The following is a 144,179-nucleotide window of genomic DNA, read 5'->3' as shown; positions in this document are numbered from 1 at the left end:
ACTGAACCAGGTGGTTCTCACAAAAGTATTTTTAATAGAGTTTTGTAAAAACTAGAACAAATGCATCAAAATTCTCAGTCAGTCTATCTCAACTTTTGCCAAGTTTGTAAAGTATTTGTGGTCTAGTGTTGTCCTGATAGAACGCAACGTTATTACGTTGACCGATTCTGTTTTTAATATTTAGGATTCGTATTAATGGTTGATTCATATTGCAGCAGCTCATGATGAAGAATTCCCTCCCAATCTCGCCCAATTTGCAACAACTACCTATCTTGGCGCTAACGCGGGCTTTGCAATCGTTTGTGAAGTATCTCCAGGCTTCGGCCACGATCTTTCTCGCCCATTATTGTCGTACGTGATCCAATTTTCACCGCCCGTAATTTTTCGTCCCAAATATTGTTCGAATTCCTTTCCTTTTAGCAGCGACTTGCAAACGGAAACCCGGTCAATTATATTTTCTTCGTTAATTTATGCGGATGCAAAGTATTGATCACCAGATTTATGTAAATAGTTCAGGATTTCATTGACTTTTCAACGAAAGACCGGCCTGGTTTAGACGAGTTTTCCTTCTAGAGTCTAGAAATCTCTAATGTATAATTTTTAAAAGCAGCTTACCTTTCAAACGGCCTATATTAAGTATTCATGGAATAAATATTACTAGAAATACACTATTATATACAATATTACAAAATTGCTACAATATTAGCTAAAACTGAAATTACTTTTTCCCAAATCACATATTTATTAGTGTCATTTCTTAGAATGTTAATAAGATGTTTTTACTTAATTCCTATGATTTCGAATTTTCAATGAACAAAACATCATTTTATTTTTTTTTGTTTGATTCAAAGGAATGTAGTGTTGAGAACGTAGTATACCATCGAGTGATATTTGAAGAAGTAACATAATTAATGCCGATGAAAAGGTGTTAGTACTGATTTCGACGTTTTAAAACTGGTAATTTCAGTCAGACGAAGTCGACAAAGAATATTCATTAATTATAAAATTATAAAATATAAATAATTATAAAATTATATATTTATAAAAATGATAAAGTGGAAACTGAACTAAACCCTCGTGGGAAATTATTCACTTACTATTACTTGTTCTAATAGAATTCACGTAGTTTAGATAAATAACAGATCAACTGAAAAGTCCCCGGCCTGACATATAGATGGCGCTACTATAATTAAATCCATATGTATTTTTAGTTAGCCTTAATATTTAAAAGATGAGTGTATACATTTGACAGCTGTCGGACCACCATTTTGAGTGAAGCAACTTTTGTTAATCTGAAAAAAATTGATAAAAATCAATTTCACGTGTTGATAAAATATTGCTTTTTGAAAGGAAAAAATACAGTTGAAGCAAAAACTGGGCTTGATGCCGAGTTTCCGGATACTATCCCAGGAGAATCAACCATCAAGGATTAGTATGCCAAGTTTAAACGTGGTGAAATGAGCACCGAATACGGTGAACGCAGTGGACGCCCAAATGAGGTTTACCGACGAAAACATTTAAAAAATCCAAAAAATGATTTTGAATGACCGTAAATTGATATTGAATGAAACTGCAGACACTTCAACGATATCAACTTAACATGTACATCATATCATTCGCGAATATTTGGCTATGAGAAAGCTCTGTGCAAAGTGGATGCCGAGTTCACTTTTAACCAAAAACAACGACGAGTTGATGATGTGGAGCAGAGTTTGAAGATGATCTTGCGCAATTAACCCGATGTGACAAGGGGTGAAACATGGCTTCATCATTTTACTCCGAAGTCATCCGAGTGGACGATGAACCCGCTCAAAAGCGTGGGAAAACGCAACAGTCGGCTGGCAAGGTTATGCCATCTGTATTTTAGGATGCGTATGGAATAATTTTCATTGACTACCTTTAAAAAGGAAGGACCATCAACAGCGACTATCACATAGGGTTATTGGACCGTTTGAAGGACGAAATCGCCGAAAAACGGCCGCCTTTGAAGAAAAAGAAAGTGCTGCTTCATCAAGAGAATGCACCGTGTCACAAGTCAGTGAAAACGATGGCAAAAATCCATGAATTGGGCTTCGAATTGCTTCCTCATCCACCGTAGGCGATGAAAAGCCGAAACTGAGATTTATTTTGAAGCAAAGAACAAATCATACTACAAAAATGGTATCGAAAAGTTGGAGGGTCGCTATAATCAGTTTATCGCACTTGAAGGGAATTATGTTGAATAAAAAAAACTAATTTTACCAAAAAAATGTGTTTTATTATGGTAGGCCGTGGACTTTTCAATTGACTTGTTAATACCATTTTTATGAAGGTGCCAATAGAGTTTTCTAGATACTTTAGATATTACTTCTTACTTTATCTATCAACATACTTCCCTTCTAGTCATACATTCAATTCGAAGTAGCTCTAGCTGTTCGATACCTTTTTTTATAGAACGATTTGATTTTGGTCGCGGCTTTTTCCAATTTTCGGATTTAGGTATGTCAGCTCTTAACAGTTCTTAAAAAATCTAACTGTTAAATTAGTGGATTTGAAATTTCTTAATATAAAATAACAGTATTCCTTTTAATATTATTGCAGTGTGCTCAAAATTGTATTTTCAACATTCATTACATCTTTTGAAGAAATTTACTACCGATGCACATAAAATACTATTAAAAATTTACGGAGATGTAAAAGTAGTGGCACTGACAAAGAATAGAGGACCAAAAATGTTTGAAGATAATGAAACCCAATATGGATTTTGTACAATTATTTGTGCCAATTTATTGGACAAAATCCCAGCTTAAACTCTCAAAGAACTTTCAGATAGATTAACAGCTGATAATTCTAGACTTTTACATAGGGTAGGAAAGAGTTGTAGCTAATATGATAAACCTACGCGCAAAAATCCATGGGTTATTTCAGATGAATTATCCACATCGACAACGAAGCGGAATATTCATCGACATAAAGTCTTGCTCTGCCTATTATGGGATCAACATGATGTAGTACACTATGAGTTGCTAAAACAGACTGTAACTGTTCTACAGTAAAAGTCTACCGATGTCAATTGAACACATTGGACAAGGGTGTTGTGCAAAAATACCAGAAATAGCGAGTAACAGACGCGGTCATCTTCTTGCATGACAACGGACGGTTGCAGCTAGAATGATAAACTTTGCCCCACCCAGCGTACTCACCAGACACAGCGCCACTTGCTCAGATCGTTGTAGCTATCAACATCGTTCTTTCGACACAGTATCGTTATGTGGCCAGAAGAATGGGAAAAAATCGGACATTTATGGAAAATTTTGATATATAAATATTGCACCAAATTATCTCAATAAATGCCCGTTTAATATGAAAAAATGATTAATATACATACAAGTACCTAATAGTAGTAATGTCATGTTTCCTTCATGGAACAAGAAATGTCCAAGTTTCAAAAAATCTTTATATTTCACTAAAATGGTGCTCCGAATCTTCATAGTTTTTAGACTTAAAATAAATGTGTTAGGAAAATGCAAACAACGAATAGTGCTGTAAGAAAACATATATTATTTCAAAAGAACTCAAGATTAGTTCACTATTCACTCAATAAAATATCGTCAACATTTTTCTCACTTTAATGATATTTACACCTTTCAATTATCGTTAGCAACATGTCGTGGTTCTCTTATTAATTAAGCTCGATCTGGTCGGATCAATATTAAACCGTATGTTAAATTACTGGACGATTAAAGCAACCGTAAAAGGAAAAAAAAGTAGACACAAAACGCCTAATCCATTTCACTTCAGCGGTGACGTAGAGGAGAAAGTAATTCGAACACAGTAAAAGTAGTAAAAGTGAATGTATCTCAATCTAGTTTTTTTTCTTTTAAAGTTTAGTTATTTTGATTTCTCGCTAATGTTCAAGAGACGCCTTTCCATTCGGCATTAGCCGTCTTTGACCGGAAAGTAGGCGAAGAACGGCGAGCCGATCTTTTCAGGGTTTGCTGCTCCGAAAGAAAAATGTTCTGGGAGAAGATTGGCTGTTGCGCTTGTGTGATTCGTAGAAAGCGGTCGGGAACTGACGTGATTTAAAGAGATGCCTGGCTATTATGGTTTGTTTGTTCTGGTATGGCTTTCGGTCTGCTCGTAAAAAGTTTATTGTCCTTTCTTATTTATTGACTGTTGTTTTTTGACATCAGTATGATTCACTACGTTTTGTTTTTATTTCTCGATAAATGAAATTCCTTTTGAGTTAAATTTATTTATGGATTATTTTTTATTTTCAGCTTTCTCTGTTGCATACTGTAATAATTTGTAAATATTACATAAGTATATTTAAAATATAACACGAACAGCATATAATTTATTTTTGGACATTCACTATACGTATGATATAGTTATTTATTAAAAAGCTTGATTACTTTCATTTTTTAACAAGATCTGTTCAAGTTAGATATATAAAATATTCAAACTCTTTCGGAGAAACTTATATATTTAGTGATATTTCTCATAACAGATACAAATTCTTCTACATATTTGGCATATAATCCAATTATCTGAATATTAAAAGAATCTAAGTTTAATTGCTGCATATATCATTCGCTTAAAGTTTATTCACATATCATTTGTTTTCACTAGAATCTAATTTATTTCCAATTAATTTTTTCCATTCATATATATGATTTATTCGAGTTCGAGTACGATTTAATAAAGGTATTTAGTTCCAATTTTGGGTCGTTATAATTGGTTTTTTACTCTTTATTGTGTCATTATAGAACATTCGGGAATCAAATGAAATCGGGAGACTTGAGATTTTGCACCATCACTGTGAAACAAGCTTCACTGTGGAATTTAATCTTTTTGTCATTATAATTATAATGTTATTATAATGTAATTATAATGTTAGAGTGCAGTTTTAGAAGTGCAAATATAGTTATATTTTACTGTTAACTTAAGATGTGAAACAATGTATTTACTCCAATATTATATTTATGTTAATATTTGTTCCTTATAAAAATGAAATGTACCTGAAAAGTATATATTTTCATTGGCGCTTCAAGCTTTCAGCATTCAAGCAACTACATAGCTACGTGGGTTCTTTAATACGTCAAAATCCAAGAGATGTGTTTATACAATTTTAATATTACTATCGATTACAACAAAATATTTTAATTTTTTGAGAAAAATATATGAAGGTGGGTTATGAACGGCGATTAAATGTGCAAGGGGTATTTAATACCGAAAGAAATATAATAAGAGATAAAACTAGATTAATTAATATAATAAGAGAGTATAATTGTGCACATTATACTTTAAACCTTATTTATATATCAAGAAATAATGAAAGTGGTTCTGGAGGTTCCGAACCGTAGAAATCTTCCAAAATAATTGACAGTATCGATATTATGTTTTTGGATTATTGAAGTTAAAAACCGCGAAATAATAATATCGTAATTATAGTATTGATTAAGTATGTATCAAAATGAGTATAATTTTGGAACGAAAAGATCCTTTACGATCAATAAAATGTATGGGGTATTTATTTAATTTTGCCCAAATCATTAAATTTAATCATCAATCATCATACGCCCGTCTTGGTCAACTTTAGACCAGTAATTTTACAGACTTTTCCAGTAATTTCTTTATTTTCAATGTTCAAGAAATGGCTTGGAGGATAACACATGAAAAAGTTACCCCATAAACAGATATAGAGCTGAATAAATATGAATTAATATTTAAAAATCGATTTGACAACGTAATTCTCTTTATCTAAAGAGTTGTTAATGTACATTTTTGTTTGATGAACATAGAGTGAAGCACTCCATACCAGCCAGATTAAATACTATACTTAATATAAAAAATTAATAAATACAAAAATGTTTGTATTGCATTCAAGGTTCATTAATCTGTCATAATCCATCAAACTAAAAAGAGATTGCTAAAGAAAGTGGGTATTCTTCTTAATTATCTTGATCTCTTAATTGTACTTCATTACGGGTTATTTTAACATAATTCGCTTAAAAGCTTTTAAGCTATCTGATTTATCATCTACATATCTTATTAATAATGAATAATTTTAGTCGACATATAAAACGTCATATAATTTTTAGTAAGTGTAAAGTCGGCTTAACTTAGTATTGAAATCTTCAAACTGGCGCCTTTTAGCCTTAGGAATTAGTTGGATAAGCATACATTTAACATTACATATATAGTTTAGTTAATCCGTCACATTATTTTTTGACATTTATTTTCTTTCCAAAGCAACATATTTTAATCTCTTAAAAATCGATTGTTGCGCTTTTGGCAATCACAATTGTAGCTGGAAAGACAGCAGGTTTTGAAAATATATTGATTCATGAAAAATTCGACCGAATAGGCGCCAGTTTGAAGATTTCGATACTAAGTTAAGCTGACTTTACACTAATGTTATATGACGTTTTATATGTCGAAAATTTTTAAAACCCACAGTTGATGGGTGTATCAGAGGTTATTCGATTCAATGGATCGGTTTTAATCTCAGTGTGATATCGGAAAAAGGGGATAATAAGGGAGGAGAAAGTCATGTTTAATTTTATAAGGTTTGCTTGAGCTGGCGTCCATAATTCAAAGATGTTACACGTTACCGAGACGAGTACGTTACAGTGGACACACATAACAGGTCAATTGCAAAGTCGTAGGCCTGACACATAGATGGTGCTACTAGAATTAAATCCATATGTTTTTTAGTTAACCCTAACCCTCAAAAGATGCGTGTATAAATTTGACAGCTGTCGGATCATTAGTTTGTGAATTATAGCATTTTGAGTGAAGCAACTTTTGTTATTGTGAAAAAACGGATAAAAAGGAATTTCGCGTGTTGATAATATATTGCTTTTTGAAGGGAAAAAATACAGTTGAAGCAAAAAATTGGCTTGATGACGAGTTTTCGGACACTATCCTAGAAAAATGAACTATCAAGGATTGGTATGCTAAGTATAGACGTGGTGAAATGAGCCGAAAAGTTGTTACCGAGGAAAACATTAAAAAATCCTCAAAATGATTTTAGCAGACACTCTAAAGATATCATCTGAACGTATACATCATATCATTCATGAATATTTGGGGATGAGAAAGCTCTGGGCAAAGTGGGTGCCGCGCGAGCTCACTTTTAACCAAAAACAACGACGAGTTGATGATTCAGAACATTGTTTGAAGATGACGAAGCTTAATGAACCTGAGTTTTTGCGTCGATATGTGACTATGGATGAAACATAGCTCTATCATTTCACTCCGAAGTCCAATCGACAGTCATCCGAGTTTAAAGCCAGCATAACCTAGACCATCGAAAATTAGGCCGCCAACGCAAGAAGCTGTGATATGATTTAATAACATATACACTTTAAAGATTTTATTAGATTCTTTCATTCGAATTCAGTTTACTTTAAGTAATTTAGTTTCTTCTAATTCACATGGGGTCTTCTAGACTTATTACATCATTTTGTTTATTAGATATTATATATAGAAAAAAACAAAACCCAGTTGAAACTTAGGTCATTTTAATTAGTGAAAGTTTTACCATTTAGAGAGTTCTGGAAACTTCGAAATAATGGCGAATAGCAAATCAAAACTTTATGATAGATCACTTTCTATTGCAGAAAATACTCCAAATTGTATAACAATTAAACATTTTTGATATTCCGATTTTTAACAATTAATATATGACGTCAAATATTTTCAGTTTATACATTTCGGTGTAAATACAGTATATATTTAAATTAATTTTGATTCATTTAATGTATTTGTCATAAGCAACTGCTGAACAAATACAGACTTTATGCCTTTAAAATTATTTATAATAAACATTCAGATTGCAGCATATATATTTCAAAAATATTCGCATATAATGATAAAAATTTATTTAATATATATGCAAACACGTAGTTATGGTATGTATAGTGAACTTGCTCTATTATGTAGTTATATAGTATGATACGAAACGAGTATGTTCATATTTTCGAATGTTTTATTAAAAAAATCAACAACAATAAAAAAATAACAACAACGATTAAAAACTATGTATGATGCATGACTATGAATCGGATGAGGAAATGATGTATCAGCCTTGCGTCTTCTTAATGAAGTTAGTGTTTGCTATGGTGGTAAACAACTTTGTATACTGGAACTTTCACAGGTACTGGTTTGGTAATTCTGATGGGTACGTGTTTTTCAACTGGAACTGGTATTGGTTTTTCGACATGGTATGGTACTTCCTTTTCAATTTTGTATGGTACTGGTTTCTCAACTGGGATAGTGATGGTTTTGATGACTGGCACTGCCACAGGTTGAGGAACGTTGATGTGAACTGGGTAGGGTTGTGGTACTGGAACAGCTACTGGTTTGGGTACTGGAACAGGAACGGCATGTGGCACAGGAACAGCTTCGTGTTGGTATACAGGAATTGGTACATGTTTAGTTATTTCTACAGTATGGGACAGTTCGTGTCCACCACCATGGCCACCATCTCCGTAACTGCCTTCGAAACTAGCATTTACAGTGACGAAAACGCACAAAACTGACACACAAGCCTGCGAAAAGAAGAAAAAAATTTAATTATATCTTAACTCAATACTCGTTCAAAGAGAAATATAATAAACACACCAAATAAATTTGTTTTCAACTTACTAAGAATTTCATTGTACACTAGTATGGTTTGTGTACAGAGAACAAAATTAAATAGTTTGATTAATGCAGTTCGTTGACTGATGCTTTGATACCGTCTCTGAAACTATATATACTACCCGCTGTTGTAGCACTTTCACTATTTGGAGCGACTGAATGGGTGTGCCATTCAGAAGATTCATATCTTTTTTTTTATTTTTTAATAAATAGCGGAAGTAATTTACAGAATAAAGAAAAAGTATGAATGCTAGATAAGGAAAAAATATCGATTGGAATTGATTTCACGACGACAGAGACGAATACCACTCGTTTTTTGTTATAGTCGAATTTTGAAACATTGCCGTTTACTTTATATCAGTTTTTTTTTTAATATGTATGAATTAATTTGGTTTTTTATCATAACTAGTTCACTGTGATTATATTAAGCGTTACATACAGATAATACTTTAAAGGCCTTTGTAGTTATAACATGACAATAGAATAATAATTTATTCACTTAATAATACAACTGTAGCTAAGCGTAAATATAGAATATAGAACAACGTTAAATGAGGGCAAATTGTTTGCAAATCTTAGCTAGTTCTAATCATTTTTTCACTTTAAAAAGGCATTTAGTGAGAAAAATATATATTTTTAAAAATGTTTTCTATCATTTTCGATCCATTATTTTTCCATCATATTTTACAGCTCTTTTTCCCTCTATCTGACAACATGCCCATACCGCGTTAAAACAATGACATTGGTTGAACCGTGTGAAGAAGACTCTATGTCTGGTGAGTACGCTGGATTCGACAGAACTTGAGCTGTAATAGTATATTCTTCGCAACTTTGCCACGTGTGACCGAGCGTTGACCATGCAAGAGAACAACTTTGTTCAAATGACATTTGTGGACGTCTGCAGCAATAATTTTATTCGGTTTTAGAAGCTCATAATATACGACATCTTGTTGATTCCACTTATCAACAACACACCAACACTTGAATGTATTGTTTCAGTGTCGACGTTGTTGATACTCACATTCATCAGCTATAAATAATAATATTGTCAAGATATAAATAGTAATATATAATAAAATAAATATAAAAGGAATAATATAAAATTCGAAGAAATGAAACGGATATTATTAAAAATTATTTTATTTAGTGTTATTTTCATTCATTTGGATGCAATTATTCCGATGATCCTCCTCTAATTTTTGGATTCCATCATTGAAGTGGTTTTCTGAAGGATCTCCATTATGTACTGTAGGTAATTATCTTTGAGTTTTATGAAAATCTGCTTTAAAAAAAGATTTTTTTAATGTGTCGTACGAACCAAAATGCAGAAAAAGCAACATTTGGCGAGACTGGATGTGGAAATACACCCGACTGGTCCAAAAGACTGCAAAAATAATCAGAGTTTATTGTTTTATCAGTCTGAAAGTATATTCCCTTATATTTTAAAATAATTAATGCTTACAGCTTCTGGGACAATATCACATTTTAGAAGCGAATAATCAAATTAATATCATATTCGGTACCTATTTAAAACAGAATAAAGTGATGAAGAGATGCTTAATATTCTTTGAATCTGTTTTAAAAACCACACTCAAATGTCTTTAATTTAGTTTATGTTAATTGGTTACGTTTATGGAAAATATAATATTAAAATAGTGTCAAATTTTTGTTATTGTTAACTAGTAGATGGTGCTTTACGAACCTATTGAACTATGTAGATGTATACATACAGTGATTGACGAACAAGTAAATAAAATATTCTTTATATTACGCTACTAAATTTTTTTTTCATTCACATGTTTATTTTAATTATATATATATATATATATATATATATATATATATAATTGATAAAAATGTAATAAAGTAATTGATATAAATGTAATGAACTTGAAATATATGTAATTTATGTTATATCCTATTGGAAATATCTCTAACTCATAAAGAACTCCGAAGAGATTGAATTTCGAAATGGCAAACCATCGTTTACGGAAAGTTTTACTTTCTCTGTTAAATCCAAATGCTGTTGAAAACTGACGAATAATTTGCTCCGTCGATAAACACGAAGAGTATTAGTTTCGACATTTCATCAGAACTGATGAATTCGAGCTGGAAGCTCAAATAAAGTAAAACCATTATAGGAGATCGATATTTATTCTAATTAATTTAAGTTTAAGCATAAAAGAAAAATAGTCGTTATATAATAAAAGCAAAAATATAACAAAATTATTTCGCAAATCGCAACAACATTTCAACATTTCTCTACATAAAATAACAGTTTTCAATTAGTATTAGTAGTTATATGTTAACAACAGATGCTGGCCATGGACCACTCAAAATTGCAATTTCAACATGTGCGTGTACTGATGGTGCACAGGCAAGACAAAGAATAGCCTGGAGGACAAGAAATGTTCGCAGACAATGAATTTTAAGATTTATTGGGTGAAGATATAGCTTTAATTCTCTACGAACATTTAGGCAGCTTAGAAATTGATGAACTAATTGTCTTAAGCCCAGAGGCAGTCCCACATAACCCGGTACAACTTCTCACTTCATGCCAAGTCTCCGCGACCAGGCATGCGTCATGAAGTCCACCGCCTGGTTTTAGGTCAGAACAAAAAAACTGTTCCAGGCGTTCTAAACATGCAATACGAAAGATCCAAAGGAAGAGATCCATTACGAGCTGCTATTATAAAAAGCAGCAATAATGGGTTATTCTTATAACAGATACAAGATCATCCTCTAGAATGGCTAAACGTTGTAACAATTGTGAAGGAAGAGTGCTGTACCGCGAATCACTTACCAGACATAGGGCCCTTTAATTATCCTTTGTTCAGATCGATGCAGTCTAGCTTGGCAGGCATATAGTTTCGAAATTCTGAAGAAATACTAAAATATATCGATGATTGGATAGATGCCAAGTCAAAATAATTTTTTCGAAAGATGGGAAGGGACGAAAAAAAAATGGTGGCGATCAAAAATTATTTTAATTAATATTTGCACTAATACTACTACACAGTACTAGTATTACTATAATACATGTATTTTTCTTAATAAATTCCTATTAAAGTGAACAAATCACCATAACAGAAACAAGAACATAATATAATCATTATATTGGAATATTATATATTTTTATATATATTTTATTGCAGAATTTGAAAATAAATTATTTGTAATGAATACACTATTTACATCTACATCTATTAACTGTAGATAAAGTCAGTATTTGTCATTAAGTGTATAAATAATTAGGAAAGTTTTGTAATATAAAGTTCAATTATTTTATGTTGCAATCAAGCATTTGGTATTTTAATATATCATTATATATTTGTAACATTTAAACCAATCGAATAAAATTTAATAAAGCTGTTAATTATAATATACAATTACAGTAACTTTCAATAAAATTACTGTCAATTTTTAGTTTGTTATTAGTCATAAATTCAAATTTTAAATAAAATCGATACTCTATATGACTCTATAATTTGCACGACTGATTTTAAGTTCATATTCTTATTAATGTTTATTCAACATAGAAGACGTAATAATAAATATTAATAATTATTAATTTGTTCTCAAAAAAAAACATTATTTTCAATGTTTTATAATTATTTTCAGTTAATTTCAATGTTAAATATCTAGATGCTTCTCATATATATATATATATATATATATATATATATATATATATATATATATATATATAATTATATGACTCTATAACTATATGACCCTATAATTTGCATGACTGATTTTAAGTTTATATTCTTATTAATGTTTATTCAACATAGAAGACGTAATAATAAATATTAATAATTATTAATTTGTTCTCAAAAAAAACATTATTTTCAATGTTTTATAATCATTTTCAGTTAATTTCAATGCTAAATATCTAGATGCTTCTCAATATATATATATATATATATATATATATATATATATATATATATTTATATATATATATATATATATATATTTATATATATATATATATATATATATATATATATATATATATATATATAATTATATGACTCTATAACTATATGACTCTATAATTTGCATGACTGATTTTAAGTTTATATTCTTATTAATGTTTTTGTTCTCAAAAAAAAACATTATTTTCAATGTTTTATAATCATTTTCAATTAATTTCAATGTTAAATATCTAGATGCTAGATGAGTTAAAAATTATTTCGGAGTTAAAATATTTGTATACAACTGACAAAATTTATTCTTATTCTTATATATATATATATATATATATATATATATATATATATATATATATATATATATAATTATATGTCTCTATAATTTGCATGACTGATTTTAAGTTTATATTCTTATTAATGTTTATTCAACATAGAAGACGTAATAACAAATATTAATAATTATTAATTTGTTCTCAAAAAAAAAATTATTTTCAATGTTTTGTAATCATTTTCAATTAATTTTAATGTTAAATATCTAGATGCTAGATGAGTCAAAAAGTATTTCGGAGTTAAAATATTTGTATACAACTGACAAAATTTATTTTCAAAATAAATATAATTCATATATATATATATATATATATATATATATATATATATATATAGTCAAAATAATTTTTTTGAAAGATGGGAAGGGACGAAAAAAAAATGGTGGCGATCAAAAATTATTTTAATTAATATTTGCACTAATACTACTATACAGTACTAGTTTTACTATAATACATGTATTTTTCTTAACAAATTCCTTTTAAAAGTGAACAAATCACCATAACAGAAACAAGAACATAATATAATCATTATATTGGAATATTATATATTTTTATATATATTTTATTGCAGAATTTGAAAAGAAATTATTTGTAATCGATACACTATTATTTACATCTATTAACTGTAGATAAAGTCAGTATTTGTCATTAAGTGTATAAATAATTAGGAAAGTTTTGTAATATAAAGTTCAATTATTTTATGTTGCAATCAAGCATTTGGTATTTTAATATATCATTATTTATTTGGTAACATTTAAACCAATCCAATAAAATTTAATAAAGCTGTTAATTATAATATACAATTACAGTAATTTTCAATAAAATGACTTTGAATTTTTAGTTTGTTATTAGTCATAAATTGAAATTTTAAATAAAATCGATACTCTATATGACTCTATAATTTGCATGACTGATTTTAAGTTCATATTCTTATTAATGTTTATTCAACATAGAAGACGTAATAATAAATATTAATAATTATTAATTTGTTCTCAAAAAAAAAAACATTATTTTCAATGTTTTATAATCATTTTCAATTAATTTCAATGTTAAATATCTAGATGCTAGATTAGTTAAAATATTTGTATACAACTGACAAAATTTATTTTCAAAATATATATAATTATATATATATATATATATATATATATATATATATATATATATATATATATATATATATATATATATATATAGTCAAAATAATTTTTTTGAAAGATGGGAAGGGACGAAAAAAAAATGGTGGCGATCAAAAATTATTTTAATTAATATTTGCACTAATACTACTATACAGTACTAGTATTACTATAATACATGTATTTTTATTAATAAATTCATTTTAAAAGTGAACAAATCACCATAATAGAAACAAGTACATAATATAATCATTATTTTCAATGTTTTATAATCATTTTCAATTAATTTCAATGTTAAATATCTAGATGCGGAGTTAAAATATTTGTATACAACTGACAAAATTTATTTTCAATATATATATATATATATATATATATATATATATATATATATATATATATGTATATATATATATATATATATATATATATATATATATATATATGTATATATATATATATATATATATATATATATATATATATATATATATATATATATATATATATATATATATATATATATATATATATATATATATATATATATATATATATATATATAGACACATTAATTAATGTAAGCATCGCTGAAAAATAGAAAAGTAAATGTTGCTTTTAAAAAAATAACTGGTTAAACCGAAAAATGATAGTATTCATTGGCACGTAGCTGCTATATATACTTTCGATGATCGAACCAAATCGTCAGTCAACGTGTGGTAGTGACAACAGCTTGTTAATTCGTTGTTCAGTACGCAACCTATACAAGTGTACAATGAAATTCTTAGTAAGTTGAAAAAGCAGTCTGATTATTTTCGTGCTAATAAATGTGTGTACAGAGTGTCACAAAGTGTTTTACCACGGAGGTGTTCACCGGATTTTATTGATTATAGTTTATTTTCAGTGATTTAATGGTAATTTTCTTTCTTTCGCAGGTTTGTGTATCAGTTTTGTGCGTTTTCGTCACTGTAAATGCCAGTTTTGAAGGCAGTTACGGAGGTGGCGGCTACGGTGGTGGACACGAACTATCCCATACTGTCGAAGTAACGAAACACGTACCCATCCCTGTATATCAGCATCAAGCTGTTCCTGTACCACATGCCGTTCCCGTTCCAGTACCTAAACCAGTTGCTATTCCCGTACCACAGCCCTACCCAGTGCACATCAACGTACCTCAACCAGTGGCAGTACCAGTAGTCAAAACCATCACTATCCCAGTTGAAAAGCCAGTACCATACAAAGTCGAAAAAGAAATCCCATACCATGTTGAAAAACCAGTACCAGTTCCAGTCGAAAAACACGTACCTATCAGGATTACCAAACCAGTGCCTGTTAAAGTCCCAGTATACAAGGTTGTGTACCATCATAGCAAACACTAACTTCATTGAGAAGACGCAAGGCTGATACATCATTTCCTCATCTAACTTATAGTCATGTACCATAGTTGTTGTTATTTGTTGTTATTTTTTTATTGTTGTTGATTTTTTTTAATAAAATATTTGAAAAATTACGTATATTTTTTTATTATTTGGATTATATGCTGTTAAAATTCATATCTAGAATAATTACAAATCATCAACTCGTAAATATAATTTAAATTAATAGTAATATATTGGTGCTGATCTTGATCTACTTCTGAAATATACACAAAATATTAGAGAACATGGTTAATATCGTATCGTCAGATTAAACGATTTCGATATTAAAAAATAATTTGGAATATTTACAAAAGCCTGTACTAGGCAATATTGATATATCATAGCGATTGCTCAAAAGATTATATTAGACATTATCCAGAAAATAAAAATTGTACCATGATTAATACAAGAGTATGTGTTAATAAACTTTCTATAACAATGCAAAGAATATTCAATACATAACTATGAGCCCTAACAATGGTAACAGTACCAGCAATGCAAAGGAAGAAAATTTGAACAAATTCTTGAAAAAATTAAAATTAATTTATTATATATATATATATATATATATATATATATATATATATATATATATATATATATATATATATATATATATGCTTTTTTTTCTTTATATCCGGTCTTACCTCGTCTGGTTACTGGCGTGACTGGGATGATTTTCCTTGTCGGATTTTGGGTTCTTGCCTAAAGACAGTCACAAATATTAAGCAACCACAAACATAACGACCATTCTCTAGCAGCATTCGAAAATGCGACTATCGCAACACTAGGTGGATATTCATTGCAATTAACATATAAGAATAATTATAAGAGTTTCTGGAATTAGTTTAACAAATAATATTTTTTCTCCGTGCTAAAACAATGTTGAAACAGTTAATATTTTCTTAACTAACACTTTTCAGACTTAGACAACTCATATTCAACATTCTTTAAGGGCTACTTGGGGTATTTTAGGGGTAATAACCCCTAAACTTTTCACTTTAGGTACGTTCTTCCTGTTTTCAAAGCAAATCTATTTATACAAAATTCAGATACAAACTTATTATATATGTACCGTTTTAGTCGATGACCTTTGGTGGTATCTATCATTGTAGATATTAAATACGATGTTTTTCTAATTGATTATTCCCATCATATTAATGACTGATAGTGGAAACTCGAATTAATAGTTCTATCATCTTTGGGTAATTCAGGAACAGCAATTCTTTTCCAATCCCACCAAACAACTAACAAAACTTTCCTCCTTATCCATGAGGGATATACAAGTGTTTGCGAGGTTGTTTTGAGTTTCGATCACTATGTTTTTAAATATAATTATACTGTTCATTATCTGTAATTATTCATTGAAAAAATAACTTTATTTGGTTTCATTTCAGATGCGATTCACAAGTGGAACTTTTATCGAGTATATTTTAGTATCTAATATTATGTAAGTAATCCAAAACGCTTTTATGATCAATATTTATTGTCGTAACAATGCTCCGAGATGAAATATATATGTTTTACCTCACCTTTTAATAATTCGTGAGAGGTTTATCTTTACATCAGAAATTCTGAAACGAAAACTAGCAATTCTTTAACAATAGCGTTTACTTAAGCACTCGTTGACTAAAAAACACACAATTTTTGAAAAGCCTTCGCTTAATATCGAATATAGAAATGAAATTCTTGAATTCGAATATGAAAATCCTATTTGAGTGTAAAAAAAATAAATTTTTGCCATTTCCATATTCAAAGCGCAATCACTTTTAACTATGTAAATAAATATCCATAATTTTATAACTAAAATGTTCTATGAACCTGTTATCTTTTATACGTGCTTTATAATTATTATAATGACTACCCTCAGAGATTGCGTAATTTATTTAGTTTACTTCGGAACAATTAGGAAAAATTAAAATTTCCTTTTCCCTAACCTTACATCCTTATTTTAAAGTAAATTTTTGACAGTATAAGAATTTAGAAGTATATATGTATAAACATTGAAACAATTTAAAATAAAGTAATATAAAAAATAAATTTAAAAAAACTATTAAAGTTAATGATATCAAATCTTATACTTCTTTTGTATATAAATGAGACATACTGGATAAAGCAGAATATCATATATTCTTAACAAGGTAATTGGAGAAAGTGTTTTTAAAAACCCAAAAATTAAAGAACCATATCAGTTTAATAGAATTTCGAACAATTAGAAATGCATACAAAAATGAACAACACGTACATCAAAAAATTACATAACATATATTATGAATTCACTAATTAAATCGACGACAATCTATATTTCCCCCTATCACTTTTAATTTTTTATCTTTGCTCTGGTTACTTTCAAAAATGTTAAAAATGTCGTCATCTGAGATCCGATCGGAAAACTAAAGGTAGTATTGTCGTTTATAATTCAAATTTTAGACCGGCTTTTGTACCGCCCGAAGTCTTGCTACACATCTCGTAAAGTGAACGGATGTTATGTGATCATGATCTAGATCGAGGAAAAGGTGGAAAGCCTTTTTTGGACCAACAATAAAATACACGCGTCGAAAGCAATTTAATTAATTACAGTATATTTCTTATCAATTTTCTTATTAATTGCCTAGTTAAAATATATTCATGAATGTCAACAAAAAAATACATTTAGTAATGCAATAGTATGTAATATTTACACAGTATTACAGAAAGAAATATCCATTACTATTATAATAAAAATATTGAATCGATTTCTATAAAAACTAGAAAAGCATTCAACTATACTTCCATATAAAACATTAAGATAGCGCAAATCCAATTTACCAATTATTTATATATATATATATATATATATATATATATATATATATATATATATATATATATATATATATAATTTAAAGATTCTTCTTAATTTAAAAATGTAATTATATTGAACCTATTCCTAATTTATATTATCGTTACTAATATACTATAGTTAATAACATACTATAATTTTTTTTTAGGAATTTATCTTTTATACTATAGTAATAATAGTCATTTTCTTTCGTCATTATTCAAAATTCAAGTCAAATTCTGTACCACTAAGTGGCATAAGTGTGCATATTTGCTACATATATTTGCCTTATTTGCTTCTGTTCAATTTCTAGCTTCGACTGAAGTCTGCGCTTTCTCCTTTCTCTCCTTCCTTTCTATACTCTCTTAACTTCTCTTACCTTTTCCATAAGCTGTAAGTTGTCCCAAATTAAATATTCTCTTCCATATACCAGTAAAACTCACACCCAGCTAAATTCTAGTGTTTGGAGGTATTTTTTATCTCAGTGTTTCCTATCACGTCCATTTTTGTTACTCTACTCACTATTCTAAAATATTTAATTTTCGTTTTTTTTTTCAACTTGTTTTGATAGTATCCACGTCTCTTAGGACAACGTTAGAATTGGTATACATATCGTTTGGTGGTTTACTTGATGGCTCTTTATGTCCGAATAAAATATAGGAATAACTATAACTTTTGTTCCGTATTATTCCATGTTGGCTTAGTTCCGTGTTCCATCTGCATAGGGTTTTCTGCAGATAGCTCGAATAGTTATTGGTACATAATCAGCAAATCTCCTTTCGATATCTGACATTTCCTTATTATTTTATCCGTAAATATGAAGAAACTTGGGCCTAGATTATTATAACTGCTATACTCAGCACAGACTTACTTAATAAGCCCTGCTTGAGTTTTTTTTATTGTCTTGATGAATTCTAGCATTTGAGTTTCTTTGAATTCTATATAATTATTGTACTGCTTATCGTTATAATAGTTACTTCTCTTTGTTGCAATATAATTAATAACTATAATAATATTTCTCTTTTCATTGTTTTAAATTCTATAATAAATTGTCCCAGTCGAATTCTAGGTGTATCTGTTTTTATGTTGTTCTACTCTTTCTACTGTTTGTCGTAGGCGTACTTCTTCGTAAATTCTTCCTTATAATTACCAATATTAATGGAGGCTAAATGAATATAACATGAGTAACATGTAAAGCGGTGCCATATATCTTTTAAACAAACTAGAGTTATACTAGGCTTGAGAATTTTAATATTATATTCTACTCGCCATTTTAATGTTTAATTTGAATTTCTATATTAAATATTAGAACTTAATTGTTTCATTATTACTTTTAAATTGTCTTTTCTCAAAATTATAGAAATTAGAGGAGGAGCTAGTAACTTAAGAGTATTAGAGCCTAGTAACAAAGATGAATAAAAAATTAAAACTGTTATAGGAAGAGTTTTTATAAAAATATACTATAACATGTTAAAATCAATCAGAAATAACAGCAGTTAAAGAAACCAAAGTCAATTAAATGCGTAAAATTACACATAAAGATAAACTACGTTATTTGACTTTCTATTTGTTAATTTCTAAGTAATTAATTGACTTAGTTATGCCTTTTATTACAAGGATTTTATCTTGAAATAATACTAATTATCAAATTGTTTAAGAGTTAATTTAGTAAAATTCCAAATTCCAAATTCATCAACACTGCGATGTTTTATTAGTTTCAAACCTATTCATGATATAATAAAATTAAAACGTTATTGGTAAATAATAGATCAAGTCAGCATTTTAAAGTTTTTTTTTTAATATCCTATTCTCTGCTATGGAATATATTCTGTAACCATATTCTTCAAGAATATCTCAATATGACGTTAAATCACATGACAATATCTATTTTTTGTTCTAGAAAAGGCCAAGTTTCCAACTAAGATGTATCTTTAAACATTCTAAAAAGTAGTATTTGAGTCAATATGGGGAATGTTTGAACTAATGACTTTAGTTGTCAAAACGTTTGTGCATCTGATGCTAAATATCTTCAATCGTGTATTATTGTTATGGAAGAGTATTTTTTGAATGAGGGGAATTAATTCTTTTACTTCTTTTAGTCCACGCAATAACGACGCACCACATTCTTCATTTATTTATTTATTCAAATATACCATGTACATTCATTATTACTACTTCATAATATTTGGAGTGCAATAGAATATCTATATTTAATCCAAAATACTGTCTTAAAGATTGATTTATGCAGAATTTTATAAAAATTGCCATGAAACAACCTCAGAGGTAGTGCGATTGTCGCTATCTCCATTGAAATATTGTTTAAAAGTTAACCCTGTTATAATGAAATAAATTTGGGTTTTATTTTTAACTAGTTCTCTACTAAATTTGTAAAAGCTTTAACCACAAGACATTATATTGTAATAATATACCATTTAAACGGTTCCGTTAATATAATATTTTAAAGAGCTTATATTTTGTCTAGCAGCTATATTAATGACGGTTGTTAAATCGGGAAAAGCCCCAGTAGAAATTAGTTGTTTTTCGTGCATAACTTAACGCTGATGACACACAATCAAAACAACACTCACTAATTTTATTTTTTGGTTATTATATACTTTCACTTCTTTCGTTTGGATTATATCTAGCGCGTAACAGTCTGCTAAGTATGTTGATGTGAAGGTTGTCGTTACCATATTCATATATAATATTGCAATATCGATTCTAATTTGACATAATTGAAAGACAATTTGAAGAATACATTATTAACTAGAGTAATATCCCACGATGGACCAAAAAATTATTATTTTATTAGAATTATATGTTATGTATATTTAGACTTATTTGATTTGGTTTGGATGGGGGTGTTTTGATTTAAGATTTTAAGTATCCTTGCTACTATTTTTAATACAGCTAATTGAAGTAACAACTTATTAAATATTAACGGAGATCCCTCTCTGGACGTTTACAACAAGAGCTGCGTGTTTAACAAGACTGTATCTTCAAGGTCTAAACCAAGAAGGTTTCTAAATGCTAGTGCCTGGCTGTTACCATAATTGTATCCTCGAAGCTTAGGCTAGGAGAATCGCTTGTCGAATGTGCGATTCCAATATTTTTTTTGTTTTTTTTAGTATGTATTTACTTTTAATACATGCTTTTTGTAATTATCCAGAAATTTCTTAAAACTGTTGTATTTAATGTGATAGTTGTTGATCCCAGGATATGATGTTGTGAATGGGAATATACTATTTTAGTTTGTGATATCAATGTTTCAAAATCTATTATTTGATGCCTGGTGAGGAAAGGTGGTAAGCCTGTTACAAAGAAGATTATCAACGGAAGATTTAAATACTTGCGAATAATAGACCATATCAGCGAATATCTTTAAGACCAATATGAAAAGTACAAATAGTGAACAATATAAGTTTAACCAGTATATTTGACGAATCCGATGTAGGTTGATTTATTCGCTCTCTGTAAACTTTAAAAGCCATAAAAGTAATGAAAACAATATCAAATTATTGACAATAGACAAATGCAGTAATTGTAAGTATAAAAGCAGATAAATATTACAACCAAGAGTAAAATCAAGCTCCTTCGACATTTATATTGCCAATTCTTCCATATTTCTCCAACACTCTGAAATCTGTAATCTGTCTGTTAAAGCCAAGTTTTGAGGTATAGATGATTCACACATCACACAGTGTCATAGAGGACGAGTGGTTGCAGTCGATTATCAAGAACGTTGAAATTTGAAGAATGCTCATGGCACCAAATCAGTAACGAACCACATTTCAAACGAAATTAGTATTTTGGTAGTAGACTATTTGATAAAAATTGATGATTTTTATCCTGAATGATGTAACCGTTTATCGTATTTGTAATTTCGAAAGATTGAAGAGAGTTGCTACTATTAAAATGTTACCCAGATTTACAGAGAAACCTGCTTCAACAAGCTGCAGTCGAGTTGCCAAACAAGGAAATAAAAACTAAATTATCTGTATTAAGAAATGAAGGACAACGATTTAGTTTTGAAGAATGGATATCGACTTCTAATAAAATATACACAAATATTCCTTGAAATAAAAAAAACATATTGAAATTTACTGCTCATTCGCTTTGACAAGAATTATTGTAAACTGAAATTTGTGTTCTCCGTTTCTTAAAATGAGCCTTTCTGCGTCCAATATCTCATTAGATACAGCAGCTAATGTGGTGATAGTCCAAGTGTTACGCCAAGAACTTGCCTTGTTAGGGCTGAGCACCAAATAATGTTAGATTCAAAAATAATTGACTGTGGCAAACAAACCTGTCAATAGTCATTAAGATGACGATGATGATGAAATATATAATTTTTTAATTTAATTTAACGAATGACTGGAATATTAAAAACATAATTGAAAAACTTATTACGAACATTTAATTATTCTGTTAATAGGATAACAAGAAGCTGATTTTAGTAAAGTGCTTATAGAGTTGATTACCTGATTCCGGGATCTTATGATAACAATCTCAATACCCAGGGATTATAAAAAACAACAGGAATCAAATCCTTATATTATACTGTACTATTAAGAAAAGTATCATATAAATAAAGTACTATAACTTCCAATTCATATACGATGTATTTTTTATATTAAAATAAAAAACACGTGATTCTAATCTACACCAGATTTATATTATTCCGGAAGGAAATGGAGAAAATACTGAGGATATTCAGACAATTATTTAAAATCACGCGTGTTATATATTTATCGCTTTCACTATAGAGTAATACGATTGAATATTGCTTAGTATGCGAGATAAATTAATAGCTCACAATTGATAATTATTATAATGGAGAAATGAGATCTCGCTAAAAGATTATTTCATAACACCTTTGTTTCAGATGGTTTTCGACACAAAATATAGAGATATTAGAAGCGAATCTTCCATGCATTACCTGGGAACAAGTTTAGCGTTCATTTGCAACCAGAGGGCGCGACTGACAATATGAGCAGCAGTAAATTTAAAATATTTTAATAATAATATCAGTAATGATAATAATAATATCAATACTAATTCTAATTTACTAATTCTAAAATACTAATTTCTACGTTTAATGATAATATATTATACTAACAATATATTAAAACGTAATATAACAAAATTGACTAAATTTATTTTAAATAAAACTGAGTCAAATATAGAACACAGTAAAATATATATGTTGAATACTAATTATTTTGGAATCTCTTTTTAAACCTTTTTTTTGACAAATATTTATTGTAATTATATAAAAGTAAGTCATCCATATAAGCTGTATTATATTTAGATGTTACAATAAAAATGTTTCATTTTTGCCTTTTGCTATACTATTCAATTTCCTCATCCATCAAAACAAACTATTATCTTTCTAATCACGTCTGGTTGAGAATGCTCAATACAGTTGATCATGTTGAAAAATACAGATATTTTCTGATATAAAATATTGGACAGCCTGCTTGTTAAGATGAGTTTTGTGCATAATCTGGGAATTAAATATGATAGTCGAGATATCATTTACCAACAAAGTAAAAAAAGTCCCTGGCTTTGTCAAATTACTTCTATAATACTGCCGGGATTCAATAACTTACTGTTAATGTCTAACTGTTTAATTGTTTAATGTTTCCTAACATATTTGGGTCAAGGTTTTCCTTTTTCTATGCCACAGTTAAAATAGAGGCATATTATATTTTTCAAATTACAATTCAGTTACATATAGTTAACATTATAAAAGACTTATAATACAAATAACAAGTGGAAACCGCATCCCTGTTAAGCAATGTTTTTCCACATTTCGGTTTGCAGTCAACCTGTGTAAAATGTACACAAACCCTTTTGCTCTTATTTAAGACCTCACTAGAGATTCCCATCAGTTTTGCATTATTTATTGCTAAAAGTCATTTCTGACATAGAGCAGGATCCCTAGGAAAGCTGGGCACTTTATTTGAAACGGTACTGCATTCTGGGACGCAACACCAGAGATGTCTTCGGATTTAAACAAATCATTTTAACTAAAAAAGAACCATAAAAACACAGTTAACAAAATAAGAATATTTAACACATTTATAAGTTTGCTTTATTAGCTATATTGAAAATCCAGTTGGAAAGAGACGCTTTTAACAAAACCTTTGTCGAAAAAAATCAGATATTCTCTGTATATAAATCAAATTGTTTCTATAGGAAGTATATAATTACCAAAAAAGTCCAAAATATCTAGTAACTTGATTATTTTCACCAAATATAAACACACGTATTTTACATCTTCTTACCTCCTAAAACAGTCTTCTGAAAGCTGAATATGTCAAATTAAGCTTTGCTGCCAAATTTAAACTTCAAGCCATCTAACAGCAAATGAAGAAACCAAAACACTGTTTCACATGCGACCATTTAAGATCCCCTTCAAGATTATCAATATTTTATGGTTTTGATGAGTATACATTAATCACGTTTTTATCACTTTTTACGGTTGAAACTAATTACCTATTTATTAAAAATACTTTTGAGGATTTAAAACCATTTCTATGTGAAAAATAAATTAAATTGAAGAGAAATTAAGGCATACGGACTTGCATATGATTGACCAAAAAAGGATTGACTGTTACTGTCAAGTGCATATGTTATACTAGATATTTGGTGCTATTAAACATCCTATCCTATCTAATAACCTTAACATTGAAAGAAGGGTACAAATTAATTAGTAAATAAATTTTATTTGCAATAATTACGTTAACATATCAAGCTTAAATCTTTAACAATAACATGAATATAAATTTAAGATAATATATATATATATATATATATATATATATATATATATATATATATATAAATAAATATCAATCACAATAACACTTATTAACACAAATAATATTAAGTCTTATTTCCAGGTATGCCCACAGTGGGTCTTGTTCATTTTATTCAGTTCGTCCTCCTGTTAAAAAAAAATTAATAATATTAATAAACATTATAATGGCTTGGGGAAAAGGAAATTTCGGTTTCTTTATGATTTCCTTTTTCATAAAGTGGATTTATTCATTTAAATGTCAAGATCTTTTGATGTAAAACCTCTTGCCACTTGTGAAAAAATTGAACCAAGTGATTCTCGTTACCATCGTTTCAACCAAAATGACCTGGAATCTGCCTTTATATTATGTGTAAAAGTACCAGCACCACCTTCAGTACAAGTATAAGCAAAGGAGAATAAAATAATTTAATAAAATGTGGACAAAAAACATATCGACAAACATGACTTCTAAAACCTCTTCAACGAAATATATAAATTGTATTGATATTGAAATACATATAATATAGGACAAACATTAAGTATATAATGTACATAATAACTAATTTTTTCTATAACTCATTTTTTTTAAGAGAATAGAAGCAAACACAGTATATTTCGCTAACAAACTTTATTATAATCAAAAAAGAGAAAATGATTCGAAAAAGTTTATTGATGTTTTTATATACTTTAAAATATTTTTTAATATTTTATATACTTTTAAAAGTGTTACTTTACTCACATATAAAAATATTACTTACCTGTTTATCACGTTTGTAGCAATTCATATATGGACTTCTAGTATAATTATTCATGGTTGCTATATAACAAGGTAATGATATCTTATTATTCTTATAATAATAAGATATTTTAGTTGGTTCAGGCATATGTGGATACGAATTTATGGTCGTCATGGCGCACTTTCCATTTATTGCCAAGAATATTAAGTTTGTTTTTGGTATTCTTCTGACAACGTATGGCCTAAAAGTAATATTAATTTATATTTGATAAATAGGGCAGGTAGAAATACCTAAATAGTTAGAAGTGTTAGAATAAGTTAAGAGTGCTAACCAGCCATTAAGTGTACTCTGAGCTTTATTTCGAAGCTATGTTTCTATTAATGATTTATGAGCAATAGAAATAAAGACACTATTTTGGTTAATTCTGCTAGGCTGAATTATAAAAGATTTTTCTTTTTGGGTAACAAAAAATATATGTTATGTGCCATTTATTGCTGCATAGCTTGTAATCTTGTTCCTCTGAATTCTGTTGCAGCCTCAAACAACTAGTCCTGAAGTTCAAATGATGAGAAATTTAATGCATTTCTTTAAAATCATGTTGTGTTGAAGTGGATCTTTTGGATAGAAGATGCAAGATTATCTCCCCAAAAAAACATGGACTAATATATAATGAACTGAAGGAACTGAAGCCAAAATGGTTGTAAGCGATGTTAAAGTCCACCTTGCTAGTCCTGTCTTGCTATAAGAGCAGGAATTGATTAAAGAATAGTCATTCATATGGAACATCGCTTAAGGATTTATGCCAAAGAAGTTATGATATGATTTCAGCTAGAGATAACGTAATATATTATATTATTATAAAAATATGATTTAAGTTATTAAAAGTCTATTATTATTATCTAATTACAAAAAATACTTAAAATAATGTAAACTTACCAATTACAACTAAATTTAGTGGTATCATTATTGTAGAAACTAGGTGGAAATTCTTTATTCAAAGTGAACAACCACATCTCTCGATCACAGGGGGTCGGGAATGTTTTATTTATTTTCAGGGTCACGAAAGATCTTGTTTCTTCTTTTACCACTTGTTCCGGTGACGGTGCTATTACTGTTTGAATTAATTGACATAGCAACACCCAAACCCATTTTAAAATTCCAAATATATTTGTATACAGCTATAACAAAAATATTTATTTAATATAAATACAATATAAGTATACAATATTTAGTTCTAATAGAAATGTAGACACTGAGAAATAAGTAGATGGAGAAAGAAGTTCAGAAAACAACTACAAAATTCGTTGCCCAACTAACTCAAGTGCTGAACTTGAACTGCTTAAAAAATATGACAAAACAAAACTTTGGATCAAGCAAAAACAGACTGATATTTTTTGGCCTTATGTTTTGATTTAGGATTTTACTGGACGCTGTTGTCTGACATCTGTTTTTTAACTATAATTTTAAAGAAAATTAATTTGTTGTTATGGTCGACGTACATAACATCTATATAATTAAAGATTACTACTTTTACTAATTAAAAATAAGTTTAATGTTACAATGAGCAGATGTTATTCTGTCCATTTTAAAATCTACAATAGAATTATAAGTTAGTACAACTATAATAAGTTTTATTAAAGGAACTAAATTGAAACGTTTACAAATTGAGCTGAAAATTATAATGTGTACTTCGACACCTTTTTTTTTAAACAGTTGATTATGTGTCTTCAACAAGACAGAACAATACGAAAAAGACCTATAAGTAAAAGCAAATATAATATTTTTAAAAGGAATAAATTTATACAGAAATTAAATTAATTAATTACCAAAAATATGTACAACTCCTAATTTATGTAAAATTTTCAGTAATATTCTCAAATATCATATTCAGCAAATACTGGTGTAAAAAGTTAAAAAATTAATACAATAAATTATGCGTGTGTGATCAATATCAACATGATATTGTGTCGGCTTGGTGGCGCAATGGTAAAGGCGATAGGACGGTTCTCCTACTGTTGCGATAGCCGCGGGTTCGAATCCTGCTGGGGCATGGTCGTAAATGTACGTTTGTGACGGTTTAAAATTTGTGATTGTTCTAGGCAAGAGTGTAAAATCCGACAAGGAAAATGATCCCAGTCACGCCAGTAATCAGGCTGGGTAAGACCGGATGTCTTCTGGGATGAAAATCTAAAGGATCTAAAGTTAGTCACTCTCCAGTCGGTAGGCTTAATGCTGAGGACCGTGGTTCCGAGCCCATGTTAAACTTTAGGTCCAGTCCAGGTAACCCATAGTTGGTAAAAGGAGACTTTAAAATATATATAAAAGAACATGATCATGTAGTGAGAACAAAAATGTTTATTTTGGTAGAGTAGAACAATTAATCTAAATATAATGTGGATAATGTAATATTATATACTTACAAGGAATATATGACAAAGAAAAAACTATATAGAAATAAACATTCAAAAATATAATTTATATTACGTACGTGAGTGTATTCCTTTAAAGTGATATTAGTGATATTTATTGGATGTAAAAATTGTAGTATAAAAATTAAAAGTAGTATGTTTTAGTCTACTTAAGAAATAATGTATGGAAATATTAGTAAAAACTATGAATTGCTAAATATTAAAAGGCTAAGAAATCCAAAAGCAAATTATGTATCGAGGAACAATATGTTTAACAAAAAATTGGTTTCTAACAAAATAGTCAATTGTATTAGATTCCGTTTAGATTACTTAAATATAAGCCAGTGATAAAAAATGATGATAGATGACAAACTTACTAAAAAATCAAATATTACCATTTTATAAAGGGTGGACTTCCTTGTTGAACTGTTTTTCTTTTTGGGACACTTCTGTTCATCGGATGCAGCAGGTTCAGGTGGCTCTAGCTGACAAGTAGCTTGATAATCGAACATTCTGAAACAACATACGTCTTAATGTGACTGTTTAATACAACAGAGAAACATATAACTTTTTTATATAAAACGAAAATATGAAAAATGTTAAATATATAATATACTTAGTCTACCTTGTTGGCCTAAAAACCTTTTGTTTTACCAAATGATACATTATATCGGGTCTGATATCGCCAATAAATCTTCCAGTGTATTCGATTTCATCACTTAACAAAATGTAGGCATTGTTGTCCAATATAAAGCAATTTAAATAATCAGATTCACACGTGATACGTCGATCGCCTTTTTTTCTTCTTGACTACAAAATATTAGATATATATAAGTTTTTTTTTTGGAAATATAAGGATTCATTTAACAAAAAAAACTTAAAAATATAGCATTATCGTATTGTACAATAATTTCGCTTCTGTAAGGATTCTTTTTCTATGAATCTTCAGATCGAACATATCAATGCAAATGATGCTTCACGATGGTTTCATATTCCAGTAGTTTCCATCTCTCTATAGCTATCAATATTATGAATGGAAGAATAAATATCAATGAGAAAGAAAAGACACTTTAAAAAATATATGCAAAGCTCTGGAGCATCACTAACATTGCATTGAATGGTAAGAAAATCTATGAATATTACTAATGGGTTAAATAATAAAGAAGAAATATATTTGATCAAATAAGCAGTCTTAGTTAATAAAAAGATTGAACTGATTATATTTTATAGATATATAATAATTTAAAATAATGACTACAAATCAACTATATTTCAATCAACCATATATCATTAAACAATTCTGAATAATAAAGCTTCAAAAATAATGCAAACTAAGAAAAAGTATATTTGCTATACTAATACTAATATATACTACATATCTACCTTAGTCGTAATGCTATTATATAACTTATACATAGCCTGATGGTTGAATTCTAATCCTATAACAGCTATAGGCGTTTTTAAATCCTGTTTTTCTAAAAATATAGCTTTTGTTCCTCTAATCATTGTATTATTTTCATAACCTAAAAGAATGTCACTCAAAATTAACTGTTAAGTAATTAAAATTTAATTGTTGACAAATATTAAATTTTAATTTTTTTATAACATCTTTATTAGATACGCTTAGTACAATCTTAATTTACAATTAATTTATTACTACTTTTCCTATGTACTTGGATTAATTAAGTGTTAGTGCGAGAAAATACATCAATATGTATTCCTCAATTATAAAATTATAATTATTTATTAATTATTAACTTATAGCTATAATTTACACTAAATGTATACGCTTTATATAAGTTCGTATGGTTTTGTTCGCTTCAATCTCCTGACATCCTGCGCGCTGTCCAGCAGTTGGTTGCTTCCACGTTAGTATGATTTAATAATCTTCTTTCGTGTTTCAAGGCGAAATCTTGGATAACTTCGCAAATCCATTTGATTTCCAGGTTATCGTGCAGTTCTTCGTTGGTTACATAGCGATAGGCATTGGTAATTAATCGAAGAAACTTGTTTTGGCCGCGCTGTACGACTAGTTGATTTGAATTTTTAGTGCAACCCCTTATTTACACCCCATATTCAAAATTGGTTCAAAGTTGGTTCAAATTGGCTTTATAATTGTATTATAAATCAACCTCTTTGATTTTAGATCAAGTTGAGAGTATCTTCCGACTAACCAGTATAGTTTTTTTACTTTGGTTCTAATGTGTTTTGCTTTTTGTCTAACGTAATGCTTCCAATTTAATCTAACGTCAAGTTGAATTTTCCAATCTTTCGTCCATTTGTAGATTTTGTTGACTGCCACTTGCACTTTTTCAATTGCCCTAGGCAGAGATATATCTTTTACCATAATAATTGTGTCGTCAGCAAAGGTTCCAAGGAGTGTTTCTTTTGTTGTTGGAATGTCAGCAATGTAGAGCAGATACAGGAGAGGTCCTAAGACGCTACCTTGTGGAATTCCAGCCGAGATATTTTTAAATGTCGAGAATGCCATTTCGTGCGATACCCTAAATTTTCTTCCGAATAAATATGACTCCAGCAATTGACAATAGTTACACGGTAACAATTAGCTCATCTTACAGATTAATCCTAAATGCCAAAACCGACCAAAAGCTTGTGAGACATCCAGGAATATTGCAGGGCAGTATTTCTTTTCCTCAAACGCTCTTTCAATAGCCGCAGTTATTATGTGCACTTGATCGATTGTTGAATGGTGATTTCGAAAACCAAACTGGAAATCTAGTACTGTTACTAAATATTCAACACGTTTAAATATCAGTTTCTCAAATAGCTTTGATATTGCAGGTAGTAGCGAAATAGGCCTGTAAGATTCGACTTGTTCTGCGGGTTTGTCAGGTTTTTTGAGCATAATTATTTGTGCCACCTTAAAGCATTCCGGGACATGCTTCAGCCTTCAACAGGCATTAAATATATATGTCAACATGTGACATGGCATTTATACCAGGTGCCAAATTTTAAATAGCAACGAAAAAAATAAATGTACTACCAACCTGATATTTCAAAGGGTACCGAAAAGATAAACATATCTTCATCAATGAAATTCTCTTCGACAGAACGCTGGTACCAATCCTCATCTATGCCTCGCCCATAGCTTTCTTCGGTCTGATCGTAAGTACTTTGGTAAATGTCCGAATTAAATATTTTCCATCTTGTTAAACCCGAATTGGTTGAAACGAATATTTTATGTACGTAATAGGGTTCAACAAATCTATAATATAAAATATATATATTAAAATTGATACACAATATGATATTTTGCTTACTTGTGTTCATTTGGTATACTGTTGTCAAACCAACTGGTTTTCTTCAAATCATACATGAGATTATTATATAATTTAGTTCCTATAAAAATATAATAAAGTTTAAACACATAAATTATGATCTATTATAAATATTGAATAGTCACTGTTTGGAATACATAACATAATGGAACATACATAATAAGTTTGGAGTGTTCTGTTTGTATAAGTTTTGCTTAATAACAAGTCAGTTAAAAAGTCCACGGCCTACCATAGTAAAACACCTTTTTTTGGCAAAATTAGTTTTTTATTCAACATAATTCCCTTCAAGGGTGATACACTGATTATAGAGACTCTCCAACTTTTCGATACCGTATTTGTAGTACGATTTGTCCTTTGTTTCAAAATAGGCCTCAGTTTCGGCGATCACCTCTACATTCGACGGAAATTTCTTCCCAGCGAGCATTCTTTTGAGATCTGAGAACAGGAAATAGTCGCTGGTGGCCATATTTGAAGATTATGGTGGATGAGGAAGCAATTTGAAGCCCAACTCATGGATTTTTGCCATCGTTTTCCCTGACTTGTGACAGGGTCCATTGTCTTGGTAAAGCAGGACTTTCCTTTTCTTCAAATGCGGCCGTTTTTCGGCGATTTCGTCCTTCAAACGGTCCAATAACGCTATGCAATCGCTGTTGATGGTCCTTCCTTTTTCAAGGTAGTCAATAAAAATTATTCCATGCGCATCCCAAAGTACAGATGTAACCTTGCCAGCCGACTGTTGCGTTTTCACTCGCTTTGGAGCGGGTTCATCGTGTGCAGTCCACTCGAATAACTGTCGATTCGACTTCGGAGTGAAATTATGGAGTCATGTTTCATCCATCGTCACATATCGACGCAAAAACTTGTATTTATTACGCTTGATCATCTTCAAATACTCCTCTGAATTATCAACTCGTCGTTGTTTTTGGTCAAAAGTGAGCTCGCGCGGCACCCACTTTGCCGAGAGCTTCCTCATACCCAAATATCTATGAAGCATATGATGTACACGTTCAGTTGATGTCTTTAGAGTGTCTGCTATATCATTTCAATTTCAATTTACGGACATTCAAAATCATTTTGTGGATTTTTTAAATATTTTCATCGGTAACAATCTATTTTGGGCGTCCACTGCGTTCACCCTTTTCGGTGTTCATTTCACCACGTCTAAACTTAGCATACCAATCCTGTTGATTTTCTTGGGACGTAATAAGTAAAATCATTATTAGTTTGATCATTATTCTTTATATGGACGGCATTGGCATTCCATAACTCTAAATAACTAAGGTGTCATACATATACAGGGATAGTACTATTGGAAATGCATGATATAACAAGTACACGGATAAAAGAAGCTTTACTTGAATTTGGTTAAATACTGGATATATACTGACTACAAGATTCAGTACAATAAAGACGAGGTCCTAACCACTTACAGGATATTTTGAGGGAAAACATCGGGAGGGTTTTGATATTTATAAGACAAGGACTATAAGACCAATCCTATCTGGTATATTATTCTCCCGTTATTTTTTTAATAATTTAACGGACAAGGAAAAATCAAAGATTTCATCAACTGATCACTCAGCTGTGATAGGTGCTTATTTGAACAGGATTGTATTTATTTCTTGCCGACAAGTTTGCAATAAAATGAATATGGCAGTCCATCCATTATAGACGCTTGGTTAAGCTATTGAACGATAAAAGTAAAGTGAAATGATGGAACTTTAATTACCTAATTAATACTTTTTTAATGGAGTAGTAACAGCGTTTCGCTTAATCAAAGAGGGCATATTACAAAATTTAAGGTCATTTTAACACCATAAAACTCACATAGTCGGAATATGTTCTGGAAGTAGATCTTAGGCTAAGCCCCAATTAAAATTATTCAAATAAACTAATAATATTATACTAAAAAGCAAATTTAAATGTTAGAATTTCAAATCTTCGAATGGTCTAACAAAGCTGTAATTGTTTTAACATCATCTAAGTGACGTGTAAAGATTTTTTCTATTAATTTAATTTATTACACTTTCTAATCTCAATGGCTCTCATATAAATATACTTCTTAACAGTTATATGTTTTTATAACGAAGTTATATAGTGGTGAAGTAGTAAAAGAAGAAGTAGTTCATTCGATATTATGTCTACTGTTATTATTGGTGAAATGTGTTTAAATATGATATTAGAATTTCAAATCTTTGATAATATGATTCTCATTTCTTATATTTTAAAATTTTAGAAAATGTTAAAGTAATATGTTTAAAATTCTATGGAAACATTCATTAATCTGATAATATCTGAATCATATATATAAGTATTTTTTATAAAATCCTACACTTTTTTCTATCGGAGAAACAATATCTATACTCAAGTGAAACTCAAGTGAACTCAATTTATAAAAACTTAATAGAACCGATAGAAGAATGAATCTACACAGAAATGAGAAATAATAATAAATATTTGAAATTATATATATATATATATATATATATATATTCCTTTAAAGAAAATGTAATTTAATAAATAGAGAAATAGCATGCAACAGATGTCTTTTTAATATAAATAAACAATTTTACTTACTGTATGCTGGATGATAATAAGCATACTGTATTTTTCTATGACGATCCTGTATAACATGTGGACAATTACGGCAGTATGTCCTAAAAGAGAACTGATTTCAGACCTATTTGATCTTTATTAAGATATGAGGTCAGATACCAATCGGGATGCACGTCCCAGTATCTGTTGTTCAGAATAAAATCAGGATTCGGATCTTTTAAATTAGGAAGGTCGCTGGTTTTATTGGCCTTGACAAATCCATATTTTTCAGGCAGTACGATACATAAAGTGAACGGACCGATTTCTGTGAAGTAATAGTGTCTTGTCGCTCTTACTATTCTTTTCTGAAATTTAATATCAACAATTATGGAATATAAAATCTGTAATAGTAATTCCATATCAACATAAAGTATATGTATAAAATATGATAATGAAACACTTAATGTAATTACAAATTTAGAAATCACATTTATTAGATATAAACGTATGATTATATTGAAATTTGTAAAAATGATTGATATTTTATCATAAGTAGATATTTTGCTTTACTGGCATGCAGAATTATTTGTTGGATGGATATCACTAATATATACTAACATAGGTGGTAAGTTCAATTAAGGAATATCGAAATAATATTAATTTACTTTAAAAAATGGTTAATTCTACTCACCATGTCATCTAAGGTGTATTTTATCTTCAATTTCGCTTCTTTGCCCTGCCTTTTAAGCATTTGCTCTCTAAGCTAAAAACATAAGAATATTGCTTAAAAAAATATAAATATACAATGGCGTCTAAAAAAGAGAAAGTTTCTCGGTTTGTTAATGAAAGCTTGCAATTTTCAGCTCAAAAAGGGCTTTTATTTTTTTATATAATCTCCCTAATCTAACTGCAATGCATTTCGTTTGGTTTTTCATCAGTATTCCATCCTGGAAGAGTCAGGAAAGCTGTGAAAATATGCATGTACGGGCATTCGAAATCTTTACTTAATGCTTAAGGCCTTCCAAAAATATATTTGACCATTTAAGTAAAAAAAAAATTTCAGCAACATAATGTATATCATCCTGGTTTTTTGTTACTGCAGTTATTCTGCCTTTTTCAAGGTAGTCAATTAACAAGCTCTATTTCAATCCCAAATAGGATCGAATTTGCTTTCATTGGCGCTGAACTACCGGCTTCCATCCACTGCATCGTTTCTGGTTTGTAGTAGTGGATCCATATCTCATTCATTAAAAGTCATTCGTTCACATAGTCGGTACTATTGATACCAAAATATATTCCAAAATCGTTTTCGCATTTGTTTTAGTCGGCACACCTTTAGGTAGAGATTTGGCATCTTTGACTTTTTGTATAAGCTGTTTAGTTGAAGCTCTTTTATTCAGCTTCATTCTATTATCGACCAACACGGTATCATTTTCTATGGTTCCAGTATGTTTGCGATTTTTAGTTGTACCTTCCCCATAGACTTTTGTCAACTTTAGATGAATTTATGTAGGGATCGTTCCACATAAAATGAATAATTTTTTAATCATACGATATTCGAGTATATTAAATATAACAAAAAAGCCCACAAGACGACTATTGTAAAAAATCCTATAAATACATTACTTAAAACAACAAATATGCAACAACAGCATTATATAGTGATTTAAATTAAATATATGAAATGTATGTTAAATATAATAGAATTAGTAGGTCAATAATAATAATAGGTAGTAATAACAATGATTGATGGTGTATTCTATTATAGAAGATCATATTTAACATCGTGAGAACTCTTTCTAATATTTCCCTTAGCTATTTGCCTATTACTTCATCAATCTAGTAACAAAATCCATCAACCGTTAACCAACGGCATCAACCTTTACCTCTTTACATCATCTTTTCATTAAAGCTTCTTTGGAGCTAACATTTCTAGAACAGGGTGCTACCCACTTTCGAAATGTCATTTAGAAAACTCACTTCATATTTCATATTTAAGAGTCTAGTAGTCAAGATCAGACTATCCATTAACTTTTCATACATGTCACGCTAGGCGGTCAGGTGTTTGCATCAAGAACTAGAAATCACTACTACCAAGGAAGAGATTAGCAGGTTCACTAAGAATCATGAAACCAGGCTACACTTTCATGACATCCAATGATTTCTTCAACAACTAAATTTACATGGTAAAGAAAAAAAAATGAATTTGTTTAATAACATGCGAGTGAAATATGTATAAAGTGAGAGTTTTAATATAGAATTAATCTATTTTAAGAAAAAGTATCAAATACCGCAAAAACATTTTAAGGGCAAGGATTATGAATCCTAAAGGTTTATATGTAATCGTCCCAGAAAACATAAACAAGATTCGCTGCCTAGATAATTGTAATATTGAAATTTCCATCAACTAAATAGGAGGATATTTACCATTGGGAAGAAGTAACTGTTTCTACCTACATTAATAAGCGTGGACAATTCTTAACTTTGGCGATGGTTTATGTCAACATCTATGCCTTAAAAAAGGAAAAATCTTCACAATATAGAACTATGTATTTTCCAATTCAATCATATGTTGGAAGCCAAATTCTTCATATAATAGCTTAAAGAATCACTTGGTGTCATTTATTCTACAGTAAAAGACTCTAGAAATAAAATTGATTCACTGATAGCTATTTTCGATAGCACATCCATAAATAGGTTGAAGTAGAAACGTTGTTTATATCCCATCTCAGTTTACTTAAAGTACTAAGTGTTAAGCACTGGTATAAAAGATCGCCAAAAATATTATGATGTTTTATTTAATTATGTTATTTATAATCTTAACATTAATATTATTTCATAAATATATTTGCTCCTTACCTTTACTATAGCTTCACCAAATATACGAGGCTCATTTTCGTCATCAAGAATTTCTGTTTCTAATATATCCACTCTGTTAAAAGTTGGCTTCAATATATATTCAAACTAAAAATGAAGGATATAGAAATTCCAAAAATTCTATCATTAATGAGCTTATATTTAAAAAATCAAAAACATATTTTATTCCTTTACACTTTCCTTTTTTTAACCAACCAAAAAAAAATTCGAGAAATAATCAAATTTAACAAATATTTATTTTATTTATAATTATGCACCTCATCGATTAACTGAAAATATGTAATTCCAAACTAAATCGGTAATTATAGTTTCCATAAGAAGATTGAGCTATTAAGTGATAATTGAATTAATGATCTTGACTTCAAGAAAAGTGATAGCTTTTTTTGTTCATTGTGTAAAATCCATCAGTTATCTCCAAACCTGTTGCGTTATAAAGGTTTTTATAAAGCTATTGATAAAAAAGCAAAAATATTTTTGCAGTAATTATCTGACAAAAATGCGGAAAATATCTGGAATAGATTATTAGACCGAAAATGAAGGTCCTTAAGATTATACGTCACCCTTTTCTTCGCTTTTTTAAAGCTTGTGCTAATTTTTCTAACCATTCAGTTTATTTCATAATATTTACTAGCCATTATTAATTCAGTTAAATACTAACTTCAGTTCGGTGTTCAGGATGCATCAGAATGTATCCGTTGTTCGTTATAATGAAGGCATAACCATTAACGCCAATCTAAAACAAATTAGTTATGTTTAATAGCTTTGGTTAATCAAACGGCAATATCTGAAAATCACCTATAACTGAACGTACTCTATATTTACTACTACTATTGATTCTCACCGTTTCATGTGGAATCCTTGTTCTGAATAACTTTATAGGCACGTCCAACCCAGCCACTCCAATTAAATTATACTAAAATCAAATTTAACTCAGTTTATACATCATGTGTAATTCTAAAGTTAACTTTTGATTAAAATTGGTGATAATTGGGTAATTTCCTATTATTTGTAATAAGATTATTAATGACAAAATAAAACTTGCCTCATCATCCCGTCGACCATATACTGGAAGTGAAACCGTTGTCATGTAATTATAATGTTCCTTCTCTTCGTATTTTTCAAATTCCTAAAATAAATTACATACATTTGCATCTAATAAACATAGTTAAAATTTTAATTTATTATACAGACATTCAATGAGACCAAGAAAATAATAATTATAAAAACGAAATGACAAAATAATAATCCATTCAATAACAACAACACTTGATTATCGGAGATTAGAAGAAAGAAATATTCAATTTATTACATAATTATAACCTAAGTAAAGAGTTGTTTAAAAAATGTATCAGTTTTATATTATTTTAAGTGTAACTAACGATATGTAGTAACTCAATAACTGAAGTAAAATGATGAAGTATTAGGTGGTTTTATGTATTCCTGTCATTTTTTAACTTTAAAAGGGCATTTATTAAGAAAAAGTGGGACAATATTTATTAATCATTATTTTCCATCATTTCCTACAACTTTTTTATATCTTTCTGGCAACACATGAATTCATGGATTCCGTGTTCAGAGAATAATGCTGATTTAGCAGTAATCCTATTATGGATTCATTTTTTCGATTTCAGTCACATCTTCAGAAATTCGAAACCGTTTGTCACCCAAGACATGCTGTAGTCAACGAACAAGTGATAATCAAAAGGCGCTACGTTTGGTGAGCACGTGGGATGCACTAGAACTTCCCATTCGAGCTGAAACTGTGTATTCTTCACAACCGTCTTTACTTTGCATTTGTTACTCGCTGTTACTATTTTTTTGTAGCAATATATCTTGCTGCACACTACACTACATACACAGCAAAGGTTTAAGGTTATGAATATTTCGTTTCGATGTCCATGTGAATGATTCTTCTGATCTAAATCATGACTTTTTGCGCTTAAAACTATCGCAGTAGATCCACCTTTCATCGCTAGCTACAATACGCCACAAAAAATCTTTTTTTCCTGGAAAGCAACGAAACCTCAACATTTTCACAAAATTTGTGTGGTAGCCATTTTGCCTCCACTAGTATCTTTTCCATTGCAGATTGCAAACTGTCGGGAAGTTCTTTGAGAGTTTTAGTTGGGTTTTCTTCAATAAGTTTATTTTTTGATTCTCTAGGTCGTTCTTTGTCACCGATATCAATATCATATCGACTTTTAAGTTGTTAAAACTAAAACCAATAATTGGAATATAATGGAGCAGGGTCTACATAATTTCGATGAATATTTCATGAACTTCGGAAACACATTTCTTCAAAACAACCAATAAAATTAATGCATACGAAAAAGAAGATTTGAGCCTTCTATGATTATCTGATGGAATACAATGAATAACTTAGTAATGTTAAATAGTAAACTGTTGTTTTATGTAACATACTGACAAAATCATTGAAAATAATAGTTAGGTTAGTTGGTTGAACAATTGTTTACATTGATACTTGCATTTCTACTGTTACATATAGCTGATAAAATGCATGCTACCACGTAATATAATATTTTGAAGCGTTATAGTTACTCCATAATATAATATAATAGGCAAGTAATATATCACAAGGAAATCTATTATGCCCTATGATGCCCATGACGATTGAATAATTTAATGTATTTAAAATATTGTACTTAGACTGGTCAAATACCCAGACTGTGAAAATAAAAAAAATATATGATGAAAATATAATATTTGTAATAAAATCATGTGATTCCGGCTTGGTTGGCGTAGTAGTAAAAGCAACAGGGCGGTCCACCTACTGTTGTGATAGTCGCGGGTTCAAATCCTGCTGGGGTATAAATGCTGGGTCGTAAATTTATATTTGTGGTTGTTTAAAATAAAATTATCCTAGGCAAGAGTGTAAAATCCGATAAGGAAAATGATTCCAGTCACGGCAGCATCCAGGGTAAGACCGGATGTCTTCTGGGATAATTTCTAAGTTGGTCACTCGCCAGTCGGTAGGCTTAATACCGAGGACAGTGGTTCGGAGCCCACATTAAACTGTAGGTACAGTCCAGATAAACCCACGTTTGTAAAAAGGGGAGTTTAAAACATATAAAAAATCATGTGACCACTAAGTTATCAATAAAATAATAGATAAAATTAGTTTGATATCTATTAATAAGGACTATTAATGGTAATAATGTACATATTTGATGTACTAGATGTATTTTTACAATGAACGTAAAATTTTAAATATTGTTCATTGTTTTCTATGAACCCCCCATAAAAATATAAATGCTATCACAAAATAAAGTTGCAGAATTCGAGACTTAGACTACTACATTAATTAGACATTTACGCATATCGTTCAGTATACTTTTCCTTTTCAGAATTGTTTTAAAAAACACAAAATATATTTAATATAAATGTAATGTTAATCTCGAAGAAAAATTCTGTAAAAATTAAGCCATGCACCCTATATATATGATCATACGTGGGATTCTTGAAGCAACATATGACTCTGGCTTTTATGCTTTAATTGCAATCGATCAACTCTTCTTTTAGAATGATCCAAAAATACTTCTCGCTGTCTGATCCCTTCGAATTTAGTCCAAAGCCAATTCGATAGACGTCTGTCGGCCAAATCTACGTACAAGTAACTCCAAATGGGAACCTGTTTGTTATGAATATCAAAATTGATAGGCCTAGACATAACCGGAAGATACTGCAGGATCTTTTCTCGGATATCCGATTTCAATGTCATGTTTACGTAATATCCTAAAATAAATACCTCTCAAACCTAAATGTCTACTTTACTGAATTTATTAATTAGTTTACCCATATTCGAGCAGGCTATAAATTCCATATGTTTCTCATCATCTCTATCCGTACTAAGCAAGTATGTAAAAATTCTGACTGGAAAGTCTTTCTGCCAATTTGATCTATTGAATATATTAATGTCGTATTCATAATCAATTCCTTCGGTTATAAGCATAATAGCTTGATTGCAATTAGAACCTAAAATTAAATTGTTATTTATTCTAGTAAATGTCACCAGTTAGTATTTAATAGCAATTAATAAGTGATAATCCTTAATTTATAAATAAGAACATAAAAAAAATATGAAAACCTAAAGTTTAACGTATTACACAATTTAAAGGTTTGGAATTACGTTTTTACTTTTTTCCTTAAAATTGTACTACTTATCTTAGATAATTGCCAGAAAATGGCGCAATTTTTCAATATTCAATTTGTTTTGTTCAAATCAACATACTACACTTCCAGAAGATTTCAAATCAAACAAGTCTACAAGTCAGAGGATTTAAAAAGCTTCAATATACTGGTACCAAGTAGCATTGGCTAACAGCACAACTTGAATAGATTATTTTAGTTAAAAAGGTTTATTTCGAATACATGTAATTGAATATATGGACTTTTGATTGAACGTTCGCAAAATCATCAAAAACATGCTTTATTCTACACCATAGCATTAGCTAACAGCAAAACTTGAATAGATTATTTTAGTTAAAAAGGTTTATTTCGAATACATGTAATTGAATATATGGACTTTTGATTGAACGTTCGCAAAATCATCAAAAACATGCTTTATTCTACACCATAGCATTAGCTAACAGCAAAACTTGAATAGATTATTTTAGTTAAAAAGGTTTATTTCGAATACATGTAATTGAATATATGGACTTTTGATTGAACGTTCGCAAAATCATCAAAAACATGCTTTATTCTACACCATAGCATTAGCTAACAGCAAAACTTGAATAGATTATTTTAGTTAAAAAGGTTTATTTCGAATACATGTAATTGAATATATGGACTTTTGATTGAACGTTCGCAAAATCATCAAAAACATGCTTTATTCTACACCATAGCATTAGCTAACAGCAAAACTTGAATAGATTATTTTAGTTAAAAATGTTTATTTCGAATACATTTAATTGAATATATGGACTTTTGATTGAATGTTCGCAAAATCATCAAAAACATGCTTTATTCTACACCAATATCCTCAACATACGGAAACATATTTTTTAAATTACTTGATGCTGAATGTAAATGAAAATCCAAATTATGAATAGTAAGTTCTTAACAATATGGCCTCACTCACTTCTCGCTAAAAAGCATTTGAATTTTAAAGAATTGAAAATTAATTATTGCAATATCTATCCAGTTCGACAGATTTAGAACCCTTTGACTTGACATCGAGTCGATATCGGCAGTTTTTCTAGTACTACAAGAACAGGGGTATTAAAGTTTAGGAAGATTATGTTGAATATTAAAATGTATTGGTAATGTATTTAAAATTATAGAATTGTGTTTTTTGTCCAACTTATTGAACCCATTTAGCATATTATTATTGGACATATCAATGTAATGAATTCAGTACATTAACACAAATACATATTGTTCCGGAAGCTCTTCGCAAAACACATTAAGTAAATTATTGAAGAAAAATAACTCATCTAGGCTCACTGATTTGGATTTAGATATATTCATTGATTGAGTAACAATGGTCACATTTGCTGATGATACTTATACAATGATACTCGCTACAAGTAATAACATTGAGGCAACTATAAATATATAGACACATTACAAAGAGCTGTGAATAATATTACAGAGTGAACTGTAAGAAATTGTGAATAAAGTCTGTTAAGGTTACACATTTGAATTTCACAAAAACAAGAAACATTTTAAGCAAACATTACTATAGACTATCCAAAGTTTTTTTTACATACGTCATCAAGATATATTGCCTACCACAATTTGTAAATTCGTTTTAGAATCAGACAATATTTTCCCTCTTATTTTATTCTAGTTAAAAAGAGACACAATGCTGTCTGATAAATTCGAACATACAACCGACCTAGCCTGTCAAAGTCGTCCGGTCGTCAAACGTTTGCAAAATTCTTCAAAACAATAGTGATAAAATATAAACCAGCAAACGTTATTTCAATGCTTTGCTCGTTTTGATACATTTCAAATAGCTGCTTATTATTATTCTGATTGAAAATTCCGAAGCCAGACAGAACACATTGCGTCTTTAATCAGTTACTTCGAACAGGGACGAGATAATGGTGGCCCCTTCTTGCCAGTATAATTTGTTAAAGAAGTTAGCATTTTACTGCTAAATATTACTTTGTTGCGATTTTTATTCAAACTATCTTTTAGCATGTTGCTGCTGCACTGAATATCAGTATGGACACGGTCACTGAAATATCTCAAAAAATGAAAAATATAATCTTAAATTCACCGAAAAAAAAACCGCCCTCATCGAAGTGACAAATCAAGATCAGCTTATTTTTAGCTCTATCAGAGATTAGATATATGAAATATATAAAAATAATGAGCAGTTTTTCAATACAAAAATAATTTAATACAATTATTTCAAAGGAAGCTATTAGTCTGAAAAGTAGTGAAGAGGTCCAATGGAACTTCCGGATATTGTTATTAAAAGAATAAAATTTTTAAAAGCATATAATAAAATGAAGGAAGACTTGTTATTTAAATGTATGTATTTAGATGAGACACGGATATTTCAGAATGGGATCAATATACCCAATGTATGATAATAAAAATAGTATTATGATAAGAAATTTTGATAGAAAAAGGTAAATGTTAGAAGAAAATTGATTAGATTTTATTGGTCATAACATTAATTAATAGTTTATTGCAGATATATTGTATTTCGCGCTGGAAACGGGAATGGTTAATAACACCTTTATTTTGTATGAACTCGATAAGACAGAATGAAGAAGAAATTGACAAATGATGGAATTGTGAGCAAATGTTAGATAGATTGGAAATTAACAGCTTACATATCCAGGAGACTTATTCAACTTGAATGAAACTTGAAACTCCGAATATGGTATAATTCAGTGCTGCCAATATCTAAGACGGGGTGATGATAATGATGATGATAATAATAATTAATATAGATAATTATAGGAAATCTTATTGCAGATTGGAAAAGATGTCTGTCCACAGATATGTGTGTAACTGTTCAGAATATACATGAGCATTTGGTTAAGATGTGTTAGCAGAGAAAGAATAGTAACAATTTTGCAGATATGGCAAATTCATTAAAGAGAATGCAGTGATTAAATATAGTTTTATCAAAAAACATGTATATGGGTATTAACAGAACAAACGAACGAGAAATATAATGATATCAAAATATCTTTACAAGGAAACACTGTACAGAAGGAGACAAGAATTAAAAAAGGTCAATATAATCTCTAATGAAAGTAAAATATATTACTCCGATATACGATTGTTAATTAGGTGGATTAGGCCTAAAAGGGATACAACTACAAACGAGCGTAGAACTCTAACTCATAGGCGGTATGGAAAATGAGTTCAATGTAAATATAATCAAACAACTATAATCTACAAACTATTATAAATGTGTACTTAATTATAGTTTTAAGTCCTTCGATAATATATGCATTGGATGTACTATAATGTTAAAATAAATTATAACTGATAACAGTATATTTATTTAATTATTTTATTTACTTTAGAATTTTGTTGTATGTCAATGCCAAACTGAACTAAAACTTAGAGTTGATACGTCAACATTGCGACGTTTTGACGTCACAAATTTAGATCACGCAAATACAAAATAACTTTGTATACATCCTATATGTGCGTGCCCCATGTGTTTTTAAATAAAACAAACTGGCACAAAAGGCAGGAACTTTACTTAATATTGAGGGGTAATAAAGTTTCACCTAATAACAAAACTCATTATTATCATTCGCATGACTAAAACATTTCAAAAAGACCTAGTGTCAAAATTTAAAATGTATTACCATGAATAAATATATACTAAATCAGACATTGTAGTCATTGTACCTAAACATCTAAATGAAAAACGGTTTACCTCTTCTAGTTTCCCGGAAATCTTTTAGAGTCTCAAATGCCTTTTCTATACCTAGGGTAATATTAGCCACGAACTCCAATTCGTACACCGGTAGATTTTCCCTTAATAACCTTAGATTTTCTTCATTAGCCTTCAAAATTAATCGGTAATTAATTAACCACGATTATGTTTTGATTATCTAAGTAATTTCTATGCAACTTTTTTACCTGAAAAAGTGTATCACTAAAACAATCGACCAAAGGCAACGTTGAATTTGAAAAAGTAAAAATATTCACAAAATCATTGTCGTTTAGTGTGTCCAATATATCATTCACTATCTGCAACGATAGAGCTCGTTTCTTCCCTTTCATGGATCCAGAACGATCTAATAATATAATGATATCCTTCGGAGAAGTCATTGCTTCAGTAAACCATGACCTCGTTCGAAAATCATACGTCTGATGATAACGTTCTTGAGACCATTTTACCGCTGTAACAATAAAAGTAAGGTATAAACGTTGAAATTTTAGAAAGGTAAATAATTCACAAATTTAAAATCCAAAGTACCGCTTTATAATTATATTATCCATATGTCTCACGTTAACTTGAAAGAAAAACATAGCACTGGTAGCAGAACTAATAGGCTAAACTATAGGAGCATTCATCTCAAGTTAAACCTATAGTTATTGAGAATAAAAAGATTGATACTAAATTTCAGAAATTTTAATTTGTGTTCAAATTTTTGTTTGCCATAACTTTTTTTTGCCAAACCACTATCTTTTAACTTATTGGCTGCATTTTTTATGAAAAAGTTTCCATCTGTGGGCGCAGCTCTGATCCCTCTAAATGAATCTGTTGTTGAGACTGGGGATGTGACTTCTCTTTAACCTCGAGTGCTGTTGTTTTCCTACTTTAGTCACAGCCAGTACCAATACTTTTGCATGTTTTGCAATATTCCTCTGATATTTTATGTTGTGCTGATTTAATCATGCATGTGCAATTGCATCTCTCCTTCATTGTTCTGATATTGAGAACCTGTGGCTCTTGGTTTGAGGAATATTGAGCCCTTTACTGTGCCCTATAGCAGAATATCATATATCTAGATTAACTTAATGATGGCCTTGTATGCTTCATTGCTTAAGCAGGAGTTGCAACCTGCCAATCAATGCAAATGGAGTTTGCTGTAATGAGTAAGTTAATGTACAAACCAAGTAAATTCGAACGGACAAGGTTCTCTTCACATTGTAACATGTAACATGAGTGAACTTTTTTGCTTTTTTTGGTTTGGTTTGCTTTTATTCTCCATTGGTTAAACCATTTAGCTATTTTATTTGGATGGTATTGAAGTTGGAATGAAGCATTTTTTGATCAGAACACTAACAGGACGGCAGTGTCGTTAGCGTAGATCGCAAAAAAACATAAATTGACAAAGTAAACTCATTTAAAGATCTGGGGATAGAAAATGAAAGTAACAGAAACTAGTTAAACAAAATGAATATCAGAAATGAAAAATGTATGACTTGTACACGAATAGTGAATTTATTGGCAAGAGTTATTTCATTATATTCCTAAGAAAACCAACTTATTTAGTGTTGCACATCTTTTATACCTGAGGTTTTAATTTTAGCTAATTATTAAAGGTTTCTCTCTCTCTCTCCATTTAACAGTAAATCTAGCATGTATTTAGTATACATTTTGAATAGAAATTGAAAAAATCGATATCCGGTGAAGAAAATATATGAATACCTGGGTAATGCCGCATAAATCCTAATGGACTAGCAAAGTATTGCCAAGTAAGTTCTTGATCTTTCAAAAAATTCTGTTTGAAAATTAAGTCCAATGGTTCCGACCATTTAATCCCACCTAATACAGATTTATCTGAAAAAATTATTGATTACTATCTATTTTTAAATATTTTTGGTTAAATTAAATGAAGTTAAAAATTAACTACTTGCCTCTTTCATAAATATTTGTAGCTACTTTGATGACACTAACGTTTAAATTAATTTTATCGCTAAATCTCACATCTTCCTCCATTGGTAAGTTCTGATACGACTCAGTACTTCTTACTAGGTCCATCAAGTTATCACAGTCACAAGAAAACTCTTCATTTTCGTAGGTTGTCCGTTTACCAAATAAATCTTTCAAGCGTTCTTTAGTAAAAATATTGTTGTGTAATTCTTTCAGATCTTTTTGATGACACCACCAATGACATTCCATCTGAAAATGATAAATTTCTAAAATGTTTATTATATCTCAGTTAAACAGATTTATAAATTTAAATATATATATATATATATATATATATATATATATATATATATATATATATATATATATATATATATATATATATATATATATATATATATATATAATCATTAGATGATATCAGGTCATGTCTATATAAGAAATACTGTTTTAACAAGCTATCCAGTGGATATACCTGTGCCAATCTTAGTGAAGCCAAATATTTTTGAAATTAATGGATTTTGTTTAGTTTCCTCGACAGATAGACGGACGACCCAAGCAACTCAAAGAGGTAACCAATGGTTTAAAATACTAGCGAATTATAGCTTTATAATATTAATTCATTTTATTCCTATTATTCATATTATTACTTATTAATTATTATTACCAGAAATACGTCCTCGGTTAACTCTTGAGTTCTCGTAAAGTTCTTGTCTGTGTGTTGAATTTCATCCGTATCGTAAAAAAAGTACTTCAGAGAATCCGACTGGTATTTTTTGTCAGTGTTTCGGTAGTATGATAAAAATTCAGCATAATCTGCTATTTTCTAAAAATAAAACATATTAAATTAAAATATGAATGTGTTTTCTCTAATTTATTGCTATCTATTTATAGTTAAAGGGATACTTACCTTAACAGCATCAATTTTATCTTGCATAAATGTTCTAATACGGTTGGCAACAGTTTCTATTAGTGAAATCCCATTAATGGTATATAAATGATTTTCAAGACTTTTAAAACTCTAAAAAGAAATTTAGAAAAGGCTTGAGGAAACGGTAAGGACTTTAAAAAATTATACCTTTCTAACTTCATCTTCTCTGGACATAGTTACGCTTAAATCCGTCAGACGTTCACCTATTTCGTTCGACCATATTTCTACACTATTATACAAAAATAAATCACAAATAATATTTACGGAATGAAAGTATATTACCACAAAACAAAAGTCTATGCCACCAAGAAAAACAAGACACCTTTTGAATTATGACGAAAATATGACGAAAAATGACCCAAGAAGGTGATTAATTTTACTTCCAATTTTCTAACAATTAAATAAAAAATTAACATAATTATCTAATTAACTAGCGACCCGCCCCGGCTTCGCACGGGTGCAATGCTGATACTAAATTAAATACACTACAGAAAAAATATGAACGTTGTATATAAAAACATAGCGGCCCGCTCCGACTTTGCACGGGCATAAAATATATATGCCTATGTCACTCAATGAAAACATGATTAAAATCGATCCAGTATTTTTGGTTCATTCATTACTGCCCTTGGTCTGCACGCATTAAATTTGGAGTAAAACAATTCCTCTTCCCCTATACTTACTATGAAGATTTCCTGCTATCTTTGGAATATCTAAATTCATACAATTTTTATTACATTGCACATTTTTAAACGCAAATTTTAAATTTGTAATATCTCCGAAAATATTTGTTTAATTTACATGCTATAAGGAACCATATTGATCTATATTAATTGCACACTGTATTTAAGGTACTTAATTCGATAAGGATTAATGCCGTATTGCTTAAAATAGCTTTGTAAATAAGCCATTTTCTCACGTAAAAAGTAAACAATAAAAATGGTTAATGTGGGTTATCCCTAAAAGATAAACATATACCATCGCGGACTTTTTTGTAGACCTTTTTATGGTGTACAATACTGTAGTACATTAATTTGATCTCGTAGGGTTAGGCAGCGTTTTTGCTAATTGCTAAATAAGCCTAAAAAAATTAGCAATGTTGCCTTAGTATATTATGCATGTATTATATATATAAACCTTCCTTGAATCACTCTATCTATTGAAAAAAACCGCATCAAAATCCGTTGCGTAGTTTTAAAGATTTAAGCGCACATAGGGATATAGGGACAGAAAAGGCGACTTTGTTTTATACTATGTAGTGATTATTAAAAAATGTATACAATACATGCATAAGGGTTTAGTCCAGTTAATCTTTTACGCTTTTTTAGACTAAATGTGAGCTTGAATTAACGACGGAGATCACTGACTAACCTATATTCTATAATATATTAAAATTATCTTATTTTAATAACTATGTACTGTATAATATTCCCTAAAAAGGGATTCTTTGGCATGTAAATATAGTCTTATGCATGTAATGCTCATCATCTACTGAATCATGTAAATTTTGAAAGTTGAGACTAGACTATTAGAAGACTAGAAGTATTGCCCGGACTAGTGGCCAATCCGTAGTTACAGACTCCTAAACGGCACAGCACAAAACAAGTATATTACTCAAGTATACATACAATTGATGCTTTTCCCTGCTGAGCCGCTTTTGAATTTTCTTCGTATGAATATAATTTGGACATTAACATCATTAACATTAACAAATATACAACAAATCTGAGCTCTCTGGCATTTCAGAAGACATCCATACAACTACCTAAATCCCCTATATGGGTAGGGAGTGTAATGCATTATAGTTTTCATAATAAGCTATTCAAACTAATCTTTGTTTCTACTAGTCTATCTTTTGAGATATTTCCCTCAATAGCCATTCTAAAATAGTTGACTTATATGGCTCGACTCTTGAAAATCTCTGCAGAACATTGATAATACCATTTGTTCACATTCACTAGTGGGTAGTAGCTTTAATGAGGCATGTTAGAGGAGGATAGTAAGTTTTGGAGCATCAAGGAAGGCATGCTTTCTCCTACTAACTATCTAGGATATAAATGCATACAAACAAAGCTGAACAGATTACTACTTGGACAGTACTAATTACTTACTCCTTCCTCATATATTAAACTGAAATATTTCTACATCTGTACTGTAACGAACCTATGTCTATTTCGTACTGATTTTTAACTAATTGCCGCAACTTATTAACTATTAAAAGCATATATGGATTCATTCTGATTCACTGGAGAGTGTTTGGTTACCACAAAATTATTATAATATAAATTATTTTATTTCTCCAAATTTAACTGTATTTTGTATTGGCTTTTGTTATAATCTATACACAACTTTATTTATTTAATTAATTATGTATCAATTAATTTCAATTAAATTATTCATTTATTAGTTTGTTATGTTTTATGTCAGTTTTTACACCTTCTACACCATACTGTTCAATCAATTAATCGTTAATATCTTATTATGAATGTTTGTTTTCGTTTAGAACGTGTAATATACAGAAACTCTAGCTTCCTAATTTTTTGTGTATATTTCTTAGTTTTACATACACAGTTTCCAACAAATGCTAACGCGTTTGAGATATTTTAAGCCACAATATCCATCAATCAATCAATCCATTATAACAGATTATCGCCAGGCTCAAAAAAATGTCATTTTAGATAATTACAGATAAAACGATACCAAATGAGGTTACAGAAATTCAAGAGTTTTGGATTGAAAAAGCTAAAGACAATTCAGTAAATGGCAAAGTAAACATCTATAAAAAACAGTATAAAGGATTTTTAACGAATGGTAGTTTGACCGGGAAAATTATGTGGTTGATCATATATTCCAAGGAAAATGACATTCAAAAAAGAAGCAAAATTAATTTTTTTGAAAGAATATTAATGAAAAAACAGAAATCGGTTATTGATAAAGTGATTCTAAACCATCACTTTTATTTATTAAAATCCACATTAACTCCAGATGATGTATACTTTGAATACATTCAAGTTTCATTTCATTGTATAAACGAACAAATGTCTGGTTTATACAAAAAATGGTGAAATTATGTTTGACGATCGAGAAAATTAAGTTTTAAAAGAGTTATTCATTGATCACTCACTTAATATTAACAGAATCACTCAAGTTTTAATATGTTATATTATAAAATGAAGGAAACTAATTTCTAATATTTTTATAATATAATTAGTGGTCCGTTCTTTTACTACAATATCATTACGGCCATGTGATGATATAAAAATGTTATAGTGAGTACAAATATTTTGAAAACTTGTACCTATCATTAAATACACAAAATAAAAGGCAACTTTGAAAAGTCGCATAAGAAAATTACATGTATCTGAGAGATAGAAAACCGCTAAAATCAATAATAAAGAGACGCTTTGGCGCCAAGAATCCAGGCAGCATCAGCGGTCCGGTCTGACGAACCAGAACATTAAGAATTACGCGAAAACACCCGTCTAATTATATTTTATTATTTCATACTAATTTATAAAATGATATGTTATGCTATTGTATATATCTATCACCTATACTAAACTACATTACTGTTTTTTTATTAATAATTACAGAAATTACTTACAGTTCTAAAGTTTCATTTTGAATGCTTTTAATAGTTTCTTCAATTTTTTTCGGATCTGCTGTTATTCTCTGGCTATATCCTCTTAAATGGATAATTATTATCACCAAAACTACGTGTCTGAACATTATAAAATGGTGTTATGTTATGCAGTCAATGGGGATGCAAACTTCCAAAAACTATACAAGATATTTTACAGTGGGCACTCTCGACAAGGCTTGCGCATGCCGGAGAATATAAGACATGCCATACAAATAAACATCTTAGATGAATTATCTTTAACATTAATTGGCAGTGCTCTCGAAAAAAGGAGGATACGCGCCATGATGTTATTAAGGGAAACGATATGTTAGACGGATTAGTACAGTACTAAAAATTATTGATTATAATTAATAATATATACATATACTTCAAATACTATTACAAATACAAACTATTACAGAATTTACATTATAAGATTTGCACTGAGTAATGAATGAATAATTTATTAATTTTATGTTTGCTTTGTTACATTAGAACTTTATTTATATTGTTATATATTACTCTTTCCTAGAACAATAACTAATACATAGTAATAATTGAATGTACAATATTTAAAAGTTCTCGCTTCTTTTTTCAATTTTTGGCCTTTTTTCAGTCATCATTCATCTGTAGCCGGAAGTCGAGGTGAGCATCTGAGAAAATTCAACAATATTTTCGATATTTTTCACCATTACTGGTGACGATCGATTGCAATTGGCTATGATCTATAATCTTGATCCGTGTCCTTTTTAAAGCTATTCGTAGAGTCTTCTATTCAAAAGATTGATTTCGCTTTGGAAATCTGTAAGAAATTAGTTTGTCTTTCATTCGACAAACATATTCAAACTAACTGTAATCTGTATCTTTGGATTTGTTTCTCATGCTCTAATATAATCTTTGTAATTGTCCATTGTCTCATACATATAGAAGAACTGAAAAAATAAGTGTTCAAAAGAGCTAAATTTTGATTGTAATAGATATACTTTGAATTTTTATAGATAAGAGTTGTAATGGATATGCCTATAAATTAGTTTCAAAGTATTCTTTTAATTTAAATGTTTAGTGTGAAAAATCGGTACGATGTATTTTATTCAAAGTACTGCCCATCGATAGCTTCTACTTTTTCACATCTTTCAGGCAGTTTGCAGATTTCATCTCGAAAGAACGATTTACCTTTTGAGGCTATCCACGAATCAACCCATTTTTTGGCATCTTCATAAGAAGTGGGTTAACACTTCCGATTCCCATTATCGGTTATCCAGAACCAATATTCACAGTACAAATTCAAACATTTTCAAAGCACTGTAAAATATTTATGTTCAGACTTAAAAGAAAAGACACATGCTGAAAAATGAAGCCTGTAGTGAGGCAGTAACACCATTTTTCATAAATTAGAATAGGCTGATATTTTCTCTTTTTCACGCGCACCATCTTAGAGAAATCGAAGAAACAGTTTGATCGCTTTAGCTTATTACTTCAGCCAGGTACTTGAACCCCGGTAATTGTCCTAACAGGATTTTATTGAGATTAACAATAGTAAGGGACCCGACCGTTGTTAATATTTTGGTGTTTTTTTTTAAATAAATCTCAACCCATATGACACTATAAAACCAATTATAAACCTGAAGAATCAACTACTGTATCAACGAATATAGCCCTATAATTATAAAAGTTCATAACATCATATTGAATGTCACATATGTTTTATTATAATTGTCATTTTGTCATAATATTTTCACATAATTTACTCCACTGATAATAGGTTAATTGAAAATTGAAAACACATTTTTTGGCAAAATTATTATTTTTTATTCAACATAACTCCCTTCAAGCGTGATACACTGATTATAGCGACCCTCCAACATTTCGATACCATTTTTGTAGTACGATTTTTCCTTTGATTCAAAATAGGCCTCCATTTCGGCGATCACCTTTTCATTCGACGAAAATTTCTTCCCAGTACAACAGTAAATAGTAGCTGGGAGCCAGATCTGGAGAATACGGCGGATGAAGAAGCAATTCAACGCCCAATTCAGGGATGCTTGCCATCGTTTTCACTGACTTGTGACACGGTGCATTGTCTTGGTGAAGCAGCATTTTATTTTTTTTTAAATGCGGCCGTTTTTCGGCGATTTTGTCCTACAAACGGTCCAATAATGCTATGTAATAGTCTCTGCTGATGGTCCTTCCATTTTCAAAATAATCAATGAAAATTATTCCATGCGCATCCCAAAATACATACGTCATAACCTCGACAGCCGACTGTTGTGTTTTCCCACGCTTTGGAGCGGGTTCATTGTGTGCAGTCCACTTGGATGACTGTCGATTGAACTTCGGAGTGAAATGATGGAGCCACTTTTTATCCATTGTCACATATCGATGCAAAAGCTCGGATTTTTTAAGATTGATCATATTCAACACTGCTCCGAATCATCAACTCGTCGTTGTTTTTGGTCAAAAGTGAGCTGGCGCGGCACCCACTTTGCACAGAGCTTTCTCATACCCAAATATTCGTGAATGATATGATCTACACGTTCAGTTGATATCTTTTTGTCGGTAACAAGCACCTTTGGGCGTCTACTGCGTTCATCGTCTTCGGTGCTCATTTCACCACGTCTAAACTTAGCATACCAATCCTTGATGGTTGATTTTCCTGGGGCAGTGTCTGGAAACTGGGCATCAAGCCAACTTTTTGTTTCAACTGTATTTTTCCCCACAAAAAGCAATCTTTTATCAACGCGCGAAATTCCTTTTTATACATTTTTTTTCACAACAACAAAAGTTACTTCACTCAAAATGCTATAATTTACAAACTAATAATCCGGCAGCTGTCAAATTTATACACACATCTTTTGAGAGCTAGGACTAACTAAAAAAAACATATGGATTTAATTCTAGTAGCCCCATCTATGTGTCAGGCCGGGGATTTTTCAATTGACCTGCTATGTTAAAAATCAGTACAGAGTTGATCTTCTTAACGAAAACCGATTGAAGTGAATTTGACATATCAATTCGTACTGAATGCACCTAAACTTTGCAATAAAATAGCCAATGCAAGTCAAATACACTGCCAATCAAAATGTTATTCATAATAATTAGAGGTTATAAATCGGCAAACGTTATAAACTAAATGTCCAATTTGATGCGATAAAATTGTGTCGTACTGATGTCATACATTTTGATAACGTTGGATGTTTTATTGGATATAATACTATAGCTTCTAAAACTGTCTAAATTGAGGGCCACTGTATACAAAGAAAATAAGAGCAAATATTAATAAAAACAACAATTGCCCGCCATTTACATCTTATACATTCCTCCATAAACTGACAAAATTTTATCTACACAGTCACGATTGGGTCCAATCCCACTATAACTTGTCCAAGTCTTATTTGCATAATTGCTATTAATACTTTTCGAACAATTGACACAATAGTTATTACTGAATAATTTTTTATTGCGTTAATTTTCTTCTGTCCAGCGTTGTGCGCCATTCGTATGTTCCTGTTCCAAAGATTAACCTTTTGTCGATAACAAATATTTAATGGAAGTTTTTGTGTTCTTTGGGCAATAGCCTACTCCTCACCATCATTTTGGTTCTTCAAAACATGAATGATTTTCCTGGGGCAGTGTCTGGAAACTGGGCATCAAGCCAAGTTTTGTTTCAACTGTATTTTTCCCTACAAAAAGCAATATTTTATTAACACGCGAAATTCCTTTTTATCCATGTTTTACAATAACAAAGGTTGCTTCACTCAAAATGCTATAATTCACAAACTAATGATCAGACAACTGTCAAATTTATACACGCATCTTCTGAGGATTAGAGCAAACTAAAAAACATATGGATTGCCATGCCATCTATGTGTCAGGCCGGGGACTTTTCAATTGACCCGTTAGCACAATATCAGCTTGATCTGAATACTATTCATTTCTCATAGGATGATTTTTCATAATCAATAAATTTTATAGCCTTGAATGATTCAAAAAGTCTTCTACGAAGTGAACATTATAGCTTTCAGTTATATTTAATTTTAAATAAACTTAAACCATGCTCTTGAATCGACTCTCTAATCCTCAGAATACGATATTCGTATAAGACCTTCTTAATTTTATTTATATTTCTGTTTTTCATAACACTTTAATGTTAGTTAGAAAGAGAAGAAATTTAGAGGATTTACTGAATTGACTGAACTAGAACTTCTTAGCTTTTGTAGAATTCTTTATACCATTCACAGTACTATGATCAGAAAAATAGTAAATCGTGCAGTTGTTCATTATGATTATTAGCGATTTTAAAGTTTTTTCAGCAGCCCTACTGGCCTGACTTAGTTGCTTCGGACGTTCATTGTTAGCATAAATGTATTATATCAGAAAAGGATTAGTGACAAGGCGGACTAGACTCATAGCTCAGAAAATTGTGTGGTGTTTATAGCGATGAGTTTAATAATCTAAATAAACGCTAGTATCACAAATAATTTGCTTGTTTTCGTTTGAGAAAATTCCATGTTAAAAATGAACTTCGCCCTGGCCTACCGATATTAAAAAAAAATGATATCATTTTCTGAATAAAAATCCAGTGTTTTTGGCTACTTTATAAGACTGAAAGTACAATGTAAAGAGACTATGAATATTAATAATAATTATATTACTTGCACTATTAAATAAACCAGCAACTATCTAGTAAATTTTAAGGAGTATTAATTTTTCGTCAAATGAACCATCATTTAAATATCATTAAGGAAGAAGTTTCCAGTTAATTATAAATAAATAATATACTCTTCTTTTATTCAAAACTCCGCTTACCTCTATTTCGTAAAAATTATTATTGGAATGCAAATGCAAATTATTATGATAGCTAAGATTTATAAACTAAAATATAATTTTTGCTAGTTAAAAACACTGTATTTATTATTAATATTCAAATTTTCTAGTCAAAATTTCTTGTTAATATTAAATATTTATTATATTATTTTTATACTAATATATTTTATTTAATAATATTCGCTTACAAATAAGTTATTATAATTAAACTATTAAAATATCCTATTACTATAATTCTTTCTATTTTAAATTCCTTTTATTACTTATTATTATTTTATGGAAAATACTTTAGATTATACTATATATAGAGGTGTATAAACACTTTCTGAATCCTTAATTCAACTTAACAAATGTTTTACCATATGTCGGATAATAAATGTTCAGTAATGTGCAGATTTCTCTTCTGATTGTACTTCTAACACCTGGTTACTCTTACTGAATAATTTCCATTTTTGCATTAATTTCTTGTATTTATTATATTATTGACGACAATAATTTCTTTTTTACGCATTGAACGCGTTTAAATTCTATATTCAGTTTTGATCAAAAGTTATTGAGTTCATTATCAGAAAAATAAACAAATTGTTTGCATTTAAAGTTGATTATTTAAGAATCAAAGTCTTGAGACAAACAAACAAAACTTATATACATTTGTTAATTTAAATACAATTCTAAACTATATAATTACATTTAAGCTTTATAATATATTGAGTATGATATGATGTAAAAACAACGCAAAAAACCGGCATATTCATATGAAATAAAATATAATTAATATGCTACAATCAAGTTAATTATATTTTTTTAGTCTACAAATATTTCGGTATAGGCAACCAATTATATCATACTATCCCAAAATAATAAACAGAAATATCTGGTTTAGTTTTTAGGTTATCCGAATAATAAATATGTTGGTTTTGTCATTGAACGTCATTGCAACTATCTAAATTGGTTAAGTCGAATTAAATAACAGTTTCAGTAATTAATAATAAGAGACAAACATGAGAAGCAGGAGTAATTCTGGAGTACGTCTGGATTATTACCAGCGTATAGTTCATAAAATTATAATGTCCAAACAAAATCCAGTAACAGGTTTGTTTCCATTAAGTGATACAAATAATCACGCCTGGATAAGGAATAATGTATATTGCGTTATGTCCGTGTGGGGCCTCTCTATGGCTTATAAGAAAATGGCTGATCAAGATGAGGATCGTGCTAAAACCTATGAGCTAGAACAGTCCTGTGTTAAACTAATGAGGGGATTATTAATGGCTATGATGCAACAAAAAGAGAAGGTAGAGAGGTAAGATCAAATTAATTTAGTAATATTTCATATATCTATTATATATTGCTTTTGGCAGATTTAAACAAACACAGAATCCATTAGATTCATTACATGCAAAGTATTGTTCAGAAACAGGTCAGATAGTTGTAGGAGATAATGAGTGGGGCCATTTACAATTAGATGCAATTTCCTTGTACTTGTTGGTTTTAGCTCAGATGACAGCTTCAGGTCTTCAGGTGATATATTTAACAAAAACATATAAGTTTAATTACTAAATTTAAGTTTTAGATAGTATTTAATTTAGATGAAGTAGCCTTCATACAGAATTTAGTTTTCTACATAGAATGTGCCTACTGTACTCCTGATTATGGTATATGGGAGAGAGGTGATAAATCAAATCATGGATTACCAGAATTAAATGCAAGTTCCATTGGAATGGCTAAGGCTGCTTTGGAAGCAATGAATGAATTAGATTTATTTGGTGCCAGAGGAGGACCTTACAGTGTTATTCACGTATTGACTGACGAAGCACAAAAATGTCAAGCAGTTTTACAGGTAAAATTAATCTCTTTAAAATAAACCTACAGATGTAATGGTATTATTATTTTGTAGTCAATGTTACCAAGGGAATCCAGTTCAAAAGAAATTGATAGTGGGTTATTATCTGTTATTGGATTCCCAGCATTTGCTGTGGATGATCCAGGTTTAAGAAATTTCACCAAAGACTCTATTATTGAGAAGCTTTTAGGCAAATATGGATGTAAAAGATTCTTGAGAGATGGTTATAAGACACCAAAAGAAGTACATACCCTTCTAATATACTTGTAAAACAATCACTCATATTGATTAATTTTAGGATCCTAATAGACTGTATTATGAACCATGGGAATTAAGAATGTTTGAAAATATTGAATGTGAATGGCCAATGTTTTATTGTTATTTAATATTGGATGCTTTATTTATGGGCAACAGGAATGCAGCTTTAGAATATACTGAACAATTAGAAGAGGTAATTCTTAATTTACTAATTTATTTGATTATTTCATAATGTAAATTATGTTAGGAAAATTACTGAGTTTATAATGTCTATTGTAGATAATGATTAGGACAGAAGATGGTATAAAATTGGTTCCTGAATTATATGCTGTACCTGCAGAGCTAGTTGCTGCAGAATATAAAGAACCTGGTACACAATATAGAATACCATTAGGTCAGAGTCCATTTTTATGGGCCCAATCACTTTATATAATTGGGAAACTATTGCAAGAGGTAAAATATAAATTTATAAAAGTAACTATGCGTAAACAAATAACTGAAAAATTTAGAATTTCTTGGCACCTGGAGAGCTTGATCCACTAAACAGGCGATTATGTACAGAAAAAAAGCCTGATGTAGTAGTACAAGTAGTGATATTAGCTGAAGATGTAGAAATTCAAAATAAATTGGCAGAACATGATATCCTGGTACAAACAGTTGCAGAAGTGGCACCTATTGAGGTAAAGTGATTTTCTTTTTACAATACATTATAAAATTACAAAAGTAATCAGCAGCATACTGCAGCATTATTTCCAAGATATTACCATAAAAATTTATATTGTTTTTAAGTTAGTTGATCTATTGGTGATGCGGCTAAATAGTTAGATTCATTGCCAAGACTTGCTGATATGACTTCAGATTTGGGTATGAATATTTCTTTAGGCAAGAGCATAAATTTTGATATAGAATAATCATAGTTACTGTCGTCAGATCATTGGCCAAGGTCTGTGGTTCAAGACTCACTTTAAGTAGTAGTTTAGTCAGTAAAAAATCAAATAGTTTAATGTGAATAAAATTCATCAGCATTTAATATTAAAATAATTTGGTTATAACAAGTTACAATACTTATTAGTATGCATTATTTTTTTATTGCAGTTAAAATATAAATATTTATACAATTAAATATAGTATAATATTAGGTGAATTAGTATAATAAATCAAGAATTGTGATTGAAAAATTACCCATCATGAATGGATTATTACAGGTTCAACCAGCCAGAGTATTATCACACCTTTATACATATTTAGGAAGAAATAAGAAACTGGGTCTTACAGGCAGAAAATCAAGGGATGTTGGCATTTTAAGTACTAGCAAACTATACTCACTTGGAGACAAAATATTTGCATTTACTCCACAGGTAAAATAGAATACTTATATTACTTTATTTTTACAATATAATTTTTTAAATTTCTTTTTTTATAAGTTTAGTTCATTATTATATCAGTATAAGTTTTAGTTTTCTGTATATGATATTTATTACTTATATAATTGAAACATACAACAGTGAATAGGCTCATATTTTCATTATAATTTGAATTAAACATCTGATTTGTATAACCTTATTTTATACTTGAATTTATATAATATATTGTCTATAGATTTTTTCACTAGAGACAGATCAATGTTAAAATGAAATGAAAGAAACACTGTGTACGGATCACATTTTTTATGTAAACTTTGAGGGCAATTATCTGCAATTTTAGATACTTAATTTCGATTTCGATTACTTCATAAAAATTAATAATGTACTATTTGAATTAAATAATGATAAAAAATTATTATGTCATTAACTTATATTTTTTAAAGTATTTAATTCTACTACGACAGAGACCTTCCAGTTGTATAACTTAGTTTAACTTTGACTTTAACTTTTCTATAGTTCATTGACTAAAATCAATGACTTATGAATCTATTCATTGTTATGACATATATAACCGATTTATATTATAGGTTTTCTATTTAGTTTCTTTCAATTTTGCTTTAGTTTACTGATATGTCCCATAATTATATAGCATCTGATTATGAACTTATGATTGATATATGCAAGAGTGAGATAAACTTTTTGAAGTCAAGTTGGCAAAATATGCTTGGTCGTCCCCTGGTTACAATCTTATGTCGTCGATTGCACCTAGGTATATATTATTTAAGCCTTAAGAAAAAATTAAATAGATTTTTCCATCATTTGCTTGCCTTTATATGTGTTTTGGAGATTCTGGTGTATGTCTCACTTTTTGCATGCATTAAGATATATAACTAGTAGACTACTTATATTTTTTATATGGTTAATTTCAATTAAGATTTATTTCAGCTTAATAACTCAACATAATTAGAGCTAATGGGTTAAATTAAATATAGCTATTTAGTGTGTTATTAATTAGGCTCTAATACGGATTGTAGTAGTCATCTAATTTAATTGGCTATTCCATTAATGCCATTAATGTAACAAAGATTTATCAACAGTTTTTCAATATTCTCAAAGGATTTTTTTTGAATTATGATCCCCTCTGTGTGTATTTTTGATTTTTTATTATTAGCTAGTTTATAGTTCAAAAATTAAATATTTTAATTTACTGATACTGAGAAGATTTAACTTCTCACTGGTAAGCCAAATGGATTCATCACTTATATGGATATTAAAAGGGTGCATGAATTTTAAAAGTAATAAGCAAGTTATTTTTAAACTAATAAAGTTAAAGGTGTAAAATTTAGTTGCATGCTTTGTTCTTTGCTATAATGATGCGAATGCAACATGTGTTTGTATTTTGCACTATCTTTTATAAATATTTTAGAAAATGGCAAGTTGCCTCTGGCCATGATAACTACTATGAAGAAACTCAAATCAGGATATATCAATGGTACAAGAGTAACCCTAGGACAACTTAACGATTTCCTTAGCACCAGCTCTATCACAAATTTAAGCTTTCTAGGTTGTCATGAAGATGGAATGCCAGATAGTATGTTATTGTATGGTTGAAAGAATATTTGAGTAAGAGTGCATATTTGTAGAGTTAAATCCCCAAGTTCACCACTACTTAGAAGAGCATCTGATGAAAACACTCTCTCAAAAGTCTACGCTTTTGGTTTCATCGGCTTCAAGGAATAGGAACAGGCTATTGAGAAGGAGAGTATCAGTTAGAGGGGCAGTTAAGAAAACGAGATCAATTAATGTAGATGGTAAGTACCATAGTATTTAAATTTTAGTTAAGGTAACATATATCCTGTCAAAATTCGAGAATATTTCCTTAAATATAATTAATTATAACATATCAGATTATAATTTATATGACAGTACATGTTTTTAAGTTTGGTGTTTCTTAGAGATCATTTATAGAGGTTGATAATAAAAACATTTGTTATGTGTATATTTATAATAACAATTGTACGTTTCACGCTTCATTTAGAAATTGGACATTACGAAGGTATTGGTAAGAAAGCGTTGTATTCTTTCTTATCTCTTGGTATACAAACTTTAAGCATAGCTTTAATTCCCGTCATATTTTCAGCTGAGACATTGGGTATGGAAAGTAATGCAACTTTAGAACGACGAGGATCTATATTCTTTTCATCGAATATTTCCGATGTCACCGACAGTTCGAGCCCACAGTCACCTTCATCCGAGAAGAATGAAAACGTTCAGTCTGAAGTCAAGCGAGAATTGCCAGTAATAAGTATTGCACGACATAAAACTCAAAATGAGACCCAAACGTATGCAGATACAGAGGTCAGTATTTTAAATAAACACTAAGAAGTCCCATATTATCAGCAGCAACACATTTAAAAACATAATCTTTGGGTCCATTTATTAATTTCCATTAATTTCATGACATAATAACTCAAAAACAATATGAAAACAAATAGTAACTAGTTGGTTAAATTTTGATTTATGCAAGATTTGGACCTCTTATAACTATACTATTTTAAATCATTGAAAAAGAGGTATAACCTCCATTTAAAACTATGTTAAATCATGAATAACATTATATAACATAATTAAATTAACTATACCAGTTATTTTTATTTCATGGTCATCTCATAAAAATTTTAATATGTTGCACTTTTTTGGGTTACTCTTAAAACAGGCTAAAGTGGATAGTCTTTTATAAATTTCACTGAAAGCAACCACCTGATACATTTCACTATTAACACATTGTAAAATGTAATTTTGCTGAAATATTCTTCATTTAGTTGCATTTAGTGGCCATGAAGAATGGTATGTTTATCCATCCTTTGGCTTTTGACAAGACATGTCTGGCGAATAAGGAACTCTTGGAATGTGTAAGTTTGTTATTTTATATTTCCCAGGATTTGTAATATATTTACAGGTATTATCTTTAAAAACTAAAAAAATACATATATAATGACGTGGTTTTTCTAACATAATATCAATTGAATAGTTTAAATGATATAAATAATATAAATTCTTTAAGAAGTCATGAAAAGTGGAAACTAAACTTAGACTTATATCAATTTTTAGAGGTATATTACGTTGCTTAACGTAATAATGGGACTGTTTAAGAGTTATCATTGTTGCAAAAGAAATGTCAGTTGCTAATAGTCCCTTTCCCCATCAAAGCTATTTGTATAGCTTTTTAATATAATCATTAAATATGAACAGTTAGAGATATTATTTAACAATAGATTGAATTACTGAAATATAAAATATTTATATCACAACTTTAGTAAGGATTAAGTAATAGAAATAGTATTGATTAATGTATATTTTAACATTTCTTTTGCACTACTATAATAACTCATTTATATTTAATCTACCATAATATATGATTGTTAGATCGAAGAGTTATTTGCTATGCTGAGAGAGTCCGAATCATTGGATGAACAAGGTGATATTCTACAATATTTGGTTGCTTCTAAAGGATTGGATTCAAATACGGATATGTTGGACAACGGAAAAGTCGTTACTGTTAGGGATTTACTAAAAGGTTAATCATTTGAAGTGTATTTTTATTTTTGTTACTGTTTTTGGTTTTTAGGCCTTTATGAAAAGGCTTGTCAGCAAAAGATGTGGGGTTTAGTTAGACATACAGCAGGAATGTTGGGCAAGAGGGTTGAAGATTTGGCAAAATCAGTAACTGACTTATTAGTTCGTCAAAAACAAATAACTGTTGGTATGCCACCAAATAATGAACATACTATTACTGCCCCTTTGCCTGAAAGTGAATTAAGGTACATTATATCATGTTATATCAGATTTTTAGATAAATTTACATTCACTATAGTCCTTGTTCCCGAATTGGAGATATTATCTAATGTTATATGTATTATGGATTAAATTATTCAATTTGTAGGCTTCTTATACATGAAGCATATGGCCAAGATGATAGTACTGCAATGTTAACGCAAGAACTTCTTGTATATCTTGCCATGTTTATCCGTACGGAGCCACAATTATTTATGGAAATGCTGAGACTTAGGATTGGTTTAATCATTCAAGTAATGGCCACTGAATTATCCCGAACATTAATATGCGATGGCGATGAGGCATCTGAGCATTTACTTAATCTCAGTCCATTTGAAATGAAGAATTTGTTATATCATATTATTAGTGGAAAAGAATTTGTAATTAGTAGTGGTAAGTTTTATTATAATAGTGGAGGAAAAGTAGTTTCGATTTTTATTTCATCTTTTCAAAGCCATTTTATTTATATAAATTGCAATCAATGTAGTATATATGCCGTTTTGCCCAAAATTTCCACGTGAGTTTCTCAAGCTTCTTTTGAAGCCAGTTTTATACTCTCAAGAGCAGAAATCTGGACAAACGATAGTTGGAGGGGGGAAGGTCCTTTTTATATGGTGGATGCATTAAAACTTCCCGCTCGGTTATTGAAGATGTGCATGGTCTAACGTTGCCGCAATGTATTGGCCTGCTTCGCATTAGGTATTGACAACAGATAATAAAATTAAGGGTTTGGCCAAGTTGTAGCGGCACATCACGGACATTTCCTTTCCAATCCCACCAAATATAATTTTTTTGCATCAAAATGGGCTGGGTAACTGTTTGTGAAGCTTCTTTTTCGAAACTATAATCACCTTTCATAATCACACAATTTCAAAACTAGCTAAATGTCGTTTTGTTTCAGCAACGACAACAAATGGAAACTCGGTTTATTAAATTTTCATTTGTTTTGACTCTCATATGGAACCTAAGTATCAAGTTTCTTTTAGTATACGGCTTTAAAGTCAACTATTAGAAAAAATCAAAATTATTTTTCCTCCAGTCTATTAGGTGCAGTTATTGGTTCCAACGGTTTATTTAAATTTTTGTTTGTCGTGACTATTTTCAATTATTTTTCTAGTTGGTCGTGGTAACCTTTCCATTGTCAGCAACAAATCTGGAAGGATTAGTAAGGTAAAACTATTACCCTTTTTACTTATTATTAGGTAGTAATAATCGTTTTTTTGTTTTAACAGAAAAGCCATATTAGTTTGGTTGCTGAATATTCTACTGATGAATTAATTGAACCTGATAGACAAGGTCAATGGCTGCGCAGACGAAGACTAGATGGCGCGTTAAATAGAGTTCCTAGAGATTTTTATCCAAGAGTTTGGCATGTTCTTGAAAGGGTTAGAACATTTTTTGTTATATGATTTTGTCTATATAGCTAAAGAGGCATAAGGCTAAACACTTTTATTATTTTTATAGTGTCATGGTATAGATATAGCTGGAAAGGTGTTGCCACAAGGTCTCACCCAAGAAATGACTCCAGGTGAATTGAAGTTTGCATTGGCAGTGGAAACTGTATTGAATACAATCCCTCAACCTGAATATCGACAGTTAATCGTAGAAGCTTTAATGGTACTTACACTGGCGGCTGAGTACAATGTAGCTCCATTTCTGGGTGGTGTTATTCAGATTGAGTATCTGGTACACCGCGCCAATGAATTGTTTTTGGAAGATCAAGTGAGTGTAGTTCTTTTTTATATTGGAAATTATTTTGAAGAAATTTCAAATTGTTTAGATATTTTATGTATAGTGTGTTCAAAGTTATTTTGTACATACATCATTTAAATTTGTGACATCAAAACGTCGCAATATTGCTGCATCAACTCTGAGTTTTAGTTCAGTTTGGCTTTATTATACAACTAAACTCTAATCTAAATAAAATAATTGAACAAAAATGTTATCAAATATAATTTATTTTAACATTATAGTACATCTAAAAACAACAGTTAATTATACAGCCATAATAGTTTATAGGTTAGAGTTATAACTATAGAGAAGTGATAACTTCTTATCACTATTGCTTTCAAGAATTTTGCATACGTCTGACAACCGCACGACTTTGACAGGCACATTCGTTTATGTATTCGAACTAATCAGACAACATTGTGTCTCTTTTTAAGTAGAATAAAATAAAAAGGAAAACGTTGTCTGATTCTAAAACGAATTTACAAATTGTGGCAGGCAATACATTAAACATCTTGATGACGTATATACAAAAAACTTTGAATACACTATGTGTACATGTATACAACTTATTAATTTAAATATGTTTGTTAATGATATATCTATTGTCTTATTTTTTTATTCTTAATTTAATGAATAATACATATTTTTATGTTTGGTATTCCTTATAGCTTTTTTATTAGTTAACACTATTGAACAATAATGATTCTATTAATAGATATTTTAAAAATCTATTATATTTGTAATAATTGGCTTAATTTAATTCATATAAAGAAATTAACGATATTTTTAATGTCCCTTCAGATAAAATGTGATGGAGATGCCACCCTGTGTTGCGCAAAACCACGGGAGCATCGTGAAACTACAAATACTGGTGGGTTACTTTGCGGTGGAGCTGCTTATATATGCCAACATTTCTATGACAGCGCACCCAGTGGAGCTTATGGTACAATGACATATGTTACCCGAGCCGTAGCACTATACTTGGACTGTGTTCCAAAAACAGGGGAACTTGAGTGTAGTATTAGTTAGGTTTTACATCACTTTTGTTTATTTGTGAAAATTTTATCTGAGGCTTCTATTGTTGCTTGTTTAGTTTTAAAAATTGTAGTCCTGAATTTAGTTGTTTTTGTGATTCTATTGTTTCCTTTGGTAATAAGGTCAAATAATGGATATGAATACATAAAAGATATTTTAAAATACCGTGTTAATCATGTTTAAATAGTGTTATTTGTTTGAGGTTATAATATTGTACATAAACTTGATATAATTAAATGTAAGATCAATGAAATGTTACCATTAGTATTAGTTCTAGATAGATGTAACAATATTTAAAAAAGTGCCACTTTACTATATTAGCCACTTAATTAAATTTTAAATGTACAATAAATTAATATGAAGATCCTAAATAAAATATTGAATTTTTGCCCATTACTTGTAGTTTTGATAGTTTATCAAAGGGTAACAATAAATTCTCATTTCAACAATATAGCTAACGAAATTAGTAATTAGTATATTTAAAATAAAATAAAAGAAAATTCATTACTAGATGTTTTTGATAATGGAGTAGTATAATTAGATGATACCTGCTTTTGATTAAATAATGGTATTACAGATCCTTTAATTTAAAGAGTGTTCTGTAATTTCATTCATTACCAAAACTAATTTAATGAACTAATAATTAACGACAACAAGGTTTTTAAGATGCGTACTGAGATTCTAATTATCGAGATAATTTCTTTATTTAAGCGACATATAATATAGTTATTTATATAATTTATCAATAACCTTACGAACAGTATATAAGAAGGTTATCAGAAGCGACAACTGATTGATTTTTAGCGATCTTATTCTTAAGACTCAGCTAGTAATAAACAATGTCATTGAAGTATCACATATTTCTTTTGTTAATTTTGGGGATTTTCAATTATAGTGACCAGATCCGAATATCGCATCAAGAAAAGACCAATTATGGATTAAATTCAAGAATAATTAACTCGCTGTGCTTGAAAGGGTTTGTTTGGATTGGTGGTAAATGTGTACCAACATTTGTAACTTGACGATATACTTTAACTTGTAAGTGTTATTTGTGGTAATAATTGCATTATATATAGCATTTATTTGGTATTTTTTTATATTTCATCGCTGCAAATGTAATATATAAATATTAATAATATATAATAAATGTAATATATTAATAATGATTAAAAAATTATTGAGATTTTTTATAGTTAATTTTAATTATAAGGCTTAAACTATCAATAAACACCTTTGGTTACTTTTTGTTATCAAAAAATAAACAGCCTATTATCTATTATTTAATTTGTATGTTGTCGGATGTTTAAAAAAGCCTGGTTCTCCAGTACAGTTTATTTACTATTATTCGTTTTAATTATGAACATGTTGAATAGCTATTCCTATATATAACTATTCCTGTTTTGCAGTTTTAGATAAGGATATAGCACCTGATTCAGAAAATATTTCATATATCAACGGCAAAGAAATGGACTATTTTACTCTAAGTAATATTTCGTACAAGGATAAATATATTTATATAAATAAAGAATGTTACAAAGTATCTCAATAAATATATTTTTTTTCATGTGTTTTCGTTAGTTACATTAGGTAAGTTCAATAAGTTAAGATTTTTTTCATGAAAATTATTGATTTACTTTAAATGTTAAAAAAAAACCATTGAAAACCAAATTTGAATTGATATTGTTTCGAGCTTCCCCATATTTTTATGTGCTTTTATGAGGACAAACATTATAAGAAAATATATAATTATTAAAATAATACTTCATATATAATTATTGTTGTTTATATAAAATGAACAAAATTTAATACAATAATTGCAAGTTGTGACAATTTATTAGTAATAACTTAGTATATACTAAAGTAGAGCCAGGAATGAGTAGAGCCTTGATGAAAAATACAAGGATGCTGAAATACCTGGGGGACTGTTAATAAAAACATTACTAAAATACATATTTGATTTCAATGCGAGGGCACTATAATTTTAATGTATTAATGTTATAAATATTGTTATATATTTCCTTTTACCTGTAGCTGAATGTAATTCACTTTGAAGGCATCCAGTTGGTGATCTTCAGTTCTAATAAATGTTGCCTTATATTCATTACCTATTCCCCGGGCTTGATTGCTTATATCTCCATGTCTCTCTTCTATATTGCTGGTTACAAAAATATTTTTTATTTGATTGATGCTATAAATTAAAGCTGTTATTAAATTATATTAGGTACTTATCTTTTACCTTATTGTAAAAGTTTCATATTAGAATAAAGTAGGTTCTTGGTGTGCTTCATCATTGCTTCTGTCAATACCTAAATAGTGTAAAACATAATTTATTAATTAACCACTACAATACAATACATTTTAAAGTGAAAAATATAGACATCATATTCATATAACATTAACAGATTACTCTCTAAAAAATCTCTGATGAAAAATCTGTAAAAAACTGTTAATTATTTGACATACTGGCATAATGTAACTAAATATAAGAACTTTACTTACATGCTTTTTGTTATAGCCAAGAAGTTTTTTTATACTAAGGATGTATATATAATCTATATCCAATTCAATGCAGATCTAGGTTTTTAACCGCTAACAGAATTAATATATACATATTATTAATATATACATAACTATAAAATGTATAACTATTAACAATAAAATATATACTAAAGGTAAAACGTTCTAGTTTTTACCACGAATATATCTTGTTTCAGACAGTTTTAATCTTGCTCCTACTATACTTTTAAAAGCATAAAGTAAAACAAATCCTATCCAAACCTAATTCCAAATCGTGTTCCTAAAACAAATCTGAACACATCGTGAAGCATTTTTGAAAGAAAGTATGTATGTAATTTTATTTAGTTTACCTGATACTTCTTCTATAATTAATCACTATAAACATCACTAGTTTATATTGTACTTTATAAATAATTCGCAGTAATCGCGTTTCACGTCAAGTTATGGTCAAGCACTTACCTGAAACAATAGAAAAAAACTAATTTATTACGTGTTACAAACTAGTAGTAATTTAAATTTCAGTATGATGAATCTCACAAGCCTTTCTCCAACAGGAAAAATGCATGTCATAAATATTATTGGAATTGGACAAAAGAAGAAATATTACCTGGAGGCATCTCGAAGTTGACTGTAATCCTGCTGTGGACCCGAACAAGTTCATTCCAGGCCTCATCCATTGGGGGCTTTTTCGGCTACTATCTTAAGAAACAACTGTTCCATAGGAAGTGCTCTAAAATGTCAGCAATGAGACGATTTTCGATGGACATAGCAAGTGATAAACATCGTTGCTCATTCATCATAAATCGCCATTGGATTGGCCTGAAACCGCGATGCGACACGCACTGATTTCCATCTGTAATAAATCAAAAACATATGAACAATTGCAATAAAATATAAAACAAACAGAAATGTACCTGCCGTACCAAGTTCTATCGCCCTGTATGATTCAGTCCTTCCCCAGTATAACGGAAACGTGCATATCGGATGCTTAAGATTTTAACGACGGTCCTTACAAAAATTATTAATCTCACGATATTGGCCTCGACGGACCTTTTGTTTCCCGGGGGCTCGACCATGCACTACCGACACACTTAACACTCACGCCACGCGCACAAAATGTCCTGAAACAAAAAAAATATATTTAAAAGTTAATTTAAAGAAATGATACGAAATTTACCTCATTTTGCCAAAGAAAACAACTGGGATATGTTTCGACGTTGACCCAGAGCACAGAAAGAAAAATGAATAGCGTAAAGCCCGATTGACAATTGTTAGAACTGAATCGGCGCTAAATCTGTACTGAAATTGAATCTGGATGGTCAATTAGTAGGTGTTACCTAAGCCATAAACCATATCATACAAATTATTAAAGTCCTGATAGCAATGATAAAGTGGACCATGTGTAGGATGATCCAGTTTGATTAGTCACATTAGTGTAACCAGGAGGGCACACAGGAATGAGGCTGTTATTTTTTATCTTTCACCTGTAAATTAAAAAAAAAACACCTATGTATACCTGTATGTTATATATACCCAAAAAATTTTGAATTTTTGTCCATTTTTCAGTGTCGCATGTACGAGAAAGATAGATATAATGTCCATAATTAATTAACAATTATATAATGGAATAATTCTCTACTTACCTGTTGTGAAGGCACTATTAAACAATAACAACAGAAAATTCTAAAATTTAATACAGTTTTTACTCAAAAATTGAATTAACATAGTTGTATATATAGAGCGACACCATATATTAACAGATAATGAAATAGACTACATTGAAGTACCGCCTAAATCCGCCAATTGGTATACACCGTTGTCAATAATGCAGGAAAGATGTTTAAAATTAGATTTAATATAAACAACTAACATTTTATGATATATTCTAAGTATTATTTTTATTGTACTGATATTAAACAAACTACTTAATACAAATTTATAAGTGGTAAATAAATCACATATAAATTAACACAAAATGAATTTAAATACCCTTGACAATTGAAATAAAATGTATAGCGGCAACATCTTAGACTGAAGGGTTCGAAAAAATCAAATGACCTTTTTTTTCTCTAACAATTTAAAAATATGCCGTTTTTATAATGTTACTTTAAGAGGTCTGATTTTAACTTAGTATTTCCAACAAATTTAGGATTTTTATTCGCAGACATGCAAATAATTATGATTATTTAGAATATTTCGTTATTTTATTCCTTATAATTTAAAATGTATTAAGTGTTTCTTATTTTGTAATACATATATTGTATTATATAATAAAATATGTATGCATAATTTATATTTTCTACTTAAGTTTGTTTTAACAAATTAATATAAATTTGATTTAAATTAAATAATACAAGAATTTATATTGTACTTCATAAAATTAACTTATATAAAGTTTAAAACTAGAAAGTCTGATGTTGAATTTTATTTTAATGAATTTAAATATCTGCGATAAGAGAAAATATTAGTGTTTTCTGGTGAGAGTGATTTTTTTTTCTTAAAGATTCTCTTTCTTCTTTAATTTTTCTTAACACCGCCAGAACCATGAAATGAAAGAAAAAGGTGTTCTTTTATATAATTCCCTAATTTGTCAATGCGTTTCCATCATAGTGAAATATCACCCAATTTTTCAAGTATTATCCATAGCTATCAACTATTACGTAAAATTTTTGATGTAAGTATAACGCATTATTCTTTTGGTGACATTCTTTTGCGGATAATAATATATTGATATATAGCTTTATTATTCGGTTTTATAACAATGACGATAGTTGTAGGTACGCTTCAACCATATTAAATAAATCCTTTTAGTCTTAAACAACGCTGGGAAAAAATTAATACGGTCTCCGCCGGCCACATGCGAGCTACGTCTTAAATTAAAATGGATTTTTTAGTGACTGGGTCTAGAGATTAACGTTGGCTCCGAACCATGGTCCTCGGCATTAAGCTTACCGACTGGCGAATGAGCAACTTTAGAAATCATCCCAGAAGACACCCAGCCTGGTCTATCACAAATATTAAACAATCACAAACATAAATTTTACGACCATGCCCCAGCAGGATTCGAACCCGTGGCTATCGCAACAGTAGGAGGACCGTCCTGCCGCCTTTACCACTACACCACCAAGTCGGCCGCGGCTTGAATTAATGCGGCCCGCCAAATCTTTTTATTTTATATATTCAAATAACAACATTTTTGTAGAGAGAATATTATAATATATATATGTTTTGTAATCCAAAATGATTTGATGGGTGAATTATTTTCTCTTCTTTCAAGTTCTGTTTTATCTCTTTTGACAATTGGAAGTAAAGCGAAGAAAACCGCGCATTCAGTGAGAAATGGGAATTGGACTATTTTATCTCCAACAATAACAATAACATTCAGTGTTTGATTCGTATGCAAGTTTTGTCTATAACTAAAGAATATGATGTTAAACGACACTATACTTCTTCCAGCATGAAGTAAAATATATCTGCAATGAATTATTAATAAATGTTATGACTAATAAAACTTAATCAATTGTTATTCCAATATTTACCTTTATCTATCAGCTTTTGTTGTTATAACACAATTTTTATTATCATCTTGCCATGAGTGACCATTGGGTATATTGGTCCTATTCTGAACTATTCATGTCTCGTCTAAATACAGGAATTGAAATAAGAAGTCTTCGTTTATTTTATTATATGCTTCTAAAAATTTTATTCTTTTAAAAGTAATATCCGGAAGTTCCATTAAACCTCTTGGATACTTTTCAGACCAATAGTTTCCTTTGAAATAATTGTATTAAATTATGTTTGTATTGAAAGACTACACTCTGTTTTTATATATTTTATATATTTAATCTGTGATAAAGCTAACATCAAGCTGATCTTGATTTGTCGCCGGCTTCGTATAAGGATGGTTATTATTCGGTGAATTAAAGATCATATTTTTCAGTTTTAGAGAAATTTGAGTGACCGTGTCCATACTAATATTCAGTGCAGTTACTATACGCTTACCTTTAACGAATTTTAATGGCCATTATTTCGTTCAAAGTAACTGACTAGAGACGCAATTTTTTCTGTTTGGCTTCGGAATTTTTAATTAGACTAATAATAAGTAATAACTAGGCAGGAGCAATAACTTGGACTGGGCCTAAAGTTTAACGTGGGCTTCGAACCACGGTCACGACTGGCGAGTGACCAACTTTAGAAATCATCCCAGAAGACATCCGGTCTTACCCAGCCTGGTTACTGGCGTGACTGGGATCATTTTCCTTGTCGGATTTTATACTCTTGCCTAGAACATTTACAAATTTTAAACAATCACAAACATAAATTTACGAGCATGCCCCAGCAGGATTCGAACCCGCGGCTATCGCAACAGTAGGAGGACCGTCCTATCGTCTTTACCACTGCGCCACCAAGACGGCAATTATTAGATGTTGTTTATTCAAATATAAAGGTTATCAGCGGAACTTGACACAATGTTAAATATTTGTTCACGCACAGACAAGAGGCACAGGCATCTATCGTTTTTTTCAGCATACAAATCAGTCTTTTGAGTCTCGCGACGAAAGCATGTCCGGAAAGTATATTTTGTTCCTATTGTTCATTTTCTTTACTATGCTCAATGTTTGTTCCACTGCACGTACTTTTACAACCAGCACTAGTAAACCTGGACTTAAAAAGAGAATATTTAATGTTCCCTGTAAAACAGGATTTGTCGCTATTAATGGGAACTGCGTTCAAACCTACTGATACTGAATCCCGGTGATTTTCGACCTGAATATTTATAATAATTATATTTTATATAATATTTGGGTTATCTTGTAGAGTATATTTTATAAATTCAAATATTATTAAAATGTTTGCTATTATTATTACGTATGTTTATTTCGACAGTGATGTATAGAATGAATTATTAAATAGTGTCTTGGAGATGTTTTGTTACTGTCTTTGTAAAATATTTAGATATATTAAACATTTTTAAGGATATTTTGTTTTATTTTTTTCACTCGATTAATATACAGTAGTTTTGTTTACAACACTTATGACGTCTTAATCTGAATATAGGTTATCATGAGGTTTAAACAAGAGATATATGCATTTTCAAATAGTTTAGTGACTATAATTATAATAATTATTATTAATTTAATAGTGTAATTCGACACTCAACCATGCCTCGCAAATATACCTTGTTTATTTTTGTTACCTTCCTTGTTCTATTCAACTATGGTTTCACTGATCAGAATAACGCGCGTTCAACTTCAAAATGGAGCTCAAAATTCTTTAAGAAAGTTTTCTCTGCTCCATGTCGAAACGGTTTTATTCGCCTTAATGGGAATTGTGTCCAGACAATTGTGTTATAATATGGAAAATGGGTTGATATGGTTTTATTGCTATTGAATATGGTAAGTTCAATATATGTTCTGTTAGTTCTTATATGATTTTAATATTAATATATATTAATATTTTGGTTTTAGTGGAAGATACTTTATTACCATTTTAATTTTGTATTTAAAGGTGTTAAAATATTATAATCTGATCAATATAATGTTCATTGAAGTTTTTTTTCTAATCTAAATTATTCATACTATTATTTATTTGTCTATGATTATATAACATATAATTATTTTGTAGAGTATATTTTACAAATTCAAATATTACTAAAATGTTTGCTATTATTATTACGTATGTTTATTTCGAATGTGATGTATAGAATTAACTAATAAATAGTGTCTTGGAGATGTTTTGTTACTGTCTTTGTAAAATTTTTAGATATATTAAACATTTTTAAGGATATTTTGTTTTATTTTTTTCACTCGATTAATATACAGTAGTTTTGTTTACAACACTTATGACGTCTTAATCTGAATATAGGTTATCATGAGGTTTAAACAAGAGATATATGCATTTTCAAATAGTTTAGTGACTATAATTATAATAATTATTATTAATTTAATAGTGTAATTCGACACTCAACCATGCCTCGCAAATATACCTTGTTTATTTTTGTTACCTTCCTTGTTCTATTCAACTATGGTTTAACTGATCAGAATAACGCGCGTTCAACTTCAAAATGGAGCTCAAAATTCTTTAAGAAAGTTTTCTCTGCTCCATGTCGAAACGGTTTTATTCGCCTTAATGGGAATTGTGTCCAGACAATTGTATTATAATATGGAAAATGGGTTGATATGGTTTTATTGCTATCGAATATGGTAAGTTCAATATATGTTCTGTTAGTTCTTATATGATTTTGATATTAATATATATTAATATTTTGGTTTTAGTGGAAGATACTTTATTACCATTTTAATTTTTTAAAGGTGTTAAAATATTATAATCTGATCAATATAATGTTCGTTGAAGTTTTTTTCTATTCTAAATTATTCATACTATTATTTATTTGACTATGATTATATAACATATAATTATATTGTAGAGTATATTTTACAAATTCAAATATTACTAAAATGTTTGCCATTATTATTACGTATGTTTATTTCGAATGTGATGTATAGAATTAACTAATAAATAGTGTCTTGGAGATGTTTTGTGACTGTCTTTGTAAATTTTTTAGACATATTAAACATTTTTAAGGATATTTTGTTTTATTTTTTCACTCGATTAATATACAGTAGTTTTGTTTACAACACTTATGACGTCTTAATCTGAATATAGGTTATCATGAGGTTTAAACAAGAGATATATGCATTTTCAAATAGTTTAGTGACTATAATTATAATAATTATTATTAATTTAATAGTGTAATTCGACACTCAACCATGCCTCGCAAATATACCTTGTTTATTTTTGTTACCTTCCTTGTTCTATTCAACTATGGTTTAACTGATCAGAATAACGCGCGTTCAACTTCAAAATGGAGCTCAAAATTCTTTAAGAAAGTTTTCTCTGCTCCATGTCGAAACGGTTTTATTCGCCTTAATGGGAATTGTGTCCAGACAATTGTGTTATAATATGGAAAATGGGTTGATATGGTTTTATTGCTATTGAATATGGTAAGTTCAATATACGTTTTGTTAGTTCTTATGTGATTTTAATATTAATATATATTAATATTTTGGTTTTAGTGGAAGATACTTTATTACCACTTTAATTTTGTATTTAAAGGTGTTAAAATATTATAATCTGATCAATATAATGTTCATTGAAGTTTTTTTTCTAATCTAAATTATTCATACTATTATTTATTTGACTATGATTATATAACATATAATTATTTTGTAGAGTATATTTTACAAATTCAAATATTACTAAAATGTTTGCTATTATTATTACGTATGTTTATTTCGAATGTGATGTATAGAATTAACTAATAAATAGTGTCTTGGAGATGTTTTGTTACTGTCTTTGTAAATTTTTTAGACATATTAAACATTTTTAAGGATATTTTGTTTTATTTTTTTCACTCGATTAATATACAGTAGTTTTGTTTACAACACTTATGACGTCTTAATCTGAATATAGGTTATCATGAGGTTTAAACAAGAGATATATGCATTTTCAAATAGTTTAGTGACTATAATTATAATAATTATTATTAATTTAATAGTGTAATTCGACACTCAACCATGCCTCGCAAATATACCTTGTTTATTTTTGTTACCTTCCTTGTTCTCTTCAACTATGGTTTAACTGATCAGAATAACGCGCGTTCAACTTCAAAGTGGAGCTCAAAATTCTTTAAGAAAGTTTTCTCCGCTCCATGTCAAAAAGGTTTTATTCACCTTAATGGGAATTGTGTCCAGACAATTGTGTTATAATATGGAAAATTGGTTGATATGGTTTTATTGCTATTGAATATGGTAAGTTCAATATATGTTCTGTTAGTTCTTATATGATTTTAATTTTAATATATATTAATATTTTGGATCTAGTGAAAGATACTTTATTACTATTTTAATTATTTACTTAAAGGTGTTAAAATATTATAATCTGATCAATATAATGTTCATTGAAGTTTTTTTTCTAATCTAAATTATTCATACTATTATTTATTTGACTATGATTATATAACATATAATTATTTTGTAGAGTATATTTTACAAATTCAAATATTACTAAAATGTTTGCTATTATTATTACGTATGTTTATTTCGAATGTGATGTATAGAATTAACTAATAAATAGTGTCTTGGAGATGTTTTGTTACTGTCTTTGTAAATTTTTTAGACATATTAAACATTTTTAAGGATATTTTGTTTTATTTTTTTCACTCGATTAATATACAGTAGTTTTGTTTACAACACTTATGACGTCTTAATCTGAATATAGGTTATCATGAGGTTTAAACAAGAGATATATGCATTTTCAAATAGTTTAGTGACTATAATTATAATAATTATTATTAATTTAATAGTGTAATTCGACACTCAACCATGCCTCGCAAATATACCTTGTTTATTTTTGTTACCTTCCTTGTTCTCTTCAACTATGGTTTAACTGATCAGAATAACGCGCGTTCAACTTCAAAGTGGAGCTCAAAATTCTTTAAGAAAGTTTTCTCCGCTCCATGTCAAAAAGGTTTTATTCACCTTAATGGGAATTGTGTCCAGACAATTGTGTTATAATATGGAAAATTGGTTGATATGGTTTTATTGCTATTGAATATGGTAAGTTCAATATATGTTCTGTTAGTTCTTATATGATTTTAATTTTAATATATATTAATATTTTGGATCTAGTGAAAGATACTTTATTACTATTTTAATTATTTACTTAAAGGTGTTAAAATATTATAATCTGATCAATATAATGTTCATTGAAGTTTTTTTTTCTATTCTAAATTATTCATACTATTATTTAATTGACTATGATTATATAACATATAATTATTTTGTAGAGTATATTTTACAAATTCAAATATTACTTAAATGTTTGCCTATTATTATTACTTATGTTCATTTCGAATGTGATGTATAGAATTAACTAATAAATAGTGTCTTGGAGATGTTTTGTTACTGTCTTTGTAAAATTTTTAGACATATTAAATATTTTTCAACTATGGTTGAACTGATCAGAATAACACCCGTTCAACTTCAAAGTGGAGCTCAAAATTCTTTAAGAAAGTTTTCTCCGCTCCATGTCAAAAAGGTTTTATTCGCCTTAATAGGAATTGCGTCCAGACAATTGCGTTATAATATTGAAATTGGATTGTTATGGTTTTATTACTATTGAATATGGCAAGTTCAATGTACGTTTTGTTTGTTCTAATATGATTTTAATATTAATATATATTAATATTTTGGATCTAGTGGAAGATACTTTATTAACATTTAATTTTTTTAAAGGTGTTAAAATATTATAATCTGATCAATAAAATGTTCATTGAAGTTTTTTTTCTAATTTAAATTATTCATACTATTATTTATTTGACTATGATTTTATAACATAAAACTGAACTATGCTATAATTTTAGTAGATATATGTTTTATTTAATTATATGATAATTATGATTTGTAAGCAAGATTTACAAGATAACATTATTGTTGTTGAGTAATACTTTAGTATCAGATAGTTGAAATTAATATTCACTGGTATTGGGGTATGAAGGTATTCTGACTTACAGCCATTGCTGGTGGAATGTATGCTTTATTTTTCTTCAAGGTGCCAACAATTGTTAAGTTCCAAGATTTTTGAGAATTTTGCCAGTGGAAGAGTAGTGAACATTATCCATTGTAATGTTTCTACCGGATCCTCTATACGGTGCCACCAAGTCTTTGACAACTCTTTCACCACCGTTTTTCTCACGACCATCTTTCGATTTTCCAGTGTAAAGCTGTCCAGTAAGTGGATACGAATTTTCAGCATTATATATCCACCATACTTTAAATCCATATTTAGCTGGCTTTGACGGAATATACTGAGTGAATCTAATTCGAGCTCGGTATGGATAAAGTTGTTCGTCAATTTTCACGTATTCTGTTGGCTTCCGCTATTGTTATTTCTATGAGGACTATGAACTATGTCCCTATAGCTATTTTATATGCCACATAGGCAGTTTACACAGAAAAAAATATTCAGTACACTAATGACTTGCACATCTGCCACGCTATAGGTAATTGAACGAATGGTGAAAGTTTGGTCAGTGACCGGGCGGTTAAACAATTTAAAAGTGGTGATTTTGATGCCAGTGATCCTAATGCCAAACAAAACTTAACTCAAGCTCTCCAACAACTTCCAGGCAGCTTAGTAGCTGACGAATCAACTATTTTTCAGATGTTTACATATAATTTGTTGTTGTAAAATGTTGTTATTATAGGTTATCAAGAGGTTTTAAGGAAAGATATGTGTATAACATACTATTCATTCGAGTTAATTCCGCAGAGTAGTGCGTCTTATAAAATCATGTTCCTCAAATATTTCTTTTCTATGTTTCTTACCTTGCTTTTTATATTGCATTATAGTCTAGCTGATCATATCAACCCAATTCAGAAGAGAGGTTTTGGATATAAGAAAAAAGTTGTTTATGCTCCATGTCGAAAGGACTTTATTCGCCTTAATGGAAAGTGTCTACAAACATTTGCATTAAATAACAATGGGAAGCAGTAACTTTATTAAATGATTCAGTTTTGGTGAGTTTTGTAAAAACTTTATTAGTAATTATATGATTGTACATAGTTATTAATGAAGGTGAGTTTGGATAATTCATCTAATGTATAGTTGGATTTTTAAAATACTAACACTTTATATTTACAATAAAAAATGTAAAAGCATAGGGCTAACTTTATGTCTTTTTTTAGTTTTTACTTCTTTATGTCGTTTTAGTTTAGTTTAATTTTTCAACTTAATTATTTTTTGAGTAGAGATAAAAACAAAAAAATATTTATAACAATTTTTATTATTGAATACGTTTTAAATTATATTCCATAAATGTTTCATTTTTATGTTCCATTAACAAAGTGAGCAATTTATTTGTGGAAAGTTATGATGGAAAATTTTTGTCGGTCAAAATTAAGTTATAACGTAAAGAGTGGCGCGAATATAAACAATACTGTTACTCTCATATAAACCAAAACCTTATATCTGAACATCTCATTCAACATATAAAAGGTCAATTGGATAATTCCGGTCAACCATAGTAAAACATATTTTTTTGGCAAAATTAGTTTTTTTGATTCAACATAATTCCCTTCAAGGATGATACACTGATTATAGCGACCCTCCAACTTTCCGATACCATTTTTGTAGTACGATTTGTCATTTGCTTCAAAATAGACCTCAGTTTCGGCGATCAACTCTTCATTCACCGAAAATTTCTTTCCAGCAAGCATTCTTTTGAGTTCTGAGAATAGGAAATAGTCACTGGGGGCCAGATCTGGAGAATACGGTGGATGAGGAAACAATTCGAAGTCCAAATCATGGATTCTTGCTATCCTTTTCACTGATTTTTAAAATGGTGCATTGTTTTGATGAAGCAGCACTTTCTTTTTCTTCAAATGCGACCATTTTTCGGCAATTTAGTCCTTCAAACGGTCCAATAACGCTATTTAATAGTCGCTGTTGATGGTCCTTCCATTTTCAAGGTAGTCAATAAAAATTATTCCATGCGCATCCCAAAATACAGACGCCATAACCTTGCCAGCCGACTGTTGCATTTTCCCACGTTTTCGAGCGTTTCTTAGTCACATTATCGACGCAAAAACTCAGGTTTATTACGCTTGATTGTCTTCAAACACTGCTCCGAATCATCAACTCGTCGTTGTTTTTGGTTACAAGTGAGCTCGCGCGGCACCCACTTTGCACGGAGATTTATTATACCCAAATATTCGTGAATGTTATGATGTGCACGTTTAGTTGATATATTTAGGGCGTTTGCTATTTCATTTAATTCCAATCTACGGTAATTCAAAATCATTTTGTGTATGTTTTCGTCGGTAACAACCTCTTTTGGGCGTCCACTGCGTTCACCATCTTCGGCGCTCATTTCACCACGTCTAAATTTAGCATACCAATCCTTGATAGTTTATTTTGTTAGGGTAGTGTTCGAAAATTCGGCATCAAGCCAATTTTTTGCTTGAACTGTATTTTTATCCCTTCAAAAAGCAATATATTATCAACACGCGAAATTCTTTTTATTCATTTGTTTTACAATAATAAAAGTTGCATCACTCAAAGTGCTATAATTCACAAACTAATGATCCGACAGCTGTCAAATTTATACACGCATTTCTTGAGGGTTAGGGCTAACCAACAGCTTCAATTAGGTATTGAATATTTTGTTAGTCTCATGATTCCTTTCTGTGGTCGATGTGTGGCACTTTTCCTTTCTTGAAAGTTCTGCACTTAATTTGTTTTGTGCCGTCTTGAACTTTTTGAACAAAAATTCAAAGAATCAACGAATCAGAAAGGCGATGGTTTAACCGTAAGACAAAACCCTAAGGGTTGCCTTAGGAGAGAAGTTCCACCCTCATGTTAATACCGATGTATTACAGCATTGAATAATACTCAATTAAGACACATCTCTATGACGTGTCTCAATTAAGACACTATCTAGACTTCTTTTAAAAATATATCTAACTTTTAAGTTATTGTAAAATTATTACGGTTAGTCGGCGACAAACTCATGGCATAATTCTATTTCTGAATTTGCCTTGAATAAAATTTACTGAAAATCATATCGTTATTTGATCCAATCAATATATTACCTTAAAAGTTATTGATTAAGTTATATAACAACAACATATGCCTTTATAGTATTATTCTGGGGCATTTTTAATCAATTTGGAGAAATTCTAATAAACAATTAACTGAAGAACTTTATAGAAATTAAAAAAAGGAAACGAAATAGTAGTTGTAAAAATGATAAACTTGATGATTGACAAATGGATACCCTAAATAAAGTGGGCGATCCACTTTATTTAGGGTACCCATTCGTTTGATGAAAACACTTCAAAACACTTGAGTTGTTGATGAGAAAGGAGGAAGGATTGAAGATAATGATATCTTTAATTCAATCAATTTGGCTTTATTTTTAGCTACGTGAGCGGGCACGTTTTCTATATGATAAAACAATTTTAATTGTTTTTGAAGCTTAGAGTTTATTCAAGACCAAAAACCTTTTTGTTAAATTCATAAAGAAGAAATTTTAAAATAGTGTCGAATTTTTTGTTGATAAAATTATGATGTATCTCAAACTTATTAAAAACCAAGTACCTTTCTAGCAGCAAAATGATAAAATTGCCAAGTAAGCAAACCGTAACCATTTATTTGAACAAAATTACGGATGATCTTATAAAGACTTGTTAAATTTTCTAAAAAAAGTAGCGTAGTGAAAATACTGTTATTTTTCCAATAGATCGTTTAAACAAACTGAATCTCCCACTGAAAAAGCTTAATCGGCTTAAATTAAGTGACAATGTGAAACTAGTCATTTTGTAATTTCGATATCAAACTTACACCACACTCTGAAAAGCCAAGTGACTCCTGCATATCAGCATTGCTTCTATTATGCTGAAGTTTAAAATTTCATATAAACCATTTGGAACCATTTGGAAAAAGCCGGATATAAAAAGATACAAGATGTATGGATGCCACATTATTTAAATAAAAAAAACTGATCGAATTTCCATCTGTGAATCGCTATTGAATCGACACATTTGCGAAGCGTGTTGATACTGGCGATGAAAATTGTATCACTTCGGATAACGCGAAATGAAAACGGCCTTGAGCGAAACACGGAGAGCCAGTTCAAGTGGCGACTCAACCGGCAGATGCGCGTTGATTTAGCAACTTCATATATTAAAGAGACGCCAGGCTACAGTGTAATGACTCGCCAAAAGGGCTGGGAGCTTGGTTGGGATGTACTTATGGATCCACTTTATAGCCTGGACGTCGTATCAGTCACCTGTTCTTGTCCATAGTGAATTTTTTTGCTGGTGAAAATTTCATCTCAGGAGAAGTTTGTGAAAATAGGATGTCCTAGGCTTTTGACAATAGCGACAAGTGTTTCAATGCTAGCGTTATAATAAAATAACCTTAAAAATGGCAACAAATTATAGAACAAAACGGTGCATATTAGATCTAAATCGGATTACTATAAATGTGTTAAATAGAGCCTGCAATTTCATACAATATAGCAGATTTTCTACTACATCTATTCTTGGTTATTTGTAAAAATTTTTTTAAGGGTTTATATTGAAGACTATATTGGGGTTTGCTCTATTGGTTAAAATCATTAATTTATTTCACAAAATATATTACATATGAAATATGCTAATTAAAATTATCATTAATTCTTGGATTTTCCAAAATAAATTAAAATAATAAATTAGCGAGATAATTTAATGTTTACCATAGATTATTTAGTGGCTGTTTATATGAAATCTTTCACACATTCAGATTAGATTTCTAAGTATTTAGTGAAAATCCCCGCCAATTGAATTGCAATGTCCAATAATGACGCAAAACAAATGTTGTTCATATAGGTTCGTTAATATACGTTAATATATATATATATATATATATATATATATATATATATATATATATATATATATATATATATATATATATATATATGCGCATACATTCAAGGATAGACAAGAATATGTGGTAACACTGATAATATGGTTAGAGCTATAAACAAGGTGATAGGTGCTCTATTAGAGGTTAAGGAGATTTACTTGCTGGTGCAAAAACGATTTAATATTTTTAACAAATAAGAAAGGCATCAAAATAAATGTTATAACAGCTCCTTACACAATAAATGGTAAAATTAATAAAGCTAATTCTAAACGTGCGAAACCTTGAAATTGATGATGATGAATTGAAATGGATGAAATTAAAAATACATATTAAATATAATAAGAATTGGTGATTATCACGACAAATACTTTTAATGTCAGGTAATAATTTAATATAATGGTAACATGCATTTAATATAATGGTAAGCATATGTAAAAACAACTTGAAGCCACCACATGAACTGTTCATGTGTTATAAGTTCTTTAATTTGCTGTTAAAATATTTTCAACAAAGATTTAACCAAGTTATTGGAAAGCTAAACTTGGAAAATACTGCCATTTTGTGGAGCAGAAATAAATATAGAAAAAAAAGTAATAGAACAAAGTTATTTTTAACAAAGCAAAATATATAGAATATCAATGGAAAAAAGAAGAACAAGCTCCTGCAGAAGATGATCACAATAATAAAGAAGATTTTTATTAAGAACTGCCAGTGTTGGCGTCTTTAGAAAAATACTTTCAAAAGTTCAAGGCTCATATTTGGAGGATAACTTGTTAACCTCTGTGTTAGATCATATACATATCTAGTGGAATATCTATGGAAATTCTCTTATTTCCTAAAAAATTTTGTGTACTGTATTGAAGCCACATGAATAATATTATTAAGGACATAGAATGCACCAGTGCCAGTCCTGTCAGTATGTCTTCTATGTTGTGCCTTTCTGCTGTTACATACAGCCTTTGGTAGCTGTACTGCATCTGCCTGCATGTGCTTATATTCTGATAGAAGAATTTCTAAGTTTGGAGTTTCCAATTTATAATAGTTTGTGGCTACGGACCCTTTCAGTAACTTCAATCTGTCTTTGGTGGTTGTACATCCTGAACTGTGATGTTTATATATTAATTATAGTGAGCTACCGTTAGAACGTGTTAGACTAGTATACTAGAAGTATACTGCAATAATTCTGAGTTCATCGTTGTTACCGAAACTATATATCGATATGGTTGGATTCAAACGATAAGTGAAGAAATACGTTAACAAAAGAGAAAATATCCTATGTATATTTCAAAGTGTACAAGCAAATTTCGTTTATTAATTTTAGAATTATAATTTTGGTAGTTCCTCCTTCAGACGAACTGTTACCCATAGTATTGTATTAATAATGTTTTGTATACATTCAAATCGATTATTAAGTTCGTAGAGGTACAACCAGATTGGTAAAACAAAAATGTTCACAGAAAAAAAAATTATGAAAATAATCGGCGAATTTATATATTCTCTCAATAATTAATTTATTCGCCATATTTAGATCTTTCTGAGAGACGATTTTTCTCATGTCTCAAAACATTCTTTCGTTAGTTTTTGTCATAAAAAGATATTTTGCATGAAACAATCGATATAGTATCGTGTTATTCATAAATTATATAATTATTGGATGGAACTTTACTTATTTTTTTTTGTTTCCGCTCTTGGAAATTTCTATTTCATTTCTTCGGCTTTACTGAGTATTTCGTATGATTATTTTTCATACAGTGTATGTGGCGTCTGAGGATTAAAAGATTTTATTTTGTTATACATTGTATTAGATGCAGGTTCTTATCAGACTATAAATAATTCGCATCATCTTGGGCTTGGCAATTTTGGAGTGTAGTTTATTAGTTCGCGACAATTAAAAATGGCTAAATATATAATAGTTTTATTTATTTTCGTTTTCTTTCAAAGTAACTTCAATTTAATACAGTCAGTTCCTGTCGAAATAACAAAAGAAAACATTTTATCTCACACGGGAAATCATTCCAATATTGATTCAAACATTGCACTTTTTAACATCATAAATGTTCATTGCATGAGTGGTTACGTTTATAAAAATGGGAAATGTGTTAAAGTTTATGATTAGTTTAGTAGTAAGTATATATTTCAATGAATAAATTAATAATTAATAGTTGTTTTTTAATTTTTCAGATGACATGGTATTCTGCTGAATAATGGAATACATCTGGTATAGGAATTATTTCTTCGTGTATTTTATATATGGATATATTTAGTTTAGAATTAGAAATATGTTTTGGAATAATTTATTTTATGTAATCTAGATAATATTCTGTTCAAGAATCATAACATTTCAAAAAATGTATCTGCATTTCTAACCATTATATTCCACTACTGTCAGTTTCGTTGTTAATTTGTAAGCTAATTAGGTTTTTTTGCAAGTGAATCAATTTTGTAATTTATTTATTTTTTAATTAAATTAAATTTATAAAATATTAGAAAACGAATATGTTTTACCTTTACCTTTTAGATTTGTATTTGTTTATATACAGAGGATGGAAAACTAATTTGGACACTTAACATAATATATACACAATATTTATTTATTAATAAAGTGTTTTAAAAGCAGCTGCATTTCTTCGCGGAAAAATAGTTCTTGTACCGAAATATCCCCTAATTTCTTTAATGATGTTGAAGATCTACTCCCCACTTTCTGCTCTAAAACTCACCATAATGGTTTAACTATGTTGAGATCTGGTGATTGTGTGGGCCAAAGAGGAAGATAATCTAATAGCTGATTAAACTGACTGGGCCTTTTTGGCTATGTGTGTGAGCGCTTTATTATCTTGGAATATGATAGGGTCTGGCTGCAATTTGTAGTCATGGTAAGGACTTCGTCATTGAGGACGTTTTGCATTATTTACATGGAAGCATATTGCCAACATGCAGAAAGATGAACTATAATGTATGTATGTTCATATTAGTTTGTCTATCCCCTGAATTTATAGATATATATATATATATGGATGTTGGTTATGGCTCAATAGCTTTTTATGATTTTTAAGGTAAAGGAAATACAGGTATATTGTATTTTAATTGTAGTACAATACCGGTACAAACAATAGCTAGGCGGTGCTAGATCCGGTCTATATGGACGATGTATCGAACCTTTTCAGCTAACTTCTTTCAATTTTTGAAACTAAAGATATCTATTGTCTAACACTACCGTGTTATTAGAAAGCAGTGCCTTTCCTGTTAATTAATTATGCCTACTGTCCGTTTATTTCTTTGTCTCAGTTGCATTAGTTGTTGATAGTAGATAGTCGATTTGGTTGTGATTGAGCAGGCCATGATGAACAGTTCTTTTCTATTTTCATCGGATGTTTTAGTAACTCCTTCCTTGGTGTAAATAGAGTTTTGCAACCGTTTGTGAAGATTTTCTGGTCTTTGAGTGTGATCTTGCTCGCCCATTACTGCCGTATATGACTGTCGTGTATGATCGACTCTTCATCTTTCGTTATTGTTCAAAAATGATTACCTTTGCCTTTTTTTTACCTTTACTATTTTATTTTTATATTTATTTCTAAGACTCTCTCATCATTATCTTTAAGTCATAGGCACCCCGCCTAGTCTTCTATAATTTCTTCTATTTTTCCAAGTTTTAGTGACTCCATATTCCTATAGTCTATGGAGGAGAAACTGAGCTATTGCAATGCGATTTTGGTGAATGTTCACCCTGAACTTCAAGCTTTTTCAAGTTAGTCACAACAATCGGGAATCCTCGGATTAAGAGTATTTTTCAATGCTTGAATGTTTCCTAATTGGAATAGTTTATAGCTAGCGATCTTTGAGTACTGTTAACTCACCTTTTTTACCCTTATAGCCTCAGTTGAGATACTTCTGAACACCACTTAATGCACTGCGGAATAATTACCATTTCAAGTTAATTTAACTTCTTTTCTTGATAATTAATTAAGTTCCGGTTAAATGAATGAATTCAAAAGCCTTATGATCTCCCTGGATTCCTACCTAATACATCAGTTACGAAATGGGAAGAGTTTAAAGTACAAAAACTATTTGAAAAATTAGTTTAATTTATGGAAAGAAGAGGCGACTTGTTGAAAGGGGATAGGAGCGACATTGATAATTTAGATCTATTCGAAAATAAACCAAACTGACTTATTAACAGCCGCTTAATATATAGGTTCGAGTTGGAATTTCCTATCTCATTAGACACTTCCTTTTCTCCAATGTGAGTTTTGCAATCATTTGGGAGGCTTCTCCAGGTTTACACTGCGATGTTTGTTGCAAATTATTGTGGAATTCATGGATGGGAAGTTTTCCAAAATTAAGATTTTCCAAAAAATAAGATTGATTAATAATGAATTAAAATTTTTACTGCTGATTGATGTGAAAGCCAAGTATCGAGCTACTTTTAGTGTCTAGCCTTACGTAAAGGGTTTAGAACTATTTTAAGGTCTATATTTAGTTCCATATCATAAATATGAAATATATCGACTTGGATACTTTAAGATAATAGTCCACGGTGTAAAGTTCGCCTCTAACACACACCACCATATAATTCCAAAGATAAAGTACCGAACAATTTCTGACAGTCCCGCTCTGCATTTTTCCCTTTACTGAAGTTAAAAGCAGGATGTGACGAAACTAATCATTAAAAATATTCATTTTTAAAGCACCTTTACTTTTGATTAGATAAACGAATGACACTGTCCTGATATCTAAAATGCTATATGCCTGCTATATGTCTTGATTGAACAACTATCACCACAAATACCTGACTAAAACCATTTATTAGGAAAAACGGGCATTACCTTTTTCCTCGACTTTATAAATAAGGTAGGGAATATTCTCAAAAAAAAAATGAAGTCTTATCATACAGGCATAACTGAAAACACAGCAAATGACTTTACTATAAACATGTGCTTCAAAACAAGACATAAGTTATGGAAAATACATTTTTCGTACGGTTAAGTAGATCAGATTGCTAAAAGCAGAATCATTAACATTCTCATAGTCTTTAAGAGTATTGATATTTGTTTATTATTTATTATTTATATTAGAAAGGACGCTATGCGTTTATGTTAAGACTGAATTGAGTGATGAGTAAGGAGTCTAAATATAGGGTTTTGTTTCATGTTAGGATATATTTAAACTCTTTTGTGCCCTTCCAAAAAAATGCAGTCTTATCATACAGGCATAACTGAAAACATAGGAAATGAGTTTACCATGAACATGTGCTTCAAAACAAGACATGTTATGGAAAATACATTTTTCTTACGGTTAAGTAGTTCAGATTGCTAAAAGCAGAATCATCAACATTCTCATATTAAGATGGTTATTATTATTAAGAGTGTTGATATTTGTTTATTATTTATTATTTATATTAGAATGAACGCTATGCGTTTATGTTAAGACTAAATTGTGTGATGAGTGAGATGTCTAAATATAGGGGTTTGTTTCATGTTAGGATATATTTAAACTCTTTTGTGCCCTCTGTTTGACAAAATTCATTAAAATAAACTAGTTTTTAAAGAAAAATAATTTTTTTAACTGGAAATGATCTGTGCCAGTTGGTAGGGTTATGGAAAGATCATAAGGATTTTTCTTTTCTCTGGATTAAACTTACTTATGAATCATTTAATTACTATTTAAGCTGTCTTGGTAGCCGCAGTAATTATGGCGGCTGAGATGTCCTCTGGGATGTCGATGTCCTCCGAGAATTGTAGTATGGAGCCTATGTAAAGAGTAGGGACAGTTCAAATAAATCATAGTTACTAAAAAGGATATTCTAAAATATACCTACAAAAATGAATGCTCAGTAATTCATAGGAAGAATTGAGAGTTAAAATATTTTTAATAAGTAGAGATGTGCTCGCTGATTCCTTGATATCCTGTTCGAGGTCCTTGCACTTAGTAAAGGTTTGTTTAAAGGTAATAGAAACTCACGGATTATTTATATTTAAAGGAAAAATAACGTTAAGAATATGGCACAAGTTTATATTTTAATTGTATCTATAAATATATAATGAGACATTATAAAGGTAATAACGGCAATGTTGGTGATCACATTTGAACATGCTAGGTATCTGAAAAAAAATTACTTTTAGTAAAATTTAATAAAAATTTATAAAATAGTAAGCTAAACTTTACATAAATACATATATCATGCAACTGTACGTATTCTACTTAGAACATTATAGATATAGATTATTGCGCAAGAATAGAACAGTTAGAATCTACTATATATATAAATGTGTAGCGACCTTGAGGCATGTCGAATTTTAAATAGTGGAATAACGGTCTACAAGAAATATAATCCCAGATGTTGAACATGGACAGGGTGCCACAGCGCCAACTGGAACACAATAATGAATAACTGGCAACCCCGAGACGTTTATCTGGGAGATTATTGAAGGGTACTTTGGATGATTCAGTAACCGACCATCGTTTGGTTGAAACGTGCCACCATCGACTGCTTAAGCCTCGTCACCAGGTAACACCGCTGCCAGCCGCCTTTTTTATCACTTATATTTTCACATTTTTATATCATTTTAATAAATAACGGTCACATAATGTAAACACCACTGTTTCATTTCATTTTACCTCCATTCACCGAGCCATATAACTTACTTTAAAAATAATATATATATATATATATATATATATATATATATATATATATATATATATATATATATATGTATATATAATATCTCACTACAATGAGGTATGAGGTAACAATATTGTTTTATTATACAGTCAGTAGATAACAGAATGTAGTAAACAGAATTGTATCTGGAAAGACTCAAAGTTTGTTTTGAGTATAAGAAAACAAAAATATGAAACTATAATAAGATCCTGTTAAATAGGTGGCACTATATTAATATAAAATGAGAAAAGATGGAAGTGATAATTTCGATTTTCTGGGTACAAAAGTTTTTTTTATGATTAGTTAAATTTTAGTTAAATATATATTTTATAAATATGTTTATATTTATATTCTTATTATGATTTACATTTACGAATGTATTTAGATGTATATTAGATTTAAATATTTACATATTGTATTTATTTATATATTTCATTGAATTTTGTTTAATAAATTTATTTAAGAAATTAAAATGTTTTTCAATTTTATTGGTCAATTAAACGAGAAGCCGGGGTTGTCAAGTGTCAGACGTTATGAAAAAGCCAATCAAAGGTTTTTATAGCAAAATGTTTTTCTTACTGGATATTGGACGTAGAGGAATTATTCTTCAGAGACTTCTATTCAGTTTTCTCTCTATTACTCTATGATGAAGATTGTAGATGTGTGTAGAGTATTTGATTTGTATGAAGACTATTGTATACTTATAATGGCGACTTATGTGGAGACTTGTAATTAGACGGATACATGACATTGCATCCATTCCCCCATTGCTCCTCCGGTAGGTACTTTGTACTGGGAAAGTAGGTTGGCTTAACTCCACTGCTTATAACCTGATTAGTAATAATTTCTAGGGAGGGATTTCTAATACCTATCCAATAACTTGTCCCGATAAAAAAATACACCCAAAAATTCCCTGAGATTCACCTTTCCTACGAGATTTCAAGGTTTTATTTATATGACTCTATTCTAATTCACTCTCGAATGTCGATGGAAAGTCGATATCTCAGAAATTAGCTTATCAAAATGTTTCAAACTAATGCATATCTGTTTCGAGTATTTTTGGAAATCCAGGCGTTGTGCTCACAATCCAATAGTGAAGTGAACTATGATCCGAGATTTACAAACGTATTTTCACCCGAGCAACAATGTAGACAAAATGTTTAATATGGCATTGGATTTGACATTAATTTTCTGATGCTGACAAAATATGAACAACTGACATCTAAGCTATATTTATTTATTAATAAGGTGTTATTTACCTTTAAACAAATTGTTTTTTGGGCGTGTTTTGGTAAAAATGACAATGATCTTGTATTAGGACAGTGTTTGATAGCAATATAGTAGTAAGAATTTCATCAATGAGCATGTAAAGATATCTATTTGGTGGTTAGTGTGAGTGAACCTCATCCATGCTTGAATGTATTATTTTGAGTGCTTCCTCATGTTATGCTGTCACTTCTACACCGATGATATTTTACCCTATTTTTGCAGAACAAAGCGTGTAATACACTGAAATATAACCACACCACAGACTTGGCATGTAAACTGTAACAACAAGATGTACTGTATTGCATAATGCTCATATTATTTTGTCTATCCCCTGTATATTAATATTAAAGTGTTGTCATTAGGCTATTATTTTAAGTTTGTCTAATGTTGTTGTGGCGTTCATAACATTATATTATCCAGGGTCAGAAATTGTCGAACAAACAGCCAATAAAACAATGCTGGTAGTTTAATTTTTATTTTTCTTCGTCGGCCTAAGTTTTGAAATTCAACAATGGACAATGCCTTATGATTTAATTATAATATCGAATAAAATTTTATGTAACAATGTTTTATTGGTAAACTTTTTAAAAAATTTAAATTTACATTTAGAAAAATATGGAAATATGATGATTGTTTAAAATTTGCTAAACCATATTTGTAGAGCAAGTCGTAGCGTCATTCATGTTAATTCAATAAGTTAGTTACTTTATTGTAAAATAGAAAGATCTATAATCTGAGAATATATATTGGTTTATGTCATATTTTTCAGTTATAGTTCTTAGCTGTTTTTTTCTCTTTTTATCGCAAAATAGGTTTAAACTTGATGAGTTCATTTCTGAAATAACTACTTGTTCAGTAATATTTGTCAGTCGATATAAAATATATATTTTATTTAACAATAGATATAATTAAAGTGGTATTTGGCGAGTCAGTGTCCGATCAATTTGTATGTCCAACCCCTGGGCAATAGAAAATATGCTTATGTGATGATCGGACTGGATTAAGTCTACAAATCCTGGCGCATCTTTGATCTCGATTGACGAAATTATCAGAATTGAACCAACGAGAACTGCGCTTAAGTGAGTTCAAACACAAGAGAGTTAGCCATTTGCAAAACAGTTTTTAACACGATATGTCAGTTTTCTGGTGTTAAGGGATCCAATGTATTATAGCCAAATATTAGGAAAATAATGCATTTATAGACATATTATAAACTTCATAAACATAAATATATTTTTCCAATGTTCTTCTAATTAGAATATAATTCTCATCGCAAAAAAATCAGGAAAGTTGTTCTCGACGCATTGTATATGTAGATCTGCATGGAAGCAATATGTCCTTTTCTATTGTTAACCATAACCATTATATAAATAATGTTTATTCAAATAAAGGATACAATAACAAATTTGTTCTTTTACTAGGTTGAAGGTAATTCATGAAAATTATTTCGTTTCTATCTCAAAATACTTAAAAATTCATAGTAATGGTGGAGGTGGTGCACAAAGAGAATACGATTATCGAAGAACCTATTTTCTACCTTGACTGACATGATTGACCCAAATTTGATTATTAATTATTTCGTTATTATCTTGGGTTATGCATAATTGAGTAATTTCGGAGGAATACAAGGAATATTTACGTATACGTTTGTAAAATTATGAGAAACTTTAAATATAACGTTTACTTACCATGAAAATGTTTTAATACATCTTCCACTGAGTGATATGTATCCTGATCGACATGGCGCCGCAAAAAGTCTTGTTTGGAGATTTAAATTAAAGTGCTTCTTCGTTGTAACCGTATTTTTTATCGGTGAATTACCTTGGCCCATTACACTTATAGCAACAAAAATAAAACATAAAAATAGAATAAATTGTTTGAACATATTGTTTTCAGACAGTATGAAACAAAACTACTTGTAGTTCCGTATATAAAATGAAATCAGATGTAAATATGTTACAAAAGAAAAACATGTATTTCTTAGAATGATAACCCATACTATTGTGGGTTAAAATATTTCAATAAAAACATTTATTTTTATTAATTATTAAATTGTTTCATATCTAGTTTACTGTATCAGGGTATCTTCAGAAGTATCTGACTTGAACCATAGATGGCACTTATTGTTAAAATGCTGTAGAAATGTCTGTTTGTTTCGCGTATTGACTTTATTTGTTTGTTTGAGTGTTTACTACAATTTTGTGGATGAACTTGGATGAACTTGTAGAAAAAACTGATTGACATAAAACTTGTTTATTTCGATGCTAAAGACTACATGTTGTTGACTGGAGGACAGGATATTTATAAAAGGAGATTAGGATATTTAAGATTATCCGTAGATGTTAAGAAAATTAATAAAATTGTAAAGTGGAAAAACGGAGAGAGGTCATCGTGGTGGTCTTTTACACCCGGAACCGCATGGTACCATTTTCTACTCTTGCAAATCTTAGAATTCAGCGTCGTTGTATTTGCGGTAGCCTACAGAATTGTAGCGGTTTATTACTATTAAGGGTCGATAGAAAGTTGTTCAAAAATTAATTTCACTTTGAGTTTGTTCTGTGAAATGTTGAATGAGAGCAATCAAATTGTTATTTTACGTTGTATTTAAAACATATAAAGTAAAAGTTAAAGGTAAGGGGTATTGAAATCACCGAGGAATCCATGAAAAATTGTATCCTAATATTTTTGTCATACATAACAAGTCAATTGAAAAGTTCCCGGCCTATTATAATAAAACACATTTTTTTGGCAAAATTAGTTTTTTTTATTCAACATAATTCCCATCAAGAGTGATACACTGATTATAGCAACCTTCTAACTTCAAACGCTCCAATAACGCTATGTAATAGTCGCTGTTGATGGTACTTCCTTTTTCAAGGTAGTCAATGAAAATTATTCCATGCGCATCCCAAAATACAGACGCCATAAACTTGCCAGCCGACTGTTGCGTTGTCCCATGCTTTGGAGCGGGTTCACCGTGTGCAGTTCACTCGGATGACTGTCGATTGGACTTTGAAATTAAATGATGGTGCCATGTTTCATCCATTGTCACATATAACACTGCTTCGAATCATCAACTCGTCGTTGTTTTTGGTCAAAAGTAAACTCGCGCGGCACCCTTTTTGCTCAGAGCTTTCTCATACCCAAATATTCGTGAATGATATGATGTACACGTTCAGTTGACATCTTTAGAGTGTCTGCCATTTCATTCAATTTCAATTTACGGTCACTCAAAAAATTTTTTGTCGATTTTTTATTGTTTTCCTCGGTAATACCTCTTTTGTGCGTCCACTGCGTTCACCGTCTTCGGTGCTCATTTCACCACGTCTTAACTTAGCATACCAATTCTTTATGGTTAGTTTTCCTGGGGCAGTATCCGAAGACTCGGCGTCAATCCAGTTTTTTGCTTCAACTGTATTTTTGCGCTTCAAAATTCAATATTTTATCAATATGCGAAATTCCTTTCTATTCATTTTTGTCACAATAACAAAAGTTACTTCACTCATAATGCTATAATTCACAAACTAATGATCCGACAGCTGTCAAATTTATACACGCATCTTTTGAGGATTAGGGCTAACTAAAAAACATATGGATTTATTTGTAGTAGCGCCATCAATGTGTCAGGCCGGGGACTTTTCAATTCGAAATATTAGTTTGTATTTTAAAATTGGTACATTTAAAGAGAAACACATTGATATATTGAGAATTTCGAAGATTAGGAATAAATCTCAGAGACTGAGGTAAACTAATGACATATTTGGTTTTCTAGAATTGATCATTTCTCAAAAATTATTTATTGAGAAAAATTGGTACAAAATATATTATCAACATACTTTATATCATTTTTTAATCTTTTATCAATCAAGTTTTTTCAATATTCCTGCAACAACAAACTGATAACCACTATCAGAAGGCGCTATGTTTGGTCAGTAGGTTGGGTGCGCCAGAACTTCCCATTTGGGATTATTAAGGGTCGATCTTTACAACTATTGCAACATATGGCCAAGCGTTATCATTCAATACGATGACACTATCTCTGTTACTTTCTATTGTTGGCTCCATTGGCCGCTAGAGTATATTCATAGAAATACTTTATGGTTATGAATATTTTGCTTCCGTTTCGATAAGAACGTCTCTCTTGGACTAACCCATAGATTTTGGCAGGGATTGGGCGATATTTTTTTTTGTTTGGAAACAGTTGATTTATTAATTACTAATGTTTAAACAAACAGAAGAGCAGCTCAGACTCAAAATCAAGCGGTTTTACTGGTTAGCAAGAAGATAGAAGTCTCAATTTGTCCTAAAAAGAAATTGGTTTATCACTGAATCATAAATCCAATTTGGACCTATGAGGTGCAAATATGGAGTTGCACTAAAACACCAAATCAGCTAATAACTTGTCAAAATGAAGTTCTACAATTAATTACTAATGCTTATGCAACCAATAAAAAGCTGCATGATGTTTCGAATTAAAAGAATTTGCAAGAAGAACTTGTACAAGATCTGGTCTTAAAACATGAAATAATGCTACCAAATCAAAGCAAAGTGGAAGATTTAAGCGAGCCAATGCACGTAAACTTGTACAGCGTATAAGTGTTGCACTAAATTTTATTTAGTGATATATTAATTACGTACTCTCCTTGGTTATGCATTGATGCAAGTATAACAGAACACTTGTTATGAATATTGTTAATTAATTAATATTAAGTTCTTTGATAGTTTGATTTGGGTTTTTCTCTAATATGTTTTGCATTCATTTTCTTAGAACTCTTTTGATCGTCTAGGTACTTATTTTTTACACCAAAATCACTACCTTTAGATAATTAACCTAACTGATAAATAGGTTAGGGTAGCATAATTATAAGTTAAAATAGAATAATTAAATAGAACTCGTATAAAGAAGTATCTAAACAAAGGTAATGAATGTCGAATATAAAAATCTGAGTGTATATACTGAAAGTTCCAAGTAATAAACCAACTAATAAATGAAAAACTGTTAATATATATGGACTATTTATATAAGTTGTTTGACAGTTATTTATTATGATATTTCGCATTTTAATCAATAAATATCGATAATAAAAATACATGTAAGCACCAAATACAGTGCATATCAGTAATATGGGTTGTCTAATTAAAGCCTCATTAATTCTTTAAAAATATCTCAACGTTATTTTACGTATACAGTTTTCATTACTCAGAATTGATAATAACTAATTGATTCGATGGTCTTGACCAATTGATTATACATGCCAGATTCGCAAGGGGTACTCGGTGGAGAAACATCTAAAGAATATGGACTGTGAGATCGAACTTTCATTTAAGTTTTTCTACATACTCTTTTTGCCTTTGAAGAAGCAAATGACAATACTATTGTTAATTAATTAGTTAACTCCCAATGATGTAAATAATTTTCGATACAAGTTTTTATTGAGCAATACCTCCAATACTTCATTACATCGTTGGCAGCTTGAGTTGTTCTTTGTCTTGCAAGATATTATCATCTTTTAAACGCGCAAGTCACTTTCGATGCTTTTTGTCTTTATATTATATATGAATAATACTGGTTTGATGAGGAATGTTTTCCAGTCATAAGTTAGTAAAAAATTTAAAATTGTTATATTAAAATATCTTAATTTTAGGTTCCATTATTCAGATTGCTTTTCTTAACACTACCCCATACCTGAATATCATTTGTCTATATGGATGTAATGCTTTCGTTTTATACCATTGATTTATTGCAATTATAACACGTAACATATATACTTGTAATAAGGCATTAAATATCTAGTTTCTGTTTCTTCTTCTTTTTAGGAGAGCTTCGTGTCCAAATTTTATTCCAAAGTATTTTTGTGTTAGCGTATGGTACTTGGTTATTATTTTCATATTCTCATATACACTCTTATTATTCTCATAGTGATCTCACGTGGTGATGTTTAGTCTGATTGAAAACTGATTGTATAATGGAATAGACGAATGCTTAGATGGTTATTTTATTTTCATTCTTCTTTATATCAATCAAATGAAAGTTACTGAATTAAGTCAAATTAAAAAAAAAATTTCTTGATTAGATCGGTTGATTATTCTAAACCCGATTTCCCTAGAAATTATCCTGAAGTATACGTAGTAGGTTCTTCGATATTTCATTATATTTAAGTCTTTAATACTATCAATTATAATTGGATATTGGAATATAAAAATAGACACAGTACAGTCGTAAATTATCGAGATACTTTATTGTTTATTAAAGATTATTTTGTATTTATCTAAGGATAGTAATATATAATACAATATTGGCGTGTCGAAATAATTAAAATTGTGTATGACAAAGAACATGAATATATCTACAAAATAATATGAAGGCTTGATATATATATATACAGTATATATTTATCAATCAACATGTTTAGTCACCATTTCCTTTTATTGTTTGTTTACAATGTTGCCCATTCTTGCACCAAAACATTCGGCAAATACTATCATGATAATACCCCTTATTTTCTGCTCTAAGACTCCTTTTTACTGTTCAATTATGTTGAGGTCTGATAATTGTGCTTGGGAAGATGTATGATTGTATTGTGATGCTCTTCCAGCCAAGACTGATTTTTTTTGGCTCTGTGTGTGGGCGCATTTTTGTGGAACATGAAAATCTGGCAGCAATATGTAAGTTATAGTAAAAATTTCCTCATAAAAATAGAGAATATTGGGATATTTAATTTCGTAGTATTCCGGCCGGTGAATATAACGATATTGCCGTCCGATTAACAATAGGATATTTTCCATTTTTGACTGTAGGAAGTAGTCTGTCCGGATCTTGTTTTGGGATTCTCCATATATAAAGTCGTTTATTTACTGGAAATAATGTAAATAAAGATTCATTGGATCATACCACATTCTTTCTGTCATAAAGTATATATGCTTTATGATCCTTGCACCACTTTTTTACACATAAGCGTTGGTTTCCGTTGTAAAGGGTCTCTCAATCGCAGCTATTCCGTGCTTTGAGGAGATGCAGTCGTATTATTTTTGTTGAAGCAGAGTTTTGTTATTTGTTTTGCCACGGTAGTATTACTTTGTCATTTCAAATAAAGAATTAATACACGTTATGTATGACGTCAAGTACAACGTGAATCTCAGTTTGTAAATATGTTAAATGGAGCGAATGTTTTCTTCTCATGTTATTCTAGTTAAAAATTAGATGATCTCTGTGGTGTGATGCGCGGGAGCATGTAACCAAATCAGTCCGTAAAATTCGATTTGTGTTCATTCTACTCAACTTACCGAATGCATACAAAATTCTTTAAAATGTTGACGATAATGATAAGTAATGGTACTGAAAATGAATGGTAATCTGTAATAATGACGGAATAACCATGATCGTTAACAACAACGTTAGTCTATAGTACATAACTGATAATAATGATAAGCTATGCTAGTTTGGAATATGGCATGTGCACACGTTACGAAGGGAAAGTAACACGCAACATATCAGCTTCTACCCTAACACTGACAATAATGGACGTGCAATGATTTACCCATACTCCCTAGGGTAAAGCCAAAACCGCAAATAAATCAGGATACATTTCTTAACAAATATCGCCGGATTCATTCGTATCTGCATAGAAAACCATAGAAAATAATAAACTATATTGCCTTTCTAATGGCAGTACGTTCTTTTCAAGTCGATCGGTACAATCGATCAAGTCAAAACAACAAAAAAATTAGAACAGTTAAATTTTGTGTTACCATAATAAGTCTGTAGCAATAATAATTAAATTGTTGTGTTATACTTGGTGGTTTAACATACAATGGTTTTAAAATATGGAAGAACAAGGGTATGTGCAGTATGTAAGGTTAAATTTTTAATAAACACCATCAATTTTATGTATAGTGGGTATATTAGTTGCCAAATTTATAACACATCATTTTCAACGACCTGGAATAGGTACCAACATATGCCAAAATTTAATGATAACAAAAACAGAGAAGAAAATGACTCTTGTTGTGTTGGAAATAGTCAAGTCATTAATGAGGTTTAGTAGCAAAAATTATTGTAGCTGGTAATAATTAGACATTTATTTTAAACATAATATATTTTGGTAATGATTTAAATTTTATTTTATAGGTAAGATGTAGCTAGAATTTCTTGAGGGTGAAATTCTAAGAATCAGAGAAGAATAAATTAGACAGCATTGAGATGTAAGGACAATGTACATTGATAGTATGAAATAATTAAATTTGTTAACAAAAGTAGACCCGGATCAAATAAACAAAATATAAAACTATCGACGCCATGACAGGGAAAATACAATGCATTGTAATATAAGAGTATAAGTAAATTATTGTTTTATGAAAATAATGATGTATTTACTAAGCTTTCTTTCAGCTTAAAAATACGATCATCCATTTGTTTTAAGCTAGTAAATGTACAACATGTTAATCAAAAGCCCGAGGCAGTCAATTCATTAATGGGGTTTATGGATCAAGTATAGCAGAAAAATTGCAGTAGCGATCATAGTTGATCATATTTGGAAATTTATATATATACACGTATATATATATATATATATATATATATATATATATATATATATCGTGGTGGCGTCGTTTTAAAAAAGTAATTTATATATAAAAAAAGAGTAAATTAAATAAATGAAGCTGTATTTATGCATGCGCCAAATCCGGAGATATTTGTTGCGTAATATATCCTCTCTAAAAGAGTGTACTATTACTAGAAAAGAAACACAATATAGTTTATTTTTTTCTATTATTTTCTCTGCAGGATAGTGCGCATATGCTAAATCCGGAGATATTTGTTCAATAAGCAATGTATCCTAAATAAATCAATACAGGAACAACACTCTTACTATTCTGCTCTCAGTTCTTCCACTGATAAACGTGCAATACGCACAAAGAAAAAAGCCAAAGGTCACATACTCGATACAATGTCATCAAGAGCCAACAGAAAACCTTTTGGTGGCGTTTATGGATGATTCAAATTACTTGTATATTATTAATAAACATATAAATGAACATCAGTTATTTTGGACAACTTTGGCATGTTCCTGACTTAAGTAATAATATATTTTATACTTTACAGTTGCAGCCATAAACCTATTATCTTTTATTTACAGTAATTTAAGAACTACGGGAAACATACGGCGATATAATAAAAATAAAACAAACAAAAAAACAAAATTAAAAATAGAAGAATTGCAGTATTGACACTGGAGCTTTACGTGATATTATAAATGTTCCTTGTAAGAGTGGCTATATTTATATAAACGGACAATGTGTTAAAGTATACGATTAAGCGTGAGTAATGTTTTTAGTGAATAAAATAACAACTAATGTTTTTTATATTTTATAGAGTAACCTGCTGCATAATGGCAGACATACCTTCTTGATTATAGTTTATCTTGAATTTACTGTATCTGTTAAATTTTATATTCAATATATTATTTAGAAATATTTACATAAAATCTGTATACTGCAAAATGAATTTGACAAAATCTTAATAAAAATCATTAATTAAATTGTACAAGGTTTTTAGCTTATAATTGACTAATTTATGTTTATATTTATATATTAGTTAATAATATAATTGTATATAACTAAACATTTGTGATACATTATTGTAAAGAAATATACAAAAAGAAAAGTAAAAAAATTGTGGACCAGTTCAATCAAATTTGTAGTTCAAAATTAATTAATTCAAAGTATAATATTATGAAAAAGCATGTGGTGTTATTACTAATAAACAGATTCATGTGTCTTCTATATGTTTGTGTTTCAGTTACCTTTGTTCTTCCATAATAAATGACTTAATTGATCTGATATTTCTTTACATGAAATTTTGTATTTATTGTTATTGAACTATTTAGTGCACCTAAACATTAATAATTGAAAGCTCACAATAGTATTTTCAATATTCACGCTTTTGATTGTTTGTTTCATAAATGACATCACGAAAGACCTAATAATTAATGTAACTATTGTTGCAATAGTTTTGACGAACTGGTAAAAGTTGCTAAAATGAAAGCATCAACTTAATGTTGTGATTAAAAATCTTGAAGTGAAAAATCTTTGCTACATATATAATGGATGTTTACAAATAAATGTAAATATGTGGGGAAAAAGGTCGATTGATCACAGGACAGACCTCCTGCTGTTGCGATAATCGCAGGTGTGAATCTTGCTGGACATAGTCGTAAATTTATCTATTTATCTTCTATTTTCTATTTTATTTTCTTCTGTTCTATTATTTCATCCTATCTTCCTCATGATTCTTAAATTACTCTAAATTAAAGATAATAATTTTATGGTTGCAATTATAAAATATAGATTATAATTTAAGTCAGGATGTAATGTCAAAGTGGTCCAAGATAACCGATGTGTAATTATGATGTATTAATAATCTGAATCATACACAAACGTGATTAATAGTGGTTTCTGCTAGTTTTTGGTGGCAGTTTATCTAGTGTGTGGCTTTGAATTTTTCTCTTGTGCGCATTGACGGTTCATCATTGGCGGAGAAGTGAATGCACAAGAGCAGGAGTGTTGCTTGTTTATTTACTTACTTGCGAGTTTGGCTTCACATTAACACGGCTTACTAGCCCTAGTGTCAGGATTTCGTTATTTTGCTTTCCTTGATATCATTGCACATGTAGAAGGTGGTATGTCGTGTGTTATTTTTCCTTCGTACCGTGTGCATAAGTCATTCTACATTATTGTCCGTCATTGTTATTTATTAGTATCAACTAAGATTGTTGCTAATCATCATGGTTGTTCCCTCATTGCTATTGCCTATCGTTGTCATTGTCTGTAATTTATAGTATTAATACCATCCATTATCAGTACCGCTACATGTCGGTACATTTATCGCTACTACTTTTTAACAGTACTGCCAGTGCCGTTATATGCTTATATTATTAGATATTAAGAATATCTGTCGTGGGGATTCTCATTGGAAATTGTTTACTAGAGCTACATTAATTCTTTTATGCCCACGATACTTTAAAAATACCAGCCACATAGGTTCCATATGATTATTAAAGTACTATACCAATTTGTAAGGACGTACAATAACGACATTTAGAGAACAACGGTATTACATTTTTTGATATTTATGCTATCGATTAAAACAAATTATAAACATAATCAAATACTTTAGTTACTCTTAGTTGAAACAAAGATCATCTTCAATAATTAAAATTGGAATCCATACAATATCCATCGTGTTTACCATATTTGATACCGACATATTTTTCTCATTTTCAATAATTAAAAAAATATATATTTTTGCGACGCAGTGTATGTACTAGCAGAGGATTAAAATGTTTATTACTTAACAGTATATGGTGTTATAGGTAGATTCTTATCAGATTAAATATATTTCGTGTCATCTCGCTCTCGGTATTTTTTGTGTGAAGTGTATTAGTTCACGATAGTTAAAAATGACCAACTTTATAGCTCTTTTGTCTGTGTTTGTTTTGATTCAAGCTAACCTTAAATTGCTAGAATCGGTGCCTATTGGAACGAGGAATGAAAGCATTTCTTCTGATATGGCAAATGACTCCAGTATTGACTCAAGAGCTTCACCTTTCAATATCATAAATGTTCCTTGCAAGAGTGGTTATGTTTATATAAACGGGAGATGTGTTAAAACATTCGATTAATTTGCTCGTAAGTAGTGTTTGGTGTGGTGAATAAAAATAACATAAATAATCTTTATTTACTTTTTAGCTGATGGAATAACCTGTTGCAGATAATTCTACTTTATAAATTAAAAATATTTATGGGATAATCTAGATAATGTATTAAGGAAGTTACAATATATTCTTAAATAAAATATTCATAGCCTAGTTTGAAAAATTGCGTTGATTTTTATATAAAAACCAGTATGTGTTTCACTGTTAATAGAAAATGTGTATAAATAAAGACAATATATATATATATATATATATATATATATATATATGAATGTATTTAAAGGGGAACTTTAATGATGTTAAATTTATTACATTTACAATTTTTTTTACAAAATAGTGAAGTAAAAATTAATTATTTTATTCATAATATTTTTAAAATATGAAGCTGGATATTTTATCATTATAACTCTACTTTTATAATTAGTATATACAATTTAGTATGCATTATATGCATATTTTATATTATTTGTATCTATTGGATAGCATTTATTCAAAATCGTGGATGTATATGAACAATTTGTTTTAAATGTATACATTTTTAAATATATATTTTAATTAATGTTAGGTGTGTACCTAGTTAATTTGTTATCATACCTTTCATTTGCTATAATATACCATTTTTTTAATTTCCTCACAATACCAAAAACGCAATACCAAAAAAATATCTTTTTTAAAATATCGATATGAGTTCAAGAAAAACATAACAAGGAAACAATAAATAATAGAGGCACGAAACAAACAAAATATAATATGTAAGGAAAAAATAAAAAAGGAAAATTAAAAAAAGCTAATCAATTATTCATTCGTGTTTGAAACAATAGGTTAGATATTGAAGTCTAATATTATGGATTGCAAGTGAGAACTACCTGTTCTAAAAAAAATCTTAGATTAGTAAGTATAACTGATTTTCATTTTCTGATGTTGAATATTATGATGTTTGGAAAACAGCCTTAAATACTTTTGTAACTCACATTGCATTTTATAAAATGAGGAAAATTACAATACAATATTTCTTTTACAGTTACAATGAAATTGAAAACCTCAATAGACAAAATTAATTTTTGGACAAAGTAATGGAGAATCTTTTCCGAATCTGATTGAATGAGACTAAATATGGCCTCATCAATTTTACATACTGTAGGTTAATATAGCCAAATATTTAGAAATGATATTGGAAGTGAAACTGCGCTGGAACGTACATGCAAAGTAGAATGAAGAACTGGATCTTAAATTTAGAAGAATATGTCAGTTATTTGGACGAAATTGTACCCTATCTATATACAATATATTCTTATACCATTATATTATGTAGTTATCAACCTAGAATGGAAATCTGGACATAATTCAACGGTTTCCGAACAAAGTAGCAAGGAGTTTTGTTAGCGCCCTATGGTACTTCAGAAATAGTGCTCTTGATAGAGATTTGCAAATGGACATCATTAACCAGACCATTAAAACTTCATTTTAGAACCAGTCTATAAAATTTTATTTAGGTTGGTACTTATGTTGATAAATGTCTGCAAACTTCTTCAAAACTTACGTGATAATAAGCGATGAAATATTCAGAGTCAGTATGATGGGGCCCTCTTCTTGTCATTATACTGCGCTTAAGAGGCGATAATTGATACTGTTTAATATTAAGTTGCTGTGGTTTTTATTAGAATTATTAGTAAATTTTAGGGTGTAAAAGCTGCTCTGAATGTTAATTTGTGCACTGTGGCAAAAACATCTGAAAAAATGAAAAACAATAAAATGTTGGATCACCAAAGCGAAAGCCTCCACATAAGAAGTGGATGACGAATAAAGATCACGTTGATATTTTCTTTATTCGCAATAAAATTTATTATAATAATATATTTATTTATTACTAGCTGACCCGGCAGACTTCGTACTGCCTCGATCGATAAATAAAAAACTTAATAATCCGTAATTAATGCTCGGTATGAATGAATTTTTATTATCATTTTCGATTAATTACACATGATGTTTCATACTTAAAAAACAAAGATTTCCTGAGATACTGGTTATTTATAAGGTTTCAATTAGATATTTAGAGACACACATAGTTATGATACAGTTTGTTAATCAATTTAAAGCTTTCAGGTAAAGTATATTTTTTGTTTTGTTTTGTGGTGATAAAAATAAACAAAGATGAGGGTTTTCCGACGCGCGAACCCGCGACGTATTATAATATAACGTATAATTGTCCATGCGCGAAACAGGGAAACTCAAAGTTGATTTCGAAAACTTCCAACGACTGGCCTTGAGATTTATTTATGGTCATTGCAAAGGCCAGACGTACTGGAAATTGTAAACGTTTAAAATCGAATGGTAAATCCGTTGGAATCATCGGTATACACGAGATCAAGACATCCTCTCCTTTATATCTTCCTTTTATGATTGTTGGCTCATTGGCGTTATTCAGCATCTTTTTCACAGCCAGCCTTGTTCTACTGCACAGTCGAGATTGATTAGTGTTACGCAGGATGATGATAACTAATCCTATTTTTAACTGCAAGTTGTGAGGTGGTAATCCAGGAAATTCCAGTGAATTTAAAAACTCCCTGGGATAGTTGACTACGTCGTCCTGGTTCATAAAGGTGTCGACTGATTTAAAGGAAACCAACTGTCCCGGAAGAATACTCTGAATGATTGCATTGAGATCCCCGACATCTTTATTTTTCGCCGCCTATATTGCTCGTTCACCCAGTCAATTATGGTTATTGAACTGTTGGGCTATATCTGGGAAAACACGTAGTATAAGCTCCTCTTTTGAATTTGTGATGTGACATAAATTTATGGGTAATCTGATGAATCCAGTCGAGGTGTCCACTGCGACTTTATTATTTCCATTGTCTAACAACTGCTTCGCAAACACATAACTGGAAGAGTCTGACGAAAATCGCCTGACAACAGAATCATGAATACACCAAAAATTTTTTGTGACAAAGATCTTTCAACGTTCTGTCCAGTGACCTGTTATGGCCCATTGCGCATTCATCCCAAACAGTTAATTTGGATACCCGTAGGATCTTGGCTATTGCGCTATTTTTGGCGATATTGTATACATATATACATACATACATATATATAGATTATTAAATATATAAAGGTATGTAAAAAAAGAGTGATTTATTTTAGAAAACTATTACTTTAGATAACAACTGAGGGATGTGAACATCCCTTTCTACACTGTGAGGGAACAAGGTTTTAAATCATGTAAAGACAACCTATGAAGAGGGCTAATGAAACTTCTATAGATTGCTTTGAAAATTATATAGTTTTTGGAAGCACATTAGATTCGATTTGGTTATTCATAACATTTTTTTAATGATTCATTAAAGGTCTTCATACTGGAAATAGGAATGATTTTATTCCTGGAGTCAAATTAGCATTTTACTTTAAGTCCACTGGTGATTACTATAAAGAAATGAATCAATATATCTTTTTCCTTTTGTTTGAAAATCAATAAAATTTGGAGGAACCATCAATTATGTTATGGATAATCCACTATGCCACCATGCACTCTGATGGAAAAGACTGTCTTGCAAAACATACATTTAGTTTTGAAGACAGTATGTTGAACAGTGAACTATTTTAAATTCTTACTTGGTAAATATAACTGAAATATTTAATTGAGGTCTTATTTTTATAATAGGTCTGAAAAAAGATATACTGCGGATCAAATGACTAAACAATATGTCCACAAATTATTACACATTCCTGTATCACTACCTATTCAACATAATCGAATTGATATGGGGTGTGGTATCAAGTCAAAATAAACTAAAAAGCAAACTCGGTGCAGCAAAATTGCGTCGTTCTGGTGTAGATTTTGATTGGCTGAGTATTGGCTGTTTTATTGGACGTTATATAAGTGTAAATAAGTTTATGGACATTAAGAGAATTTAATGTGAAAGTTAATTTAATAATTTAGGGCTGTATAATATTACTGATTGGCTCATTTCTCAGTTTATTAAAAAAAAACCTCCCACTTTTGTTCTCCTTGACTACTTGTCAAACGGGGGACTGGATTTTTCATTAATACTAACTGCACCGCCGAAGAAACGATTATCAACTCTAAGTCAATGTGTATTTTTTTCTTGATGAGTAAGTTGATTGCAGTTAAATGAATGAACTCAAAAGAGAACAGCATTTTGATGTCCCCGGAATCTTGGCGACTGTGTCAGTTTTGATGTACAGCCTACAATCATTCTTTTTACGGGAAGTGTCCACTTATAAAGATCTTACTGGGTGTTTTATATTAATCGTAATAATACGGTCAAAAATAATGTAAAAATATTCTTAATTTATTTTATTGTTTTATAAACTTGTTATGCTCTATATATCAGGGATAATGTAAATTAGGTTTATATTCATTAAGAAATTAGGTAAAACTGGTGTACATTTTATTGGACGTTATATAAGTGTAAATAAGTTTATGGAAATTAAGAGAATTTAATGTGAAAGTTAATTTAATAATTCAGGGCTGTATAATATTACTCACTGACTCATTTCTCAATTTATTTAAAAAAAAACCTCCCACTTTTGTTCTCCTTGACTACTTGTTAAACGGGGGACTGGATTTTTCATTAATACCAACTGCACCGCCAAAGAAAAGTTTTTAGTATTTATTAAATTATTAGGAAGCTCTAGCATACATCAAAATTTAAGCAATATTTTAAGTGTGAAACATTGTTAGTGTTTAAGGTTTTCCATCATTAGCCATTATATTCTTAGCCATTTTTTCTCTTAGGTCTCTCAAAGGGTCGACCTATTTTCAGGTATTTTCATAAACATGGAGGTGAGCAAATAATAAACCATTTTAATACTAATATCTTTTCTAGATGGCATGCCCAGGTAATACTACTCATTGCATTGTTGAGGTTTACAGGAGAATAGAAACATTGGTTATTTTCACTTATATTGAAGCTACAAAGTTTTAAATGTTTAGTAGAAGGATGGACAGGAATATATAGTTAATAATATTAATAATTTGGAATTAAGTTGACAGTATGTAAATTTAAATTGTTATTTAAATAGTCTTTCATTATGGCCCACGTGAATAATTGAATTTAAATACATAATATGTGTATGTTCACAGATAGTTACACAATACCAAAAAGGTCAAGGACTGAAAGTGTATATGTGGTAAAATTGAAAACAAAATTTATTATTCTGTTATCGTTATGGTTTGTCTTAATTTTTTAAAATTAGTTGCTAAAATTATATACAACACATAATATAAATAAAATTCTCAATTATATTGTACGTCTTGATCAATTGTCCCTGAAGAATTTTCAATAGGACATTGAAATATGAAAAATAATTAATTTAAAAACAATTTAGTGTTTGTTTTGTTGGATGAGAAATGACAGCACAATTTTGAAGGGCAAATGTTACATATATTTTCAAACTAAGTGTTGTAAAAATGGTAAAATTTTTCATTAATTGTGAATGAAGAGGATATGCGCAAATTTGAGAAACTTGTTTACAACTTAATATATGGGTATCATCGCCCTCTATATGTCTTTTTTTATGAATAAATATTTGGTGACTTTTAGGGGAATTTTTCAGTGATTTTTTAAGATCAATGTCTGATAATATTGAAACATATAGTCTATTCAAAGTTTTTAAAATTAAAAAGAGACACATTGCTGCCTGTTTAGTATGAACGCCTAAACAAATAAGTCTCAATAATACTCAACAATAATGTCGTCCGGTTGTCAGACGTATTCAAAATTCTTGAAAGCAATAGTGATAAAAGGTATACAGGATAACTCTAACCTATAAACTATTGTGGTTGTATAATTAACTGTTGTTTTGGATGTATTATAATGTTAACATAAATTATATTTGATAACATTTTTGTTCCATTATTTAATTTAGATTAGAATTTTGTTGTATGTCAAACTCAAACTGAACTAAAACTCAGAGTTGATGCGACAACATTGCGATGTTTTAACGTCACAAATTTAGTTGACGTATGCACATCTCTGAATAAACTATATACACATAAGTTTTATAAAAGTGATTTGGTAGTTCAAATAGTAGTATTAATACAAATACTAATCAGTTATTAATTTAGCGTTGTAGTAATAACTTCATATATCTATTGTTTAAACTCATGCCGTCGTTTTATAATATCTATTTCGTTTTTAAACTTCACCATCGAGCGTTAAATAAATGTTTGCTTGGCTTTTATTCATTTTATTTTGTAGGCATTGTTTAAGGAACGGAAATTGGAAAACTTCGATCTGGAGCTTTCGACGTAAAATTTCATTAAAAATGTCTTTTCTAGATTATGGACATTTAGGATGTCCTCTTTCGGAGCCCGTCCTTCCGTAATGTTCCTGCCGAACAATAAAAAATCATTTTTATTTTATAAAGAGATCGATTTTTATATCTGCAACAATAATCCTTTAAATTAATTTTATGGTATAGAAATAAAAAAAAAAATTAGACTTTAACCTGTTTTTGTTGTAGTTGCAGAAATTTGTTTTATTTATTAGATTTTTAGTTTGTTCTAATATATTAGATAAAATTAATATACTACAGAGTTTAAGTTTAATTTTCTGTGTAATACATTAGTTGAGATTTCTTGTTTAATTTATCAATATATAATTAATAAATAAAATAATACTTAGAAATTAACCAGTCAACAAGTTCCATATATTTTACCGTGAGTCATAATCCAAATAATTGATTATTTTACAGTATATAGGGTTGCATAACTATTACATATTATATATTACAAAAACATAGATTTGCGGAGTGTTTTTTATATAATATCCTTGAAATTTAATAAAGTCAGAGCAATGATAAATTAATAGATGCTATTTAGGTGAATGGGGTAGATGTTGTATTTATTTTTACTTCAATTGACTGATTCCAGTGAACTTTATTGGAACTATGTAAACATTTACGCTATTTTGATGGATATACTTTATTCATGTCTATCTTTTTTGCCAATTTTTGCTTACCACCAGTACAATATTAATCGGATCACAATAACAATATAAGGTTACAACATTAATTGAAGTTTATTAACAGTTATTATATTTTTGTAATTTCTTTTTGCTTTAATTAGCGATATCAATGTAAACCCGTAGCGAACTTTGGACATATGCAATTATCGATCTGACAACAGTGGCCTAACCAACAAACAATAAAACCTAATTCTCATAAACCAAAGTTAACTCTAAAACCCTCTGCATAAAATCTCTAAATAAATAATAATAAAATCTCTGTCTACATAAAATAAGTGTTTAATGTGTTGATCACCATTTAATGTTTTTGAATGAAGTAGTAGTATGAAGACGCTAGTCATGGAATAATCAAATTGCATATATGACATTCATTAGCTGTCGAAATATCCTATTTGCCGGTTTTTAACTTCAGTGATTTAAAAACAGTGTTTGGGTGCACCAAAATAGTTCTAAGATAAAGAATTGAAAGTTTTACTGGACGAAAAGCTCACGCAAATTCTCAAAGAAAATTTACACACTTTAGCTGTTGATGAATGAAATATTTGAAGACTACATGAATTGTAGTTTCATCACTTATTAAGAAAAAAAGGCTGGTATATTGTGACTTGATGCGATGAAAAGTGAATCACTATGATAAGCTCAAGTGCAAAAAGTCGTAACTTAGCCCACGACAGTTCTCTACTAAAATCAAATTAAACTGTTGCTGCAGATGTATTTCGATAGCAATACCGAGTAGGATTCGCTAGTCATTACACTGTTGCAGATGTAAGGAGATATCCTATTTTACCCATATATAATCATCAGATATAGCACCTTCTATCAACCACTTGATCAGATCGATGCAGCATTATTTCCTGAGCCTGATGGATGGTTTCCAAATATTGAAGATATGCGAAAATGGATCGATGATTGGAACACTGCTAAACCAATAGCGGGTGATTGCAGGGGGTGATTTAGATTTGTTTAACAGAGCTGTATTGCAGTTTGTCTTAGTTAATGCCTAATTAATATCATTTAAGCTTTATATATTTTTAAAAAGTTGCGTTTAATTTAAAAGTGTTATATTGATACATGAGGAGAAATAATGTCAGTGTCAGTCAGTGTAGGTTCTAAAATAATAATATGGAAATGCTTTTAAGATATTAAGAAAGGAAGGTTAATGATTGGTACAAATGTTGATAAGTAATTGTATATTGATGTTTCGTTATGATATGACCATGTTGCCATAAAGATGTGAAAAATTTATGGAAAATTAAAAATATTTTGATCAATATATACTGTGTGAAAAAATTGTCAGAATACTTAGAAGCATCTGATAATTGGGATGTGATATCAGATGAACTATCCACACATACCCTTAAACTTTTATATGATTTGGATTGATGATGATTTTAAAACTGCACTTTGTTTGAATTGAATGTTTTCTAATTTTTTTCGAAATAATTTTTTTTAAAAAGCAGGAAACAATAAAATCTAAGTCATACATTCCAACCACATAAACTTTATAATGAGTTATGAAACATATAGTTTTTAAAACAAATGTTTTTAATTTACTTGAAAATTGTTTTATTGTAATGGAGTGAAGCGACGATACGTTGGAACGATTGTACATATAGTATGAATAAACGATCGAATTTTATTTTTAACCGGCTTTGAAAATGGAGGAGATTCTATGTTCGGCTGTATATATATATATTTAATGTACGCTCGCCGATTTCTTCCTGAATTATGGGCCGATTTTCAAAATTATTTTTTTATTGGAAAGAGTGCACTTCCGAGGTGGTCCCATTAGAATCAAATTAGTATCTGATGGGAAAAAGGGGGGAATCGAGGGAAACGCTAAAATTTTAAAGGCACGTTCAAAGTTTTCACATATTTTTATCTAAAATAATCAGATATGTGGGTATAATTTTATTGCTGAGCTGATGTGAAGGAAAATCGGAAGTTGTTTAGTGCAAAAGCTATTCAGTTTGCTTTTTAAGCACCAACTATAGCGTACAACATCTCGTAGGTAGAAATGTTGTATTGAAGTGATTCTATGGTGCAATGGTTAAAGCGTTTAGCTCCCAAACGGAGGTCGCGGGTTCGATTCTCGGCCGGGATGATAACTTTTTGTTGTCGTTTAGTTAGATCATTTGTCAAATCACTTAGGCTAGGGAGAGGATCCTGGGGCCTTAAGCGCTCCTTATTTTCAATCATGGTTTCTTTATTCCTATTTTTCATCATACGGGCTGCACCTTTACTTGGTCTACCCATTGTAATATTAAATCAAATTACTGCGTAAATTACTGAATAAATATCTATCACTAAAAAGAGAAAAATATAATATTTCTAACAAACTTCAACCGACTTCAATACAAAGAAAAACAATACAAAAATAATAATATTATTTTGTGACATATAAAAAAATGTACTGTTTGTATTCGGTACCGACTACAAAGTAGTGAGTTGGTAGAAGTTAAAATAATATTGTAAATAGATAAATAGGTTTACGTATATATTAAGCTAAATTGTGTATATATAATAGAATATGAAATACATGTAGTAGATAGATTAAATAAGATTTGTGATTATTTTTATTTAGTTATTACAATGGTTGTTATGTACATATTTTATTTTAAAAATTATTGTTGTGTTCAAAATCTAAGAGTTTGATTATTTTTTAATGAGTTCCTTATTTATTTTTTGAAGTCGGTTTAATTTTTTGTTAAAAATATTTTATAATTATAGACCAGACCTCTCCACTGCTATATAGCTTCTTCTTCCTGTAGTAGCGATCAAGGGAATATACGTGGTCTTTGTCCTGTCCAGGTGTTTTTCAATTTTACCTAAAATTGTTTGTGTATATTGACTGTACCTTTGTCAGCCATTTTGCGTTTGATGATCTTGTATATTCCATCATTTTATCCATATTTCCATTGTATGCCTTGTGTAGAATGTTGTTCGAAGTTTTGGTATCCCAAAATATCAATAGCCTTTCCAACTGAAGTTCGCTTGATAGTTTTACACCCTGAAATGCGATGATTGTGCCAACAATCCACTGACCAGGAATGCTTCCAGTAACTGCGGAACGATTGTCAACTCTAAGTGTATTTTTTTCTTGATAAGTAAGTTGATTGCAGAACTCAAAAGAGAACAGCATTTTGATGTCTCCGGAATCTCGGCCATTGTGTCAGTTATGATGTACAGCCTACAATCATTCTTTTTACGGGAAGTGTCCACTTATAAAGATTTTACTGGGTGTTTTATACTAATCGTAATAATACAGTTAAAAATAATGCAAAAATATTCTTAATTAATTTTATTTTTATATAAACTTGTTATGTTCTATATATCAGGGATAATGTAAATTAGGTATGTATTCATTACGATATTAACATTTATTTTAAATATGCCTTTGATTTGACATGGACAATGTCCAAAATATTTAAATCAACCAATATATCGATTTTTAGACCGCGAAAAACCTTCAAATAAAACATAAAATGTACAATAACAAACCTGCGGGAAATTTGACGAAAAAAAAACGAAATATACCAAAATCGTTTTCGCGGTAATAAATTGAAATTTTTATTTCATTCCATAACTCAAATTTATGGACTCGAAAATAATATAGGTCTTTTGGTCGAATAAATAGGACCAGTTAAAAAAGTTATAACATAAAAGTCTATAAATTCGTTCAGGAATAAATTTACTGCTTTTAGTTAAAATGAGCCATTACAGCTTTGTATTGGTTGTATTAAATTGCCCATATTGATCATTATGTACATAAGCCATACATTATATTTTACTTGTTAGAGCTTTGAAGGTGACAATAATTTTTTAAACAATGCAAAATTGATGGTTATTTATTAAAAGGTGCACCGTTATTCCATTCAGTTCAGATCAGTTTGTGAAATGTCATAGGACAAAGGTTATTGAGTAAGCTTTTGTTATTGATACAATAATAATACAGAACTTTGAATACTGTCCTCAAAAAAGGTACGTGAAACTAAAGGAAATTATTATTGTGAAAAAAATAAAATTGGCTTTTGGACATCTTGAATTGTCATTACATTCTTTAGATAATATATATGATTTGAATTAGTTTACAATTTTTCTGTAGACACTAGGTGAACAAGTAAAAGCACAGCTGTAGCAGCTATGGTAAAAGAGAAAAATTAAAATATCTATGCCATGATGAGTTCAAACTTTAGGATTTCAGATTCCTGCAAGCGAAATTAATATTGGGCTATCTTATATTCAGTTTCATATACTGTATGAGAAATAGAATAAACATTAAGAAATTAAGAATGTTTGAATAGATTGAATGATGAAATTAAAAAGTCCCTAAAATTATAAACAAAATTGTTGACATTTGTATTAGTGATGAGTTGTGAAATTGGTACCTAAAGAGAAGTATTGCCACTTTAATATTGGTTATCTCATCCTTAAGAAAAGTTTTATAAAATAAAAGAAAACGTTTAAAAGATCCATTAAGCAAGAAAAGGAAACTGTCACAAACGCTGACAAAATAATTCTTAATATATAAGATGAAAAAAATTAGTTGGGATAAATAAAATGCCATAGATGAACGGTACCTTGTATTAAGTCGCATCAAAGAATTTTGCAATTTGCAACTAACTTAATCGATAAATATTCCTGCAGAACTTATCGTGAGCTTCTATAATTTTTTCCATTGTCGAACCTTTACTTCATCCCATCAAATATTTACAATAATTTGTAGGTGATTAATTTCTTTACTTCTATTTGATTAATTATATTATTTCTTGTCTCGATATTCAATTGAATTTACAACTCATGTCGATCAATCAAAGTAATTCCAAGTCTCCGATACAGCTCATACCAGTTTTATCTATATCAAAATAGGTCACTTGATTAAATGACTAAGTTATAACAATGATAAAAATGCAATTCAGGCAAAGCCTGCGTTACCTTTGTTCGGTTTATTTATCTTAACACAAAAGACCTTACGACTCAGGAAGTTATCACGACCCAACAGAAAGTATGCTTAAAAGATGCAGTGGGGTGCAAGGAACAACTAACAGTTGATGCGGTTATTAGTTATCAAGTCTGTCATGAACAGCGAAATGTATTTATGGCCTACATAGTTTATATGAAGGCTTCGGTTCCAGTACGATATGAGTGGCTTATACATTTAAGTCGATTCCAATGTTGTTACATATATTATAGTTACATAATATTAGCACATTATCGTTGTTGGTTAAACTGAATCATTTATTGTACATGGATGATTTAACTAATAATTGGTAAACAGAACTGATGACATTAAATGCCGAAAATTGTTGAAGAGTTTTCCAGGAATATCGGGATGCGATTTGGACTGCATAAGAGTCGTAATCTCAGCGTAACTTGAGGAAATCTGAACAACTGTTTATCTATATATACGCCATTCAACCAGTCGCCTCTTCTTTAGTTGAATAAATCAGTTTTTAAAGTAAATTACTAGCTTTTGTGATTAAAACTTTTTCACATATTATAACTGGCGCAGTTGGTAGCATTCCGGGGAAATAATAAGTTGGGCTTGATTGGCGCAGTGGTAAAGGCTACAGAACGGTACACCTACTGTTGCGATAGTCGCGGGTTCGAATCCTGCTGAGGCATGGTCGTAAATTGTGTTTGTGATTGTGATAGGTAAGAGTGTTAAATCCGACAAGGAAAATGATCCTAGTCACGCCAGTAACCAGGCTGGATAAGACCGGATATCTTTTGTAGGTCCATTCCAGATAAGCCCCGTTGGTAAAAGCAGTCTTTAAAATATAAAAAATCAAAAAAAAATCAGTTTTTAAAGTAAATGTTTTTTTTTCTTAAGTTTTTGTGAACATCTGGCATACAGCTGTGGAGATTCGCCAGAGACGCCAGTAATTTAAAAATACATTAATACAATATACTAAAATAAAGTATTAAAAGGCATTATCAAGGCTTACTTATATTTCATAATTGATGATATACATTGAGACCTTGGAATGTAAGGTAGTAATATTTTTTCATAATGAATTACCATTTCGACTTGAATAAACAAACCTTAATCATTAGCATTAAACTTATAACCGTATTAATATAAATTACGTTAAAAAATATTATTATTATTATTGATGATTAATTGCTAGGTATGTAATTTGGACAATTTAAAAATCGACTATGTAGAAATGTTATCAAAATGTATTATTCAAGGTCAAATTCATAAATATTGAGTGGATATAATGCAAAAAAAACTGGGATAATTTTACCTACACCGAAAACATAAACATGACAATTATTTAATACCGTTTTTTGGTCTATAAATATAATCAGATATTAAGGCGCCGACACTTGGCACCTAACATCCTGTCAAATGTATTCATTGCCACAATTATTTCTCACATTTAATGTGTTTAATGTGGGAATACGAAATATATTTTGTCATTGGGTAAATCCGACGCTGATCATCATAATTTTTCTAGATTAAGTTTTTTTTTATCGAAAATGCTATATTAATTGCTAAAGACAATTAGCTTTTTGTATACGGAAATACCTATCAACAACCTATCTTAGGTACCTACGAGACATTGTGCCAGCTACTCCTAATCAGGATCATAATTTTTTTTCGTATGAGTATCTTGAGCAATTATAACTTGAATAAGTAATCATTTTTTTATGAATTTTTTAAATATTTTTATATGACCTCTATGCAAGTAAACAAATTAGAGATAGACAAACATTAACGTCTTCTAGGAGCAAAACAGATCATGAAATATAAAAAACTCTTTATTGTTGGATTAAGTCATTACACACATTGGAGCAGGTAGTGCAGTAATTATTTTGCTAAGTAAAGATTTTATTATATAAATAAATAAAAGACAAACGTGACTACTAGAGGTAAAAATAAAGTAACAGACAGACTTGCAAAGTTGCACGTATACCATGTTTATGTGAATTGTTTCAATGTTTTCAAGGCTCAGTCAAGAATATCCCAAGTAGGGCTTGTATTCTCCTTTAGAAGGTTTTGGTAGATCAACTTACAATAACCCATTCTCAGGAATTATGGAGTATAAGGCTCTTGTGAATTATTGATATTGTTAAATATTACTATTACTCTAGTTTAAACGGGATAAATAAACGTTAGGGTTTCCAATAAAAGGAATGAGATTTTTAAATTCTAATGCGATATTACTGATTCAAGCCATGTGCTGCTTGTAAATAACCATTTGAACTGACCGTAGATATTGACAGGGTCTTCTAATAGTACCCAGTTACACACTACTATGGCTTAGTGTGGTTAAAACAAGAAAAATACATTTCGATTGATAATGAAATATAAGCACATGTCAATTATTTAATAACAGTATTCTCAAAATCGTTGTTAATTTCGGTGCATCTTTATTTGTTTTTTCTTCGCCGCTATTCAAGTGATATCTAACGTCCCCAGCACTGCATGGTAAATGAAGTAAATAATAAGATATCATAAATTTTTTTAAAATTAATTATATCTTACATTTGATATGCTAAGTACAATCTTAATTTTCAAATTAATTTATTGCTGTTATTCTGTTTTACTTGCATTAATATACAAGCAAGGTGTGTATGGGATTAATTCATCAGTATGTATTTCCTAAATTAGAATAAAACTAATCTACTTAAGCTAAACTTAAAAATACACTTTTACACTAATTCGAGTGGTTTGGTTCGCTTCACTCTTCTGATTTCCTGCGTGTTGCCCAGTAATTGTATTGCTTCGACCTTGGTGTGATTTAGCGACCTTATTTCATTTAGGGCGACATCTTGGATCACTTCGTGTATCCATTTGAGTCCGAGGTCATGGTGCAGCTCTTCGTTGGTTACGTAATGATAAACATTGGTAATTAATCGTTGAACTTTGTTTTGGGTGCGTTAGATTACTAGTTGGTTTGATGTTTTAGTGCAACCCCATATTTGCACTATAGGTCCAAACAGGCTTTATGATTGACTGATAAACCAGTCTCTTTGATTTTAGATCAAGTTGAGGGAATCTTCCGACTAACCAGTATAGTTGCTTGATTTTGAGTCTAATATGCTCTGTTTTTTGTGTGATATGTTTTGTAGTTTAACCTACCATCTAGATAAATTCCGAGGTATTTAGCTGAAGATTTAATACATGTTTTATATAATGAGTAAAATCAGATTTATTTCTGTTGGCATGCAAGGTAGGTCCAACATGTGGGTAATTCGGATCAAACAAAATTTAACACATACATATTGCATATAACCATGATCCTACCTAATGCAGTCCTCGAGAGCTCACGTAATCCCTGAAGTACGCTAGTCCCATATTTCATTGTTACTTCCGATTTTACTGTATATTAGACATCTATTATCTAAGAGATATCATCATCCTGATATATCTCGCCGGTATTTGTATCTTTGTCAACAAAGTATCATTTGATCTGCCGAAGTAGCCTATTTCTTAGACCTTTGCTCTTTGTTTTCTTTTTACGTCTCTTTTGCCGTTTTGGGTACTTTAAATTTTGTTGATTAGTTTTTCTACAAGGTTTTTTAATTATAGTTAAAGTTAAAACTGTACCTCTCTACATAATTGTTGCTCTGACGTCTTTTTTTTTCTTCGATATGTTTTGATAAGTTATCTAGATATAGAACTGGAGGATTTACTTAATTTAGTAAGCTAATAAGTGAAGAAGAATTGGGCAATAGCAGATTAAGCAAACCTAGCGGTAACACTCCGTCAATAATTTGGACCGCTAAGAACTGATTATCTATTAATATATTTTAAATTTCGTTTGCAACTAGTTTCAAAAATAACAGTTTTAGATCGGAATTTTTTTTCGAATACGTTTAAAGATTATTTAATGATGTACTTGGACTTCGATTTATTGAGACTTGAGAAATCAAAGTTTAGTTAAAACTCAACTAACAAGTTTTTTCTAAAATCGTTAATTTACTCTTTTAGTGCGGTCGTATATGAAACTTTTTTTTCCTTTATTATAGAGCTCAAATACAAGCATATCTGTACTCTAACCGGATAGATTTACATTAACAGGTAATCCTTCAGTTGTTAATACTCTACCGTTTTTATTTGTTCTCAAGCCAAAGGAATTTGCAATGCGAATTATATATCGCGGAAGAAGCATGGAAGCCTTGTTAGTTTACGTAACTATAATGTATGTCAAATAGTTTTCATATAATAATTAGACGCTAAATATGAGTATTAATGTTGGCCTTGGTCATTTTTACCGTGACTTGGTCTGCGATCTTATCCTAACTTATTATCTAGAGTCAAAGTGGCAGGAGGCGCCTTTTACCTGATTTTCGGATGTATAATATCCTAGATGTGAGAGTGACAGTCATTGTCCATTCTGATGCAGAGCAGTAGGCTCGTTTACCGTGCATCATGGATTTATCAGCATGGGTGTTACTATTTGAATATTTACTCGGTCAAAAATTCGTGCTGATGATTAGCTGTTAGCACAATTTAAATTTCCTTACGAATCAGTTTTAAAATTATCATTATCTCCGGGAATTTTTTTTAAAATCATTTTAAGACTAAACAGATATTAAAAGAAGACATATTGGTGTGCTTGACATATATTTTTTTAATTTACAGATCGAGATTTGAAGGAATCAAAGGAAGTAATTGATATATTAAAGTTTTATTAAAGCTTATACAACAATTTCTTGGTAGAACCATTAATACTGAAAGTAAAAATACTTTTTTTTTGTTTGAAGTCTACGTGATACTAAAATTAAGGTTTATCTATAGATTTAAACTGATTATTTTTATACATACGCAATAAAAAGATTATAGTTAACTTTTAATATTATGGGTGAGGTTATAAGTTACGTTGGACTTTTTCCATGGTCTTTACTAATAAATTTATATATATATATATACAACGTGGGGTAAAAGTCCCGCTACCATTTTGATTGCCTATATCTTTGCTGAATGGCAATAATGAAACAATTATTTTCAATAAATATTGTCACTATTTCTGCTCGTTCTTGTGGCGTATATTTATCCATAATAAAATTTGAACCTCTGCGCAACACAATGGTTAAAGGGAAACTGAGCTAAACGTCACATAACCAAGATGGCGCACAATTAAAATAGTAGCTGCACTTTTGCTCCACCTTAGTGTCAAATCAAAATGATAGCGGGACTGTTGCCCCACCCTATCATTCAAATATTAATCAATAAATTGATTGAATTTTGCCTCTTTTTCCTAAAATCATAAATTCGCCGCCATAAAATCACATTACTTTCCTTGTCGCCAATGAAGGCTTTTCTGTATTTTGTGAAGTTGTTCTGACGTTTGACCACGATCATCCTCTCAATACATCCATTTTTGACAGCTTGTAATTACACGTTTTAAAAATGACTCGATGTAGTTTCGTTTAAACAGCGATTGGTAAATGGAAATTGGATTTATTAAATTATTTATTGTTAATTCTTGTTGGACCCAAATAAGTTTGTAATCCAAGCTACAATTCTTTTAAATAATTTCTTAGACAACATTTAACTGCCTAAAGACACTTTAGGTATCGATATTAATTAAATTAATAATAAATTAATAATTATATTTTATTTCCTTTTTATGACTTTACCTTACTAGAGCTGTTGAGATGTTGGAGAGAAAGCAAGGTTGTAAATTAAATACACTTAATTTTCTCTCTTATTTGTGTAAATTAATACTCAAAGACGAGTTGTTTATTTTGATTAATAATAAAAAAAATATATACACTTAAAATAAAATATATATTAATCAGTACGTTATGGTGAAAATAATTATGAATTAGATGGAAACGATGGACTTACTAGTCATATTCCTGGTTTTGGGTAATTCTCGTAATGACGTGGAATTCTATTGCTCTTGATTCTTGATTAATTCTCGATACTTATTTTGTTTTTCGACATTCTACTGCTTTTGGTCTTCTGGTTCAATTCTTCAATAATTCTTTCTTATCAACTCTGTAATTATTTAGTAATTCTGATACATAATCTTATCAATTCTTTCAACTTAATTCTGTGTAACTCTGATATACGTCTTAGTTGCTACTGCATATTCTTATCAAAAATCCCTTTAACACTTCTTTCTTGTTAACTCTTTAATCAATGTTTTCTTAACGCTGCTTCTCGTTGTCGATGCACCGTGTTTTATCACTGAAGCTCCTCCCTCGGGTTCTTGGTGGTGACCAGGCTGCTGATAGAACACCTGCGTTTCGGACTATTAAGGAATCTTCGAAAATTCCACGATTTTGGGCCTTCTTAATGTTTATGGTTATAGGTGTCATAAGGTATAACTTCTGACAGGCTCCATCTAGCCTCGGTACTTGAAACCCCATTATCCGAAACAAGTTCTTTAAATATAAAAAACTAAAATTGCGTCGAAACAAGAGCAATAATTACTATTAGAGAGAGTTAATTTTGTTTTAAATAATAGTGATGTTTTAGCTTCGTGTTGTCTATGGCCACCAAATAAAAATAGAGCGTTAAATGAACAAAAATAGCCAATTCATGATGTGTAGAATACCATTAGTTCTGTATATCGATGTAGTAGAAATTTTGTTCCAGTATAATTAAAGATTCTTCTTTATTTTGCATATATTGTTATGAATGTATTATATTAGAGACGTACTGATTTTTTATTCTGAAAATACTTTATAAATTATATATCTTCTTGTAATGAGAGGAAGAAGGACGGCTTTTAATAAGGAAAAGGGTCTATATCCATTTTCATTGGCAAATGTTAAATTAGGGACAAATCTTAACGGTAGATATCCAGCTGCAGAAACTTGATAGATTATTTTACCGTCTAATAAAACCATTTAATTCTGGGACTAGGGGTTTGGTATTTCTAGCGATGAACTATTTGATAAAATATATGTTTCCAAGAGTTTCAAGTTATTAATGATAAAATTCTCAGTATTATTATGTTTCAATTACCATTGTTACACTGTTACTTCCATTAATTTATTACATAAATTGTAAATTGAGTCTTTCACTCGATTCATATTTCTGTATAATAATCTGTATAAAAAGAATAAATATGAACTAAAAGTAATTGTAAATTATATATAATCTTTAATATTTATTGATTTAACTGCATTTTCAATTTAGATTCACGAAATGTTGTCAATAAAGTTTAAAATTATGATTTTCTTTTTATGATAAAATGATTAATGCTTGGGCCTATTTAAATGCAATATTGGCTGAAAATATCAAAGAAAGCTGTAAATTACTTTCGGAATTTTTCGGTTTATTATAAATAAACATAAACGTTTTCAATCAAGTTAATTTTTAATTTCATTGCCAGATAAGTAGGGTGAAACTAACTGATTTAAAATATATTTTAGTGTCCGTCGTCGATATAACATTGAAGTATTAGTGAAGTTGCATAACTTAATTTCCTTGTTAGAATATAATATATAAATTAATAAAAAATAATGTATAAATTATATATAATGCTAAATTTTCTTTATTTTTGAACTGGGTATAGTGTTATAAATATATCTATATATAGATATATAACTGATATGAATTTCTATGTTCGAAATTAGATAATTAATTTAGTGGTTAACGTTTATTAATAATTTTAGATGTACAAATAAGTATTATTTATCAGATATGTAAAATAAAACTGTTTGATTTAGTAAGACAAAATGACCTTGAAATATTAGGGAAGTAGAATGAATATTGTCTATTTTCTTACTAAATTTTCGGTATGTGTAAACGTGATTTGAGGGGAATTTCTGTTTTATTTATTTGATTTGATGAACTTTGCCGATGAAACATGAAGTTTTTTTTAATATTTATAGATTTATTTCACTTTCTATAAACACTTGCATTTTCAATAATAATACAGCATAACCTATGCTTGAAACCTTTTAAATGCAAAACACTTGAAAAGGAACACGTTTTCCGATGTCATATGACGTAACACTTGTAGCTCTAAAAATTAGAGCCAATTAGCTAATTCCGAAACATTTTCAGGCTTGTAGTTTGGCAGTATCCTTCAGGGTAGCATATAGTTTGGTCCATATTAAATGGCAAAGCCCGTGAGTTAATAATATTGTTAAGTAACATAAACATTTAAATTTAACCATTTATTAAATTGAACTAATAATTAAATAGAACTAATTTAAAATTTGTAATAATACATATTGCAAAGTTAGGCATGAAAATCATGTAGATGCATTAATTGCATTTTCAATTTAGATTCACGAAATGTTGTCAATAAAATTTAAAATAATGATTTTCTTTTTATGATAAATTTATTGATGCTTGGACGTATTTAAATGCAATGCTGGCTGAAAATTTCAAAGAAAGTTGTAAATTACCTTCGGAATTTTTCGGTTTATTATAAATAAACATAAACATTTTCAATCAAGTTAATTTTTAATTTCATTGCCAAATAAGTAGGGTGAAAATAGCTGGTTTAAAATATATTTTAGTGTCCGTCGTCGACATAACATTGAAGTATTAGTGAAGTTCCATTACTTAATTTCCTTGTTAGAATATAATGTATAAATTAATAAAAAATAATGTATAAATTATATATAATGCTAAATTCTCTTTATTTTTGAACTGGGTATAATGTTATAAATATATCTATATATAGATATATAACTGATGTGAATTTCTATTTTCGAAATTAGATAATTATTTTAGTGGTTAACGTTTATTAATAATTTTAGATGTACAAACAAGTATTATTTATCAGATATGTAGAATAAAACTGTTTGATTTAGTAAGACATATTAACGTGAGACATATTATAGTAAGATTTTATATCTTTTGACAACATAACCTTGAAATATTAGCGAAGTAGAATGAATATTGTCTATTTTCTTATTAAATTTTCGGTATGTGTAAACGTGATTTGAGGGGAATTTCTGTTTTATTTATTTGATTTGACTAACTTTGCCGATGAAACATGACGTTTTTTTATTATTTATAGGTTTATTTCACTTTCTATAAGCACTTGCATTTTCAATAATAATACAGCATAACCTACGCTTGAAACCTTTTAAATGCAAAACACTTGAAAAGGACCACGTGGTCCTATGTCATATGACGTAACACTTGTAGCTCTAAAAATTAGAGCCAATTAGCCAATTCCGAAACATTTTCAGGCTTGTAGTTTGGCAGTATCCTTCAGGGTAGCATATAGTTTGGTCTATAATAAATGGCAAATCCGGTCAGTTGATAATGTTGTTAAGTAACATAAACATTTAAATTTAACCAATTATTAAATTGAACTAATAATTTAATTGAAAATAATAATTAAATTGAAATAGTTTAAAGTTTGTAATAATACATATTGCAAAGTTAGGCATTAAAATCATTAAACTGCCGTTAAAGTGTTTCAAAAAGGAATGGTTGAGGATGGAGTCAAATATAAAATAACGTGGTGGACGTAAGTATTGAATATATACTATCGTTATAAGAATTAGAGATGCGATCATGTAATTTGGAATAAAAACCTTGTCACATTTGTCATATACAAATTTACACGAGATTGTTTAAATGGAAAGGAACTCTCATTTATTTCAATGGATGTCTCATAAGCTCGTACTCAAAAGATGAGGAATTTTTTCAACGCTGAATCCATGTTTTGACTGAAATATGTGAAAAAGTCAGAGCTAATGCTGATGAGAAACGCTTCAAATAAAACATATGGTACCAATTTTTTCGAATTTGCTAAAACAATATAGCTCAACATTAATACACTAGGATTAAGTAAACAAAACATGTCGTTGAACAAGATATTTTATTTATAGTGAATCTTTTAACAGTATATATAAAAAAGAAGTAAAACACTTCACAAAATCACAGATATATAACCATTCCTTCATTGAAGGGGTCACATTTACGCTTACGTTTACGATTTAGTCCTTTCATCGTCACTTTTATTCTTCATGAATTTTTTCAACTTGGCCAGCCAGCTCTGTGATCGTTTGAGTTCGACGTTTTCGGGATTAGTTTTTGTCTTGGAATTCGTACATTCCGAGCTTGTCCGCCGTCTGAAGTTTGATGTGGACGAGATTCTGTCGGGCACCGACTGGTACTTGAGAATAGATTTGGGCCGGCTGGAGCTACTCAATGATCCTGATGTACACTCTGATATTTTTCTCGACCGGCTGTTCGTCGTCGAATTCACCGAATTAGATTCCGACACTTTTCTCGGCTTGTTTGATTTGTAAATGTCCCATTCGTTTTTCACAACCGGTATCATAAAGGCCATAGTTGAGAGGATCTTAAAGGATGGGTATGGAACTGCACAACATAGATCAGCGGCAAACTAAAGAGTGAACTAAGCGGGTATTCGACACGTACCACCAAGCGACGTAAACGTTATAACAGTCATAATAATCTATTTTAAAATAAAAGTTGGCTTATGTACAACTAAACCAAAATAACTCAATAATATTTTGCCAACAGAATTTAAACAAATAATATGCGTTTGGATTTATCGCCATCTAATTCTATTTTTTTTGTGTATACGTGTTTTTGTTTTGAATCGGTTATGTCGTAAATGTTGACCTTTATTGGGTATTAGTTGTAGCTAATGAGTTTTTGTATGATTGGGCTACAAATATATGCAATATTATAAGTATTACGCATTACTGTTGTAATTATATATTTTATTATAGATTTATTTAGACTAAAATATAATATTTATTAATAATTTTAAATAACTACTAGAACTAGTAGTGTAGTAGAGTAGTGGGGTAGTGTAAGGATGCCGAAAATACATTAATATATTAATACGTTCGGCTGATATTTTTGACCAATGTATCAATATTTTTGTTAGCTGAAACTTTTCGATATTTTTTCGTAAAAAATAAAACATATTTCGTAAACATTATAGAAGATCTTTTAATTTTTTTTATATATATTTTAAAGTCTCCTTTTATCAACTATGGGTTTATCTGGACTTGGCCTAAAGTTTAACGTGGGCTCCGAACCACGGTCTTCAGCATTAAGCCTACCGACTGCCGAGTGACCATCTTTAAAAATCATCCCAGAAGACATCTGGCCTTACCCAGCCTGGTTACTGGCGTGATTGGGATCATTATCCTTGTCGGATTTTACAGACTTGCCTGGAACATTCACAGATTTTCAACAATCACAAACATAAATTTACGACCATACCCCAGCAGGAAACAAACCCGCGACTATCGCAACAGTAGGAGGACCGTCCCATCGTCTTTACCACTGCGCCACTAAGCCGGCTTTTGGTTATTTTTTAATAAACCTTTAAAATTGTTAGTTTTTTGGTGCATTTTGGTACTTAATTTTGAAAATATCTCTATTTTTTTTAATGTCTTGAAAATATATTTATTTCTTTGGGTTTTTTTTTTAAATATATATCTTTTGTAAAATTTTGATATTTCTTTTAGTTGTTACAAAAAAAAGATATTTTCGTCCGTGGTCGATTCCCTTAAGTTTGTAGTAGTGTGATTTTAATTAACATTTTTTATTAAATAGGTAGGATTACTGGTAGTTGGTAATTGAGAATTTTGAAATAATCGATGTATTTCAGCGAAACACATTTTAAGCGCATGTTCTTATTGGGTTAAGCTTTGAAAATATGAAACATAATCGATTTTGTCAAATTTATAGATTGGAATACTCCCTAATATTTTCGAGTCGTTCGAGTTACGAGTCGGCTCAAATGTCGTGTTAGTAAAATACTTATATCTCGTTGATATTCACATATAGTATCATATATAATATAGAACATCTACTGCATCTATTATATCGTTCCTGTTTGAAATAATTAATTAGAAATGGAATATGTTTCTGAGCCTGATTATATCAATCAAAGCGCCGAAGCAACGTTTGCCAGTTTATAACCTCTAATTCTTATCATGAATGTTTTGAAGAATTTTGCAGACGTTTGACAACAGGATAATTTTGTAAACTGATTCGGTTACATGTTTGACCGAATCAGGCAGCATTGTATTCCTTTTTAATTAAGATACAATGACAAGGAAATAATTGTCAGATTTTGAAACGAATTGACAAATCGGCTGGTGACGCGAGTTCACTTTTATTTTGAACAGCCTATATAAATCTCCAAAATAATTTCAAATTTGATATGAAAGATTAAGATAATTTTTTCCTCTGCAGGCATATTCTAATACCAGTGTTGATTTTGTGTTAAATAATAATGGTATGTTCAATAGTGATTTGTGAGCAACGAAAAAAAAAAATAGAGCGTTAAATGAGCAGTAGCTTGAATATGAAAATTCAATAGCACTGATGTTGCAGCAGAAATTAATCGGCACTAAATTTCAGACCTAATTAATAAAGTTAATTTGTTAATTTTGTGTAGAAAACAATATGGAAAGTTTCAATTCCCAAATATATTAAATCGTTTAATCGAATGTTTTGTATTAGAAGTTCTTGCCTCATATATCGTTATTAATGTAATATTAATTTTTTATTCAGAAAATATTTTCGAAATTAATTTTCTTCTTGTAATAGCTTTTATTAAGGAAGGGGGTCTACTTCGATTATCACCGACGATGGTTTAGTTAGTAGTTTAACCAAATTAGTTAAAAGTCCAGCTGCATAAACTTGATAGATTATTTTACCATCTAATGAAACCATTTATTATGAGATTTGTTATTTCTAGCAATGAACCACTTAATGTCATAAAATATAAGTGTCTAGAAGCTTCTGGTTATTCGTGATAAAATGCTCAGAAAAAAGTAATTATTGTACTCCGAAAGCCATTGTTACACTACTAATTCTCTCATTTTATTGCATGCATTGAGTGAACTGAGTATTTCATTTAATATGCATTTCTAATACATTTGTTATGTATTTGGTAAAAAAAATAAATAATAAAAATTCAAACTAAAAATAATTATAAATTTTACACAATCGTTTTTTTTTCGCACACTATTTAAGTTCGCTCTCAATTTGGGCTCATGAAATGTTGGCAATAAAGTCTCGAATGATTTTTAATGATGATAAATGATATTTAAATGGAATGTTGTGTGAAAATTTCAAAAAACTCAGTAATTTATTTATTTTTTACTTTTGATCCTGCATAACTAAACATTTATAATTTTATAATTTTTATTAATATTAAGTTAATATTTAGTTTCATTACCAGGAATTAAAGCCAATTAGTTTAAGAATTTTATATAAAAAACAATTTAATTTCAAATTTCTAGGTTAGAAAAACCTCTAATTTCGTGGTTAGCTACGAGCCAACGTGACACTAAAATAGCTATATATCTAAAATAATTTAAATTAGACAAGAACATCCTTTTAAGGGCATTTTCTTCTCTGAGAACATGAAAAAGTAGCGATTGTTTTTCAAATTCTAGACTAGAATACTCTCTTATCTTACCAAATAACTACTGTATGGATTTAAAAATATATATTAGAGTATTTATATAAATTATCCACGATTTAATTGGCAGCGATTTGAAATATATCAAAACAAGTAAAGCGTTAAGACAAGGTTTGCCGGTTTATAATCTCTTATCACTATTGTTTTGAAGAATTTTCTATACGTTTGACAACCGTACAACCTTGACAGGTTGGTTCGTTTACATGTTTGAACAGATCAGACAGCATTGTATATCTTTTTAACTAGAATAAAATGAGAAAGAAAATATTGTCTGCTTCTAAAGCATATTGATTTTTGTTACACGGACCATTTTAGTGTTAGATATTTTAGTAAACGATTAATTTCTCTTACACTTTATCTACACTTTCTCTTCTGTTGATTATTTGTCACATGATGGTTTGTCTTTTTTTTCTGTTGATTTCTTTGAACCTAGACTGTTTTCATTTTCTTTAGGATTCTTTCTATTTCCTTATATTCTTTTTTAAATAGCAAATTTATAATGTGACGGTGAAACATTCTACTTCTTTGCTCATCTACACTTTTCATTAGGTTTTCTCACAATGTTTCTCCTTTTTTTTTGTTGGTGTATTTTTTTTTGGGTTGTTTCTCTTAAATTTATGTTTTTGTTGATTTAAAAGAGTTTCGCTGGAAATTCTGCGTTACCGGCGTAACCTGGCTGGGTAGACCAGATGCCTTCCACACACGTCTTCTGAGATGATTTACAAGTTGGATATTCGTGTATGACTGTTAAAATATAACATAAAAACCTTTAAAATTAATTCACACTACTAGTTGACATTTTAAGATTGTTAGTGTTAAAAAGAAAATAAATGTTTCCTATTTATTACTATTTTTGTCCTAATTATATAAATCTATATGATACTTTCGTTGGATTAAAATTAAAATCCTTTAACATATTAATTATGTTAAGAATATTGTTTTACATATTCAGGAAATAAGTTTTATTTAAAATTATGGTTTATTTTTAGCTTAAACATGATGTTAGTCTCCTAAATCTCGACAAAGTTTGCCAGCGTGAGATGTCACAGTAAATGGGACGTTTAATAATGTATGTATGCGACATAATGTGTTGTTACTTAAAATCTATACGAGCAACTTACATATAGTTTTGGAATGGATTTATGTCAAGTCCATCATTTTTATGTTTATTTTGTAAACGTATATATTTTTTTTAATTTCTTGCCAAAGATGAATACTTTTATTAGCTATGAAATACTAGTTTTATCTGTAATAATATTTAACATAGGTCAGAAAAATTTGTTGTAATTCAAAATATTTCTAAATATATTAATAAGCTATTTTTAGTTATATTTTTTTATTACATTATGTTTTGTTATATTATATTTTATTATACTATGTTTTATTATATAATAGTATATTATAAATTTTTTAGCATTGTAATATTGATGCCAAACTAAACTAACAGGTCAATTGAAAAATCCCCAACCTACCATAGTAAAACAATTTTTTTGACAAAATGAGTTTTTTTATTTAACATAATTCCCCTCAAGGGTGATACACTGATTATAGCAACCCTCTAACTTTACGATACCATTTTTGTAGTACAATTGGTCCTTTGCTTCAAAATAGGCCTCAGTTTCGTCGATCACCTCTTCATTCGACGAAAATTTCTTCTCAGCGAGCATTCTTTTGAGATCTGGGAAAAGGAAATAGTCGATAGGGGCCAGATCTGGAAAATACGGTCATGGATTGTTGATACGGTGCATTATCATGGTGAAGCAGCACTTTTTTTTTCTTTTTAGGCGGCCGTTTTTTGGCGATTTCGTCCTTCAAACTGACCAATAACGCTATGTAATAGTCGCTGTTGATGGTCCTTCCTTTTTCAAGGTAGTCAATGAAAATTATTCGATGCGCATCCCAAAATACATACGCCATAACCTTGCCAGCCGACTGTTGTGTTTTTCCACGCTTTGAAGCGACTTCATCGTATTGTACTTCGGAGTGAAATGATGGAGCCATGTTTCATGCATTGTCACATATCGATGCAAAACCTGGGTAAAACCAAAGCGTAAAAACACTCGATCAACTTCAAACACTGCTCCGAATCATCAACTCGTCGTTGTTTTTGGTCAAAAGTGAGCTCACGCGACACTCAGTTTGCACAGAGCTTTGTTATACCCAAATATTCGTGAATGATATGATGTATATGTTCAGTTGATTTCTTTAGAGTGTCTGCTATTACATTCCGTTTCAATTTACGGTCATTCAAAATCATTTTGTGGATTTTTTAAATGTTTTCGTTGGTACCAACCTCTTTTGGGCGACGGCGTCTCGTTCTCTTTTCTTTTTTCTACCCCTTTGTAACAGTACCACTTCAACAGCGCTATCGTACTTCCTTTACCTTAACCTAAATTCTGTCCATTATCCCGTCAAACACATGTGTCATTTAATATATAAATAAACAAGCTTTTATTCAACCAGTGTTTTCAGTTCCCGTGCGAATTCCTTCCACAAATAGTAGTGAGTGTTCCGATAAACGACCGCATCGACAGCCACAGATTCCGACCGACCAGACGAACATTCCTACAATTGGTGACCCTACGTGATCGAAGTATCTAAAAGATAAACCAGCTTAATATAAGCCACTCGACAGGTGCTTGACACGTGCATGGAAGGATAGCACGAGGAACTGAACCCATCAACGTCACATGGTCGATGTTATTCCACGAGACTAAGGAGATGGACGATGACCACAGAAGCCCATCATGCATGACATCAACGCATGAACACCCTCGCACCGCGAAACGGAATGCGTAAGGCACCTCACTTATAGGTAACCTCAAATAAATCGGAACGACCCCAAGACGAACGACGTCCTGCTATATAATCGATGGCAGCTGATCCCGTAAAATTCCTGATTAAGGTTGGGATCTCTATCTCATAAGCGGTCCCTAGGAGATTCATTGCGTGATTGCGGGTGTACTCCAGAACCCTCACTACATAGAGGTATGTTCCACGGCAGCTCCACTAGGAGAGAAGTGATGTAGCGACCGCTACGACACATTAGGCCACCACGCATTCACTTACAGCAAGTTCAAAGGTTGGCAACGCTGGTGGATTGGTACCGTGCGGTTCCCGGCTATAAAAGATCACCACAATGACGCCTCGCTCTCCTTTCTTCTCTCTACCCCCTTGTAACAGTACCACTTTCACAGCGCTACTGTACTTCCTTTACCTTTTTCCGACATTTCGGGCAATTTATGGATGACGTACCAAAAAAAAACTGTTTGTACTTAACCAGCAGAACCATCGAGTTATTTTCCAATTTCTTCGCAAATGGCAAAGTGGTACTCTGCAAGCGCGTGTCTCATTGAAATGTTAATAGTGGGACGGGGCAAGGTCTGGAAAGTACAGCGGTTACTATATAATATATCCCATCAAAGCATTTTCAACGCCTCCTTGGCCGGTTATGCTTTATGCGATGGCGGGTTGTGCTGCAAAATTACTTTACTGTTTTCCGATTAATACATGGTTCAAATTGATCACTTGTTGTCGGTAGCAATCACAGTTAACTATTTCCCCAGTTTGAACAATTCGTAACACACTATGCCACTCTGGTCTTACCAAACAAAGAGCATTGTCTTGAGACCAAAACCAATTGAATTTGAAGTCGGCTGACTTCGCCCATCACTAATCGATGCAGAAATAAGTTCCAATTATATCTTTGATGCAGTATTATAGAGACGAATTTTAGGTTTTCGATTTGCCTGTCATTCACTCGATGTGGCGTAATAAGGCGCTTATCGTTTCTTGGATTACATTTAACGCTTCTGCTAATTGTTAATGAGTTGGGGTTGGGTTTTCATTATAATTCTTGCAGTTTTGCATCGTCATACTTTTTCGCTTTATCAGAAATATTTTTTGTCTTGCACGTCGAAATCATCACTTTTTTGTCGCTTTGATGGGTGTCGTCATTTCGGGACTATACAATAGCCTACGTAATTATATAGTTATGACGTCATACCGTTATTTGTGAAACAAGAAAAGAATGGGATAAGGTCAGTGTATACACAAATATCCGTGATGGTGAGAAGAGATGAGGCTGCCGATATTGCCGGACTGTCCCCGCCCTCATTTTCCGGTATACCAACGTGAGAAGGGTTCCACAGTAAACTTGTTCTGATCCCATTTTGATAGAGGGTCCGGATAATTGTCAGTGAGTCGGTGACCAGGGGATGGTTGAACTTTTGTTCAAGGAAACATTCGCGAGTCGGTCAGGATTAGCCACTCTTTGAATATCGCAAAGAGTTCAGCGGTCGTTTTCTAAAACTGTTTTTAAAACCGAAGGAAACCACGCTTCACGCGTTCTTAAGATTAAAGCAAATGTACATTTTCTGTCATGACCATTTTCAAAGGGATGTTAACCTATCATGGTGTTACTTTTGGAAAATGTAACATATATAGTCTTGAAGCCTGATGTCAGTAGAATAAAATGGCAAATAGGTTAGACCTTAACATGGCAAACTGATAATGATTTTCCGGTACATCTAGTGTGTTTTGATAAGGATGATTCGGTTAAGTTTTTCAGATATTTAATATTATGTAATAAGGGGGAGATAAAAATCTCTTTTAATCTTCAATATTTGTTTGCTAATTCCTTTATTCGGGCTTTTATTGTAAAGTTACACTTTATGTACAATCAAGGCGAAATTATAATAGTTGTAACTCCTGCTGAAAATGCTAATAACCGAATTAACAATATTTTCCGAGGCTTACATTAAGAAGAAAACAAAGCTTTTCGGCAAGGGTAAACAAAATTAAAACAGCGGTACGGAATTTAAAGGAAACTTAGTTCGTTACCGGTAGCGAAAAGTTTCGTCTCCAGTAAAAGACTTTTTAGAGGCGAGCGCGAAAATATATTACTCGAGGGCTATAAAAATGAGATGAATGCGAAAAAAGCGCAAACATGATTTGCGTTTCGAGCTGTCTTTCTTTTTTTTTATTACGAACTAACCAGCTTTTTGAATTATTCTTGTTATTATTTGCGTGACTGACGTACGTTCCTATGTACGTTTGTGTTTGATCCTCCATGTTAAAGATATTAAACGGAAATTAGTGTTTCATTTCGCTGGATATGTTTATTTCTAGAAATTGTGTGTTTATTTTTTCATTGGTTTTAGGCTATGTAATTAGGAAAGGCTTAACATATGTTTATATCTCAGTTTCTTATCTCAAGGTAACACTTTAAAGGTATAATATTATTGAGGGACTTAGCTATGATTTCCATATATGTACTACATTGTCTATCACGATTGTTAAATGATCACCAAATGAAATAAAAGTCAATAGACGTATATCATTACTACCATCATTGTCTAATGTATTTGAAAATCTCCTGTTGAATCTGTTCAAGCTTACTAAAAAATACTCAATAATTGAGCAGGTTTATAGAAGAACAGATGTAACTGAAAAAGCCTCTGAAAGTAAGAAGGTGTGTTCAGTCTTAAATGTGGCACAAGTCTTCAATGAGGTATGCCATGACGGTTTTGTTCATAAGCTACTGATAATGTTACCGAAACAACGCACTGAACTATTAATAACTTACATTACAGCCAGAATGCTTAGATTCTAACAAGAGGAAGCCTACTGTACAATAAAAGAAGAAATTGGAGATAAGATCGTATAACAGCCAAGAAGCCACACGAAAATTACAATAGACAAGTGACAAAATAAATAATTGGATCCAAATCTGAAAAATAAAAATTAACGAAAATAAGTCTCCGCATGTACAGTTTAGGTATAATCAGACCGTACAAGCATCAATAGCAATAAATAATAGTATCATTCCATATAGCAACAATGCAAAGTTTCTCGGAATGAATGAGTTAAAATATAGGAAATATTTTTAATAATTGTTCTTAATCTAGATTTAACAATAGATGCATTTTTTATTACATTTCCCCCCATTTTCTGACAAAAACTGATGTTGTTCTTACTATGACCAACAGTGCATATTGCTCCAAATACTACCGATCTACTACCGAGCTGAAATGATTCAGTCTTGTTTTGAAAAATATCAAGTTATCAACAAACATTTTTCCTGACCAGCACAATCTTCAAACTTGAACCATTGTAGTAACCCATTTGTCCAACATTACCGAAGGAATGGAAGGATGTTTTGATACAAGGATGGGACAACATTCCATTGGAAATTTTTCTGATATTCTACGAATCTGTTCTAAGTAAAATTGCAATTAAGGTATTCACATTATTTTGTTCACTCCTAGAAGACGACTCTTCTGCTCGTTATTTGACGGCGTCCAGGAAGAGGAAGATATTGCATCACCGAAACCTCTGCTAACCGTCCATGTTTGTTTCACGCAGTTGTTTGGGACACTCTGTATAATAATTTTTAGATAAAATTATTTTTATACCATAACTTTTATAATATAATGTTTTATTGCGAAACACTGTGGTTATAATTTTGTCTTAAAATGTATTGTCTATTATTGATTTTAGCTTTTCGCATCGTTTAAGTAGGTAATACTTAAATTCTACGTTACTCCATTTTCGAATATTTTCAAAAAATAAATGTGATACAGCCAGATACTATCATTAAAATCTTCTTATTTAACTTTTAATTTAAATTAATGACATAATCTTATACATTTGAAATAAAAGAATATATTTATAGAATAAACGAACAACACTGAACTTAGATTATTTTAATAAATTAAGAAATGTTACTAATAAATGTGAACATCCTTCTTGAATATCGAGTAAATATAATTTAATTAGCTTCATTAATAATTTATGTATTGATTTCAGTGTAGTTAGTGTTGGAATTCAAATTCAATTAACAGCAGTTTATTCTAGATAATTATATTATTGTTCGACAACGTGCTACTGCCTTAGACCATTCAGAAACACTGACCCTAATGATTGTCGCATTTAGTGAAACACAAATAGTTTGCACAGTGGTAACGGCATGCAATCATTCATGGCTTTTGTTGTCCAGCGAACCTATAAAACGTCCTCCATTGTAATTACTGGGCATTTAGATGGAATGCAATAATTGCACGCCCATACATTCTTAGGAATTTTTACTAGTAAATCAGAAATTAAAACAAAGGATGTTCCGATCATAATGAAGAAGTTTTCTTTCAGTATAAATATGAAAATTTGTTTACTTTACCATTTATTAAGACTATAAATAGAAAATTTCCGTTATTTTTTTTGAATTTTAACGCTTTTGTACATAAAACATATACATATTTATTCGGAGAACCATTGCCCACGACAATCTATAACCGTGGCCCATCCTTCGGATAACATGCTAATTCAGCGTCGATAAAATTCGTCTTCTTTGGATGCGATCCAAGAATCGACGCACATTTTGATGTTTTTAAATTAATGGAATTGCTGTTTAATAAAACCGTATGCAAATGACGGGAATATATGCTAATTAAAAGGAGTAATATGTGGACAATTAGGCGGTTGATGAAGTTTAGCGTTTTAAGATTAGCTTCAACTTTTTGAGTCACATACGGATAGGCCTTGTTACTTAACAATTAGCATTGGCACTGAAAGCAGTCGATAGTCGTAGTTGAACAGTTGAACCAGTCGATAGTAAAAATAGTAGTTTTTTTTTAATTCATGGTATCAGGAGGATATGTATAAATTCTTTCCCGTATTAATATTGAGTGAGGAAAGGACCGAGATAAAATTTGGATTTTTGTGCTGTAGGTATCAATTCATTTTAAGTAGTGAAGACGTGTAAACCATAAGTGAGACGGAGATATATGTTTTCCTTCCACTATAAATTTTGAGAACGTAAAGGAAAAAGATAATTAGTCGATTTTATTATGTTCCAAAGAATAGTTTCATTTCGAACGATAAAAAATTAATTTTATATTTGCATTCTTTGGACTTGTAAAAATGTATTTTTATAATGTATGACACTTGGATAAATACTTTTATTGTATTTTAATAATATCTGAATTGTTATTTTTAATAACATAATATAATAAATGCAATAAAATATAGATAATAAAATAAAATTAAACAATCCAATCTTTATCAACTATTTATCAACTATCAACTACTGTGCCCTTCCTAAATAAAATAATAATTTTATTTACTGTTAGTGAAGAATATATTAGAGGAAAGGAATTTTAAATAGAAGTTTTAACATCGACAAGGCTTGAAGAAAAGAAAAGGAGCATTACCCAATAATTTTTAAGGTATTATTTATTGTCATGTCCGGTGAATTCGGCGGTATCCTAAATGTGGGGCGGCATTATCAAGCAGAAGAATAACTTTGTAATTTTTTTTCAGTATATTCGTATTTTTTACAATTACTGACATCAATTTATTGAATAAATCGAAATGACGGCTTTATAAAATGTAGTTATATTCATACGTAGCTCTAGATACCGATAATTTATATCATAAAATATAATAAATTGAACACCATTCAGGGATAATTACGTATCATCTAAACTGACACAAATAATATTTTATTTCGTGTGAAGTTTGATAATCTCTTTATTTATCAATCGTTGCTATCTGTTTCTATAGAGCTTCTTGTAGTTCCTAAAGATTGGTTGGTACGACAAAAGTTTGTCAGGATGTAATGGAATAGCTAGATTGTAGGGTAGGTACATGATTTTGGAGCCATGACTAAGGTCGCAAGTGATAAATTGGCTTCTAATGTCATTTAGTTTCAGAGGACAATTAATTGTAATACCGCCAAGCGTTAAAATCATAAGAAAACTGCATAACTCCCAATTATTATTTTAGATTTTAATTGGTTCTTCATTAAGAATCGCCATTTTTATTACGAGGAAGATTTTTGTAGTTTTCGTTAATTAAAGAACCTAAAACTGAAATCTCCCAAAAATTCCTTTGATTAATATAGAATTTAACATATTTACTCACTAAGTAACTTGAGATTTGAGTAAAGCCTCAAAAACTATATAAACTACATATTATTGACAGAGATCTAATGTAATCACTTATTACTATTAGAAATTCATTAAAACCAGAGATATATCTTGAAGATGGACCAAGCTACTTTGTACCTATATATAGATATATATTAATATTTTTTTAAATATTATTTTCTTGAAGTTTATTCAACCAACGGTATTTTTAAGTAAAAAAGGTAAGTTTTATGGTATAGTGCTTTATAGTGGAGTAAGTTGGATGGAAAAATTGAATAATTTTTAAAAAGAAAAATAAAAAGACATTAAAGATTAAGGAAGCTTTAGACATCTATGTAATCATAACAGATGTTATTGAAAAAGCCCACGAAGGTCAAAAAGTATGCTCAGCTATATTCTTAGATGTAGCACAAGCCTTCGATAAGGTTTGGCATGAAGGCCTTGTTCATAAACTACAGAAAATTCTACCAAAACAACACATCGAACTATTAAAATCATACATTACAACCAGAATGTTTAGAGTCAAGCAAGAAGAAGCTTACTCTACAATAAAAGAAGCTAAAGCAGGTGTACCACAAGGAAGTGTACTTGGACCAATGCTTTATCTACTTTACACTTGTGATATACCACAAATGGAAAATATCACGATGGCTACATTTTCTGATGATACTGCGATTATAACTGTCGGAGACAATAGTGAAGAAGCCTCACGAAAATTACATCAGGCAAGTGACAATATATATATAATAGGACACAAGCTTGGAAAATAAGAATTATTGAAAGTAAATCTGTACATGTGCAGTTCACCTATAAACATTCCACATAGCAACAACGCTAAATATCTCGGAAGGAATCTCGATGCAAAACTTTACTGGAAGGAACATATAAAGAAGAAAAGAAAAGAACTGAAATATAGGAAAATGTACCGGCTAATTGGAAGAAATTCACAATTATCAGTACATAATAAATTGCTATTATATAAGCAAATATTGAAACCTAGATGGACATACAGAGTTCAATTATGGGTATGTTCTGCAAAGAGTAACATTAATAGAATACACATTTTTCAGAACAAAGTCCTGAGAGGTATTGTGGGTGCACCCAAATACTATAGGGCTAATTACCTACATCGAGACCTTCAGATACCCACAGTCAGTCAAGAAATAAAGAGAATTGCAAGGGCGCATGGGGAAAGATTCCATTCTCATATTAATATTGAAATATTGCAACTTTTGGATACCACCAGAACAGGACACAGACTCAAAAGAATCAAACCATCTGATCTTGTGTAGTGTTGTGTAGTGAGGTGCATATATTAAAAAATTCAGCAGTGACATGTATAAACATTATTTCACCAGAGACTGAGTTATGGCCGATGGGTCCTCCTAGTTATATACCTAGATTTAAGTTAGCATAAAGAACAATTGTAGGTTAGACGGAAACGACTAGTAACAATATATTAATTAAATAATAATAAAAAATAATCTGTGTAATACAATTTTTGCGGATGAAAAATGATTGTTTCTTTTAATAGAATTAATTTATTCTTCTAGCTAACTAGTTTTATTTATAATATATTATTAAATATCATAAATTAATAATAAATGTTAATATCTTTCTTGAATATACATTAAATATCCTGCGAGAAAACTTAATATATTTTTATCCTTTTCATATCTGTCTGTAAATATGGACATGAAAAATGCATCTTTTTACTTTGACATTTCACTGATAAAATCAATATGGGTACGAACGATATAAATCATTGGCCTACATTTACTGAACCTTAAAATAATATTTTATATATATTTCGTGAATTTATATTTAATATTTATAACTGTATATATTTTTTGTTAAATTTGTATAATTTTTGTTATCCAATAAATGTCAAAGTCGTTTATTTTTAAATGCGAGGTTTTTATTACTAAATTTATTTAATTATTATAATGGAAATGAGAAAATTGATACCGCCAGTTTTCCAGTTAAACTTTATTCAAATGAATAGGATTGACAGTACGAATTTTTGAATCAGCAACCCTCAGCAGCAAGGCTGTTTGGTACCTTGCTATTAAACAATTCTTCAAATCAATTCCGATTAGGCCCCAGTATAGCAGTAAAACAATAAATATCTCAGAAAATAATGAAACTATTGACAATTCATTCGGGATTAATTGTGCAATTAATAAAAATTAAATAAATTATTAATTATTATTAATTAATTATCAAAATTAATTAAGTTTTAGATTTAATACCAAAGATGCCGGTTTTAAGCAAGCCCTTCAATCTCCTTATCTCTCCCTATAAGAAGGAGTTTGAATCTGAATAGCCTTATGACGTTTGTATTCGATTAAATTGGCTTGACTCACATTGGCACGAAAGGCAGTTAGTTCTTTAACTGAGGACTGGGCCTACTGTTTAACGTGGGCTCCGAACCACGCTCATCAGCATTAAGCCTACCGAATGGTGAGTGACCAACTTAGAAATATTATCCAAGAAGACATCCGGTTTTACCCAGCCTAGTTACTGGCGTACCTAGGACAATCACAAATATTAAATTTCAGGTCATCATAAAAATCAATTAATCGCAAACATGAATTTACGAACATGCCAAAGCAGGACCCGCGACTATCGCAACTGTAGGTGGACCGTTCTGTTGCCTTTATCTTGTGCGCCACCAAGCCGGCTATTGGAGTCTTTTGTGAAGTGCCATTACTCATAGTAGAAATAGAATCGTGTGCTGGCTTCTCGAATGCTTTTGTTAAATGGCTAATATTAACGCTAAAATGTTGATGAATGAATTGGGGAATTTGAAAATTAGCTCCATATAAATTCTGGTCTAGAATAGTACCTAGATCTAGTCTAGGTAGAGAATACACTAAACATACAAGAGCCAATACAGACAATGCAATACTAGGTCCTTCCTGGGATCGTTACATCGTACTATGGCAGCGGAAAATAGACCTTGGTCTACATCATGCTACCATAGCCCCCTAAGGTAGACTTGGATCAATGGAGTCGTCACTACCCGTGCACAGATTAGAGTCTCGTGACTTTTAGCTTCAGAATACTTAGCCTGGACATATAATCTTTTACGTACGTTCTTATAAGAAAATTAAGACATTTTTTCCTTCGTCGAATCAAGGGAGCGGAGGAAACGCTGCCGATATTGTTAATCCATCGTCAACAGGCACACCGGCTGGATCGAATTCATCTTCGGTATCGGTTACGGGAGCCGCATCAGCTACAGCCGGTAGAGGAGGTTCGGTTGCAGGAGGGAAGAGAAAAAATCCACTTCGAGCAAGGCGAAGAGCTCTAAATCGAAAGTCAGTCATCCTTCGATCGCCGATATGGTAATGAATGCATTTAAACGATTGAAAGAAAAGGGCGGAATCTCCTTCAGAGCCATTAAAAAATATGCAACGGCCAATTACAAAGTAGATGCGGACAAATTATCGCCCTTCATAAAGAAATATATAAAGATGTGGATCGCTTCGGCCCGTAAAGCAGCAGGTACGAGAGCCGTAGTTACGAAGAAAAGAAAAACAGCTAGTGCCAAAACCGGACAGAAAAATAAGCGAAAATCAGTATGAGGTGCCGCGACAGCTACGACAGCCGGTGGTAAAAAAGTGTCTTCCAAAAAAACTTCAGAGAAAACGGATAAAAAGACGACCGTCGCCGTCGCCTCCAAATTGCTTGCATTATAGGGTCTAGAAGAAATGTTGTATAGACAGCAACAGACAGCTTTCAGAAGCTTCAGTAAAGTGGACATATTTAATATATAAGTAGTTGTTTTGCATGATTATTTTAAAATATGACCTCAGAAGAAGACGAACTTAAAAATAGATGTAGATTTGTTGGACAAAAATTTGCATACTTTCTAGATGTTTTACACAAATATAGTTGTAATAATAAATACTAGCTTATTTGTTGAATAGCTTTACATAGGCATTTCTCGCATTTGCTATATGTAGTTTGTATACAGCTATATTACCAATATGATATATAATTTTAATTTTATTTTTGATATATTAATTAAAATAACAATATTAACCAACCAATATTGGTATGTTAAAGATATACCGATATAAATATTATTCCCGCATTCTAAACTAGAAATCGGGTAGTGGAATAGACATGTTTTCCGTATTTCTAGCAGCACAGATGTTATAAATGTATATTTAATAAAAGTATGCCAGCTGCATCACAGTTACGTCACTAAATTCATTTATACAAATGCAGTTTGGTATCGTTGAAAGTAATAATTATGTTTAAGTGTATTACATTTATGAATATTTTAAATATTATAGGTATTATGGAATTAAAAGTATAACCAATTTCAAATTACATTTTATTATATATTCTATTATATTCTATACGATATTCTTTATTGTAACTGCTGACTAAGCAAGAAGTTCTATTCAGAAATTCAGAACGGTGGGTGCTTATATATTATATAACATATTATATAACTTATATAATTATTATAACAAGTGAAATCACAATACCAATCCTTAACTACTACCAGTATAGTTAGAAAAAGTTAAAGGTCTAGTGCCGTAGCCATCCACTAATTCACAACAGTCCGATATAGTTCATCACCTAGCAGTACTAGAACTATTAAAAGGATCATCATCACCTTCCCTCACAGCCGGCCGCATATAAAAAATATAAATTTATAAAAGTAACATTGCATTTGAGATCACCCCATAGTAACATTAATTTTCTCGAAAAGGATGTTAAGAAAAAACTTGAAACTGAAAACTGTTCCCTGATGAATTTGGGCATTTTTGACAAACAATGGCCCGTTCAGAGTTTGCCTGAGAAGTTTATTTTGCATTACCTGAAGCTTTTTCACTAGTTCCAGCCAAATGATATACCAAATGATACCAAGTGTTAGATCCATATAACATGACGGATACTTATATATAAGCAACTTGTAAAGCAAAACTTTTGTCATCGGAGACAATTTACTTTTTCTGTAGATGAGAGGATTAAGCACTGTGGCGACACCTTTGGAGATTGATTTATTTATCTGTGTTGACCATAAGAAATCAATCACCATATCTAGGGTGAAAGATGATGCCGAGATATGTAGCTTTTCGTCGCCATGGGATTGAAACTTTTTCCACTCTAGCTGGTAGGCGCGGATGTCTCTCTGATTGTGAAATGAGTGTTATGGCCTAGGTTTTTAATTGACATTTAGTGGCATTTAATTAAATTTAAGTACTTCTCTGAGCGGCATCTACAGAACAAGAACTAGAAGCAACATCTTTCTTTATTGGATTGTCTGACATAAAGAGGTTGAATAATGCTGGTTCTAATGAGGAACCCTGGGTGATTTCTGCTTTGACTGATTTAAAACTGGAGAGTGTATTATCGATTTTTTACTTGAATTGACGTCCCCGACAAATAGGAACGCAGTAAAATTATCAGGTCTTCGGGTAAACCTGCTTCGATGGCTTTGTGTATTAGGCCATGGTGCCAAACCTTGTCGAATGTTTTTGTTGGGTATAAAAAGACCGCGCAGAGTTTTTTTTTCATGGAGAAGTGAATTTCTGTAGCTAATCTAGTAGTCTGATGTGCACATGAATGTTTGGCTTTGAATCCTTTTTGTTGTTTTACCACTTCACTATGATTTTTATTTTTTTTCACTTTTTTTCTCTTAATATAAATAAAAATAGTTTTAAAGCAAATTAAACATTTTTTTATGCTACATATTTCATAACTTCTATTAATTACCCACTCCTTATTTGCCTACGCATAATAAATGTAAATCGAAATATATGCAAATTAGTTCGTTTACAAATGGGTTTTCCGTCCTTACTAAATATGCATTACACAGTTACAAATATGAGTAAATGTTACAAATACGTCTATTTATTCCGCGCTGATCGATTTCTAAATCAAAAATATCCGGCTAATAACACGCTACTTGTATCGACAAATAACATCTGGCATGACAATATTGGGTGGTTGATGCGGCGGTTTCAATTAAAATAACCGAACTGAAATTGTAATTTGTTTAAAGTGAGTTCGTACGTTATTTCGGAAATAGTATCGGTTACAAATTATAGACTAAGTTACAGAGCGAAATATTATTGAACATTATTAATTATCTGGACCATTTTCTATGTTTCGTGTGATTACAAAGTAAGGCAATTTGATAGTATTTTCATAATATATAGCCTTGTAATTATGAGAAATACAGATTAATCTACTATCGTCTATATGTAGGTACATAGATTTGAAAGCATAAAGTGAAAAAGAGTGATATGTTTGTCAAATATTAAATAACTATATACTAACGGTATTTTCAAATCGTATTCAAAATTCAAAATGTAGTTGTAACATTTTCCAAGAGTTTCTTATTTGGTTAAAGTGTCAAGGTATCGTGGTTATACTTAGAATGCTAACAACTCGTATATATATATATATATATATATATATATATATACGATATATACGATATATATACATATATATATATATATATACGATATATACGATATATATACATATATATATATATATATATATATATACATATATATATATATATATATATATATATATATATATATATATACGATATATATATACGATATATATATATATATATATATATATATATATATATATATATATATATATATATATACGATATATATATACGATATATATATACGATATATATATATATATATATATACGATATATATATACGATATATATATACGATATATATATATATATATATATATATATATATATATATATATATATATATATATATATATATATATATATATATATATATATATATACGATACGAGTAATGAATCCACTGGGTTATGTTGTGCCGATGGACAGTAAAATTGTCACAATTCGTCATGTAACCAGATCCATTACGTTTATTAGTTTCTGAAATTATCCTAACCACTTGACCGACATAATACTAATCAAAAATATAATAGTTGTTTCGAAATGACGTATCTTTTGCAACGGATATCGTACAGGACAACATTATGCTCAAATTTAAGAGCCAATATTAAAATATTATTAA

At 30.0% G+C, this 144,179-nt stretch overlaps 5 protein-coding genes and 7 long non-coding RNA genes across 14 annotated transcripts; 8 read left to right on the top strand and 4 right to left on the bottom strand.

Annotated features, from left to right (window-relative positions):
- Positions 1-7,995: 7,995 nt before the first annotated feature.
- LOC143190409 (uncharacterized) lies at positions 7,996-8,708 on the bottom strand. The gene is made up of 2 exons (XM_076394669.1): positions 8,635-8,708; positions 7,996-8,537 (listed from the first exon to the last, which is right to left on the bottom strand). The coding sequence occupies exons 1-2, from the start codon at positions 8,644-8,646 to the stop codon at positions 8,094-8,096; spliced, it is 456 nt and encodes a 151-aa protein (XP_076250784.1). The 5' UTR covers positions 8,647-8,708; the 3' UTR covers positions 7,996-8,093.
- A 6,003-nt stretch (positions 8,709-14,711) lies between these two features.
- LOC143190408 (uncharacterized) lies at positions 14,712-15,541 on the top strand. The gene is made up of 2 exons (XM_076394668.1): positions 14,712-14,818; positions 14,967-15,541. The coding sequence occupies exons 1-2, from the start codon at positions 14,720-14,722 to the stop codon at positions 15,408-15,410; spliced, it is 543 nt and encodes a 180-aa protein (XP_076250783.1). The 5' UTR covers positions 14,712-14,719; the 3' UTR covers positions 15,411-15,541.
- A 9,581-nt stretch (positions 15,542-25,122) lies between these two features.
- Positions 25,123-68,307, bottom strand: LOC143190475 (voltage-dependent calcium channel subunit alpha-2/delta-3). The gene is made up of 25 exons (XM_076394780.1): positions 68,228-68,307; positions 47,839-47,920; positions 47,671-47,781; positions 47,428-47,586; positions 46,745-47,009; positions 46,536-46,667; positions 45,017-45,279; positions 44,811-44,940; positions 40,745-40,924; positions 40,401-40,684; positions 37,974-38,057; positions 37,773-37,844; positions 37,590-37,664; positions 36,914-37,018; positions 34,746-34,817; positions 34,235-34,419; positions 34,097-34,176; positions 31,502-31,580; positions 31,229-31,446; positions 29,604-29,743; positions 28,846-29,030; positions 28,616-28,733; positions 26,749-26,990; positions 25,834-26,053; positions 25,123-25,222 (listed from the first exon to the last, which is right to left on the bottom strand). Exons 2-25 carry the CDS (start codon positions 47,863-47,865, stop codon positions 25,169-25,171), a joined length of 3,480 nt encoding a protein of 1,159 aa, XP_076250895.1. The 5' UTR covers positions 47,866-47,920; positions 68,228-68,307; the 3' UTR covers positions 25,123-25,168.
- On the top strand, positions 57,024-66,578 carry LOC143190474 (putative phosphorylase b kinase regulatory subunit alpha). 2 transcript variants are annotated; one of them, XM_076394777.1, is made up of 20 exons: positions 57,026-57,440; positions 57,499-57,658; positions 57,711-57,977; positions 58,035-58,223; positions 58,279-58,431; positions 58,518-58,691; positions 58,748-58,918; positions 59,444-59,596; positions 60,224-60,371; positions 61,029-61,193; positions 61,246-61,413; positions 61,743-61,960; positions 62,425-62,514; positions 63,029-63,179; positions 63,231-63,423; positions 63,546-63,829; positions 64,554-64,606; positions 64,669-64,821; positions 64,901-65,158; positions 65,969-66,578. In XM_076394777.1, exons 1-20 carry the CDS (start codon positions 57,139-57,141, stop codon positions 66,194-66,196), a joined length of 3,678 nt encoding a protein of 1,225 aa, XP_076250892.1. In that variant the 5' UTR covers positions 57,026-57,138; the 3' UTR covers positions 66,197-66,578. The 2 variants fall into 2 exon arrangements, with proteins under 2 accessions (XP_076250893.1, XP_076250892.1); XM_076394778.1 differs by lacking the exon at positions 62,425-62,514 and having other exon boundaries at positions 57,024-57,440.
- LOC143190477 (uncharacterized) lies at positions 67,005-67,763 on the top strand. The gene is made up of 2 exons (XR_013004250.1): positions 67,005-67,240; positions 67,609-67,763. It is a non-coding gene; the product is annotated as an uncharacterized LOC143190477 (long non-coding RNA).
- A 5,535-nt stretch (positions 68,308-73,842) lies between the features above and the next one.
- Positions 73,843-74,506, top strand: LOC143190478 (uncharacterized). The gene is made up of 2 exons (XR_013004251.1): positions 73,843-74,115; positions 74,188-74,506. It is a non-coding gene; the product is annotated as an uncharacterized LOC143190478 (long non-coding RNA).
- A 143-nt stretch (positions 74,507-74,649) lies between these two features.
- Positions 74,650-75,306, top strand: LOC143190480 (uncharacterized). Its single transcript, XR_013004253.1, has 2 exons — positions 74,650-74,922; positions 74,995-75,306. It is a non-coding gene; the product is annotated as an uncharacterized LOC143190480 (long non-coding RNA).
- A 133-nt stretch (positions 75,307-75,439) lies between these two features.
- LOC143190481 (uncharacterized) lies at positions 75,440-76,112 on the top strand. The gene is made up of 2 exons (XR_013004254.1): positions 75,440-75,723; positions 75,796-76,112. It is a non-coding gene; the product is annotated as an uncharacterized LOC143190481 (long non-coding RNA).
- Positions 76,113-76,280: 168 nt separating this feature from the next.
- Positions 76,281-85,682, top strand: LOC143190476 (uncharacterized). 2 transcript variants are annotated; one of them, XR_013004249.1, is made up of 3 exons: positions 76,281-76,530; positions 77,707-79,299; positions 85,373-85,682. It is a non-coding gene; the product is annotated as an uncharacterized LOC143190476 (long non-coding RNA). The 2 variants fall into 2 exon arrangements; XR_013004248.1 differs by lacking the exon at positions 76,281-76,530 and adding an exon at positions 77,088-77,337.
- A 3,497-nt stretch (positions 85,683-89,179) lies between these two features.
- Positions 89,180-92,951, bottom strand: LOC143190479 (uncharacterized). The gene is made up of 2 exons (XR_013004252.1): positions 92,810-92,951; positions 89,180-89,289 (listed from the first exon to the last, which is right to left on the bottom strand). It is a non-coding gene; the product is annotated as an uncharacterized LOC143190479 (long non-coding RNA).
- A 9,716-nt stretch (positions 92,952-102,667) lies between these two features.
- On the top strand, positions 102,668-102,998 carry LOC143190407 (uncharacterized). Its single transcript, XR_013004233.1, has 2 exons — positions 102,668-102,809; positions 102,870-102,998. It is a non-coding gene; the product is annotated as an uncharacterized LOC143190407 (long non-coding RNA).
- A 21,571-nt stretch (positions 102,999-124,569) lies between these two features.
- LOC143190473 (uncharacterized) lies at positions 124,570-125,226 on the bottom strand. The gene has a single exon (XM_076394776.1). The coding sequence runs from the start codon at positions 125,058-125,060 to the stop codon at positions 124,698-124,700; it is 363 nt and encodes a 120-aa protein (XP_076250891.1). The 5' UTR covers positions 125,061-125,226; the 3' UTR covers positions 124,570-124,697.
- Between the last annotated feature and the right edge of the window lie 18,953 nt (positions 125,227-144,179).

Source organism: Rhynchophorus ferrugineus, unplaced genomic scaffold (genome assembly GCF_030347505.1).
Source record: "Rhynchophorus ferrugineus isolate W39M unplaced genomic scaffold, kcgeb_rfMv2 rfM2, whole genome shotgun sequence".
Taxonomy (NCBI): domain Eukaryota; kingdom Metazoa; phylum Arthropoda; class Insecta; order Coleoptera; family Curculionidae; genus Rhynchophorus; species Rhynchophorus ferrugineus.
The sequence above is the reverse complement of the archived record's forward strand: the minus strand, read 5'-3'. Positions and strand labels throughout refer to the sequence as shown.

Coding starts and splice junctions, on each gene's coding strand:
- LOC143190408 (XM_076394668.1), top strand. CDS start 14,720: ATGATCGAACCAAATCGTCAGTCAACGTGTGGTAGTGACAACAGCTTG. Junction 14,819..14,966: donor AGTGTACAATGAAATTCTTA/GTAAGTTGAAAA, acceptor TTTCTTTCGCAG/GTTTGTGTATCAGTTTTGTG.
- LOC143190475 (XM_076394780.1), bottom strand. CDS start 47,865: ATGTCCAGAGAAGATGAAGTTAGAAAG. Junction 47,587..47,670: donor ATAAAATTGATGCTGTTAAG/GTAAGTATCCCT, acceptor TTTTATTTTTAG/AAAATAGCAGATTATGCTGA. Junction 46,668..46,744: donor TACAAATATTTATGAAAGAG/GCAAGTAGTTAA, acceptor TAATTTTTTCAG/ATAAATCTGTATTAGGTGGG.
- LOC143190474 (XM_076394777.1), top strand. CDS start 57,139: ATGAGAAGCAGGAGTAATTCTGGAGTACGTCTGGATTATTACCAGCGT. Junction 62,515..63,028: donor ATAAGGAACTCTTGGAATGT/GTAAGTTTGTTA, acceptor TATGATTGTTAG/ATCGAAGAGTTATTTGCTAT. Junction 63,424..63,545: donor TTGCCTGAAAGTGAATTAAG/GTACATTATATC, acceptor TTCAATTTGTAG/GCTTCTTATACATGAAGCAT.
- LOC143190473 (XM_076394776.1), bottom strand. CDS start 125,060: ATGGCCTTTATGATACCGGTTGTGAAAAACGAATGGGACATTTACAAA.